Source organism: Arvicola amphibius, chromosome 10 (assembly GCF_903992535.2).
Source record: "Arvicola amphibius chromosome 10, mArvAmp1.2, whole genome shotgun sequence".
Lineage (NCBI taxonomy): Eukaryota > Metazoa > Chordata > Mammalia > Rodentia > Cricetidae > Arvicola > Arvicola amphibius.
Genome location: NC_052056.1, coordinates 73,603,802 through 73,704,842, shown reverse-complemented (window position 1 = coordinate 73,704,842; position 101,041 = coordinate 73,603,802). Strand labels below are relative to the sequence as shown.

At 41.5% G+C, this 101,041-nt stretch overlaps 1 protein-coding gene and 1 long non-coding RNA gene across 4 annotated transcripts; one reads left to right on the top strand and one right to left on the bottom strand.

Annotated features, from left to right (window-relative positions):
* Window positions 1–5,454: 5,454 nt before the first annotated feature.
* LOC119825326 lies at window positions 5,455–61,742 on the bottom strand. The gene is made up of 5 exons (XR_005287205.1): window positions 61,632–61,742; window positions 56,007–56,117; window positions 44,503–44,582; window positions 7,851–7,918; window positions 5,455–5,587 (listed from the first exon to the last, which is right to left on the bottom strand). It is a non-coding gene; the product is annotated as an uncharacterized LOC119825326 (long non-coding RNA).
* A 106-nt stretch (window positions 61,743–61,848) lies between these two features.
* Klhl24 (kelch like family member 24) lies at window positions 61,849–98,835 on the top strand. Of its 3 annotated transcripts, none has more exons than XM_038344961.1 (8): window positions 61,849–61,961; window positions 68,037–68,099; window positions 71,419–72,399; window positions 81,531–81,715; window positions 83,010–83,128; window positions 85,216–85,404; window positions 87,114–87,302; window positions 92,894–98,835. In XM_038344961.1, the coding sequence occupies exons 3-8, from the start codon at window positions 71,480–71,482 to the stop codon at window positions 93,092–93,094; spliced, it is 1,803 nt and encodes a 600-aa protein (XP_038200889.1). In that variant the 5' UTR covers window positions 61,849–61,961; window positions 68,037–68,099; window positions 71,419–71,479; the 3' UTR covers window positions 93,095–98,835. The 3 variants fall into 3 exon arrangements, with proteins under 3 accessions (XP_038200889.1, XP_038200892.1, XP_038200891.1); XM_038344964.1 differs by lacking the exon at window positions 61,849–61,961 and adding an exon at window positions 62,039–62,164; XM_038344963.1 differs by lacking the exon at window positions 61,849–61,961 and adding an exon at window positions 62,644–62,728.
* Window positions 98,836–101,041: the final 2,206 nt, after the last annotated feature.

Below are 101,041 nucleotides of genomic sequence, written 5' to 3'. Positions count from 1 at the left end.
TTGAAGACATCTTGCTATGCTGGTGATTGTTGTGGTGCAGGCTTTATAGCTGGGTCAGACTGGTTAATTTCTCCATTGGCAGGTTACATAGCACCTTTGAGTAGTAGGAAAGTCAGTCTTCAAGAAGGAGGCTTCCAGGTTAATTCTAGCTCTAGTCCTCCAAGCCCTAGGTCTGAAGTCTGTTTTGTCTTTAGTAATACAGTCTTACCTCCAAGTTCTGAGAGGCAACCAAGAGCAATGGCAACAGCCTATATCACGTTGGAAGTAACTTTGACCCTTTATAGTTAATATTTTTTACATTTTTTAAGACGCGTTCATTTTTGTTTTATGTGAATGGTTGTTTTGGCCTGCATATATGTCTCTGTACCACATGTATGCAGTGTCCAGGGAGGCATCATATCCCTGGAACAAGAGTTACAGGCCATTGTAAGCCTCCATGTGGGTACTGGGAAGTGAATCCAGGTCCTCTGCAAGAGCAATAAATGTTCTTTACCACTGAACCATCTCTCCAACATATAGCTTTTTAACATGAGATCTTACTCTGTACCCAAGCTGGCCTAGACTGGCCTTGAATTATTGCTTCTCCTGCCTCTGCCTTCCAAGTGACAAGATTGTAGAAGTGAGCCACCATAAATAAGATGGAATCCACACTTCATGGGGGAGCTCAATGATATCATAAGGATACATTTTTCCCATCTTACATTCAGTAATGTCACAAGTAACTTCCACCATATTAAACATTGTACCTTCTTCACATGTTCCCAGTTCCATAATCAAAGAAAATACTCAGAGAAATGTTTTTTTCTCCATCTCTCTTTTTACGGTAAAGAAAGTTATTTCCTAATATTTTTATTGGAATGCTCCTGGTTATGTTACCATCACAGACCAACAGTAGAAAATATAAATATATGAATGAATTGCCATAACTAGCTTAAACAAACTTTGATTCTTTCTTGCCACTAAGCTGTCTTTCCCAAGATCAAGAAAGATCCATCTGATATCCAAACAAAACCAAAGTCCTAGTAACACATAGGAATTGAGAGAGCTGTTGTTTACTTAACTTTCTGTACTTGCCAAGGGGAGCCCACGATTCTCACGTTCCCCAAAGGAACTGCTAGGAGACTTGGTTTATGTCTACTAGGCTGTATTAATTATTTTTGCATAACTCTGATCATAATACCTGACAGCAACAACTGCTGTAGAATATTTAACTACATAAAGATGTTTTGAATTTGCTTATGCTGCTGGACATTAACTGTGTGAAGATGTGTTACTTTGTTTCTGTACTTTTGTTAATGATATAAAGATGTGTTACATTTGGTTAGGCTGCATTTGTTTAATTATGTAAAGGTGTGTTGCATCTGTCTCACCTTGCCTGCCTAAGACACCTGATTGGTCTAACAAAAATTTGAATGGTCACAGAAAATAAGTAGGAGGAGAAATCTAGGCTAAGTGGAAAAAAAAGGAGGAGAGAAAGAGAGGGACATGTCCAGGGCCAGCCACCTGCCAGACATGGGGGCAGCAAGAAAGTAAGACATACAGAAAGAAAGAAAGTAAAAAAGCCCTGAGGCAAAATGTAGATAAAGAGAAACAGTTTAAACTAAGAACTAAGCTAAGGCCGAGTATTCAAAACTAATAATAAGTCTCTGTGTCATGATTCATGAGCTGGTTGGTGCCCCAAAAGAAAGCCTGGGACAAACAACTTAAGGACAAAAAGATTTAGTTTGAGCTATAGCTTCAAAAGATTTCAGTCTGTCATAGCTGAGATGGCATGGTGGATTCTGTGGTGGTGGAAACACTCGGCAATGGATCAGGAAGCAGTCAATGAGGACAGAACAAGGGGCTGAATTATAATCTTCTAAGGCTTCCCTATGACCTCTTTCTGATAAAGCAAAGGACACTGTCAACAAGACAAAACATCAGCCTACAGAATGAGAAAAGATCTTCACCAACTCCACATCAGACAGAGGATTAATCTCCAAATTATACAAAGAACTCAAGAAATTGGTCATCAAAAGAACAAATAATCCAATAAAAAAAGTGGAGTACAGACCTAAACAGAGAACTATCAACAAAGGAATCTACAATGGCTGAAAGACACTTAAGGAAATGCTCAATATCCTTAGCCCTCAGAGAAATGCAAATCAAAACAACTCTGAGATTCCATCTTATACCTGTAACAATGGCCAATATCAAAAACACTGATGATGACTTATGCTGAAGAGGAGATGGGGTAAAGGGAACACTTCTGCATTGCTGGTGGGAGTGAAAATTGTGCATATCAGTATGATGATTTCTCAGAAAATTAGGAAACAGCCTACCTCAAGACCCAGTAATACCATTTTTGGTACCTCTGACCTTTCTCTTAGGCTACCACAGTTTTTGGCTGCAGGTGTCCCTCACAAATGGCCAATATTGCTGGCTTTGCCAGCATCCTGCCATCTACAGTGCCCCTTTGGCTTGATACTCTCCGTTTCTTTCTTTCTTCTGTTCCCTGCCAGAGTCTAATTCTGCTGCATGGTTCCTGGCTACAGGCTTTCCTTAAGTTTGGGTACAAAGCAAGCTTCTGTGACACCAATTCATGCACTGTACGTAACTGCACAACCAGTACCATAACAAATGAATAGCAGGTTCTGCTGCCAGCTCAAGCAATGCACGAGCCCCGTTGAGCTGTAGCTGCAGCTGCTTCTGAGTCCTTGGGAAGCTGAGCCCAGGAAAGTGCTCTTCCAGGTGGGCCTGCTTCAGCAAGAAATGAGCTCTCTCTTCTGAAAGGCAAGTCTATGGAGTGGTTTTACAGTTTTACACCTCAGAGCCTTGCCAAATCCAAAAATGCCCTCAAGGCATATTTCCTGTTCTCCTAGGGCAAGTAGTTTGGCTTCTGTATTTAGTTTGCTTTTTATAGCTGTGATAAATAGTTTAATGAAAAGCATCTTAGGAAAGGGGTTTATTTGGCTTGCACATCTAGATCACAGTTCATCACTGAGGGAAGTCAGGGCAGGGACTCAAGGCAGGACCCTTGAGGCAAGAACGAAAAGCAGAGGCCATGGAGGAGTGTTGCTTACTCCCTTGCTCCCTATGTCTTGCCCAGCCTGCTTTCTTATATGACCCAGGACCACCTGCTGAAGAGGAATACCACCTACAGTGGTATAAACACTCCTGCATCAATTATTAATCAAGAAAATGCCCCACATACTCACCCATTGGCCCGTCTGAGGGAAAGAATTCTTCAAATGAGAGTCCCTCTTCCCAGACGACCCTTGTGTCAAAGTTGACAAAAATTAAATAGCACAGCTTTGTTTTGATTACACTAACAACTTTTAATGGGTAGGGCTTCTGTGCCCAGTGCTTTAAACACTCTGGTCAAATTGCACATTTTTTGGTGTCTTTCTGCTCTACTTTTTGCTCCCAATTCTCACTATAAAACTTGCTCAAAAGTGCCAGCAGTCATCATACGGCAAGTCAAACTGCTACGCTGTCTTGAAATTTTCTTCATCAAATTAATTGGCTCATGACTTTGGATTTGGAACTTACTCAAGTCTTCAGGACATAGTCCAAACGTAGCAAAGTCTATCTAAGAACGTTATATGAAGATAATCTGGCCCGATTTCCATTCGATTCTTATTTTAACCTGCAGCTTCCCGAGTGTGATTTTCACTATCCGTATGCGTTGGCGTTCTCGTCTCCTACCAAATCACCCTGTAGACATCCTTCCTACATTTCTCGTCTCCAAATCACCCTGTAGACACCCTTCCTACATTTCTCGTCTCCAAATCACCCTGTAGACACCCTTCCTACATTTCAGGGCTTCACCAACACACATCTTCAGACTTTTCCATCTTCCTTCTACAAACCAGTTCCAAGGGCCTAAGAAACACATGCTCAGTTTTAGCCAAAACGATAACGCTACTCCTGGTATCAACTTTCTGTATTAGTTATATCTGCATCATTCTAATCATAATATCTGATAGAAAAATGTTTAAGAAACAAAAGATTTATTTTGCTTCAGGATTTCCAGAACATTATAACAGGAATTGCATGGGATAGTGGGTCACTCTACAATATTAACATCATGTGGCATATGCTGTCCACATGATGGTGGATCAGAAAGCCAAGAGGGCATCGGAAACAAGGTTATAACCTTCAGTGGCCTGCCCTAAATGGCCTACTTATACCAATTAGGCTGTACCTCACAAAGTTCCATAGTCTCCCCAAATAACACCTGGCAGCTGAAAAATAGGCATTCAAAACATAGGATTATGGGGGTGAATTTTCAGATCCAACTATAACAATGATTCTAACTATATCCTCTGGTAAGGTTAAAGAGAATATACAACACGCAACCCAATCCTCTTCATGGCAACTTATATTTCATCATCTCTCTTTGCCCTCCAGAGGCAGACAGATCTCTATGAGTTCAAAACTACCCTGGGCTACAGAAGCTTTGTTTATTAAACACAATAATATACCACTACAATGGGCTGTAGAGGAAGCTACTCAGACTGGTTACCAGAACTACCTCCAAAATATTTATGTTTATACTCACAGATGAGTGGTTCTCTCAACCTTGGTCATAGAAGATTCTTTTTTCAGTGGATAGCAGTTCATGCAGAGACTTATAACCCACGAGAGTGTTAAGAATGACTGTTGTTGTCCCCAGACCTTAGTAGGCCCCAGACCTGAACACAACTAACCCCATTTTCAAAGTACTATTCAGGCCATTAAAACTTGAATGTAGACATCACCAGCAGCCAAAATGAAAACAAAGACCTAATCCATCAAAGCTTGTAATTCTGAAAAAGTCCCTAAATGTACTAACTTTGCTTTTTGATTTCTGTAGTTCAGCTTCTGGCTAATTGTTCTTCTTAACTGAAGTATCTCGACACAGGATATGTTTTCTGTGCTTAAAAGCTCACCCTAAGAAAGTCTCTGGGATATACTTGGATCCTGAACACTCAGTGTAGTCACAGGACAGCTGATAAAGACTTTCTATTGGTTTAAAGCCATGCCTGAGCAATCTTCACTGATGGATACCCCACACAATCTCCTTGAGATCCCCACAGACCAGATCTCAAGACACTGCGGATCTCAGATCAGCTGAAAGAAGGGAAGAGTGTGGTGGTCAAGGAGTTCCTAGGGTTTGTGAAACCTGAGATGTACCAGGTCTCCCAGAACTCTTTTTGATCAATTTGATCAATTTCTGCCTAATGCTTCAGAGGAGTCTGACACCTCCTCCCCAAAATGAAACAAATTAGAAAGTTGCCTGGTCTGTCACCTCTACAGGTAAGTCTGGTTAGTTTGGACACATAAAAGAGGTCAGATGTAGCCACTGGTTCAATGTCTGCTAACAGTGTGAGACATTGCTGGATCCCCCTGTCTGTTCAGCTCTATGATTGTATGGTAGCCACTGCTGCTTATTCTCCCTCTCCCTCTCCCCCTCCCCTCCCCCTCCCCCTCTGTGTTTCCATCAGTTTTGTTTCCCTTTATTGACGGGTGGCTTTCTTTGGAATGAGATCCTTCTGGCTTAAGACTAGTGCCCTCTTGTTTGGGATCTGGATTCTTTTGGCTCTGTCAAGTCATCCAGGGAAACCTAAAAAACAAAACAAAACAACAACAACAACAACAACGAACAACGAACAACTTCCATCTGTTCCACCCTGGAGCGTCACTCCCACTCATCGTCAGAGTCAATCAGGGTCTACCCCCGTCCCAGTCCCTCTGCGGAGTTGGAGAAGGCCAGACCTCTCATCCAGGGCCCTCTATCCTCTATGCAGAATACACACACGGAGGGAGAAGTAGCTCCCAACTCCAAAGAATAAGAGACAGGTTCTGGAGTTCTGAGATGTGGTTGGGTATTGCTGTTTCTGAGTAGGTCTAAATACACTTTTAATTCCAGCACTTGGGAGGCCGAGGCAGGCAGATCTCAGTGAGTTCAAGGCCAGCCTTGTCTACAAGAGCTAGTTCCAGGACAGCCAGAGAAACCCTGTCTCAATAAAACAAAATAATAATATGTTAAACTTAGATTTGAGATAGAAAGTTGATGGAAGTTGAATCTTTGAACTATATATAAAATCACCAACAATGAATCTTATTCATGCAAGTGGTCATAAATGTTTAATTACATTGGTTAACTAGTAAGGACATTTATGAAGAAATAAAGCTTTAATGTGAACTATATTCCATAATATTAATCAGTGTTACATTTCCAACATGTGAGATGATGGCATTACGCTCATGTCCTTCTCCTTGGAAGACATACGTTCTTATAAAGGGGAAGCACTATGACATCTGTCACTTGTTTCCCCGTGGTTCAGCAAATTATTTTATATAGATGTCAAAAGCAAAACATAAATGGAAACTCATTATACTTTTACTTGATATTTCAAACTTAAAATGTTTGGGGGGGGCTGTCTAAGGACCACAGGAAGCTTCTAGCATGGACAGTAACATCATTTGTGTAAAATTTGCCCCCCCAAGGTTGCAAAATGAACGTTGGTCCACAGCACAGTCAGTATTGAGATAGAGAAGGCTTAAGAGAATTCGAAGTGGGTCCTAGTGGTATGGAGATTGCTTTGTGGAAGACTGACATTTTTCTTGCAGGAATGTGGTCTGACTCTCAGAATGCCCCACAAGTTGTCCTGTGTGAGCCTGACACTGCCCTCATCTCTCCCAAATGTACTACTCACCACTCTTGCTTGTACTCCTCCCCTAGAATGATGTCACCTGCCATGTAGTCTTGATGAGAGCCAGGCAGATGCCAACATCATCCTCTTGACCCTCTTGTACTATGAACCAAAGAATTATTGTTTCTTCACAGTTTACCCAAAGTACTTTGGTACTTTGATCAGCAGCATAAAACTGGCCAAAACAGATGAAGGCTCCCAAAACTGCTCATACAGTGTCACTACGTGTATGCCACTGTCACTGCCATCCCCAATAAGTCAATCTTACCAAAAGGTCCAACTGAGTACAAAGTCCCCAGAAATGGTCACCTCTGGGTGCACCATCATCTGAAGGTAAGGAGGGAGTTGGAAGCTAGTGGTTGGGGACTTCCACCCAGTCTCATTGTGAAACAGACAGGTGGCCTTTCACCCTTAAAACATCAGTCAGGGGAAAGAGAGGTGAACAAGTCCATTGAACCTCAAGCTACAGAATGTGAACACAACTATAGATAAGAGATTAAAAAAATGAGGAAAATGTTAGATAAATAAGATCTGCCTTTTTATTTCTCCATGTCATATGCATTTGTGGGGTTATGATATATTTGAGAGACCCCAGAATTTGAATTAACTGAAGTTTTCTTATTACCTTGCTGATATAGTAAATGTGATTCGATCATTCCAATCTTTAAACATATGGAGAAATAGTTAACACATTCCAAATTCAGTTAAGGTCTTTTAGATATCGCCAGTTTGTGCCAACAGCACTGCTCAGCGCTGTGGATGTGCATTAAAGCAAATTAAGAATACTACTAGAACTGTACTCCCTGGTCAGTCTTGTTCATGAGCACAGTGATCTCTCCAGGTTCATAGTCGGCTCAGGGTGGCAAGATTTAACATTAAAACACTCAATGGACATTGTACAAAATTGTTCCTCTCATTGTAAGGAGGTGAAAGTGTATTTGTTATTCTAATTGGGATTAGAAAATTTAGCCATCATCTGTATAGAGGGATAACTGAGATTTTTGAGTGTTTGTATCTGAGGTAAGAATCTTATGTAGCATGGAACAGAGTTTGAAATCCATCTCTTTCTTTAGGGGTCTTCTGTGGAAACAGAAAAGCATGGACTATCAGGAAGGGTTCAAACTCTAGAGTCACATAAACATGAATTTGACTCCTAATGATTGCACGTACCAGCTTGTGGCCTTTGGACGATGTGCTCGAAGATTTTAATGCTTGGTTTTTCTGGTCTGTGTGACTTTCTGTTAAAGTAAATTATTTTAAGAAAGTTAAAAGTGATTTACATGACAATCAGCCAGTACCAAAAATGCTTTTCAGTGTATCTGGAGGGAATTTCTATCTCTGCTTCTCTTTGCATAGGATTTGGAAATTTCTTTATTTAACAGAGGTTGCTGCTCATTGAGTATTACTCTGCCAGGTGCCAAGTACATTCTATAACAACATCTCACTTAATAACCCACAGGGAGTTCACGACAGAAAGTCATTTCTGTGTCTAAATTGGTCAATGCAACCTCTTCATCTCGCTGCCACTTTTTCTTCATCTTTGGGATTTTTTTCCGGGTTAATGCCATGCCCAATGGGACACCAACAAAGGAAATTTTCAAGTTGTTTTTTTTCCGGAATTTAAACTTAATTGATATTTACAAAATGTCAAGGTTGTGCTTTTTGTAGTGCAGACATGAGACACAAGAGTGAGGTCAGTATTTCCCCCCAAAGCCCTCGCACAGTAAAGGAGGCCTCCAACCTCATAAGACCAACTGGAAAGAACCACTGCATGCGGAACGTGCAGACAGCCACAGGGGAACAAAGTTCAAAAAATCTGGGGACCCTTTTAGACCACAATCTTTAATGATTCACTTTTAACACTTCATACTGTTTTTTGATTTGGTTGTTTTCCAGAACAACAGCAACTCAGCCGGTGGGCAGCAGAGTTGCACCACAGTTTTCCCGAGTGCTACTGGCTTGACCTGCGAGGAGACCCTCATTGGAAGATATTCTGGGCGAAGCTGGGTCACAGCAGGAAACAGCGATCTTTGTGAGGGCCATTCTAATCCCGTGCATGTATTCAGAAACTCTCCCATATGTCAGTTGCTATGAGATGTAAAAAAGTATAATGGGTCAGAGAAGCACTTAGAAACAGAATACCTGAGTTTGCAACTCACTTTTATCACTTGTTAGTATACCCTTCAGCAGGAACCTGGAGGCAGGAGCTGATGCAGAAGACCATGGAGGGGGGCTGCTTACTGCTTGCTCCACTGACTTGCTCAGCCTGCTTTCTCATAGAACCCAGGACCACCAGTCTAGGGATGACACCACCACCCACAAACAGCTGGACACCTCTCCCAATCAACAACTAATTAAGAAAATGCTTTATAGGCTTTTTCCTACAGCCCAATTTATGGAGTCATTTCCTAAAGTGAGGTTCTCTCCCCTCAATGACTTTAGCTTGTGAAAGCTGAGGTAAAACTATCCAGTGCACTGCCTTTTACAAGGATGGAAAACAAATGTAGAAACTCACACCTGATAATGTATAGTCCCTGACACTCAGTCCTAACTGGGATGTTTACATCAAACTCCTTCCCTCACAGCGCAGGAAGCTGTGTGGAAGAGGGAGGCAGAAAAAGTGTAAGAGTCAGAAATGATGAACGAGTCTCAGGAAGCAGTGTCTTCCTGATGTGCATATGCACTCACAGAAACTGTGGCAGCATGGACAGGGCCTGCACAGACCTGAGCCTGATGGGTCCCAGCACGGAGAGGGGAAGTGGACACAAGCCCCCATCCCTAACCTAAAGTTATCTCCCAAAGGAAAAGTTAGTTTTCTCTAACGGGAGTCTCACTGGGTATGCAAACCCTATGTAAGCGCAGGCCTCAAGCCCAGCAGAAGATGGCAACGCAAAGTGAACTCAGTGGTAGTTTTGGAGGCTTTTTCTCATGGTTAGTCTGAGCATTTTTCCCTTTACAGGTCTTCTGCTTATATATTATAGTTTCTGGGTTTGTTTTTTATGGGGTTCCTGGGTGTGCAAATGTGTCTTTTCTACATCTGTATGTGTTTCTTGTGATTTTTCTTTGACTCTTTTTGTGTATTTGTTTCCTATTTAGATTGTTTTTACTTTGATTGTATCTAATTTTATTTCTTTTTTAGATACCTGTTTGTTTCTTAATGAGAGAGAGAAGAAGGGACACGGATGTGGGTGGGTGGGAAGGTCAGGAAGACCTGGTAGGAGCTGAGGGGAGAAAAACCACAATCAGAATATATTATATGAAAAAAAATCTATTCTCAATTTTTTTTTTAAAAAAAAAAAAGGGTATTTGTAATGCCAGCAAATGTGGGAAGGAACATGGGAATGCCTGTGGCCTTCCGCAGCTTCTAGAGAAGAGTTAGGGACTGATGTTCTTGTAACCCTAACACATCTTTCTGAAGACAGATATATTTCGTTGCTTTATATAAGCTTGAACGTGCTGCCTGGGTAAGCAGGCTTCCTGGCTGATCTGTAAGCTCATAACTCTTGAGTCGTGATGATAACAATGATCCTTGTCGGTGCAAACTGCTGGTTTTCTGCCTCAGTTTCTTCCAGCATTAATCAGACAAGGCAACTTGGCCAATGTCTCCCAATTACATTACAATTCCAAGTCTTTTAAGTTATTTTCATCTTTGTCTTAAGTTACATCCCAGTCGCACAGAGTCAGGAATTCTTGTTGAACCCAAAGATTAAGAATACCTAATGCATAATTAGCTGTTCCTCCATCCAAATGGCAAGTTCTGTCACCATGTAACTGCACAAATGCAACAAGTTGCTTAAACTCACCCCTCAACTTCCTATCTACAAATCATATGTTGGTAAACATATGACTTAAAAATATATAAGTAGATAAAAGGTGCTTGTTATATTATTGTTCATTGCTTAGAATTATTGCTAGTTGAATGAACTGGATAATATTTTTTTCAGTCAGCATCCAATTAAAAGGTGGAACTCATGTATTTTTACACACAAGAATTTAACATGAGAGAACGGTGAGGTGGCCCAGAACTGCCAGCTTACTAATTGAAAAGAAAAAAAATTTCTAAGCCATCACAAAGACAACAACTTCAGGAAGACAAAAGGGATAAGTGGAAATAATCAGAAGCTTGGAGGAATGGTCCACAGGCCTGGAAGGCAGAATTCTGAGACACAGGTCCCAGCTGATTCTACCGCTGTCTTTTTAGAGATGCAGTAGAGTTGGCTTTAAAACTGGTAAAACTGCAAACAGAACTGAGCTGCTTCTGGGATGAACTTTCTCTGCCAGAGGGAAGTAACGACATCAGTGGATGAAACAAGAAACCAAACAGAAGGAAATGAAAATTCACGGGGACAAGCAAATCATTACTTTCTCAGCGAGCCCTGCAATCTCCCCCACCCAAGCCTTTGAGTAACAGCCTGAACGACTGGGGTGTTTGTCGATGGTAGAATGCTTGCTGAGCATGGGGAGAGCTCTGGAATCTACTGCGAGCATCATAAACAAAGCAGAGGCTGATAGGACGTGGGTGGAGGAAAAATGGTTTTCCACCCCTGCACCACAAAGCTAAGTATAGAGGCGACAGCAATGTGTAGTACTCAGTGATCGTACATCATTCCTATTAATCACCAACATTCAGTGTAGTAAGAAATTTAAACAATTGGGCAGACACACTGCAAACAGCCGTACCGGTGTCTGACGGGCTGGCCCTCCCCAGCCTGCAGGGTGTCTGCTGACTGCACTGTACCCTCAGATGCCATCTAGAAAAGGATAATGTGTATGTGCAGCGTGTGTGCCGCGTGAAAACAAAGCAACTGGTAATTTACTGCCAAGCTTGATGACCGGCATTCATGGGGTCACTTCTGCGAGAAGGGCCCACTGCTGCTGCTTCAGTGGTCCAGGCCGCAGCTACCACACACACCCTGCACATCCCCCTTAAAGGTCTCTGCTAATGAACCGCCTGTGGGAGAGCACTGCAAAGGAACTATTGTCACCGCTCTATGCCGCCCCAGGGGCCACAGCCACACGATGAGTCAAAACTAACTTTTCGGCCAGTGAGCTGCACACAGGAGCCGCACTGGACCAAACATGGAGAGCAGACGAGAGCAGCAAAGCATGAAGGTGTCTAAAGGAGCCCTGGACTGCAAGTCAGACAGAATGACTGCTCTGCCCTGCCATTGCCAAGCTGAACTGTGATGGGGTGCTGGCCTGTGGACCCAGCCCTGTGCTAGCTTATGATACTCAGGTGGGAGGGTCAGACACATCCTTTCAGAATACCGATTACAGAAAGTCATGGAAAGTTCTAATCCTGATTCATTAGGAACAACTGTACCTCACTGGGGTGTGGCAATGGGCCACGGAACTGGCAAAAGCGGCCTATGCTCACAGAAACTCTCATCTTAAAAGGTACTCTGACTTCACTTGTCTGAAATACTGAGACTAGCAGTCCCCAGCCCTCAAGAACCTATAGAGATTGATACAAATGGCAGTCTTAGGGAAGAGGGAAAAATCATTCCAAGGGGGAAAAACACACTAAGAGCATAATACGTGAATTCATATTTCCACCTTTATAAATGTGTCTGACTTTTATTGTTTTTTCTAAATTCGATATTTTATCTGTGCCCCATTTTTTATTGGATTGCTTGGTAGTTTGGTGTCTGGTTTCTTGAGTTATTTATGTATTTTTGGAGCTCATTCCTCTGCCAGTGTAGGGTTAGTGAAAATCTTGTCCTATTCAATAGTCTGTTGTTTCGTCATAATGACTGTGTCCTTTGCCTTATAGAAGCTTCTCAGTTTCCCGGAGGTCCTATTTACTAATTGTTGCTCAATGTCTGTTCTACTGGTGTTATATTACCAAGTGGTCTCCTGTGCCCATGCATTCAAGCTACTTCCCACTTTCTCTTCAATGAGGTTCAGTGTGGCTGGATTTATGTTGAGGTCTTTGATACATTTGGACTTAGAAGTTTTGTACATGGGGATAAAATATGAATCTATGTACATTCTTTTACATGTTGACATCCAGTTATGCCAGCACCATTTGTTGAAGATGCTTTCTTTTTTTCCATTGTATAATTTTAGCTCATAAACCTTCAACCAGCAACTGATGGAACAGATACAGAGATCTAAAGCATGGAGCTGAGCTACCTGAGGCCAGCCCAAGAATGGAGGTGGGGAATAATATGAGCAAAGGGTCAACACCATGATGTGATAGATCAACCAGAAACATCTGACTTGAGCTAGTTAGAGTTCACTGACTCTGGACTGATACCAGGCAAAGCTGCATAGAACCAAATTAGGCCCACAGAATGTGGGGGTCAGTTGTGAGGCTTGGGCAATCTATGGGGCCACTGGCAGTGGGATCAGGATTCATCCTTACTGCTTGAACTGGCATCTAGGAGCACATTCATTTTTGGAGGGATACCTTTCTTAGCCTAGATATAGAGGGGGAGGGCCTTAGTCATACCTCAAAGTGAAGTGTCAGACTTGTGGAATCCTATGGGAAGCTTTACCCTTCTCTGAGGAGTGAATGGGGGAGTGAGGTCTGGGAAGGTAGGGGAAGTGGAATGAGGGAAGGGTGGTTGGAATGGGGGATAATTATGTGTAATGAGAAAAGATTGTATTTAAAAATTCTTAATAAAAAAAGGAATAGAATTACCATGATACCCAGCTAAAGTACTTCTGTGCACATGCCCAGAGGACTCTACATCACACCACAAACATACTTGTACATCCGTACTTAATGTTTCTCTACTGACAATAGCTAAAAACCAGAATCTGCTTCACCTCAATGTTCATCGATAGAGGACAGATTATGAGAATGTTGTAGCACATTGTTGACAGCTGACTGATGGCCAAGACTTTCCCTGGGTCCTGATGATAAAGATAAAGATATACACAGGAATATACTTAGCAGAGTCTGTGATAGCCTTGGGGAAAGGCTGGCCTTAGCGGCAGCTAATAGGTTCAGATCCTGAAACATAACTCTTTTCCTCCCTATGGGGCTGTGGTTATCAGTCCCAAGGCCGTTGAGTGCTTGGTCTGATGCTCTTGAGATACCTGGTGTTCTCCTTGTGTTACATTGTTTGATTGGCTTCTCCCTGACTTAGTCCCATTACATGACGTTTTTGCTGACTTAACCCCTTGTTGCCGTGGAAACAGTATATAAGGTGCTGTGCTTCTCAGTCAGCTTGCTTGGCATAAGATATATACATACTTACTATTTTCTTTATCTGTGATTCCCTGGAACTTCCTCCTCACTAAAGAATTACCTGCTGATTCAGGTCTCATACAAATAACAGAATTTTACTAAGCCATAAAGAAAACTGAAATTATGAAATTTTTAGAAAAAATGAAAGCCTTTTGAAGTTATATTAAATAAGGTAACCCTAACTCAGAAAGACAGCTAGTATCCTACATGTGGATACTAGCTTCTAATGTGTGTGTGCATGCCATATGTACGTATACACATGTGTATGTACGTATGTAGTTTGTAGTGTGTGTGTGTGTGTGTGTGTGTGTGTGTGTGTGTGTGTGTGTGGTACAGGTAGTGAAACAAGAATTGGCAGAGGGATGCTGGGATGGAGAAAGAAGGTGCTGAGGAACGAGAAACAGGAATCAAGCACGTGACTGAAAACAGCAGAAACATTGCTAGAGTGGAGGAGTACAAAGCAGAGCAGGGAAGTTGGGGAGAAAAAGACAGAGCAACAAAGATAAATTGTGTCTAAAAATGGCATGATGAAACCTAGTATTTTGTTCACAATTGTGATATTTAACCTTGTCAGCATGATAGGATTTGGACTCACCAGGGAAACAAATCCCTGGCCATACTTGTAAAGGATTACCTGGGTGAGGTCAATGGATGTGGGGAGATAAATCCTAAATGTGGTAGTACAGTCCATGGCCTGGGTCACAGACAAAATCAGAAGAGAAAGCAAACTGAACACAAACATTGGTCTCACTTAAGACCAGCTACTCAGGCCCTCTGCTACCGTAACTTCCCCACCATGGCAGACTGTAGACCTGTTAACTGTAAGGAAACATAAACCCTTGCTTCTCTAAAATGTTCAGGCCATGTGTTTTATCACAGCTATGAGAAAAGGTAACAAATACTCCAAGTTCTTAAAAGTAAAAGTATTAATTAAAAATACTAAAAAATTAGGAGACAAGGGTTTGCAGGCAACTTCTATTGGATAGCTCAGAAAAAGAAAATCTAAGCCCATCTCACCCAGCTAGAAGTGTCAGAGGCAGAAACTTGAACTGAGGCGCAGATTCCCAATGCCTCAGACTTATTTCCTCACTTATCAAATAAAGGCAATCACACCCAAGCCTTTTCCTGCAGAGCTATTATGAAGACTTAATGAGTTAATGTCTATAAGCTGCTTACAAAGCAACCTGGCACACAGTAATGACTCAGCAAATAGCCATTGTTAAGATGCTAAGGCTGGAACTCGGGTATTATACCAGGTATCCAACCATGTGTACTCAGTATGAAAACGTAACAGCATTTGGCAAGTAAAGGTATAAAAGAAAGGATAAGATTGGGAAACTTCCTCAACTTTTACCACAGATAGTCACCATTAAACCTTTGAGAAGACAGCTACCCACCTTTGGACTCAGTAAGTCTAATACACTGTTGAGCGTCAGCCACAAGGTGGTGGCTGGAGATTGGCACTGACAGCCCCTCATCATGGATACTCCTCTACATGAGGACATAGGAAGGGATGACAGTCCAGGTAAGTACTATGATGGGGACATACCATGTACTTCATGACTTATGAAAGCCAGAGATAGGTCACAATGAAGGAAGCACATGCAGGAGATGATAGGCAAAGATCCTAAACAATGGGCCCACATGAAAACATTATAGAGCTGAGTGGGAACAAGGAATGTTCAAAGAACTGAGGAGAAGCTGACAAAGCCATCACAGTTAGGGTGATCCTACCCAAGTCCATTCCTGAAGAGACAGGTGATCCCTGTACCCTGGATAGTAGTTAGACAAACAGTGGGAGGACCAGGACCAGTGACAGTCAGATATGAACTTAATATCAGCTTAAGATCAGCTCTGGGTGCCACATGGGGAATGTCTCAGAGTATGACAGGGAGGTGAAAATACCAAAGATTCTTCTTGCCACCAGCAAATGAAAGATGGTGGCATTTCAATCAAGGCGGTAGCCAAAGACATTCAGAAATGGACACAAGAAATGTTTAAAATGTAGAAACAATAAGATTTAGCTGTGGGCAGGAATGAACATAGTAGACCTCATATAGAATTAGGGTAAAGTGTCTAAGTGTCTACCTTGGGCACCTGAACAGATGTTGATATCCTTTACTGGGGATGGGGACACAAGAAGCAGAGCATGTTTAAGGAGGGAAATGACAGAGTTAGGGGTTCCATGTAAAGTATACAAGGTCATACTGGAGAATACAACGTTAACTAGAATCTCTTCCAGTCACCTACCATGCTGTGAATTTCTCCAACAAAATGAACACTGAAATAGAATCCCCATAATGAAGATTAAGAAATGAGAGCAGGGGACTGGGGAAACATCCCAGCAGTTATGAGCATTGAGTGCTCTTTTGGAGGACCCAGGTTTCATTTCCACTACCAACATGGCTGTTCACAACTGTCCTGTAACTCCAGTTCTAGCCTCTTCTGGCCCCCCATAGGAACTGCATGCATGTGGTTATGAACAACAGGTGTAACACCTATATATATTTAATCACTCATCAATTAATGGACCAGATAAGTAGGACCTTTGAAAAGTGCCCCTCATGAGTGAATTGCCCCATTCCCAGATGAACTGGCTATGAAGAAACTATCTTTATCATCAATATAAAAATAAACTGTTCAACACAGTTGGTGTGCTGGATAGTTTATGGCAACTTGAAAGAAGCTTAAATTATCAGAGAGGAGGGAAGCTCAGAGATTATGTTGTAGGCAAGTCTGTAAGGCATTTTCCCAATTAGTGATCATGAGGGGAGGGGCGACACCCATTGTGGGGTAAGCCCACCCCTGAGCTGGTGGTCCTGGGTTCCAAAAGAAATCAGGCTAAGCAGGTCACAAGGAGCAAGCCAGTAAGCAGCACCCCTCCATGGCCTCTGCATCAGCTCCTGCCTCCAGGTTCCTGCCTTGCTTGAGCTCCTGTCCTGACTTCCTTCATGATGAACAGTGCTGTGGAAGTGTGAACCTTTTCTCCCTAACTTGCTTTGGTCATGGTGTCCATTACAGCAATAGTGACCCTGACTAAGATACTTGTGTCCTGTTTCAGCATGTGATGTCCTGTATCACCTTATAGAATTCCTGTAAGAAAGGAAGCCCTTACCACATATGACCCCTTATTATTGGACTCTTAAGCCCCAGGAACTATGATACACATTTATTTATTTGCATCGAGGAGTTGGTTTTGTTGTTCGCTTGTTTGGTTGGTTGGTTTAGTTTTGTGTTTTGTTTTGTCTTGTTTTCTTGGGGGGCAGGGACAGGATTTCTTTGTGTGTAGCTCTGGCTGTCCTGGGAACTCACCTCTGCAGATCAGGCTGGCCTTGAACTCAGAGAATCCTCCTGTCTCTGCCTCCCTGAGGTGCTGGGATATTAAAGGCATGTGCCACCATGCCTGGGTACATTTCTTTAAAATGTTCGTACCATAAGATATTCCATTGTAATAATTCAAAAAGCACAGTAAGCCAACATGACATGCATTACTTTCCAACTTCAACCTATGACTTCATCCCTACCTCTCCAAGTTTCTCAGCTATCAACAGTAAATGCTGTTGAATATCACCTTCCGTCTAGGACTATTCTTCAGCCTCATGTTTTATTGACTGATAAATTTAAATTTGCTCTCCTGAAAAAATCTATCCTACGTGAGAACAGGATGTGGATTACCAACATATATGTACTCTCAACTCTATGTAAAACAAGCCATTGGTGCTCAACTGATTAGTATTCAATTCTAACTGAATTTTTGATTTGTTTTTTATTTTTGTTCTGTTTTAGGGTTTTTATTTATTTTTATGTATAACTGCATGTGTATCTGTATACCATGTGTGCGCCTGGTGCCTGTGGAACCAGAGAGGACATTGACTCCCATGGAATACAGTTACAGGTAGTTTGTCAGCTGCCACATGGGAGCTGAGAATTTAACCTGGATCCTCTGAAAGATCAGCCAGTGCTCTTAACCACGGACCCATCCTCCAGCTCCATTTTTGTTCTTTATAAAGCTCCCACTAGCCAATACAGAGGTCCCTAGTTTTTTTTCAATATCCTCTGTCTTTTGCTTCACACAAAATTGAGCAGAACAAACAAAAAAATCATTTGAATTTTTATTCTTTAAAGCAAAATCTCAGTTCTACAAATCAATTTTCTTAATCAGAGTTTGGGGATATAACTCAGTGAAAGGATCCTCGCCTGGATTTCCTAATCTGAGAGTATTAGCTGGGCCATCGTAATATGTGGTTATTTTTAATTTGGACCTCTCCATGCAGAAAGATAAAAGTACACTATATCTACAAGGCACATGATATGCACGGGGCTCTTTGGGATGAAGTAGGCTTGTATGGGGAGGCAGGGATGTCAGTGAGGTACCATTTCCTTCTTCACTGAGTCAAATAGCAGGAGAAAGAAGTGGTAGAGCATTTCAGGTGGATGCTTTCCCTGGGCAAGAACTGCTTTCCATTGTCATGATCCTGGCCAGAAACTAAAGCAGCCCATACTGTGGACAGTGCAGAAGGATCACTATTGAGATCCAAGCACCCACTTCCCCCAGAACCTTGCTTTCTTCACCACTTTCAGGCTGGGTTGAATTTGCCTCCGATTAGCACCCCCTGAAAACTCTGAGCTTCTTCTCTGTCGAACGATTCAACTCTATCGAAAATACCTATTCACAGGTGAGCAAGCCACCTGCTACACGCGATGTGTAATGTGAGAGCAAGAACTGTGTCTTGAGTATCTGGGGGCCCTGGTATGCAGACAGCAGTGGCCTGACGATATATGTTAACATATAAATAGTAGTGTATTAGTACTTAGACCCATGTTTCTGCTCTGGCCAACGCAGATGCTAACAAAGGCAGCGTTGAAACTTATATGCATGGTAAACTATTGCAATTTTAACATAGTCATTGGTTCTTATGGCTCACTCCAACACAATACCAGGCCCTCAAAAAGTCCGTGGTAAAGTATTTTTATTATATGTATCCCAAATAATATGTGAACTTTTATCGCTGCTGGTGCCGATGTTGATTGCTTTTTTTTTTTCTTGTCTAGGCCTATGGGGACCCCATTCATTGTGTAGTTTCACTCTAAAACTACAATTTTGCATGCATACTTCTGGAAAAGTACTGGCTACAGGTGGGGTGACACAGCATTGACTAGAATAGACTCAGGCCTAAGTTCCCTGGGATCTTAAATTCTAAATGTCGACCAATACTTCCTGTCCTTCAAAACCTCAGATACTATACAGCTACCTCATGGACATAGGACATTTTGATAGGATGCATACTGGGGCTGAAGAGATGGCTTCGAGGTTAAGAGCACTGGCTGCTCTTCCAGAGGTCCTGAGTTGAATTCCCGCAGCCACATGGTGGGCTCACAATTAGATCTGGTGCCCTCTTCTGGCATGCAGGCAGCACAACTCTATGCAAGAATAATAAAATCTTTTTAAAAAATTAAAATTGCAATACATTGATAAGCAATCCCATGCACAATTTAGAAACATTAGTAAGGGTCTTTAGAAGTTCAAAATGTAAATAACACCTAGTAAAGGATTTCAGTTTTGCCCAGGGCCACTGAGAATTGTCAGTTCCAAGGGATCTATAACAGACACATCCAACTTTTGCTGGCCTTCTTCTGTTCCCATTCCACATAAAGCAGTGGTTTTCAAACCTGTGGGTTATGATGCCTTCCAGGGTCAAGTGATCTTTTCATTAGGTCACATATCAGATATCCTGCATATCAGATGTTTACATTACAGTTTGTAACAGTACTAAAATCATAGTTATAAAGTAGAAACAAACTGGTTTTATGGTTGAGGGTCACCACAACCTGAGGAACTGTGTTCAAGGGGTCACAGCACTCATTAGGAAGAATGTGAACCAATGCATTAGAGCGTTCTACCCTCACTACCACTCTGTGATAGCCAGTGAGGGACAATATACCCTGCCCTCATGTGGCATCTCTTACTGAGGTCCTGCCAGATTACATGCCACCTTGTGTAAATTTAAATGCAGCAAAGTTGGGCGGTGGTGGTGAGTGCCTTTAATCCCAGCACTTGGGAGGCAGAGGTAGGCAGATCTCTATGAGTTCGAGGCCAGCCTGGTCTACAGAGTGAGCGCTAGGACAGCCAAAGCTGTCCCTATCTTGAAAAAAATCAAAAAACTAAAAATTTTAGGAGCAATGCATCACAAAAAGGCAACTTTCCAGCAGAGAGTCACACTCAGAGGTGCTCACCACAGGCAGATTTCAGTCCTAATAAATTTGTGACCTTTCCAGCATTGTCCCATGCCAGGCCGCAGATACAGTTCCGTAGGTCACATATTAGGTGCACAAACACACTGCCTCATTTACATTACAGCTGTTTTAAATTAACACTTCTGAATAAGCGAAACCGTTTTCCCATGGAAATTACTAACTAAACGGAAAAACCATTTCCCAAAGCACTAATAGCAGCCCCAGGACCATACAGCAATGCCCTAAATTCCTCAGATGTCTTCTGAGACTGCAACTTACTTCCTACGAATTATCTCTGAAGCTTTTCAAAACCTATGACTTTCACCGAACTCTCAGCAAAGTCCCTCCTGCACAGTCCTAAAATGAAGGCCCCACCCTCCCTGGGCCGGTATCAAGAGCAGTGTTCCCACAGTTTGCCAAAGTAAGATCACTAAAGAAATGCAGGGCCAGTGGGCTTACACAGCTCACAGAGCTAAAGTTCCCAGTCAGAGCCATTTTTCTCAAGAATTAGGTTTACAAACCTCAGCCTAGCCTCTCATTGTATTAAGAATAAGCTACTCTCTATACCTTTACACCATCAATTTCTTCTTTTAGAAGTCTTAGCTTTATGTGTTTATGTGTATGAGTGTTTAGCCTGCTTGTATGGATGTCAATCACTAAATGTATCCGGCAGGTGTCTGTGAAGGTCAAAAGAAGGTGCTGGATTCACCTGGAACTGTAGTTACCTATGTGTTAGGAATTTTCCTAAGTTGAGCTCTCTGCTCTGCCGACGCAAAAATCCACAATCAAGCCAGATCACAACAAGCCAAATTAAAAAAAATCCAGGTTAATGGTATTCGCAAGGGGGGGAGAAGCACAAGGGAACTTTCCATGGAAGCAGTTTAAATAGACTAGGGGAGTGGTCAGGATTTTGGCGGGCTGTCTTGACCCTCCTCCAGGGAGGGGTCAAGGCTTTGGCGGGCACAGGGACAGGGCCTCCATCTTTGGAGGCCAGAGACTGGGACTTACACTATGGTTTTTAGCTAATATATGGGTGCTGGGAATTTAAGCCCAGATCCACTAGAAGAGTAGCCAGTGCTCTTAACTGATCCATCTCAACTACTTCTTAATGCCTGTATACTGGTAATAGAAGATAGACATAATATTTACAGATATTTCTCCATTGTATCATTCAATAAGGATAATTGTGTCTCCAAAGCCAACTAGGGTAGCCCTAGTCCTTCAGCAGATTTGACGGGTGCCAATGCCAAGTCTGTGTCCAGCGAAAAGTCCCAGGCTCTCCCTGAGCTTCTGAACATGAGAAAGAGTAGGAAGGACTGGGCTGACATGCCTTCAGGCTCAAAGTAGACCCCTGGGGAAGTTGCTTTTTGTTGATGCTGGTTATGGTGTACATGGCACCGGTGACCCTGCTTCTGTGCAACCGTGCAGTATAGATTCAATGGAGACTATCTGCTCTCCAGGTACCTTTGACACCATCATGGGATGACACCATTCCTAGGGGCGATGAGAACAAACATCTGCTGAGCCAGAAACATAACTGATGACTGACAAGGTAAGGCTCTATCAAAGTCCCTTTGATGAGGTGACTTACAGGAATGTGGGTAAAGGGTCACTTACCGGAGCAGACATGATTCAGCTGTATCACAGAAGCCCCACCCCAGCATGAGTTCACAAAAGCTGAAAACCTGGAGCACACTGCACAGCTTGCAGGCAGCCCAACAGGTTGCCGAGTGTCTCTTCCAGGTATGCCCAGTTGTCCTGAGCCTCTTCTGGATCACTTGACAGGTCCTTAGCTTCTCCCTGGTGGTTCAGTCAATGCCCCTTTAAAATGGCTCAGCTTGTCTGAGAGTGGCCCTCAGCACTCTTTACTGGCTTATACACTCTTGGGGGACAGAAGGACCTAGGGAATCAAGTCAGTTTCGGGAACATCTTGAAGCTATTTTGAGTTGTTTACTTCCTGTCTTAATGAGCTTCCCTGCAGGATGTAATGGTCTCACCTTTACTTAGACAATCTAGTTTTTGACCTCCTGGTAAGCAGCCTGTCCTAGGATAACAATAACATATCTTATTGTTTCACCCCTCTTTTCAACGTCCTATGTCTTAAAAAAAACCTTTCCCTAAAAGAGTAGGGGTTTTAATATCAGAAGAAACTACTACATAACAAGACACCCAGGGAACAGCTGGTCTCACTATCCACACCAAGCACAGCACACCAATCTTGCCGTTGTCCCCTCTCCACCTTCCCAGTCATCACCAACCTCCAGGTCCAAATTTCCCCTCATGATTTTAGATAAAGTCAATTAATTTCTCCTCTCAAGTCACCCAGGTCCAACTTCAGGGCCAAATTTTTTCAGGTTTTTAACTGAACAAATGGGTCTTTTGTTCCTTCAACAAAGGCCTTGACGTCATAGTTGGCTTCCTTTAACAGCACTTACCCTCCTTGCAGATAGACACTTGTTATTCACGGGCCATTTATTCTTTGCTTTTCTGATAAATGTACAGTGGCAATCAGGCACAAGAACCCTTTCCTCCAGCTTCACTAAACAGAAAACACTATCTTCTTATTGCATGTACTGACAATAGAGCACCCAGCTTCTCAAGCTTAGTCCAGTTATCAGCTACCGCTGGTGTGGACTTAATAGTTTATAGTGTTAAGAGCTCAGGCTTAAAAGCAGAAAGATTTCCATTTAAAATACTGATCAGGCTGCAGCTGATGAGTTCTGATGAGACTCCTTTCTGCATTGGACAGCCTGACTCAGGAACATTGCATTGTAGAAGACTGTGCCAACCCCTCTGCTCTCCATACTCCCACCACCCATCACATACATATCAGAAGAAGCCGAAATGGAGGAAACTCTCATTTCAACAATTATTGACCCTTTGTGTATTTATTATTCATACACATGCATGCATGTGCCAATGCAGACATATGCACATGTATATGTGTCCACACCTTTTCATAGACTCCTAGAGCTCTGTACCCGTGACAGTCTATTACGATCATCTAAAGATCATCTTTCTTAATGGAGACGGGTTAAATTAAGATGTAAGAGTTAGCCAATAAGAGCTAGAGCTAATAGGCCAGAGCAGTGAGTTAAATAATATAGCTTCTGTGTAATTATTTTGGGTCTGAGTAGCCGGGAACCAACAAGAAGCTTCTTACTACAGATCTATATCCAGGAAGCCCCCACTTCACAAGTCAGCTGGGCCTCCTCTCCAAGGGAGGGTTTGAGTTCTGTATTTCATAATGAGTACACTATAAGTGCCAATGCTGTCCTGATGTGTGTACATGCTTAAAACTCTTTGGAAATACTCAAAGCCTTTGCCACTCAAATATGAGCAAGAACGATGGCATTATGGAGGAGGAGAATCCCCATACCTTACTGCACCGGAGTCTGCTTCTTACCAAGTTCCCAGGTGAATGAAGTGCATGTACAAGTGGCACCGATGGAGTCCTCTCTGAGTTCACAGATGAGGCCAGGAGAGGCCAAGTAACTTCAAAGGTGAGAACGTCAAATAACAGAGCACAGGTCCCCTTTACTGACAGGCTCTTTATTTCCAATCATTATTTTTATCTAGCAAATGATTAGTTTTCCTAAATATTGCAAAATGTTTGCCACAGTTCTCTATGACTTGCTTCTGTTTGAATATATCAATTTCAAAAACAGGCAGACGTGTGAAGGGCTCATTTCTTCTCATCAAGAACACAATGATCATATATAGTAACAATAACAACAAAAACTGATGTCCTTGTAGAGCAGAGACATGGAGACATGGAGAAAATATGGAAAGCATTCAACAAACAACTGCCATTTCCTTCGTGGCTAACGTTGATAGAGGGGACAGAGGCTGACTCATGGACTAATCTGAATTCAGCATAGATCACACATTTAATCTGCATGGAGGTTGTTCATAGGCTTTATAAGCCCCTTGGTATATTCATATGAGGACAATTTGATCTCATTACTATAGGCAATGGGAATGAAAAATAAATTTCACAGATCCATATAAGCCCCAGGCTCTGTCAGTGTATGAATTATCCAGTGATTCCATAGCTCTAAATCCTTGAGAGAATCTCCACCAGTTTCTAGGTTCAGCCTTCCACACAGTTACCTTAGCCTTACATACACTTTAGATTCACAAGCCCCACAGGGCGGGAAGCTTTCTCAGGAACTGGATGTCCACAGCCTAGTCCTGAGCTAGTTTCTTGGCCAGCTTCCTATACTTTCTTCCATTCTGCTTAACACTTCTGATTTCGGGAGACTGTATTCTTGTCTTGGCCACATTGCTACTTCAAATCAAACATCCTTCTCCAGCTGACCTGACTATGATCCTCCTGCCCTTGCTCCTTCTACTCAGCAGAACTATCTCTGATTCTGAGAATGTCATCTGACCACCAGAAATCTAAATCCTGCTGCTAAGAGCACACACTCTCCCTGGAACTTTTGTTCCACCCCCGTTAAAACTGCAGAGGCACCCTCAGCATTGCTATAGACCCCAGGCTTCTGACAGGGCCCTCAGGAAAAAGGCCTCAGTCTGGATCCCAAGCACAGAGTCCAGAGCTTGTTTACCAGTCCCCTCTGCCTCTCTGCCTTTCTGTGGCACTTCCTGGCAGCAGTTTTAGCCTCCTGATAACGTCACGCCTATGGCTCTCAGGAGAGGCAAATGGATGGTGTTCTCGGTTCCCTGTCTATGAAAATATCTCCATCCAAGCATGTGTTCCTCACGTGAGATGTTCCACTCCTCCAGTCATCTCTAGCCACAGAGAACTCAGTATAGAAGGCAAAAACACATTCTGCTACCAAGCAAGGATTCCAGAGGCTAAGCAGCTGGAGAAAATGCCCCTCCTTAGTGACCTGCATAAACTCTCTTGCAGGCCTTTGACTGCTCCTCCCATGAAGTCAGCTGGAAGCCAGCCCCGGGCTGGGTTTGCACCAATGAAAAGAGGCAGCAGCTGTCACAGGTGTAAAGGTCAGGCAAAGCTAAGAAGGGGCCAACAGACTGCTAGGAGTCAATCTGGGGTCAAAGAGGACATAGATCAGCTCAGGTTTAAAGGGAACTGGTATTAGTCAGGGCTTTCTAAAGGAACATAACTGAGAAGATGTGTGTGTGTGTGTGTGTGTGTGGGTGTGTGTGTGTGTGTACGTGAGTGCGTGTGTGTGGTGTGGTGTGCATGTGTGCATGTGTGTGTGTGTGCATGTGTGCGTGCGTGTTGTGTGATTTATTACAGTGGCTCACTGAATAGTTCAACAATGGCTGTCTCCTGACGAAAAGGCCAAGAATCCCTGAGTTGTTCAGTCCAGGAACTGGATGTCTCAACAGTCCCAGGGTGGTGCAAGAGTCCCAGAAAATTCCTTGAGAGCTGCTGGTCAGCAGTCAACCTTGGAATCCTGAGAAATAGGTTCTGTCACCAATGAAGAATACCTCAGCAACAGGACAGGTGAACTTGCCAGTGAGAGTGGGGGCATGCAAGCAAAACCAAAATGCTGCTTTCTTTGACGTTCTTTTATATAGATTGACACCGGAAGGTGCGGCCCAGATTTAGGATGGGTAGTTCCCCTCTAATGACCAAATCAAGAACGTCCCTCCTAAGTATCCCCAGCCACTTGAGTTTAGTTGACAGTCAAGTTGACAAGACTAGTCATCACAAGTCCACCCTTTGTCAACTTGACATATAACCACAGTCGTTTACATCATGTTTAATTTTCAAATGAATACAATAACCAGGTCATGTGCCTAATATAACTATTAACACATACAACTACAATTGCATCATAAGTAGGTGGCAATGTTCTTTGTGCATAGCCTTTTAGTGTCTCAGCTTAAATACAATAGTAGCCACTAACATTATCTCACTACTTATTACATTACAATGGTAAACAAATAAGGAAAGAGCACACAAATATGCATTTAAGATATGTATAAATGCACAAATACCTTCTTAATAAAAAAAGGACAAGACCACTCATGTCCTTCACAAGTCTTACTTTTGCAGCTGGCCATAAGGCTTTAGCTAGCACTTATAACTAGCTTCCTCTACATCTGTATGTCCTCACACTCTCAACAACACTCCAGTAGCTCTTGGTTCTTTCCTGAAGGAGTGACCCATACCCTCATTCCTAAAGGGTCTGTGCCCTTTGTCATCCTGCCAAGACTGGGTTGCTGCACTTTCCCTCCAATTAACTTTAACCACATGGGCATAATATCAAAGAGGATGCCCTAAAGACATAACACTCCTTACATCCCTCGTAGAGAAGCAATCCAATTTCCCCTTGGTAATCTGGATCAATCACCACTCCAAACACTGTTATTTCTTTCTTAGACTGTTGGTTTAAGGATATCAGAAGCTCAAAGTGGCCAGGGGGAAATCTGAGCTTCCAGTTCAATCAAATGTTGCTGTGTCTCTCAGCAGAAGTACTCCCAGATCTGGACCAAAATTTTTAGAGGCCAACAAAACTTAAAGAGTCACAGGAAGAATGAAGGTGGAAGGAACCTTCCCATTTCTAACCCCTTGATTTCTGGACCCATGAATCCTGGCTATGGAAGAAATCATACCACATATTGGACACTGATTCAAAGCATATACCACCTTTTAGAGAACCCAGTCCTTCAGGGGTGCAACCACCTAATAGGTGCTGTAACGGTGTCTTCAAAAGGGCAATACCCATTGCTCTCTTGGGTCAGCTGCTTCAGGATGTGGAGAACATGGGAAGACCAGGGGATTCCATGAGTGTGGGCCCATCTGCCTCTCTCTTCTCTGGAAACATGAGTTAATCGGCCTGAAGCAATGCTGTGTGTAATATGACAGTGGATACGTCATCCTGTCAGTCCATGGATGGTAGTTTTGGCCAAAGCATTATGTGGAATAAAGGCAAATTCATAATCATAATAAATATCTTCTCTAGTAAGGACAAAGTATCGCCCCTTCTACAAAGAAAATGTCAAATGTAGTCAGCCTGTCACCAAGTCACTGGATGGTTACCCTGGGAAAAGATGCCATCCATATCTGGGGCTCAGAGTTGGTTCTGCTGCTGGCAGATCTGTCACTCCTCAGCAATGGTGGCCAGGTCAGCCTTCATAATTGAAAGTCATGTTGTCAAGCCTCCTCTCTGCCACCATGGCATTCATGGCCCATTGGGCAATGAGAGGGATGGCTGGGAAAGAGGCTGACTGTTCAAATGACAAGTTATCTTACCTACTTGGTTTTTGAACTCCTTCTCCACTAAAGTCACTTTTTGATGAGCATTTACATGGGACACAAGTATCTTCACATGGTTCACCCATTTGGAGAGATCTATCCACATACGTCTTCCCCAGGTGTCTTTCTCACTAGCTTTCCTATTATACTCTTTCTAATACCCTGACCATCCAGACAACTCATTGGCTATAGTCCAGGAATCAGTGAATAATCACACATCTGATCATTTCTCCTTCCAAACAAATGTGTGACCAAGTATACTGCCCAAAGATCTGCCTACAGTGAAGATTTCCCTTCGTCGTGGTCTTTCAGGGTTGTTCCAGAAAGGGGGTCATAGTGTTGCAACTGTCCAATTCTGGGTGGTGCCAGAGCGGAGGTCACGTTTACTTCATTCCAAATAATGGGGGCTCTGTCAATATGAAAGAGCAACTCTCAACTCAAGGGGGATAAGAAATAGTTTATTCTGAAACCAGTTGTTAGTGGTCATGATCTGAGAACACAGGTTATCCCAATTGGAAGCCGTTTCAAGATGTTTTTAATAGAACAAAACAAATAAAGTCATAAATCAAAGCACTTTCAGAAACTCTAGTGGAAACATTAAGCATGTGATTCCAGGAAAGCTGCCAATACTCAGCTATGGGCTTCTATACCCAGGATAGTTGGCTTTCTGGCCAATGACTTTATCTGTTAGTCAGGGAATAATAGATCCTACAACAGAAGTGAGTGTCTTAGTTAAGGATTCTATTGCTGTGAAGAGTCACATGACTACAACAACTCTCATAAAGGAAAAACATTTAATTGGGGCTGACTTACAGTTTCAGAGGTTTAGTCTATTATCATAATGATGAGAAGCATGGCAGCATACAAGCAGACATGGTGCTGGAGAAGTAGTTGAGAGTTGAGGCAACAGGAAGTGAATTCTGTGTCACACTGGGTATAGCATGAGCGCAGGAGACCTTAAAGCCTACCCCCAGCGACACACTTCCTCCAACAAGGCCATACCTATTCCAACACAGCCACACTTCCTAATAATACCACTCCCTATTGGGGCCATTTTCTTTCAAACCACTGCAGTGGACAAGGAATGGCTCTTTAGGAGGTGAAAGATAGCTCAGGATAAATTTTTAAGACTCTGGACTTGCAGCATTCCAAACTGTCCAAAATCATGGGTGTTTTAATCACTCTGCATGTGTGGACACAAATTTCTTCCCAGAAATTCTGCATCAGAACCTTAAGTCACTGTGTGTTCTTAGAGAAAAGAGAAAAATACCTATTTCTCAAATGTTAGACTCCCCTTACACTGGTTCAACCTCTCATGGAAAGGAGCTAACATACATTCAGGAATGGAGGCATCAGAGTTCAGAAGCAAAAACATCAGGGACTAGGTCTGCAGCTTGGGTAAATGTGGCTGATCCCCTGTGACATTCAATCTGGGTTGTGCCAATCGCCTCCTTCCTAAGTCATAGCCACAGCTCTGAACAGAAGACTGAGAAATCACGGCAGGACACATGCCCTCCCTCCCACTGACCTCTCCCGTTTTTGTTTTGCTTTACGGGATGAATTAGAGATATTTGGGGGTATAAGCAAACTATCAGAGACCAGAGCTACAGTCCATGGATAAGCATTGGACTACTCCCTCCACCTAATCCCAAGTCCCAGAGGGTAAGATCACATTGGGTCATGCTGAGGTATCCTTTCTAATAGGCCTGAAATTCTCTTTCAGACACCAGACTAATGAGGAGGGGGGAAGGGGCACTCCTGATTGAATCCTTCCCACTTGCTTTCGACATAGACAGAAAGCATTTCAAATGTCCCTGAATTCCTTGCTAGCCTTCCTTTTTGTAAAAACAGGAAATAAAAAGTTATCTTCAGGGGGCCCTCAAGCGAAGGGCTCTGTTCTTTTTCTTTTCTTTCCTTCTTTCCGTGTCCTTTCTTTCGTTCTTTCTCTTCTTTCTTTCTTTCTTTAGCTTTTTCTTCTTTCTTCTTCTTTTCTTCTTTCTTATCTTCTTCTTCTTCTTTCTTTAGGTCAGTCCCGTCGGTTTCTGTTCTTTCTTTCTTTCTTCTTTCCTTTCTTTCTTCTTTCTTTCTTTTTGGAAAGAAGGTACTTAAAAGTTAATAACAGACTTTGGAAAGAAAGTAACTTAAGTTTTCAAAAGGTTGTCTGCCTCCATTCCGCAAGACACAAAACTGAAACTGCTGTGGGTACAAACCACAAATCTCGTCACCCCCAAGTCTAGCCCAGAAGGATCTCAAGTTAGACAGCTGGTAAAAGCGTATATTTCTGTTGGCTTGATTATATGGGCTGGCCACTCACACATATAATGTTTAGAGATATAAAAGAGTGGCCCTTCAAAATCAAATGTTGTATGTCAGAATGTCAGATGACATTCCTTTTTTAAAAAGCATTTTCTGCCTCTTGTCAACCCCGGTTCCCAGTGTGTGGCTCCAGCAGATAATAAGACTCATTTGGACACAAATACACTAGAGGAAGAAAACTGCCTTTTGTGTATACATTCTATTGGTAAATTTTCCTGCACTGTTTAAGCTCACTGACTAAAAGTCTCTCAGTCAGTAACTTAATATAATAGTTTTCTCAAAGGTTCCTTAGTTTATTTCTGGACCCATGTTGTAAACAAAGATATAAGAAATGTTTTCATGTGTCTCCGATTATATCTACTATTCGCACTCATTCAAAATCACAGTGACGTTAGATCACTCTCCAGACTGTATAATACAAAAAAAAAAATTACTTACTTGTGTTTCCTAGAGGACTTATCTGGAGACTTTATACAACCTCATTGTTTTACAGTATGCACACAGGTAACATTAATTTACTACATTGTGTTATGTATGTGGTTTGGTATAAAGTGATAAAATCTTAAGCCAGATGCACATCTCAACAAAGTTTGGTGGATATCTGTAAGTCTGAGGCCAGCCTAATCTACATACTGTCTACCAACAGACTATCCAAAGAATTCAGTAGTTGTTCAGACCCACAAACTGGATGTTTCAGCTGGCCTTCAGCATACACTAGAATCCCAAAGACATAGGCTGCAATGCCAGTGAAGGAATGGACTTCTCAGAGAGAATGAGAGCAAGCAGGCAAAGAGCCAATGTTCCCTTCTCCGGGTCCGTTAAATAGGCTGCCAGCAGAAGGTGTGCCCCAGATTAAAGGTGGATCTTCCCACCTCAAAAGATGCAGATTAAAGGTGAGTCTTCCCACTTCAAATGATTCAGTTAAGAAAACAGTCCCTCACAGATGTAGCCAGCTGCTTGGGTTTTAGTTCATTCTAGGTGTAGTCAAGTTGACAGCACAACCAAGAATAGTCATCACATCACACCACCCAAGGTCAACTAGAGTCCAGTGAACAGTGAGACATCTTTCAAAATAGCCTGTAGTGAGTCATCCTTCATCTTGTTCAGGGAGCCCTTTGCGACCCCACTGTAAGCTCTAACAGATTCTAACCAGTGTCCATTCTATGAATAGGAGGGTTGACATAGAGGAGAATTTTCCTCGGTATTTCAAAGTGAAGTCACAGTCAAGCAAGGTCTTTGATGTATGTATTTCCTCACATAGATGAAGCAACTGGTAAAAATAAGGCCAGAGAAACCTCTGGCTCCTCTCAATGCCTGACGACCAGATCTTCAAGTGGCCTTAATAATAAAAAAAAAAATCATCAACTATGGCTACCTTAATGTTTTTAAACACCCAATAAAAAAGTATAACCCAGAATTTAAATGATTGGCATGTTTAACAGTGTAAGAGCTCACACTCCCCAGTCATTAGACTTAAATCCATATGAGATGTTATTTACACAGCTTTTTCTTACTAATAATTTTCTTCACGGTAAGGAAATGTTGTCCATGTATAGGATATTATAATGTCTCAGATCAACACTGGAGCACCTACCTGCAGCTGAGGAAAACAGGTACACCTACTTTAATGCTGAGGCCAAATCTAAATGCATTCATCAGTTGTGGAATGCCCTCTCCCTGGAAGATTGATTCTCACAGCTGTATCATGTCCTCCTGCAATCCATGTTCCCTGATTAAATGAGGCTACGAAATACCCCACTGTCAAACTCACAGGACTGGGAGAAATCATTCAAGATATCCAAATGGCGCAGCCCTGGAAAGTCTTACAAAATAAGACCAATGGGATCCTATTTCTCTCCCAGATGCTGATATCTAGCTATGCTTTCAACAAGATCGAAATCTAGATTTCACTCCAGTTTGGCCCGTAGTGTCGACTTGCACCAAGGGTTCCATCTGATACATTTGCTGGGGCACCTACTGCAGGGAGGACACTGCCAATGAAATTTGTTTTATTTTCCTTGTACTTTTCAGGCATTTGCTCTCCCGTGTACGAGTCTGATGTAATGAACGGCTGATTATGTGTAGATTGCACAGTTACACTTTGACCTGTCAAACAAAACTTATGTCAGTCTGGATGTAGAAGAGACCTTGTCCCTAATATTCCACCTCAGGTCAGTCTCTTAATTCAAGCTAAACAGATAAAAAAGAACTCTGGAAACTCCCGAAGCAGACATTACCTTAAAAATACACATCCCTATCTATTTAACTTCGGGTTAGGCCCCCACCCGACCTCCAATTTCCCCTGTACCTTATCCCTCTTCCTGTTTTAGTCTTTCTGCTTCCAGGACTCCACCTTTACACTTTTGTTTTCTCTGTAATGCTAACCCACCATCATAGGCCCCTTTCTTCTTTTCCAGCCTTTTCTGGATTCTACTTGTGTTTAAGTTAAATGCACAAAATAAAATATTTTCAATTAGAACCACATATGAGAGAAAACGTGCACCATTTGTCCTTCTGTACCTGAATTATCTCACTCAGAGTAATTTTTTTCTAATTCCATCCTGTGGATTTCATGACTCTCCAGCCCAGGGGCTGTGCCCCTCCCCCTTCTCTCACCTTCTCTTTCCAATATAAACCATCCACCTTGGCCACACATTTCTTGGTCTCTTGTTTCTCCGTTCTTGGCTTCTTGGTCACTCTTGGCCTCTTGGTCCTCAGTTCATTTCTTGATTCGCTTGCTCTCACTCCTCTTTTCTCTCTCTTTTCTTACTCTCTCGTTCACTCTCACTCTCTCCTCTCATGGCTCGGTTCAGTCTGCTGGTCATGTTTAGTTGGACCCAGTCTTGACCCATCCAGATGGCTCTGGCTGTACTCTCCCTCATATCTACAATAAAACCCTTCACCTCAACCATACCTAGGAGCGGTCATGTCCTCAACTTCATTCAGTGTTGTCAACTTGACATGTGACCACATGTCTTTGTCATTCTGATTTCCCAAATGAAGACAATAACTAGTCATAAGTCTGCCTAATGTAACTATATCATGTATAACTGAAATCAGTTATACATGATATACAAAGTCCCTTGGTGAATTCTAAGTCTTGAAATATCACATAACTTAAAACAGTTTGAAGAACACTTTCTTCTTATATAATCATGTTCAATGCTACATACAAGAAATAAAACACAAATATCTGCTTAATATGTGAACAAAAATATTCTCTTTATAAACGGTTTTTATTTTTTAGTTAACATAATTTATTGATTCTTTGAGAATTTCTCACCATTTACCCAAATTCCACTCATCTCTCAGTCCCTCCACATCCTCCCCTCACCCCTGCAGAAAATTTAAAAAAAATAAAACCAAAAAACAAAACAAACAAAAACAAGAACAAAACAAACCCCAAAAAACCTATTTGCGCCTCCATCTTTCCTGCCTTTCCAGCACCTCTTCATTCCTCCTGGTGGCACTGGGAACAGTAGTGTGTCACATAGTACACCCTTTCATCCAATCAGCTTTACTAGCAAATGTTCATTGCAACAAATCACTGGTCCGGTTCCAGGCCACTGGTTTCTGGTGCACATCAACACTGGATCTTCACTGAAACTCCTCTCAGATATCCCACGGCCACTCCAAGTTTTGGAGATCCTTTGGGTATTTTTCCACTGAACCAGTCCCTTCAGAAGCCCCAACAGGTCCTAGATGGAGGATATTACAGTGGGCCAACCCAAGGCCTAGCTGTGAGCCTGAATGGTAGCTAGTCAGTCTGGGCCACTGGGGCTGGCCCCCTCAGGCAAGGGGTGGAGACAGTTCCCCTATGCCTATACCTTCAGGGTCATTTCTCCCTCATCTGTGGCAAGGGGTTGGACATCTTTTCCTGAGTGAAAGGGTCAGCTTTCCCATGAGGGTCTGGGCCAGCTCTCTTGCTACAGTATCCAGCTTTCTCAGGGCCAGTGAAGGGTGGGATCTCTTAGCATGGCCCTCTGATTTCATTGTGAATGGTGTCTATGACCCTCTGAAATGACACAGGCCACAGACATCAACACAAACCCCAGCTGCAGCTGGACCACAGACCCAGACATGGTCCTTGGCAGCAGCCAGGTCTGGATGTCACCATTGCCCCAGATGGTAGGACAGGTCACTCAGGTTGGTATGGGCTCCAGTCGCAGCGTGGCCCTCAGACACCAACATGACCCCAGACCACAGGCATCTGCATGGCCTTTGATGGTAACAGAAATCTCGGACATCAACAAAGGCCCTGGCTACATTAGGGCCATAGAATCACACATGGCCCTAGGTAGCAACCCAGGCCCAAATGACACCATGGCCCCAGGTGGCATCAGAGGCCACCCAGATCTGTATGGCTGTATCATGGCCTTCAGACTTCAACAAGGCCACAGGTTGTGGTCTAGACCCCAGGCCTCCACATGGACCCTAGAGGCAGCTTGGACCATGGATGTCAACACAGACCCTGGCTACAGTAGGACCACAGAACCACATGATCCACATAGAACCATGAAATGATCCTCAGCAGTAGCTAGGGTCTGGATGTCATCATGACCCCAGGTGGCAGTGAAGGCCACCCAGGTTGGCATGGCCCTAGAGGCAGAGCAGCCCTCAGATACCAACATGGCCCCAAGTGGTGGCCCAGACCCCTGGAATCAGCATGGTCCTCAACGGCAACAGCAGCCATGAACATCAGCACAGACCTTAGCTGCAGTAGGGCCACAACCCAGCTAGAGTCTGTCAATCAAGGTAGCCAAGGCAGCAAGCCAGAAGCCACCACCAGCAGGAAGAGGAGGCAGGCAAACAGCTTTGTTTCTTCCTTCTGTCTCTTCAATCTGGGCTGCCCCTGGAATGTGTCACCCACTCTGGAAAGCCTTTCACCCTCAAGTCAACCCTTCCTGGAGACATGCAGTCACAGACTCTCACAGAGGCGTGCTTTTTAATTGATTCTTATCCACAGTTAGCTATCAGGAGTAAGCATCAAATGTGTCATTTTGTTGTTGACTAAAACAGGATGTGGCAAAGCTCAAGCTGCCCCTAGAATGTCTAAGAATAACAAATAACAAATATGCCACTTCTTTTTTATATTTAACCTGCTATCTGACAAAATTACTTTTCTTGGCATATTTAATTTAAAATGTGTGAGTGGGGCCGGGCGGTGGTGGCGCACGCCTTTAATCCCAGCACTCGGGAGGCAGAGGCAGGCGGATCTCTGTGAGTTCGAGACCAGCCTGGTCTACAAGAGCTAGCTCCAGAACAGGCTCTAAAACTGTAGAGAAACCCTGTCTCAAAAAACCAAATAAATAAATAAATAAATAAATAAATAAATAAATAAATAAATAAAATGTGTGAGTGAATACAAGCATAATTAGGATAAATTTTGAACTTGTAATTATGGCATAACCCTGTAGGAGATATTGGCTTGTCTGCCTGTGTTCTCTCTCCATGTTACTGCTGCTATTGCCTCTATTGAAAAATAGGTTTTTCGGGGTCTTTATCTAGGCCAAACTTAAAAAGATACAGATATTTAAAAGACTTAATAAAACCCTAAAATAAACTAAAAACACCTAGGCAGGCAGGTATCAACCAGCAGCAAGGGAAGACAAGAGCCCAGTGCTGCCTGCTTCTTTGTGATCTGGTAGACTCAAGTCTATGTAAAGGCGCCTCTGGTATTGGAAATAGATCAATTATATTACTTCTTACACTTGGGGGCATACAAGAGGAACCATAAAGTCATAGAGATAGGAGATGAATCTCATTTATTTCTAACATAAGTATAATATATAAGTACAATATAAATTCAACCCCTTTACTTAGGGCAATAACTTACCTAGGTACTTTCAGCCTTGAAGAAGGATAAAATAACTTGAGTAGACATGCACTATAAGAAAAATAAGAGAGGCAGAGGCAGGTGGATCTCTGTGAGTTCGAGGCCAGCCTGGTTTAAAAGAGCTAGTTCCAGGACAGGCTCCAAAGTGCCAGAGAAACCCTGTCTTGAAAAACCAAAATACATACATACATACATACAAAAGAAAAATGAGGTGGAGGAGCAGACAGACTCAATCTCAACAGGCTGAGATTGCTTTATCAGAACATCAAGGCATTCCAATGTTTTTGTAGGTTACAGGTTGAGCACATCTGGAGAGGCTGGAGGCATGCATGTATATGCACAAACACACATATACAGTCAGTTACCAGGAAGTTACAGCTGTTTTTTGTGGTTAGACTGGGAGAAGGGTAGGTTGTTTTCCACAGCTGAGTGTATTGTTTCTGCAGGTGAATGGTCAGGTGGCCTAAGCCATTCTTTATGGCTAGGGGTTATTGCCTGACTCAACTTCTCATGAACCAAGGTTATTTATTACCCGTGACTCACTGAAAGGACTACCATGTCCACTACAAAGGTGAATGAACAGTTAATACAAAAGTAAAGAAGAAAGAGAAAGAGTGGACACAGATATGTCAGACTTTTATCCCACTCCCGGGTGCCTTGTAGGCCCAAATGAGATCCTATGTTGCCTGGGATCCATATACAGCTTTCTTAGTTCTTATTGGAGTATGGGGGAATTTCGTTAAGAAAGAAATGTTTTGGGGTGTGGTAGTACATGCCTTTCATGCCAGCCCTTTGGAGGCAAAGGCAGGCAGATCTCTGTGAATTAGAGACCAACCTGGTCTACATAGAAAGTTCTGGGACAGTTAGGGTTACACAGAGAGACCATGTTTAAAAAGAGAGAGAGAGGAAGGAAAAGGAAAAAAGGAAAGAAATGTTTTCTAAATTTTGTAAGGAAAAATAAAACAAACTATCACAGAAGAAAGTGATGTAAAAATTACAAAATATATTTTTGCTAAGGATTATTTTTAAATATGAAGGAAAAAAAAAGAGACCACCATACCAACTGAAACGTCTGGACAAGGAGAACTTTCCTCTTGATCTAGAGGGTGTACTCAGGAGAGCAAACACATACCAAGACAGGAAGTGCATTTGGTTTTGATTCTAATGCAGGTGGTAACACTGTCTTTTCCCCCTTGGCTGGAGTCCAACCTCACAGTCTTATGCAGCTGGCTAGTCTAAAAAGAACTGGTGCATAGGAAATAAGAGAGGAAGAAGAAAGGAGTCACTGCCCCCCATCAAATTTCTAGACAATGGACCTTTGAGTAAACAAAGGTTTTCCTGGGTGGGGAAGACAAAAATTTTGCAAGTTTTATATGGTGGAGGACACAAAAAGATCTTAATTCCTTATCCTTAAACACAAGTTTTGTAGTATTTGATAGAAAAGACTCATGATTGATAATTCTTATAGATGCCTGAAGGTCTTGCTGCATGTATGTCTTTGCACCATGAATGTACCAGTCACCCACAGAGGCAAAAAATGGTACCAGATCCCATGGAAGTGGAGTTACTGATAGTTGTGAGCCACCATATGGGTGCTGGGTCCTCTGATAGAGCAGTCAGTTCTGAGCCAACTCCCAAACCCCAAGATGTGTTTTAATAGACTCTTGAATAAGAAAGGATTTTAGATTGAAAATTATTTTTTTCTTAAAGTGAAAGATTTTTCCAAAATGGAAAAGGAAAGATTAGGTACAGCTAGAAGTTAAGGTGTTTGGTAAGTAGGTTGTGAAAGCCACAACTTAAAATTTATTTTAGTGGACAAATTTGCAAAATGTGAATACTGCACAAATTTGTAATTGAATCTACGACCTTAAGTTATATAGATTAGTGGTTGAATAAATTTAGATGGTCCTAAGAGATTGCCAGAATTGACTAAAATTTTCTATTTCCTTAGCTAAAGACATCCCTAAGGCCTCCTTCTCCTGGAGACATTAATAGTTTCCTTATACAACTACTACTGGGGATCCTATTTTTAAAATATGGACAAAGCTATTTGTGGTGGCCCTTGCCTTTAATCACAGAACTTGAGCAGCAGAGGCAGGTGGCTCTCTGTGACTTCAAGGGTAGCCTGGTCTGCAGAGTGAGTTCCAGGACAGCCAGAGCTACAAGACAAACCTTCTCTCAAAAGAAAATAGAAAAAGAAAGAAAATGTAAAAATGGGCAAAGAACTATATAGACCATTGTGACTAAAGAGGAACATTTTTTAATTTTAATTTTAAACTTTAAATTTTTTAATTTTAAAAACTGAGAACCTGCTCAGTGAGCTGTCAGGAGTTGCAACACTAGAGCAACAGTTCTCAGTATGTGGGTAGCAAACACTTTGGGGTCAAACGACTCTTTTCAAGGGGTTGCATATCAGATACTTACATTATGAGTCATAACAGTAGTCAAATTACAGTTATGAAGTAGCAACGGAAATAATTTTATGGTTGGGGTCACCACAACACATGAGGAACTGTATTAAAGGGATGCAGCATTAGGAAGGTTGAGAACCACTGTATTAGAGGAATGAAAGCTAAAATTGAGTGATTTTACCAATTAAAATATACACCACATCCAAGAGTCCCTTTATCCTGGAGGGAAGGGATGCTCCTGGGTACTTCCAAAGAACCTTGTGGTGCAAAACTTCAGGAGATGAGCACTTAGATTTATGCTTCCTACCTCAAACTTGAGCCAGCCCCTGAGAATACACCTGTGAGAACACAATGTCAGAATCCTCTCACAGGCATCTTCCTGGGGCATTGTCACTGAGTCCCTAGCTGAAATATGGGATTTCTCACACACCAAACACATCTGCTCCTGCCTCCTGCCCAGCTGCCGGCGTTTGCTGTGAAACTCCTCCATCTTTAGAGGGCCCTAAGACGAGACTTTCGCTTCTGCCAAATGCTGTCTGATTGCCAGCTGTTTGTGGCTGGGGCCTGAGCCTGAACTCTCCTCTGACCCTCTCCACTTCTGCCAACCCTCCCATCTGTCTGTATACGGCACTAGCAAGTCTTAAAATATGCCCCTCTTACCCCAGTGATCCATCCCAGCATCGTCTTAAACCTCCCTGCTCCATCTGAAACCCAATACTCTCAAGGCTGTCAGAAAAGTGAAATGATTCTCAGCTTTAATTACATTAAGAACTGAGCAAAACTCAAAGCTCTTTAGCATTTAGTAGGGAGGATTACATTATGTCCTTTCATTAGTCATGTCTTCTTAAATCAGTTTACTTACCAGGGGTCCTGCCTTATTTGAACAGTGTTCTGATTTTATTTTTTTCTTATTTATTTATTTTTAATTAAAAAATTTCTGCCTCCTACCCGCCTCCCATTTCCCTTCCCCTCTCCCCTCCCCTCCCCCTCCCTCTCCTGTCCGGAAGAGCAGTAAGGGTTCCCTGCCCTGTGGGAAGTCCAAGTTCCTCCCCCCCTCCATCCAGGTGTAGGAAGGTGAGCATCCAAACAGACTAGGCTCCCACAAAGCCAGTACATGCAGTAGAATCAAAACCCAGTGCCATTGTCCTTGGCTTCTCAGCAGCCCTCATTGTCTGCCATGTTCAGGGAGTCAGGTTTTATCCCATGCTTTTTCAGTCCCAGTCCAGCTGGCCTTGGTGAGCTCCCATTAGATCAGCCCCACCGTCTCAGTGGGTGGGCACACCCCTCGTGGTCCTGACTTCCTTGCTTATGTTCTCCCTCCTTCTGCTCCTCATTTGGACCTTGGGAGCTCAGTCCGGTGCTCCAATGTGGGGCTCTGTCTCTATCTCCATCCATCGCCAGATGAATGTTCTATGGTGATATACAAGATATTCATCAGAGTGTTCTGATTTTAAAAGATTCAGTGTTTTTACTAGTTTCATTTTAAAAAAGGCTTTCATTAGTCAGTGTCATTTTGACTGTTTCCAATTCCAGTTTTTAAACTGGCAAAGACTTACTTTAAATCTTCCAAAAAAGAATTGATTTGTGGTTCATCTGTTTTAGACCCAAACTCTAAGAGCTAAAGCCAAACTTCTTACACGTAAGAAAGAGGGGCAACTATCAACTGAGTCCACCCAATTGGGTTACTGTGTTACTGTTGATATTGAAAATGTTGTAGTCACTAGAGAAATGGCTAAATGATTAAGAGAACTTGCTGCTTGTAGCACGATCAATAAAAACCTAGAGACAGATATTGGGGTTCAATCTGAAGGTCAGAAAAGCAAAACAGTCAGCCATTAGCTCTTACCTCTACCTCAGTCTGAAATGGCAATTGGCCTCCAGGAATCTCAGAATAAGAATGTGTCTGAGAGCCATCTCCTCCCATCTTCTATTCCTCTCTAGGGCTGGGATTAAAGACCTGCACCACTATCACTGGTTTTTATGGTAAACTAGTGTGGCTACTGGGATTAAAGGTGTATGTCACCACTGCCTGGTCTGTAAGGCTGACCAGTATGGCTGTTTTACTCTCTGATCTTCATGCAAGCTTTATTTATTAAAATAGAAATGAAATATTACTACAGCTGCTCTTGCAGAGGACATCGGTTCAGTTCTCAGTACCTACATGAAGTCTCACTACTGTGTGTAACTCCAACTCTAAGACACACAACACCTTCTTCTTGCTTACACACTGTTAGGGAGCTCCCACATCATAGACTGCTCCAAAACAGCCCACACCGCACTAACCCCAAGTGGTCCCCCAGAAACCTGGGCAGCAAGCAGATGTTTTCACACACACACATACCATCTCATCTACCCCTCTGCACTTCTCTCTCCCTTCCTGGCTTTGACCTGCATCCCAGCCTTCCTAGGTCTTGACATCAACATTCCAATTTCAACAGGAAGTGGTTACAGCAGAGATTAAGTTGCCCATTATCATCAACAAAAAGGTGGGACTCTCAAAGAAACCTTGGACAAATGGCTGAGGTGCCTATAAATGTATCAAAGTGGACGCTGGCCCACGAGGCTCTCCCAACATCTCTCAGCATCACTAGTACTTATAGAGTCATTCTGGCTGGCATGCCCTATCCCCTATCCTAAATGTCTCTATCCCCTGAGCTTCATTACCCCTTCCCCCAGCTTCTCTTCCCTAGAAAACCAAGCCATTTCAGCTATATGTCCTTTTGGTATCTTCATCTCTTGACCCCTGGCTGGCTCCACTTCTGATTCTCTTTTTGTCCACTTGCCCCTCTTCTCTTGCTCTCTCTTTCTCTCCTTTCATGACTCAGTTTAGTCGCAGGCCATGTTCAGTCTGGATCTTTTCAGATGCCTTGGGCTGTTCTCTCCTATATCTACAACAAACCTTTTCCTTAAAACCATATCTTAGAGCAGTCATGTCTCATTTTTTTTCACTCATACACATGCAGGCAAACACCCATACACATAAAAAACATTTTTCATTCTTTTTATTGATTTTTTGTGGATTTCACATCACTCATTCCTATCCCACTTATTTCCCTGTCCCCTCGCATCTGCCCTCTTCTCTTGCAAACTCCCCCATGAAACAAAACACAATATAAAAGAAAAACCAAAGACCAAATATAATGAGGGTGGGAGGGAGACAGAGAAATCTCACCCTGGAAGCTGCGGTGTGGCGCACTGAATCACACAGTGTACCCTTTAGTCCATTCATCTTTACTTGCAAGTGATCATTACCATGAGTCATTGGAGTCATATAAGAACATTATTTTTTTATTGTCAAGAAACAATAAATCAAAGGCTTTGGTTCTAAGGCCTACTTGACTACCTCTGGGTAACTTTAACTCTATTGATTCTAATAGAGACACCAAAAGAATTGTTCTTAACTCTTTTTTATCTAGATTATTCAAAAGACATCAATCTCTAATGACAATATTCATGGTGTTTTCTACCTTAAGAATCCAAATTCCAGCAGGGCTTGGTGGTACATGCCTTTAATCCTAGCACTTGGGAGACAAAGGCAGATGAATCTCTGTGAGTTCAAATTCAGTCTGGTCTACAAAGCAAGTTCTAGGCAGCCATGGCTGTTACCCAGAGAAATCCGGTCTTGAAAACAAAAAAATAAGAAAATAAAATGCTCCCCTCAAAGAAAAGTCCATATTTCATGATTAAATATTAAGGTTTCTGATAGTATAGTTAGATTGGATTTTTACAAATTAGATATTTTATCAATAAAAGTAGCTGTACAATATTGGACTCTCATTTCCCTTTACGATTATAAAATAAGAGATGATACTTGGCTATAGCTATCAAATCTACAAAACCCTTATATCTCATGACTCTGACTGTTACTGAACTTGGTCATTACAGCGAGTGCCTCAAGCCCTTTGACAATCCCATTCTCAACAAACTAATTAAAATTAAAATAGTCAAATGAATAGTGGAAGTTGAAAAGGGAGATTTATCCAATGTAGTTCATTGGGAAGGGGATCAAAGAGATCCAGGGACCTCCCTACACCTCAGAACTCTAACAACCCGGCCACTTGACTCTGAAAAATATTCTCTGCAGACATTGCTGACTAACCATCTGTGTTGTGGTTCCCATTGTCCCATGATGCCAGGGAAGGATTCATCCTGGTTGGTCTGATTTGACCCACACTTGGGAACAAGTGACAGATGTCAAGGAGTTAGTTAGTGCCAATAAACCCTTTAGGTGCAATTTAAGCAACTGAGATATAGAAATGGCTTTTAAATCAAATGCATATTCTGCTTATTCTATGGGCAGATTCTACATCTCAATGTTGTTCAGGTTCCTTTGTCAGAAGCTTCATGTATGTAGACTGTTTAAAATTCCATATTAAGGCTTTACAGAAACACAACTATCAAGCAATAAACAAGCATTAACTATAATGCTTTACAAAACACAACCAACATGAATAAAACTATTTTGAAAATTAAGAAATTGTGAACAATTTACAAATATCCAGTATCTACTAAATCTTCAGAATAGTGTAAGAGTCATCTATGCATATAGATGGCAAAAGTTGGCATCATGACACAGCATACTGAAACTACATACAAAGCAAAATTTAGAAACTTTGCAAAGCAAATTTAGATAGAATCTTTGTTTTTTGAAGCAATTCTAATTTAAGCCTGTTGCCACAAAAATCAAAATTTTAACTCACAAATTTAGAGAACAGTTCCTGTTATTACAAACAGATTATATATAAGAATTTCTCATATATACAAGAGCTGAAATGTTTGTCAAAATAAGCAGATTCATATTCAGGTTTTAATTAGCAAGATTATCAGACATGATTTTTATGCCTTTAAAAGTCTGTAAGGCACTAAGAGATCAGCATTATAACATATATGTAATAAAATTTTCTTTACAGAGCATCAGAGAATCTCTGAATGTAGCACGAATAATAAAAACCCCGAGAGAGATACTGGGATTCAACCTGAAGATCAGAAAAGCAAAGCAATTAAGCCACTGGGGAGCTCTTACCTCTATGAAATCTTCAGACAGAAAAGAGAGTGAGTTCCTGTCTCATCCTGCCTTATGATTCACGCTAGTGCTGGGATTAAAGGTGTGTGTCACCACTGCCCAAACTCTAGGGATAACTAGTGTGGCTGCTGGGATTAAGGATGAGTGCCACCACTGCCTGGCCCATATGGTCGACTAGTGTGGCTGCTTTGCACTGATCTTCAGGCAAGCTTTATTTATTAAAACGCAAATAATATACCACTGTATTTCCCCATTTTGTCTAAAATTTAAAAAGGCTATAACTAATATAAGAAAAACTATATACAATAAGTATAATAACTATATATAATATATACAGGTAATAAATACATCAACAATGTCTAGTCCATTTGCACTTGACAAATTCAGAGAAAATATTCCCATATCTATCCTATCTTGGTGAGTCCAAAGTCTTGTACCTAATTTACTTTCTATCACAACTTGCTTTCTGCATCTGGTAAACAAGGAAAGCTATAATTATAAATACCCAGTCTTCAACTCCCTCAAAGACCCCAAAGGGAAGAAATATTATCTGAGTAAGCAGGAAGTGCAGTCAAGCGACTTCTGAAAGTTGTGAGAAATGACAGAAACAGCTGGCTACCTGGACAGTCACACAGAGTTCTTCTGCAACTGAGAGGCACCCATCCTCAGCCTACAGACCTAGCATATTCAACATGCATTTCTGTGAAGCAGGATATTCCTACCTTATTGTGACAATGTTTGGCAGTCACTCTCCTTTGTTTCCTGCTTGTCGAATTAGGACAGCATACTGTCAGCAATTGAGGCAAGGGCATTTTCTTGCCCAGTGGCTTACTTTTACACAAGGAAAGTAAACTCCATATGGAGTTTCTTCAATCCCCATTATCGTCTCTGTGGTAGACTCGTCTGCCAGGATCAGAAATGTTTCATTGTCCAAAAAAGCCTATATTATTAAATTATCTTAAATGCCATATTCTGTAGATCTTTGAAGTGTTTGAAGATGACCTGCCTATCTAAAATATATCTTTTCTGACCTTGAAAACATACCTAATATGACTACAAGTTCAATCATAATAAGTGATTAACTACCAACTATCACTAACTATTAACTACTAACCTGCATTTCATTATTATTATAAACAGTTGGTAATAATAATTTTCAAGAACTAGAAATTTGCATTACATTGTTAAATGAGTAGTATAGGTACAATACCTTGAACAGGAGTAGAAATGTATGTACAGTATGCTCTAAAAGTTAATCTCAAATTTGTATCAATATATAAAATTTATATGCAATATACAAAACGTCAATCCAATGTAAAACACTTAAAGCTAGTAGTTACTCTTTAAAAGTAGATTCAATAAAATATACCTTTTATCTTATTATATCTATATCCTCCCTTGTTTTTTTGCCAGAGTAGATTCAATAATCTACTCTTTTATCCTATCATAACTGTATCCCCCTTTTATCTTTTCTAAACAAGAACTCTGAATCTAATCTCCTTTGTTCAACTTTCCTCTTGACCATAACCAATAACAACAGGTAACCATCCCCCCCCCCAAAAAAGACAAATATCCATAACCCACTGAATGACCAAAAATCACCTACCTCCAACGCTTAGGAATGTAGGCATGGTATGCTTAAATTTACATCCTGCTGTCTGGAGACTACAACATCTTTAGGAGATCCTGAAAAGAAAATTTTTGGTTAATTGTCAAGTCCTGAGAAAGGTAACTTTATCAACTGTTGTCCAGGCTCTGTGTAATGGGAAAGTACAGCACATGTTTCAATCTTGACTAGAAGAGTCTGTTAGGCTGGATCATCTCATCTAGCCATCTTAAAATTGTTCTGAGCACTTTGTAGCACCCAAAACAAATATTTTTTTTAAATTTATTTTTACTTAAAAATTTCCACCTCCTCCCCGCCTCACATTTCCCTTCCCCTCCCTCTCCAGTCCAAAGAGCAGTCAGGGTTCCCTGCCCTGTGGCAAGTCCAAGGTCCTCCCCCTCCATCCAGGTCTAGGAAGGTGAGCATCCAAACAGATGGAGAACTCTCAGCTACTTTTCCAACACCATGTCTGCCTTGTGCTGCCATGCTTCCTGCTATGATGGCAATAGACTAAACCTCTGATCCTGTAAGGAAGCCCCATTTAAATGTTTTGCTTTATAAGAGTTGCTCTGATCATGGTATCTCTTCCCATCAACTAAGAAAGTTGATATCAGGAGTGGGGTATTACTATGATAGGCCTCACCACGTTTCTTGGTGGAATATGGACTTTGGGATTTTGGATTAGGAAAGCAGTTAAATGCTTTAACTGAGATTTAATGGGCCATACTAATAGGAGCAGGAAAAAAAGTGCTGCTGAGAGCAATGTAGATTATGATGGCCCTGGTTCAAGAGGTTTCAGAGGAGCAAAATATTATAAGTAGCATAGAAAACATTCTTGAAATATTTTGGTGAAGAATGTGATTGTTTGCTGATCTTGTCCAAAAAAGTCTGCCTGAGGTTAAATCAAAGAGTTTTGGATTAATGGCATTGGCAGAGATTTCAAGATGGCCTAGTAGTGACTGTTTTACGGTTGTTAGTGGTCACTCTCATGCAGATCTATAATGAAAAAGAGTACTCTGAGTGAAGAAAAATACAAAATGTACTGTTTGAGGAGAAAGCAGTGCCAGGAACTGTAATGGAGCTAAGTCCAGTGTTCAAAAGAGATAAAAAGTTTAAAGAAAAGCCTAATGCTAAATGGGATAAAGGAATGGGACCTCATGGCAAGAGTTCACCCAGTTAACCTTCCAACTTGTGAAAATGAATTAAAGAGGAGTTTAGGGCTAAGTGTGGAGGTACAAGACTTTAATCACAGCACTTGGTAGACAGAGGTAGGCAGATCTCTGAGTTCAAGGCCAGCTGGTTTACAGAGCAAGTTCCAGAACAGCCAAGCTAAGGCAGTGAAAGAAATCACTGGAAACAGAAATCTGATAAAAAAAAATATATTTGAATAATGGGGTCATGTTTCAGCCACAGCAAGCAGATAAACTTAGCAGCTTCAGCCACGTGGTTCTGGCTTTAGAGTCAAGGATAGAAGAAATAGGTTATGGAATCTTCCTCCATAACTAAGGAAAGCTGCTAAAGCCCGGGTGGGTGTCAGAGATGTCCCTGCATGGATGCCTACAGAAGTTTTTGCATGAAACTATAAAGATGAATCCTGGATTGCTTTGGAGAACCAAGATGTTGATGTCCGACATGCCAGAGCCATGGGATACCTGATGACAAAAGTGGCTAACAGGGAGTGGAACCAGCCCAAGAGAAAGAAGTGTGTTGCAGTCAACAAAGATGAAAGGAGTTGGAGGAGATCTGCAGAGTGCTTTGACATCAGACAGGGCGATGCACAGTTTGGAATTTACCCTGCTGGTTTGGGGGATTGTTTCAGTCCAGGATTTCCTCACTTTGCTCTCTTTCCTCTCTTTTGGAATGGTAATGTATATTCTGTGCCACGGATTGTTGGAAATCTGTGATCTTATTTTTTTCTTTTGATTTTACAGGGAATTATGGTTAAGAGATTGCCATATGTCTCAAAAGAGACTTTGAACTTTTAAACACTGCTGAGGCTGTTATAGATAACGGGGACTTTTGAAGTACTGGATGCATTTTTGCATTATGATATGGCTATAAGCCTATGGAGACCAGGGAGTAGAATGTGTGACTTGAATAGGAATGGTCCCCATAGGCTCATATCTTTTGAGTGCTTGGTCACTGGGAAGTGGTGCCACTTGACAGGGATTGGAAGGTTTGACCTTGTTGGAGTGGGTGTGGCCTTGTTGGAGGAAGTATGTCACTAAGGGTGGACTTTGGGGTTTCAAATTCTCAAGATAGACCTAGTGTCTTTCTCTCTCCTGCTTCTGCCAATCTGGATATAGAACTCCTGGGTACCTTTGAAGCACCATACCTCCCTGAGTGTTGGAATGCTTCCTGTCATGGCAATGGACTAAATTTCTGAACCTGTAAGCAAGTCCCAATTAAATACTTTCCTTTATATGAATTGTTGTGGTTATGGTTTCTTCACAGCAATAAAACATTGACTAAAACACTCTTAGAATAAGAAAGTATTTAGCATACTTTTTATTTTATAGATACTCATAGTTAAGAGGCTTTGGATCTTTAAAGAGATCTTGGATTTTTAAGTGTCAAAATGTTTAAAGACTATGGAACTTTTAAAGGTTGAGCTGTGTTTTATATTATAATATTAATATTAACATGAGATTTTAGGGACAAACAAAAAAGGAAAAATTATGGTTCAGTTGTGATATATTTGCAATGTCAAGTTGACAAATAGTGTGGGTATTTTTTTGTCAAGGTGGCACTTGCTAGAGTAATCTGGGAAGAAGGAATGTCATTTAAAGAATTGCCTCCATCAGACTGACCTATAGGCATGTCTGTGGGGCATGTTCTTGATTAATGATTGATGTGGGGCAGATCACTGTGTGCAATACCACTACTGAGTGGGTGGTCTTAGAATGTATGATAAAAGCAAAATGGAGGGCAAGTCAGGAGGCAGCATTCCTCCATGCTCTCTGATTCAGAAAATACAACTTGTACTCTTCTTTTTTTCTCTTTTCTCAGTATGTTTTCCTAACACTGAGTTTTCCCAACATTTTGAGCTTCCTTACTGTTGCGGGGAGAGCCTCTTGTTGGTTCCTGGCTGCTTAGGCCCGAAATATTCACACAGAAACTGTATTAATTAAATCACTGCTTGGTCCATTAGCTCTAACTTCTTATCAGCTAAGTCTTACATATTAATTTAAACCATTTTTATTAATCTGTGTATCACTGCATGGCTGTGGCTTACTGGCTAAAGTTCCAGCATCCTCTCTGGCAGGGCTACAATGGCATCTTTTCTGACTCTGCCCTTCTTTCTCCCAGCATCCAGTTTTGTCTTCCCTGCCTACCTAAGTTCTGCCCTATCAACAGGCCAAGGCAGTTTCTTTATTCATTAACCAATAAAAGCAACACATAGACAGAAGGATCTTCCACATCACCTTACTCTTTCTCTAAAGTCTCCTTCCTGGTTTGTGGCTGTTGGTCTGCCATGTCAGTTTAAATAACATGGCTTTTCCCTTCTTCCTTCTATCCTCCTCCACCAGGCATTTGCTGAGATTTACAGCTTTCCTACCCTGGACTTTTTTGTTTTCAAACTATAATAAAAGTGTCTTTCAGTTTCCATTTGAGTTCATTCCTAAATTCCTTTATTAATGAGACTAAGAACCCCAAGAAGGGACCCTCACTTCCCTTGTTCCTACTTCAAAAGAAGACCTCATCATGTCTGTCTGAAACCTCTGACTACAAGAATAGCAGAATAGTGTTTGTTTTCATACCTCCTCAGTCCTGACTTTGAATCTGTCTGGATTCCAGTGCCTTCAAGAACTTTCTCTTTTCTGCCCCACCATTGTCACCAGGTTTGTCTATTTAACAATAAAAGCACACTATTTTTCAAGAGAACCCCAGAAGATAAATCCAGTCATAAAATGGCAGTCATCTCAAATGGTTCAAAAGAATCCCACACTGCTTAAAAGAGTCCACAACAAACAGAAAAGCAAAGCCTGAAGAGTACCTATCAAAGAGAGATTTCCCAAAGGTCAGGTTTTCTGGAGAATCCAAAGTCCAAATTTGGCTTTCTGCTTCACCAAACAGAGGTTAAAAAAAAAGTAGCAGATGCTGAAGTAGAAAGCTAGAAAAATGACCCGGAGCAAATGACTCCAGCAACTGCTGGAAATGCCCATCTTTTCTCTTCATTCCAGGGTCAGCTCACTGAGATTAGCAGACACTCCCAAAATGTGTCTTTGTCCCTTCCTGGTTGCCATCTTGTTCCTGAACTTTAAAATATCTTCATTTCTGCCATGTCTGTTACATGTTTCTGTCTCTCTCCTTAATAAGATTTGTTACATGCAGAATGATTTTGTTTAAAAGGAATTTAAAATAATATTATATTGCTATCTCATTTATTCTATAACATGACTTTCCAACTGGAATCTGGTATAATACCATAAAATAATAATACAAATAAAATTATTAGTCATTGTGACTGCTAATCTTGGTTATCAACTTGAATACATCTAGTATTAACTAAAACCAAAACAGCTGGGTACACCCGTGAGGGATTTTTCTTGACTGAATAATTTGAAGCAAGAAGACCCACCCTAAATCCATATCTTTTGAGGAGGGAAGATCCATCTTAAATCTCTGCCACTCCTCCTGTGGCAGCCTATATAAAGGACTCTGAAGAAGTAAGGGCTTGCTGTCTCTCTGCTTGCCCTCACTCTCACTGACAAGTTAACTCCTTCACTGGTATTAGAGCCTACTTCTTCTGGATTCCAGCATATACTGAAGACCATCCAGCCTCCTGGACCAAACAACTATTTGATTCTTGTACTTTCTCTTGGGAGACAGTCATTGTCGAAATAGTTGGACCATAACCTGTAAGGCACAATAATAAACCCTATTTACTCTCTCTCCCTCCCTCTCTTTCTTTTCCTCCCCCCCCCTCTCTCTCTCTCACACACACACACAACTATTCATTCTATCATTTCCATTTCTCTAGAGAACCCAAACTAATACAAATATGATTAGAGATTAGAGATCAGTGTTTCCTAGAAGCAACTACTCCCTATGAAGTAATAATCACAGAATTGAGCTTACTAGAAGAAAAATTAAAATGAGAAGATAATAAATTTTTTAAATATCCCAAATACCAAAAAAATTCATAAGATACAAATAACTTTGTGCATAGGGAAAGCATATAGTCAGTCTGGTTAAACAATATGGTATGTGGTTTTTTTAAATGCCAGTTTCCTTTATCCACTGCCTTTACCTCTTTAGCTGTACTGTACTCCTGATTATTTTAAGTTCAGATTTAATACTCCCATCACATGTCAATGTTATGTCAGATATAGAAGGTACAAAAAAATAAAACTCATACTCAAATCATGATGGTTGATAAGTTTAATATCATCAAGAAGTTTTTCCTTAATGTTCTCCTTTTCTGTATATTCAGCATCAACTCTACAGATCCTAGGAACCTAATCCTTTCAAGGTTAAACCTTGGAACATAAAGCTTGATCTCCATATGTACAAAAGGTGAAGCTAGAAAAGCAAAGGAATCCTAAACTGAGTTTCCCTCCTCCAAAGTCCATACCTGTTAAAGATCCTACAATCCAATTAACTGATTAGAACTACCTGGATGAGCCTTTAATCTCAGCACTCAGGAGATAGAGGCAGGCAGATCTCTGTAAGTTCAAGACCAGCCTGGTCTAAATTGTGAGCCCCAGGATAACCAGAGCTGCATAACAGAGAAATCTTGTCTCAAAAAGACAAGAAGAAAAAGAAGGGTGAGAGGGAGAATCAGCAACAGCAGCAGCACCACCACCACCACCACGATGGTGAAGAGTGGAATGCTGTATATATGGACCCAAGTTTTTTTAATAATTATTTAATTTTATTTTATGCATATGAGTGCTTTGCTAGAATATATGTATATGTACCCTGTAAGCCCAGTGGAGACCAGAGAAAACTGTGGGTCCCCTGGAACTGGAGCTACATATGACTGTGAACCATCATGTAGGTTTGGGGAACCAAATCTAGGTCCTTTGTACTCTTAACCTCTGAGTCAGTTCTCCAGCTCCTGAACCCAAATTGTCTTACGTTACCATTAGCCCCTTTAATAACCATTCATTTCTGACCTCTGTAGAGGGCATGAAATCCTCTTCACGGATAAGCACTAGGTAAAGTAGTAATGTTGAACACACAGCACATGCTGGGTTATCTCTTCAAAAGAAGAATTGTATAACCTTTTTTTCCACCCAGAAGGCAAGGAGGAGGATGAAGCTAATAATCTGGTGATATCTGTGCTATCAGTATGGCCAGGATACACCTAGCTCTCTCAAACCTTTATGTTTATATCAGTTGTCTTAGTTGGGGTTTTTAGTGTTGTGAACTATGACCATGGCAACTCTTATAACGGAAAATATTTAACTGAGGAGCTGAATTACAGGGGTTTAGTCCATTGTCATCATGACATGCATGCATGCATGGTGGCATGCAGGCAGAAATGGTGCTGGACTTCTACACCTGGATCTGAAAGCCCCAGAAAGAAAGTGTGACATTGGGCCTGGCTTGAGCATCTGAAACCTCAAAGCCTACCCCCAGTGACACACCTACTCCAACAAGGACATACCACTAAATAGTGCCACTTCCTATGAGCCTATGTGATGTAGGTGAGTCTTCTTTCTATGTGTTGCTTTCATTGGTCAATTAATAAAGAAACTGCTTGGCCTGATAGGTCAGAAGATAGGTGGGTGGAGTAGACAGAACAGAATTCTGGGAGGAAGAAAGCTGAGTGAGGCAGATGCCATAGCTCTCCTCTCCGAGATGGATGCAGGTTAAGATCTTTCCCGGTAAGCCACCACCTCGTGGTGCTACACAGATTACTAAATATGGGTTAAAGCAAGATGTGAGAGTTAGCCAATAAGAGGCTGAAGCTAATGGGCCAGGTAGTGTTTAAATGAATACAATTTGTGTATTGTTATTTCGGGTGTAAAGCTAGCCGTGCGGAAGCTGGGTGGGAACGCAGCCCGCTGCTCCTTCTACACCTATGCAGGACATTTTCATTCAAATCACCAGTCATCCTCCCTAGACCCTTATCTCAAGCATTGTTTCTCAGTCAATCTATAGAATTCAGTTTTATAGATGTTACATGTACTTTACAAAGTTTCAACGTAATCATGTCTTAAGATTTGTTATACACACAGGATTTAAGTTAATTATCACCAGGAAAGTTTTTTTTCCAAATTGTGTTGTGCTTACTTTTGCCTAAAATAAATTGCTTAGTGTCAGACTCTTGACGTTTGAACCAACACTGGCTACAACACTCAGTAGTCATGTTGAACCAGACTCCTTTTTTACCGTACATGGATCAACACTTTACTGGCCATGGTGTTTGCAGAGATCTCCACAGACAGACCTCTGTGTCTCACCTTATATCTATATCACAATCAATATTTAGCAATATTAAGACAATCAAAATATGCTGGGCCATATTAACTTAACAGGCCGCTATCTCCCATCAGTCCCCAATTAAAAATACCACCAGATAAGAGACTTACCCACTTTGCTGCAACTCACTGTCTTAGCCTGTGTTCTATTGCTGTCAAGAGACACCATAACCCAGGCAACTCTTAGAAAAGACAGCATTTAATTGGGCGCTTGCTTACAGTTTAAGAGTGTTAGTTATCCCCATGGTGAGAAGCAGACAAACACAGCCCTGGTGCAGTAGCTGAGAGCTTTACATTTTGATCCACAGGCAGCCAGAGAGAATGTGTGGGCCTAGTGTGGACGTTTGAAACCTCAAAGCCCACCCCTAGTGACACACTTCCTCCAACAAGGCCACACTTTCCAACAAGGCCATACCTCTTATTCTTTCTAATCCTTCTCAGGCAGTTCACAAAGCAGGGACTAAGCATTCAAATACATGAGTCCATGGAGGACATTCTCTTGTCAAACCACCACATCCATTTACACACTTGCTTTTCTTACTTACATATTTGAAAAGTGCCTTGATTTATTACTTTCTTTTCTGCTGCAATTGTAAACACTTCATGAACTGGTTACCATGTTAGAGCGTGGTGTTTGGTGTAACCTAATCCATGTCCCAGACCAGCTCCAGAATAAACTGTTTCTTACTCCTCTGAGGTGAGAGCTCTGTTTTTGCATTGACATAATACGCCTATGTGACATGTGTTTCTAATTTCCTTAATTTTATAGTTGGGACACTGGTAGGAAAAATTATTGAGCCAACTGCTGCTTTGGTAGAACCCAGGACAAGGCACAGCCTTAAAGCCACTGTCCCACACAAGTCAGAGCTGAGCAGCAGCTTAGCCCAGAGTACAGCCTCATCCCCACATTACCCAGGAACCCATTTTTGCAATCAATTACTGGCTTATCCTCCAAGTTGTGTCTATATCTACACACCACTTCACCCAGAGCTACATGGTTGCTAAAACTCAGGAAGTTTGCTGTTACTTAAGCCTCCTTCAACATTCTACCTCACAATTACACAATGACAGTCGCAAAACAGCCACTCTCAGGAGAGAAGCCTGGCCCCAGAGCAATAGCCCTCTCACTTTCTCATTTGCAAACTCACTTAGACTGCAGGATCTTTCCACACTGGGGCAGAAATACATGGTCCTCCCTGGGACTCAAGATGTATCAGCAATGATTCGCTGAATAACTAAGTGGTGGTTCAAAGGGCATTGCCCTAAAGCATATATAGTTTGTATTATAAAAAAATATAATAATAATGCAAAGGACCAAGTCGAGAACAATGTTGATTTGCCTTTCTATTGCTTCCTGCCCATGGTAATCATCTGTTCCGCATTTTACTTCCCCATTCATTTACCAGTAACACAAGAATACATTTAACTAAAATGTTGACCAGCCTTGCCAGACAGTATAATCATACATGGTCACATATAAACACCTGGTAAAAGCCAGACTACCAAGTTTCATTTCCTTATGAAATTTCAACAACTCATTAATCAAAACGTTATGTGACCCAAAACAACCTTAATGCCTCAAAGCAGCTCTCTCTGTTGTTAAAATTCAAACTGATGTACTATTTTTACCTTACAACATGTTCTTACTAATATAGATTTGGCTGAAATAGAGACTGTAAATGAAGAAACAAGCCAAACTGTCACTTTTTAAAAGATAAGAAGACGGGAGTGGTGATAGATGCCATTAATCCCAGCACTTGGGACACAAAGGAACTCTTTGAGCTCCTGGCCAGCCAAGGATACATAGTAAGGCCCTGTCTCAAAAAATAAATATTCCATATTTTACACAATGGAATCTTGTTCAGTGCTATAGAAAACGAAATTCTGAAATTAATAGAACTGAAAAATTTTACACTGAGAGAGGTAACCCAGGCCCAGAAAGACAAACACTGTGTTTTCTCTCATTTGGGCATCTTAGCTTCAAATCACTTTGTGTATTTAAATGAGAACACTTGTAAAAAACCAGGAAACTAAAAAGAGGCTTAAGGAGGGAGTCAGATGCCCTAAGGGAGGACAGACAGTTGAACATGGTGATATAAGAGGGTACCTAGCATGAAAAAGTTTACCAGGGATGGGTGGATGAGGTAAGAAGAGGAGCTAAATTAGCCAAAACAAAAGGTATATGAAAAAGCACCATAGAAACCTATGACTTTGTAAGCCAAGCCCTTCCAGGGGACCCCAGCTCCATTCCCAACATGCATGTCAAGTAGCTCACAACTTCCTGTAACTCCAACTCCAAGGGATTCAATAACCTCTTCTGGTCTCTGTGGGTCCAAGAACATATATGACATACATTCACACAAACATGCACACATATACATAAGTAAAAAGAATATAATATATCTAACCGTTTAAGATGGGAGAGAGATAGCCTGCATGGGCTTAGAAGTCATGGGCTAATGAACAAAAAACCCCGTGCCAGGTGTGAAATACCTCCTTTTGAGTTGTTGGCCATGGAAGCTCAGAAGCCACCAAGCAATATATGCACTTGCCATTCCTCTTGGTTACCCATCAGAATTTGATGTTAAAATGATATTGTTGAAGACACCACACGACTTGGATGTAAAATGTGGAGAAGTCAAGATGGAAGTGAACTAGCAGCCTCCTCCCTGCTGGCTAGATCATAAGGCTGGAATGTGCTGTATAGGCTGCTGGATAAATGACAACAGTCTCCCCAGCTGTGAACCCTCGGAGTATAGTACCAACCCACTTGGCAAGATATGCTCAATGTTGTGGTAGTAGCATGACTATTATAGGAATAAGAATCCATCCTCTGCTTGCATTTGTGGCCTGCTCCACAGAAGGGAATACAGGCTGGGTACTGTAAACCCACTCAAAAACTCAATGCTGGGAATGTTATAAGAGGGGTAACTTACTACTTGTTGTTTAGCTAATCTCACATGGCACCAAACTGTCTTCTAAATGTTGATATATGTAGACAAATGCCACTCTGAGCCTTAGAGAAGCTGCTCTGCAGTAAACAATGCATTTAGTGAAGGCAGACTCACCACTGATCAAGGACTGAAAATAAGTGATGGTTGAGTGATGTGGGATGTCCTTCTGTAGATGTGTTGCTTTTATTGGTTAATGAATAAAGCTGCTTTCGGTCAATGGTTTAACAGAGTAAAGCCAGGCAGGATCTCCAAACAGAGATGTAGGGAGACAGTAGACGGGAGTCAGGAGACACTATGTAGCTGCTGGAGGAGAAAGACACGAGCAGCCAGCCGGAACCTTGCCGGTAAACCATGAGCCTTGTGGTAAAATATAAAATAGTAGAAATGGGTTAATTTAAGATATAAGCTAGCTAAGAATATGCTGGAGTCATTGGCCAAGCAGTTTTGCAATTAATATAGTTTCAGTGTGATTATTTCAGGTCTGGGCAGGTGGGAAACAAATGAGCAGGCTCCACCAATAGTTGAGTACTCAGTCCTAAGCAGGACATTTAGGTTCCCTCTCTAAGGCTCAGGCAGCATCACAGAAGAATATGAGAGCCAATAGATGGGGAAGGGCTGTGCAATGCTGTCATCTAGGAATGACATAAATGCTGCAGTCATGACCCCACTGCAGTTGTGGCAACCTGCACTGGGCCCGCACAAGAGGGTGTGCCAACAGTCAAACACGAATTGGGAAATAGTACATCAGGCCTTGCCCCGCCCTGATGAACCACTGACTACTAATACATTACAAGGGATGGGGTAGTCACTGTATTCAGTTATGCAACCTTTGGTGAGCTCACTTGGCTCCAGTGGATTGTTAGAAACCTGGGGTCATACAGCTGACCCTGGTTGAATACAGTGGGTCACAATACAAACATAGAGAGAAAGGGATGCTGCCGGAACTGGAAAGGGTGAGTGGTGACAATAATCAGAATGTGTGCTATACATGGATGAAACTATTGAAGAACAGAGTTAATTAACAATAAAAGAATTGGGAAGAGAAGATTGGAACATGTGACTGAGTTCCTACAGTGTAGAAAAGTCTGAGGGTGATATTAGTACCAACATGACATACCCCCACCATACTGACTGCAAGTGCACAACCATTGCCAGGCTCCTCCGTAGAATCCAGGTGCTTCAGTAGGTTCCATGCATGTCCCAACCTTTGCTCCAGATTACTGTGGACCTGCAAGGCACAGAGGGGCCTCTCAGGTTTCACCATCACCATAAATTTAGCTAATGCCCATACAGCGGGGACCCTTTGGGGGCACCGGATATGGGACACCATACGCTGAGAAAAGGGAAAGAAACATCGAATATTGTTTGCCCCGATCTAGAATGAAACCTCTCATGGAAACCAGTCATTTCCAACTGATACAGAAAGGAAGACTACATGAGTGCTAGCAAGAGGCAAGATAGTCTACATAAGCATATAGCTCTGGCAGCTGGCAGTCAATACACGCACTGTATTCTGCACCTAAGCTCAATGAACTGCCAGAAAAGAGGAGAAAAAGTTCAGGCATACAGTGGGTCCCCAGTTTGAGACACTGTAAGCCAGAACAATAAGGAAATATGAAAGGGAGAGAAAGGGAGAAGTGTACTCTACACTAATATAAAGTTCCTATGGGCTCTGAGAAAAAAAAAGGAAACACAAATTAGGAAGAGAGGGATAATAAATCACCTCCCATTGGACTGTCCGGGTGTTCCAGGTGGGATCTGAACTGGGAGAGAACCTGTGGGAGTGTCCCAAGGACATCTGCTGAAGCATCCTGATACTTATATCTGGGTGCAGTGAAATGGACCAGGGAATGATGGTTCAAAATAGAAAGAGATGGATGCAGAGATGGCTCCATGGTTAGAGTTGCTGCTTGTTGACAGCACCTGCATCAGGTAGCCCACAACCACTTGGAACTCCAGCTCCAGATGATCCAACACCTCTCTGGCTGCTGTGGGCATATACACTCACATGCACATACCCACACAAAACCACAGACACATATGTATAATTAAAAACTAAAACAGACCTTAAAAAGGAAAATAAAGTAGAGGGATGGGAAGATTTAAATAGAATTAGGGATGAGAGAGGAAAGAGGTTGGAAGGATAATCAATCAAAACAAGAATGTATGGATAAAAGCCATATGAAAGTCTAGTACTTGATAATCTAACTAAAATATATAATTTTCTTTAAAGAGTTTGAACAAGGGGCTAGAAAGATGTCTCGGCAGTTAAAAGCACTTACTGCTCTTTTAGAGGACCCCAGGTCAGTTCCCAGCACCCACATGGCAGCTTACAACCATCTATAAGTATATTTCCAAGGGATCCAATGCCCTCTTTTAGTCTCTTTTGAGGCATTGCATGCACGTAGTATACAGACATACATGCAGGCAAAACATCCATACACATAAAATAAAAATAAATCTTTGAAGAGAGACAGAAAAGCAGAGTGGCACCCATGTTTAATCCCACCACTCAAGAGGCAGAGGCAGGCAAATCCCTGTGACTCTGAAATCAGTCTGGTCTAGATAGAGCATTCCACAACAGCCAGGCTACATAAAGAGACCTATGACAGACAGACAGACAGATTAAAGACAGACAGACAGACAGACACACACACACACACACACACACGAGAGAGAGAGAGAGAGAGAGAGAGAGAGAGAGAGAGAGAGAGAGAGAGAGAGAGAGAGAGAGAGAAGGCTGAGAAATTTTGAACAGAGGTTGCCTGTATGGGCAGATAATTCTGCTTTCAGAAGCCACAGGGTCACGTTCTATAACAAAGGTTGACCTTGAATTTGAGGTCATCTTGCCTCTTTTCCCCAGCTTTACAGGTGCTGGCCATTTTTAGCTGCGAAGTTGTCTTTTCTCTAATTAAAATGGAAAAAACATTATATTAGAACTATATTATGTTAATTTCACACAGCTCCATAACATTACTGGAAAAAACAGGAAAGTTTACCCTGGGGTTTTATTTTATGAGTTAGATTCCAGGGCTGGAGAGCTGGCTTCATAGGTAAAGTCTTAAGAACACAAGTGTAGGCAGACTTTTCTGTCCCACCAGCCAGTTCCCAAATAACCACAGAGACTTAATGTTAAATATAAATGCTCGGCCTATATCTTAGGCTTGTCTTTTTCTAGCTCTTTAAATAACTAAACCAAATTTTATTAATCTATGTGCCACCCCAAGGCTCATTTACATCATCCTGATGGCGCTGCATTTCACGGCATCTCCTCGAGACTCCTCAGCCCTTTTTCTCCCCAGCATTCTCTCTGTCTAGAAAATCCTGTCTAGCCACTGGCCAATCGACTTTTTATTAACAATGAGAGCAACATGTCTTCACAATGTACAGAAGGATTATTCCACAGTATACAAGCTTAATGGCTCACACTTACACTTTCAAATGCATGTCAGAAGGCAAATGCAGAGGCAAGAATCCATGTTTCCAGTCCTTCCAAAGCAAGATGGGAGACAGAACTAGGAGCCATTCAGAAGTTCAATGGGCCAGTTGGCAGAGCAGCAGGAAAAGAGGCCCTTCCTGACCAAAAAGAAGGTGAGAACTATCTCCACAAACAAAAAGTGCAAAGTAAACTTCTATGGAGAAATATGAGGCAAAACTCTTAGATATTCATTTCCCATTAATATAGTAATCTTCAAGCCCTGTTTTATAAATACCAACTTTTCCTTCCAAATCCATGAATAAAAAGCAAGGTGCCTTCTGGTGTAAACTGATCTTTGTGACAAAGGTCACACACAGTTCACCCTAAAAAGCATCTAAATTTAGAGATTTGCCACTGGGGCAAAACTTGCATGCACTAGTAATAGAACAAGACAGGCTTTCCAAAATATGCCAGGCATGTGCCTGTAACGCTGTCACAGCAGGGCCAGGCTCTGTGCCTGTGTGCTGGTGACCTGGGAGGGCTCAGCCTTTTCTAGGCCAGTTACAGAGTCATCTAGAACTGGAAGCAAATAGGCACAGCTTTTAAAATACTTTTAAAAGGAACATTCAGGGGCTTGAGGTGAGAGCCCAGGGGCAGAAGACCGTCTAGCATGCGTGATGCCCTAAATTCCATTGCCCAGCACTCAGCACTACTGATGACTAAATAAAATTATTATTTTAGAACTTCACACATGTACATAATAGATCTTTTAAGGTCGAATGATTACTAGAAGAAACGTAAGTCTCTTTGATCATTGACTCTTGAACTTGTGTTCTACAGCTCAGAGTCAATCAGGGCTTAAGTTGTGCTGTCATCTTTGTGTGAGGATATTCTAGGAGCAGAGACACACTTCCACACACCTTCAGAGGACAGGACTCGGGGTGGGTGGTCAGTGGGCTAGTTTTGTTTTCGTTTTTAAAATTACAGTGGCTTTAGTAAACCGATGCTTATAGATCAACCATTTGTTGTTTCATTGTAGTTTCCCGAAAACATTGTAAACTGCAGTTGTCAGAAGGGTTATTAAGGTCTGTGAAGCATATTTCCATGATGCTAGCCTATCAAATTACTTTTCCTCTAGCTATTTTGGGTCTGTCTCAACATTATTAAATGCAGTATAGTTTACAACAGATTATAGTTCCCCATCACAAAGAGTAAACCCTCTTCTCTGGTAATGTCCTTTGTGCAAAAATGTAGAATATAGATTAACAAGTCCAAAGAGCATCTTCAGAAGCCTGGGGGGGCAGTACATGTCTATAAATTTAGCACCTGGGAAACTGAGGCAGGAGGATTGTCATGAATTTTAAGGTCAGCTTGAGTTACATAACAAGAAACAATAAAATAAATGAAGAACATTTTTTAAAGCCAAGCAAGGTGGCTCTTATCTTGTAACCCCAGCACTTGAGGCAGGAGAACTGCCACAAGTTCAGTGCCAGCCTGGGCTTCATCGTGAGTTCAAGGTCAGCCTGGGCTATAGAGGAAGACCCTGTGTCAAAGCAAAAAACAAACAAAATAGGATACAGGGAGGCAAGCTTCAGAAAATCTTTTTCTGTAGCCATGTGAAGCTTACATTTACCTTCAGCTAATGCCTGTAGTTAACATATTCTTATTTCTGTGACTTCTTTTAGCTCTGATTTCTGAGTTTCTTTGTTAAAAACTGTTTTTTCCAAGTCAACGTAAGGGGTGGTATATATCTTTCTACTCTTCATTTATTTCCTTCTTAAGGACAAAGCATAAAAGGAAGGAAGAGCGCAGGAGGGGTTGGAAAGATGGATTAGTGCTTAAGATTGTGTAGTGCCCTTTCAGAGAACCAGAGTCGGCTCCAGCACTCGCATTTCCAGTTCCAGGGCACCCAAGACCTTCTTCCTGCACTCATGTGGTACACATGCATGTACTCAGGTGCATAAACATACACATATCTGGCTGCTTTTCCAGAGGTTAGAGCCCCAGCACCCACACATGGTGGCTCACAACCCTCATTAACTCCAGTTCTAGGTAATCTGATGCCCTCTTCTGGCCTCCATGGGCAATGCATGCATGCACAGATACAGGTAAAACACTAGAACACAGAAAGTAAAACTTTTAAAAGCTGGTGGTGGCACATGACTTTAATCCTAGCTCTAGGGCAGAAACAGATGGATCTCTGGGAGTTTGAGGCCAGCCTGGTCTTCAGAGTGAGTTCCAGGACAGTTAGAGCTGTTATACAGAGAAGCCCTGTCCTGAAAACAAACAAACAACAACAACAAAAATCCTTAAAAAGCAAATTTAAATAGAGCTAGAGATATGACTTAGTGGCCAAGAGCACTTACTACTCTGTCTGGAGTTCGGTTCCCAGCACCCACATCAGGCAGCCAGCTCACAACTGCAGCTCCACGAGGATCCGATGCCCCGATCGCTACCAGCAACGGCACGCAGATGCATATACCCAGTACAGACACGCACATACAAAGAATAAAAAAATAAAAATAATTTTCAAAAATGAATCCTAGATAGTTTTCCTTCAAGTTAAGTGTATTGTTTAAGTAAACTTGAAGGGGAGAGGGGAGAAAAGGAAAGGAGGAAAAGGTGGGAGAAAAGGAGAGAAGAGGAGAGAGGGGAAAGAATATGAAAATGAATCCCCTGACAAGAGCCAACCAAAGGATTCTCAAAGCTGATAGTGACAACGGTTCAAGTCAGAGTGACAAACAGTTTTATTGCAGACCTGGCCATAAGCCCTGGCGGAAGTCAGAGATGTTTCCCCTCTCACAGGAAGTACTCAATACATACATATTTCTTTTCTTTTCTTTCTTTTTTTTTTAAAGGTTAATAGATGAAAAGACCTAAAAGCATATTAAACGCACTGGACGTCCACTCTCCTCATTATCTCCACCCTGTAGCAACACATCTTCTTCCCGTAGTCATGGCCGTATTAATGAAGTGCAGAAAGAAAGAAGTACATAACAACTTTGATATCAGAAACCAGAACTAACCAAAAGGTTTCAAGATAGAAACAAAACAATGTCTTGAAAGAAGTTCTATGTACCTTGGAAAATCAAGTTTTGTTACAACTTTTGTTTGACTCATGCGTCTGATTAAAACAAAAAGGCAACGAAAGGTCTGATACAAGCGACTTTAACAGATTTACAAAGAAAGACAGCTTCCTCTGCGCTGATGGCAGTACATTCCTCCTCTCAGGCCCTCAGATTTCCTTAAGTGTGTTAGAAAGAATTAAAACAAACAAGCCTTAGGCCAAGGACGTAGAGGGCTCTTTGAAGACAATCAACATACCATTCGGTCCTTGCTCAAGATGCATTCCTTTAACCTGATTCTACCTTAAATAAATGTTTAGAATTAGCAGCCGGGGATAGATTTCGCCCTCTAGCGGAACCCAAGTGGCCGGGGAACCCACCATGAATAAGAACTACAACGCCCAGTGTGCTCCGGGAAGGGGCTGCCTCTTCCCCATTGGCCAAGGGTGGGTGACGCTAAGTGTTTTGGCCCAACGGTCACATGTTTCCTTTGTTGTGAGCAGTGGCAAAGACTGGTGGCTCCGGGAGACGCCGGCGCAGCAGAGACCGCGGGGTCGCCGCTCGTGCAGCTTCCAACCTGAGCCGAGAGGTACCGGGGTGACCGCTCCAGGCAGCCCGCGGCCGCGGTGCTGACCACCGGCACCTACGGGAGGGAGACAAGGCCCCCGGCAGCCAGAAGCCCGGCACGGCCTCGGGCGTGGGGACCGGGCGGGCAACGAGCCCCGCGGCGGCGATGCACTTTGGACGGAAACGTCCGGAGTGCTGCGGCCTCGGATCTGGAGTTTCCGTGGGGTGAGGGCGACCGTGGGTGCTGTCGCCGAGCACGGATAGGATCGGGGTGCTGGGGCCACAGCCGCTCGCTGCGCTGTTGCGAAACCTGCTAGGCGTGGTCACCTGACCGTTACCCGCCCCCGCTGAGCCTTTGTTTACCCGGAGCGCGGCCGCGGGCCGTCCCGGGGGAGCCCCCGCCCGCTCGCCGGCTTCCTTCTGCGCCGGGCTCTGCTTCTTAATTTAGTTCTCAATGTTCCCGCCCCCAAGTCCCGGACACCCGAGGCGAAGACCGTTCGGGCGGCCCGGATTGGGCGCTGCAGGCGGGACCCGGGCGGCGAGTGCCGAGTTTTTATTGGCGGGGGCTGGTGGCTGGGTGGCCCGAGCCGCCCAGTCCCGCCCTCGCTTGAAGGTGACCTGGAGGACGCGGGCGCCGCGGGAGGGGGGGGGGGGGGACAGCAGTGGGGGGCGTGCCTCGGGGGAGGCCAGGGCGAACCCAGAGCGGTTGGGCTTCGGACACTAAGTGACCGGACAGCGCGGAGACGTGCCTGCTGCCAACTTGCTCTTGCCTGATCTGCGCAGACTTAGGTAGTAAAGGAGGAACCACAAGGCCACATTTGGGGAAGCCTCCTTGTCAACTCCAGCGGATTTTATTGATTACTTTTGTTCTAAAGGGCGTGCTAGTGTTGTTGCCGACTCCCGGCAAGTCCACCAGCTGGTTGATTGATGAGGGGTTTTTTTTTTTCTTCGTATTTTTCTTTATTAGGATTTAAAGTCTACCCCTTGCCGCTTATGATTAAAAAGATGGCTTTTACCTTAAATATATATCGTGAAGTTATTCGCCTACAAGTTAAAGATTGGTTTTTTGGTTTTTTGTTTGTATTTTTAGTGCGCTTTCTTAGTTTTTTCCCTGTTTGGGGCTTTTTTGTTTGTTTGTTTGTTTGCCAGCTCATATACTTTTGTGTATTAATCTTCCTGGTAGTTCAGAAGTTTCTGAGAAGTGAGTTGAAGGCGTATATTGAAAAACTAAATTAAGATCACTGAAAGGCCAGTCATTTTCAGCCAGAAGATATTAAAGCTGGTTTTCCCAAGCCTTTAAGCTTATGGGGCTCTTAGGTTTTGCCATTTTTATAGCTGAAAGGAAAGGCGCTTCATTGAAGCAGGTCTTTCTGGTTATACATACTCTTTTTTTTCTCACTAAAAAAAACTTACTTTTCATTTTACATACCAGCCCCAGTTCCCCCTCCTTCCCCTTCTCCCTCCCCTTTTCCCACCCCGCTCTCACCTCCCCTTTTCTCATATTCCATCCATTCCTCAGAGCAGGTAAGGCTTTCCTTGGGGAGTCAACAAGATCTGGCATACTAACTTGAGGCTGGACCAAGCAAGCACCTCCCCCATATCAAGGCTGAGCAAGGTAGCTCACCATAGGGAATGGGCTCCAAAAAGCCAGTTCATGCACCTGAGATAGGTCCTGGTGCCACTACCAGTCTCCCCTCCCCACCCCCCAAACAGATCAAGCCACATAACTGTCACCCACATTCAGAGGGTCTAATTCAGTCAGGTACATTTCTCTCTCTCTCTCTCTCTCTCTCTCTCTCTCTCTCTCTCTCTCTCTCTCTCCCTCTCTCTCCCTCTCCCTCCTTCCCCCCCCCTCTCTCTCTCGTAATTTTTTTTTAAATATTATGTATACAATGTTCTGCCTGCATGTGTGCCTGCAGGCCAAAAGAGACCACCAGAACTCATTATAGATGGTTGTGAGCCACTATGTGGGAATTGAACTCAGGACCTCTGGAAGAGCTGCCAGTGCTCTTAACCTCTGAACCATCTTGATAGTCCCAAACTTTACAATTTCTTCATATTTTTTTTTATTTTATTTTGTCTGTTTTTCGAGATAGGATTTCTCTCTAGCTTTGGAGCCTGCTCTAGAACTCACTCTGCAGACCAGGCTGACCTTGAACTCACAGAGATCCACCTGTCTCTGCCTCCGAGTGCTGGGATTAAAGGCATGCACCACCACCACTGGGCTGGTTGGTTATACATTAGTAGATTTTTTAAAAAATGTATTTAGTTTCGTATGGGTATTTTAATTTACCTTCTTTTTTCACCACCTGCATTCAGTGCCAAAGAAGGCCAGAAGAGGGTGTCAGATCTAGCAGTGGAGTTACAGAGATGGCTCAGACTTGTCATCTACTTTGTGGGTGCAGAAAACCAAGAACCAAACCTGGGTTATCTGCAAGAACAGCAAGTGCTCTTAACTGCTGAACCTTAGCCCAAGCCCCTCTTAATATTAAAAGCTCAAGTAGTGGTGACTATATCAGAATAAGCTGCTGTCTGGCCAGAGCACATAATCACTAGTGTACTAAGGATATTTAATAGACCTTAATACAATGCTATCCACTATACCCTAATAAAAACTACCATTTGGTAAGTTATGTTTCTTCAAACAAAGCCTGTGACTTAGTCTCTAAACAGGAAGCAGAAAATAATATTCTAAGAGTTATCAGTTCTGTCTTACTGGCTTTGGTCCAAGTTACTAAAACCTTAATGCTTCTCAGTGTGCTTTTTAACTTCCTTGTTTTCCTGCCATTTCATTAAGATTCAAAGGTCAACCCTTTCAAAAATAAATACTTAGCAAATATATTGCAGCATTTATTCTCGTATGTACCTTTACTCTTGAAATTTTAAGACAACTCTTTCATCAAATACATCGGTATGGACTCTAATGAAAAATGTCAATAAAAGGTCCTCACAAGCATTCATACAGAAAACATGATTTCATTTCTGTTGTGGCTGCAGCAATGACACTAGACAGTTGGATGTTTTGATATCTCTCTGTTCTTCGTGCTGTAAAACCCTGAAGACTCAACAAAGTGAGTCCCCTATGGGTAGTTCGAGTTATTTGGGAGGCTGAGGCAAGAAGATTGCTCAGTAGATCTATGAGTTCAAGACCAGCTTGGACAACAGATGTTGGGGAGGTCTCAAGGTAATAACAGAATAGCTTATTAACGTCAGAAGTTGTAATTTCTCCAGCACACCCTCCCCACTTCCCTCTGAGACTGAGGATTAAACTCAGGACCTTCTAACATGCTAGCCTCTAAGTCCTTGCTGGTTGACTGATCATCTTAGATGATCTAAAACGTTCTAAGAGTTACATGCCTGTAACCTCTGCAGGAGAGTCTAGAGTTTGTGGCAAACCTGGAATACACAAGGAGACCCTGTCTCAAAACAAAGTGATTAGATTTTGTTGGAGTTCCTAAAATTATTTCTGAATAATTTTTACTTTACTAAGTTAAATAAAAGCCATTGACTTCTGAGTGTTCTTGTATATTAAAAGGTCATTTAAGATCCTAGGTAATACCGTAATTGGTTTAGTTGTAATATGCCAAAACTGATTTTGGTAGTAAGAAAAATAACTGTCAAAATTCTGTTTCTCACTCGCAACAGGATCTTGTTTTGTACTGTAATTCATAATAGCCTCTGATTCTCAGTGGTCCCCCTACCTCAGCTTCAAGAATGCTGGGATTACAAATCTTAACTCTCTGGCTTTGCGAGGCCTTTGATTTTTAAATACAAATGCAGTAAGTACTGGAGACATGATTGACAGAATGGCATTGTTTCTTTGTCAGGCCTCCTGAGGAGCACAAGTTAGGCAAAGCTTTTTAGACAATGACTACACCTGAAATTTATAGATATTTGTAAAATTTGTATTTTTACATAAGGTTTATACGCGCTGGTGAAATTGATATAGATACGTAAAAGCATGCTTGGTTTAGCATAGTATTTTCTTTGTAAAGGATTTGGTCTGTTGGAAGCATTTGCTAACATCCTTTTGCATTACCACTAGATCTTTAAAGATAACTCTCTTCCCTTTCTTGTTTCTGTTTAGTTTGAGAAAATGTAATGTGGAACTTGATGGCATGGGTGGTTGACAAATTGTAGGGACTGTTCTATAGAATACCATAGGTTTCTTGTTCTCTGGTCTTTGGAAGGCCTTAGTTGGACCATACTGTCTGTCTGTAACCTCTTTGTAGAGGATTCTTTTAAGGGAACCAAGCTGGTTGTGTTGCCGCCCTGTAAATCACACCTTGTACAGCTCCTCCAGACTCCGTACCTTGCCCTTCACCAGTTAGGATTGCCAAACTGGGCACTGTGGCACCTTTAATCCCAAAGAGGTAGGCAGATATTTGTAAATTTTAGGTCAGCCTGGTCTACATAGTGAGTTCCAGGCCAGCCAGGGCTACATACATACCCTGTCTCACACAACAACAAAAATACCAATTAAAAAAAAAAAAGCTTAAGTAGTACCTAAAAGTCCTGCAGAAAATGCTGGAATGGGTTGTTTCCTACTTCACATGGTATAATTCTGCACCAGATGAATCATGAGAAGCTCTGTTCCAACTTGTGCTTGAGTTCTAGAGAAATGCTGAGAATGTGGATCCGATTAGTGTTGGAGTCCTTGTTTGATTCTGGTGTTAGCCAAGTTGAATTTGAATCTAGGATTCACTGCCCTGGGGGTAGACACAAATAGGCCTCTTTCATTGACTTTGGGCCTTACTAACTTCTGGAAAAGAATACTTACTTAGCTAGTAACCTTCCGCTAGCTTGGCCAAGATGCAGTGTTCTTTTATCAAGTGTACATACATGAAAGTATGTACATAACGAAAGTAGGTGAACACACAAGGTAGTATTCTTGTCCTAATCATAGGTTATTCTGGGTATAAAGATGTGATTGCTTGTTTCTTTATTTAATATTTATTTCGGTTTTTCGAGACAAGGTTTCTCTGTAACAGTCCTAGCTGTCTTGGAACTAGCTCTTGTAGACCAGGCTGATCTCGAACTCACAGAGATCCACCTGCCTCTGCTTCCCAAGTGCTGGGATTAAAGGCGTGTGCCACCGCCACCAGCTGGTTGTATTTTTAAGTTGGTTATTTATATTTGGTTTTGATATCAAATCTGCCTAAACTTAATAATGTACAAGTTCTTGTTATGAATGACTGGATCAGAAACCAAAATCAACCACTAGTATTTAAATACACAGTTGCTATTCTGTGCACAGCTCTAAATCCTAGTCGTTTCTCTTAAGCATTCTTCTCCGTCTCCTATACACACAAACACACAAGGGGTGGGGGGGGGGTTAGAGTGTGTTGAATTAGTTGTTGAATAGACATTAACTCTGTAAGGTTCAATAAAACAGAACAAATAGAAATATATTAAATTATTTGATAAGCTTAGAGATAAGCTATATAAAAATAAATATAAACCGAATGGTGGCTCACACCTTTAATCACAGCACTTGGGAGGCAAAAGCAGGCAGATCTCTCAGAGTTCGAAGCCAACCTGGTCTACAAGAGCTAGTTCCAGAGCAGCTAAAGCTGTTAACATAGAGAAACCCTATCTCGAAAAACCAATGTGTGTGTGTGTGTGTGTGTGTGTGTGTGTGTGTGTGTGTATAAAGCAAGAGTTTAAAAGTGGGTGGGTTTTCTTTTTCTTTGATACACTCTTGAGATTTCTCTAAAATTGATTCCATAGTTCTATGTACTACATAGTGAAGAAACTATTTTGATCAAGTTGATACTTCAACTCTCAGAGTAACTTAATTCTATCAAATCTGAATGAAATGTAAGGTTTTCTCAGCTTCTTCAAATATTCAAAATGAAATTATCATGGGTTATACACTTCATCTCACTGTCAAATTTAGCTTACTGTTACAAAGAATAGTAAAATTTGAATATTACTGGATATAAAGTTATTAATTTGCTTTAAAGTTACTACTAATGATCTATATAAAAAGAACTTCCAGTTAGAAACTGCAACTTACCAGGAACTGTTTTCAGCACATTACTAATGTTCTTGAACTGATAGTATCTGATTGACATGTCACTTTTATCTATTTTAGGTGTGGAAATTTAAACAACACAAGTATTTTGCCTGGAGCTTTGGTCAAACAAATGCTAAGAAGGTATATTTATGTTTATTAGCTATTTACTATTCATTGTTATTAGAGAGTTTAAACCATTTCACTTCTTTAACCTAAATCATTCGGTGCCAGTCAGTGTAATAGTGACTAAAAATGACAAGTTTTTTAATGGGCAGGTTTTTTGTTTTGTTTTTTTTTTCTCTGAGACAGGGTTTCTCTTTCTGTCCCTTGCTGTCCTGGAATTTACTTTGTAGACCAGACTGGCCTAATAATCACAGAGAACTCACAGCAGTCAGCCTGCCTCTGCCCCCTGAGTGCTGGGATTAAAGGTGTGCACCACCACTACCAGGCCAGACCAGTTCTGTTTTAAGAGAGAATTGGGCTGAGTGTAGTGAGGCACACTTGTAATCTTAACACTCAGGAACTGCTGCTACGTTCTTAACTATTGCTGATTTCTTTGTAAAAAACAAATAAGTTAACCAGTGGTGGTGGCACACCGCTTTAATCTCAGCACTCAGAAGGCAGAGGTAGGCCTGGTCTACAAAGCAAGTTCCAGGACAGCTAGGGCTGTGCACAGAGAAACCCTGTCTTGGAAAACAAGCAATGAGTAAGTAAATACTTTATTTGTAGTAATTGGGAAAGCATAAGGCTGGTTAATTATATATGGAAGACCCAAAGTTAAACCTTGAAAGCATATCAGTTTTCAGATGACTGTGCAAATCACTTACCTGTGATAACTAGTAAGAGTTTGTATTTGGTTCTGTTGTTGAAGGCTGGTTAATAAGAGTTTTCTTAAAAGGTCCAGGAATAGCAAGTTTTAATCAACCTCTGTGCCCCTGATTTTACCTAATATTTGATAGATTGCACTAGCTACCGAAAGCTGTTTGCTGTTTTCCTATAGGTATCAGGGAAATGAAAATGTGTGTGGAGCCAGCGGGCTCAGGTAGATGAGGGGCTGTTTTTATTTAGAGCAGTGGCTCTCAACCTTCCCAGTGCTGCGACCCTTTAATACCAGTCTTCATGTTGTGGTAATGCAACCATAAAATTATTTCATTGCTACTTCATAACTGTAATTTTATACCTGTTATGAATCTTAATATAAATATCTGATAGGAGTCTCAACCCACGGGTTGAAAACTGCTGGCTTGGGGCTGGAGAGATGGCTCAGCGGTTAAGGACACTGGCTACTGTTCTGAAGGACCCAGGTTCAATTCCCAGCACCCACATGGCAGCTCACACCTGTCTGTAATCTCCAGTTCCAGGGGATTTGGCATCTTCCCATAGACATACATGCAGGCAAAACACCAATGAATATAAAATAAAATAAACTACATAAAAAAAAAAGAAAACTGCTGGCTTTTAAGAGAGAGGGCAATTTTGTTCTTGTGGCTTAGAAAGCTGGTAATTTTGTTCTTGTTGGCTGGCTGGTTGGTTTGGTTGATTCATTTTGAGTTTTTAGACAATATATCTTTGTGTAAGTCAGGCTGACCTCAGACCTGCAGCCATCTTCCTACCTCTGCCTCATGAGTACTGAGATTATAGGCATACATTACCGTGCCCAGCTTAAAAGGGTTTTTATTGTCAGCAGAGCCAGTAATTATATTTCTGATCAGAGTACCAGTGGTTTATGTGAATTTTTTTGAGCCTGAAATACAGTAGTGGTGGTGGTGGTGGTGATGGTGATGATGGTGATGAAGAAGAAGAAGAACTGGGTGAGTTTTTACAAAGAATAAATTCTTGATTGGGGAAATTGGCTTTTAGCTAATTCAATTATTTGACTCCAGAATAGTAACGATTCAAATATGAATTCTTTTCCATGTCATACCTCTTTCTGTCTGTCTGTGTGCCGGTTCTGAGACAGGGTCTCATGTTTCCCAGGCTGGCCTAGAGTGCTCTCTAGCTGAGGATGACTTTGAACTTGTGATCCTTCTGCCTCTACCACACAAGTACTGTTTACAGGCATACACCATCATGCATGGCTATTCCTGATCCCTCCTCACCCTCTGCATTCTTAGAAGAAATCAAAGAATATTATGTTCTTTTATTATTTTGCAATCTTAAGTGCTAAAAATTTAATATAAATTAGAGGAGAACTATAATTTAGCATCTTGTCTATGCTGCCATATATTCTCATGCATCAGCATTGTGCTTCTAAAGACTGGATGTATTAACCAGGTAGTCTGTAAAAGAGGCAGATTACATTATAAGTGTGCCTAATGTTAGAAAATAGGAGGTGTTTGTTGATTGCTTCTGTTTTTGTGCCACTTAGTTTGGTTTTTTTCTTTGTCAGCTTGACACAGCTAGAGTTATTTGGGAAGAGGAACCTCTTGAGACAATGCTTCCATAGGATTGCTTGTAGGCAAGTCTGTAGGACAATTTTTTTCTATAGGATAATTTTTGATGGTTGATATGGGTGAGCCCAGGCCATATGGTGGCATAGCACCTCTGGACAGGTGGTCCTGAGTACTGTGAGAGAGCAGCTGAGCAAGACATAGGACACAGTCCATAAGCAGCACTTTGTCCTCTGCTTCAGTTCCTGCTTCAAGATGAAATGAACCCTTTCCTCCTCAGTTTGCTTTTGGTTGTGGTGTTTGTCAGAGCAGTAGCAAACCTAACTAATACGCTTTCTTCCAAATTTCTATTATTAGTAGGTGGTGCTGTTTTAAAATGTTAAATGTGCCGGTTACTTAGGTGCTGCTCTTTATTTTCACATTCGTTCATTCGTTAAGCTGGAGGGCACAAGTGTGCCACAGAATCTATATAGATGTCAGAAAATGACTTGTGCCTCCTGAGTGCTGGGATTAAAGGTATTCTCCACCACCACCAAGCTATACAATTTATATATATATTTAAAGTAGATAAGTATTAGCACTGCTATATTAAGATAATAACTGTTCAAACAAAAAAAGGTAATAACTTTATATTAAGGTTCTGGCTGTAAGCCATGCCTTGTGGTGTGAGCCTATAATCACAGCTTGCAGGAGGCCGAGGCAGGAGGAGTTCTAGACCAGGTTAGACTACATCGGGGAGACTCTGTTTCAGAGAAACAAAATGACAGCTAAAAGATGGGAGACTCTGTTTCAGAGAAACAAAATGACAGCTAAAAGATGATTAGTCCAGTTCTGCATGCTTTCTTGCTCTGCCATGCGGGAGACGGTGGAAACATCGCCTGGAGGATACATAGAACCCTTTGAGCTGAGGACTCTAGGATACTGCCGATAACACTCAGGTTCTAATCTTGCAAGTGCAAATTTCTTATCAGTGTTTAGTAAAATAAACTGGTATATGTTGTAGAACATATTAATCATGTGATTGTTATATTTACATAAAAATGAAATTGCCTATTTTTATTTTTTTTTAGCCACATAAAGAAGATCCCTAGCAGCCATTTCTCAACCGTAATATAGTCACCTGATGTAACAATGGTACTAATATTGGGACGCAGACTAAACAGAGAGGATCTTGGGGTGCGTGATTCCCCAGCAACTAAGCGTAAAGTTTTTGAAATGGACCCCAAATCTCTGACAGGTCACGAGTATTTTGACTTCTCCTCAGGATCATCCCACGCTGAGAACATACTCCAGATATTTAATGAGTTTCGAGACAGCCGCTTGTTCACAGATGTTATCATCTGTGTGGAAGGAAAGGAATTTCCTTGCCATCGAGCTGTCCTCTCGGCCTGTAGCAGCTACTTTAGAGCCATGTTCTGTAACGACCACAGGGAGAGCCGAGAAATGCTGGTGGAGATCAACGGCATCTTAGCTGAAGCTATGGAATGTTTTTTGCAGTATGTGTATACTGGAAAGGTGAAGATCACAACGGAGAATGTTCAGTACCTCTTCGAGACCTCCAGCCTCTTTCAGATTAGTGTTCTCCGTGATGCGTGTGCTAAGTTCTTAGAGGAGCAGCTTGATCCTTGCAATTGCCTAGGAATCCAGCGCTTCGCCGACACCCACTCACTCAAAACACTCTTCACAAAATGCAAGACCTTTGCGTTACAGACTTTTGAGGATGTGTCCCAGCATGAAGAATTTCTTGAGCTTGATAAAGATGAACTTATTGATTATATTTGTAGCGATGAACTTGTTATTGGGAAAGAGGAGATGGTATTTGAGGCTGTCATGCGCTGGGTCTACCGAGCTGTTGATCTGCGAAGGCCACTATTGCATGAGCTCCTGACTCACGTAAGACTCCCTCTCTTGCATCCCAACTACTTTGTTCAGACAGTTGAGGTGGACCAGTTGATCCAGAATTCCCCTGAGTGTTACCAGTTGCTGCATGAAGCAAGACGGTACCACATTCTTGGCAATGAAATGATGTCCCCGAGGACTAGGCCACGCAGGTGAGAAGATGCACCACGGATAAGAGCTAACAAAAGTTTTGGTCTTAAATATCTGTTTTAAACTCCTGAACTCAATCTCAGTGTACTCTTGTAAAAGCATAATTTATATGAGTCCTAGCGGTTGAAGGTCTGTTTGGATTCTTGAAGATGTAGCTTAGTTTGTAGGGTACTTACCTACATAAACTGGGTGTGGTAGCACCTACCTCTCTAATCAGCATACAGAGACAAGTGGATCAAGAGTTAAGGTTATCTTCAAATATGTGCGTAAAGCCTATGTTTCAGATCTATATTTAATGTCAGTCTCAATTTTGGATGATTTTTTTTCTGGCGTTTTTGAGAGCATACATTATGGACCCCAGGCTGGACTTAAACTCTATGTAGACTGACATGGAACTCCTGATCCTCCTGCTTTCACCTCCAAGTGCTAGGATTACTGGCATATACCCCATATGCTTTGTCTAAATTTGAAAATTACTTTCACATTAAAGAATATTTAGTAAGCTTTGTTTGGAGTGAAACATGACTATTAATATTATATATGTTATTCTTATAGATAACTATAGACTTCTAAGTCCTCCTGCCCTCAGAACAAGTGCTTTTATCTGCTGAGCCGTCTCCCTGACCCTGTTCTTCCGTATGACTTCTAAGGGAATGGGCCCATTTCTTACAGTGAAAAGTGTGTGTCAGGTTGCATTATCAACCCATTTGAAAACCAGCATGTAGAGCTAAAGTAGAATTTTGTTACATTTGAGGCTGTTTTGATGCAGTAGCAGGTGCTTTTCTTGCATAAGCATTCCCTGAAATTAAAGATGATCCCTTGTTTACCAGTCTGCTGCCAACCCCTGGACCTTCCATCCTGTTGTGCCTGTTCTGTATTGTTTCATTAGTTACTAGAAACTGTCTGAACATTCCATATTCTTTTGTATGGATTTTGATCTTTCTGGGGAACTCTAGACTTCTCCATTCTTTACTGCTTAACTCCAGTCCCCTCCTCCGACCTTAGCTTCTGAATACAGTCACGACCTAAACTCCTCTGATCAAGTCAGCGGTGACTTTGTTTTGTTTGTTAGTGTCCTTTCAGTCTTTAGGATGTTGTGCTGATTTCTGGTGCTAGGGACAGAGTTCATGGCCTTGTAGTACGTGTTGGTGAGTGCTCTCCCACTGAGCCACACCCTCAGACCTAAGGTCTAACATTAACTGCCATATCTACCTTGAAACTTGATTGGCTTCTGGAATATCGTTGACCCCCTGAGCTTCCTATTCGGCAGTGTTCTGTTCCAGGGTTGACAGTGTCTGCTTCTGTGTCTGATCTGTAGCGTTGCCTGTTTGGTGTGCGTTGTTGTGTCTGTCTCCTCCCACGTAATTTCCTGGGTGACTTGATCTCATCCAGGCCAGATTTTCATTACCCTGAACTGCATACTGTCAGCTCTAACCCTGAATCTTTAGCACATATTTTCTCACTTACTCATTCATACTTCTTTTAAATTGTTGAATAATTTTTACCCTATTCCTTAGTGTCTTACATAATTTATATAATTAATTATATACACACTTATTACTTGATTTGTGTGACTTTTAGTACAGCATAAGCAAAATAACTTACAATTAAAGGTTCATATTAGCTAAAACCCAGTCCATATTTAAATTGTCTTTTAATATATCTGGATACAGAATTTCCCATTATATCTGGATATTTCTAAGATATATTATAGCAGTCTTTTGGAATAAAAGCAGTCTTTTATTCCAAAATTGCTTTTTCATGTTTCTGACTTGATAGAAACCTAAATTCGTCAGGCTACTTCCTTATGACCTCCTTTAGATATATTTAGCTACGTATATTTCTTAGAAAGTACTAGCTAGTGCTACAGACATTTCAGTATTTGGAACTGGAATTCATCCTATGTGATGTGTCCATTACATTGCTATTAAAAGGAACTCATGCATATTATCATCTCATTTTCCCAGCTGTCCTCTAACAGGTCTGAGGATGGCCTTGAACTTCTGACCCTGCTTTTACTTCCTCAATTACTAAGAGGGATTTAGACTGGGCCACCACAACAACTGTTTCAGTTGCTTTTATTCAGTGCCCATAGCATTCCTAGTTTCCTTTCTTCCCTGAGTAGTCAATGCAGATACGAAACTTGTTTCCAAGGTAAAAGGTTTTTGTTTTTTTTTTTTTTTTTTTTTTTTGCATTGCTGCATTATGGGGGTTGGACCCAGGCCTGTGACTGCTAGGCAAGTGTTCTATCTCTGAGCCACTTCTCCAGCCCCTCCAGGAGGCAAATTTAATATTAGTATGGAAAACATATTAACACCTGCATAAGGATATGTATGTGTAATCCTGTTCTCAGGTGGTTGAGACAGGAGGGTTGCTATGAGTTTGAGACTTAAATGAGTACCAGGCCAGCTAGGCGCACATAGCAAGACCTGTGTGAGACAAAAAGGGAAAAGAAGCGGGGGGAGGGGGGGAGAACTACACAAGTTTGGGCTTAAAATTCTTGAATTTTTCTTTGCTACTGAATTTTTGTGTGTATGTGTGTGTGCATATGCCATGCAAGCCATGGCATGTGTGTGGAGGTCAGAAAACAACCTGTGGAATAACTTCTCTCCTTCTGCCATGCAGGTCCCAGGGGTCAGACTCGGGTCATCAAGCTCTGTGGCAGGCACCCTTACTCTCTGAGCCTTGTTGACAGCCTTGAAATGTTTTTTTTTCTTGTTTTTGTTTCCTGAGACATAGTCTCATGTAGCCTCTATGGCTTTGAACTTGCTATAAAGGTAGAGCTGGCCTTGAACTCTTGCTTCTCCAGTTTCTGCTGTCTCTGCACCAGGATTGTGGTATGCACTACTATACCCTGCATGGGGAAACCCTTAGAACTCTGTGAAGAATCATCTAGTCATCACTTGAACAATCCAGGCTTCATCTAGTAAATTTGTGCCATCCTTGTATGCTAAGTGCAGCTTCAAAGCCTTTCACCTGGACTGTGGCGGGCCTCTGCCACACCTTTGTCTCGGTCTGTAAATCTGGTTGGTGGTCCTGGAGAAAAGTGACTTCACTCTGGTGGTCCTGGCATATCATGTACCTGGCCTCTTTTTTTTCTTTTTTGCAAGCTAATTGGGACCTCCATTGCACTTCATTTTGATTTCTTTTTAAAGTGTGTATGTGTGTGTGTTTGTGTGTGTGTGTGTGTGTTTTCTATGGGAGAACATTGAAACACTAGTGGAGATCAGAGAACAGTTGCATGAGTTAATTCTTTCCCTCCACATTTATGGGAGTTCCAAGGTGCACACTGAGGTTGTCAGTCTGTATATGGCAAGTACTTTACCCACTGACCCATCTCACCAGCCTCCTAGCCCAGTTCCTGATTTCAGTATTTTTTTTCTTTCTGCCTTTTTTTTTTTTTTTTTTTTTTTGAGATTGTTTCTGTCTGTGACCTTGGTTGTCCTAGAACTCACTCTGTAGACCAAGGTAGCCTTGAACTCACAGGGATCTTCCTTTGTCTCCTGAGTGTCAGGACTAAAGGGGTGCACCTTCACACCCAGCCCTGTGAATACCAGACTCTTAAACTACTAACTGTTTGGGAGTTTGGGTCTGAGGTTTGCATGGACCTCCCATTCAGATTGTCCCTATTATAGTGATTACCTGGAATTTCCTCTGGCAGATGGCCAGATCTTTGTTTTGGTAGTTCTAAGCTGCTACAAAATGAGGTTCCCAAGTAGCAGCATGGATAACAGTGAACTGGACTGTTTGCTAATGTGATGGCCATATGTGGCAGATTGCTTACATTGTGGGGCAGGGGTGAGCAGTAGGCATAGAATTTGCAAGTTCATTATTTTGAGGTTAGGCTCAGGAGTTAATTATATACTTGAATCCTGACTCTAATATTTGTGTGTGTTCATTTTTGTGAAAGTAAGTACAGGTATATGGGTCATGAAACTAAAAAGGGAACTGTGGGAGGAGAACAGGAGGTTTTAAGTAAGGGGGTTGGGAAGAGTAGTAGAGGACCTGAGAGTGAAGGGGATGCTGGGGGAGGAGAGGTGGGAGGACCAAATAAAACAAACCGGCTACTTTGTGTGCTGATTTATTTTTAGTTTTTGTACATGGGTGGTTTGCCTGCATGTGTGTCTGGATACAGGGCCCTCAGAGGACAAATGAAGGCATCAGACCCCCTTGGGACTAGAGCAAGCTCCATGTGGGTACTGGGAATCGAACCCAGGTCATCTCAACAAGCAGCTAGTGCTCTTAGCTGCTGAGCCAGCTTTCTTTCTAGCTCCTAATTTTTAATTATTTTTATTATGTATATGAATGTTTTGCCTGCATGCATGTAAGTGCACATGTGTATGCCTGGTGCCTGAAGAGATAGAAGACAGCATTGAATCCCCTAGAACCAGATAGTTGTGAGCTGACGTATGGGTGCTGGAACCAAACTCAGATCCCCTGGAAGAACAGCCAGTGATCTTAACCACTGGGACCTCTCTCCAGCTCGTGTATTTTGTAAAGAAAATACTGATTTTTGTAGAGAAAAACCACAATATTTCTCCTAATATTCTCTACTCCCCCTTTGTTAATGAGACATGGTCTCATTATGTAGCAGAGGTTATTCTTGAACTCTCAAAGATCCACCCACCTCTGCCTCGGTTCATAATTACTGGGATTAAAGATGTGTGCCACCATACCCAACCTCTGACCCCTCTTACCTGATGATGCAGTTAATTTATGATGAGTATGTGAACCTAATTATTATAATGAGGACAAGGCTTAAGTTCCCAAGAACAAGGAAGTCGTGAATATATTTTTTTCTTAAGAAATATGATTTTATTGTTGGGCAGTCTATGGTCTCCTCTTCTTCCTGCCTGCTCTTTCCTCTGTGCCTGTGTGTGTGTTGGGGGGGGGGATTTATTTGCTGGAGCTGGGGCAGCCTAACAGTACACACCTGTTTTCTCAGTACTTGAGAAGTGGAGGCAGGAAGATGAAGAGTTCAAGGTTGTCTTCAGCTACATAGCAAGTACAAGGCTAAACTGGGCTATATGAGAACCTACCAAAAAAGTTTTGTGTGTGTGTGTGTGTGAGAGGGGGGGGGGAGATTTAATGATTATTTAATAAGTCTGTTCATTTTAGAGGCAGTACAGCTGTGGCACCAGCTTGCCGTGACCACAGAAGTAGGCAGCAGAACCACCTCTTGACCTTGGTGCTCTGCATGCCTGTTTCAGTGCATCTTACTCTCCCTTGTGGCTGGACACATGGTTCACCATTATGACATGTTTCGCTCCTTTGAAATTAGGCTCTTTACATAAAATACTCATTGTGAGCTTTCGTCTACCTGACCTTCATCCTACTGTGAACCCTGAGATTTCATTGTTTACTGGAGGAACCTGCTTCTAGCTGTGGTGTGGCTCAGCCCTAGCACTCGCCTTTAATCCAAGAACTTTTTGCTTGAATATTGTAAACAGGATTAAATAAATTATCGATAAGTAAAGAGGCAGAGCAAGCAGCCGGTTGACAGGAAAATAAATGCCATAGAGAGTGGAAGTCAGGATAATGGATAGAGGGATGCACAGGAAGGAGAAGGGAAGGACGTGGTTGGAGGAGGCTTTGTTTGAGGTGGCATAGGAGAAAGCTCTTTCTGAGCTGGTGAAGGAGGAAGCAGCTGGGTGCTTTCTCTGCCTCTCTGAGCTAGCAGGTTTTCACCTCAGCATCTGGCTCCCGAGTCTTTATTGATAAAATAGAACAATAGATACTTAGATTAAAAACAATTCAAGGATTTGCATTTATATATCACTGGCCCAGTCACTCAGTCAGAATAAACCTCTACGTCAGCCAGACAACTCTAGGACATGGGTCAACGTTACAGTGTCACATGGGAGTAGAGTCTCCAAGCAGAAAGGTATTAACTGAAAACCTCACCCCATGTTAGGCTGATCAAACAAGTAGTGGTGGCCATTAATAGCAAAATATTGTGTGTGACCCTTCGAGCGCTACTGCCAGCAGAGAAACAAGTGGACGAGACAAGAAGGGTTTAGTTAGCCAAGTAGTTCTGACCCTAAGCAGTTTATTCCAAAGTGCAACTTTGGAAAAAAAGTTAACCATGTGACAGTTATCACAACAAAGATTAAGGCATGACTACATCCTTTGCAAAGTACCTGTGAATACTTTCACAAGAATGGGTTCTGGTGACTCAAAATGCTCAGGATAAGGGTCTAGGGAGGAAGGGTTTGTAATAAGCATAATAGTAAACTCCTTTGCAAAACACATGGCACCTCTTTCATAAGACTGAGTTATATTAGCCCAATGGTGGTGATGCACGCCTTTAATCTTAGCACTTGAGAGGCAGAGGCAGATAGACCTCTGTGAGTCTGAGGCCAGCCTGGTCTACAGAGCAAGTTCCAGGACAGCCAGGGCTACACAAAGAAACCATGTCTTGAACACCACCACCACCCATCACCCCTAAAAGAACAATGTCTTCTATTGACAGAGAAACCTGGCTCTACAGAATAGTAAAAGACACCATGTTATAAACAACATTCACTCCAACCTTCTAGGTAGAAAACAGGCACGCACATCGCTTTCATTGAAGAGAACAGTCTGTGTATAACAGCTCTGGTTTCTCTGATGGTTATCTGTGAGCAAATGTGCCCCCTATGAGATGTGATACTTTCCTTTTGTTTTTCTTAAACTGGGCTGTGATAGGAAGTGAATATAGTACTTTATACCAGTTGGAGAAAACTTAGAAAAAGAAAAAAAAATCTGGTATATTCTTATGTCCCAGGGATAATATACACTATTGGATAAAGCATTTTGCTTTTTTTTTTTTTTTTGTAATTTATCTGCCTGCCTCTGCTTCCTGAATGCTGGGAATAAAGGTGTGTGCTGCCATGGTCTGCCTCAACTTTTTAACTTTTAAGTAATAAGAACATCATTGTGGCTCAGTATTTAAGCATATCTCCTGTTAGTTCCTGATGATAAATTTTTAAATAATTGCTGCTTTTAAAAAAGTAAACATTTTGAGTCTCAGTTACTGCATCTGTTTCCTTATAAAAGCCACCTGCCTGGTCTGGTGCAGTTCCCAGCAGAAGGCCCTGGCATGCAGACTCAGAACTGTGTCCTCGCCAAATTTAGAAAACAAGTAGGTCAGATTGTCTTTAGGGGCAGACCTAATGTTAGCTGTGAGAAACTGATTAACTCGCTCGTCTTCTAGTCTGTGGCTGAGACCAGAGAGTCACAAACCATGGCCTCAAGGCTAGCCTAAGCAATAATAATGAGACCCTGTGTCAAAAACACTAATAAAGGATAAGGGTGAGTGGCCAAATGCTTTTCCAGCATGCACAGGGGCCTGGGTTCAAAACCAGTACCATACAAAAAGAGAAGAGAAAAGAGAAGAGCCAGCAAGCAAGTTAGTGTGGTTTTTTGTTTTTGTTTTTTGGGGGTTTTTTTGTTTTGTTTTGTTTTGTTGTTGTTGTTTGGTTTTTTTGTTTTTTTGTTTTTTTTTGAGACAGGGTTTCTCTGTAACTTTGGAGCTTGTCCTGGAACTAGCTCTTGTAGACCAGGCTGGCTCACAAGAGATCTGCCTGCCTCTTCCTCACAAGTGCTGGAATTAAAGGCATGTGCTACCACCACCTGGCTACAGGTTGGTGTGTTAAGGCCACCTGCTCAGTGTGTTGCTAGGTCACTACAGGAAGTTGGTAGAGCTAGTAGCTTGAGAAACTCACTCAACATAATTTCTTGCCAAAGAACTAGCACTGTTCAAGTCAGTATTGCTAAGACAATAATTTGAATGGGTGCAGCAAGTATTTTCACTCCTGTGATTATTATGTTTTTCTTTTACTCGCTTCTTCATGTAATTACTCTATGGCTGGCCAATTCTGTCTTTCTTTAACTAACACAGTGAATTGATGTCATATCTTACAAACCTGAGAACTGTTTTGTCTCTAAGGTTAAAGTCACATACCTCCATTTTTAACAAGTACATGTGTGCCAGGGTGTTTCAATGGTTTAACTTGCAGATTTTTTTTTTTAAAAAAAATACTTAATGTATGTAAGTGACCCATCTTCATGCACACCAGAAGAGGGAATCAGATCCCGTTGCAGATGGTTGTAAGTCACCGTGTAGTTGCTGGGAATTGAACTCAGAACCTCTGGAAGAGCAGCCAGTGCTCTCAACTGTTGAGCCATCCCTCCAGCTCCCCAACTTGCAGATATTTTTTAATTTTGTTTTATCTCATATATCCCTAGCTGGATGCATTTGAGGACCTTGCACATAAAATAACATATTTCTAAAGAAATGCTCTTTAGATACATACACTATGGATTTATTTTAGAGTTAGCAACAATTAAAAGTGGTAGAGTTCTTGCCTTAGAATCCCAATGACCTGGTTTCAGACTCTAGTACTGTAACAAAACAAAAGGTTTCAGAAGTCAAAACCCATAAAGTCAGTGTGGTGGCTCTTGCCTTAAATCTCGGCACCCAGGAAGGAGAGGCTGGCAGATCTGTCCCAGGCCAGCCTGGCCTACATAGTAAGTTCCCACCCAGACAACCAGAGCTACATAGTGAGAACCTGTCTCCAAAGCAACAAAACAAACCAGGCTTGTTGTGAGGTTTGGTGACTGTAATCACTTACATTACTCACTTGTACTGTCAGGAGCTGAGACAGGAGGATTGTGTCCTTTAAGCTAGCCTGGGCAATATATTGAGACTGTTTTAAAAAATAAATAGTTTAATGGCAGAGACCGGCTGGAGAGATGGCTCATTGCCTGAGAGCGCACGATGTTCTCTCAGAGGACCGGGGTTTGGTTCCTGCACCCACATGGTAGTTCACAGCCATCCCTAACTCTAGTTCCAGGGTATCCAATACCAACACTGTCTTTTGACCTCTGTATGTATCACATATGGTGCACACACATACATGCAGGAAAACATATCTTAACCAAAATAATGTTTTTTGAAAAAATCCCTTGTAGAGATTTTCTGTGCAGTAATGATGTCACTGATAAATGTCCTCACAGTAAATAATTCAGCCTGTGCTGTTTGTAAGAATAAACATAGCTGCCTGTCATGGCGTTCTGTTTGTTGTTAGGTCCTTGAATGTATTTTAATGTATTACAATTATTTTTGCATTCTTAACAATAATTATTTTAGGTCTACTGGCTATTCAGAGGTGATAGTTGTGGTCGGAGGCTGTGAACGAGTTGGAGGATTTAATCTTCCATACACTGAGTGCTATGATCCAGTAACAGGAGAATGGAAGTCCTTGGCCAAGCTTCCAGAATTTACCAAATCAGAGTATGCCGTCTGCGCACTAAGGAATGATATTCTTGTTTCAGGTAAATAAGTAATTACTGCAATAGCTATTATGTTTGATTTGGATATAGGTTGGCTGGGTTTTTTTAATCAAATTATTTTATGTTTGAGTGCACCATCTGCATGTATGCTTTTATGCTTCTGTCTTTTATGCCAGAAGAGAGCACCAGATCTTACTATAGATGGTTGTGAGCCACCATGTGGTTGCTGAGAATTGAACTCAGCACCTGTGAAAGAGCAGCCAGTGTTCTTAACCACTGAGCCATCTCTCCAGCCCCCAGATTGACTGTTTTTTAAAAGTAATAATACCTTTTTGAGTGTGAAATGGATGTTTCAGGCAAATTAGTTTATACAAAAATGAAAAGACCTTTTGTAAAACTAGAATGATTTACAAAAGTCTACCAGAAAATGCTTTTGGTCATGATATTTTAATGCTTTTGCATATGCTTAGAGTATATGTGTTTTAACTCTGTGTGTGTGTGTGTGTGTGTGTGTGTGTGTGTGTGTGTGTGTGTGTATGTGTACACAAGTGAATGTGTGTGCACGTGCATGCATGTGGGAGAGACATAGAAGTGCCTGCAGAGGCCAGAAGAGGTCATCAGGTCTGGAGCTGAAGTTACAGGCAGTTGTAAGCTCCATGGGGCTCTGACCATGGAGCCACCTCTCCAGCCTTGTTATGGCTTAACTTTACCTCCTTGTGTTTTTTTTTAAAAAGATCATTATAAACTATAAAGTCTGAAGTCTTTATACAATTAATCATGTTTAATTTGCCTGTTTTCTGAAATTCTTTCCCTAAGTTTTATTAATTGGAATTTTTCTGTAAAATTATTAGGTTGAACATATTTACTATACATGATATAGTCCTAAAAGTCACGCAAAATGACAGATTTTCAAAAAGTATATCTAGTATCTATCTATTCTTTGAAATCTGTTGATTGACAAATAACTTAATTAGCCTTGCAGATTATTTTACTACCTAGTGTATGACACTCCAACATACACCTGATTTTTTTGTATGGTTTTTGAAAAGTCTTTAGAATAATCCTGCTATTTGTAATTATCTGACCTGATTTGTAAAACTCACCATCTGTATTTTATTCTTGTGGAGCTTGTGGTCGTTGTTTCTCATGAAAACAGCTGGTGGAGTTTAAACTCTTTCCATTAAGCTATAGAGGTTCCTCCTTTATTTGTTGAGCTAGTTCTGAACTTCTCAGATTGAATGAGGAAGTTCTGCTTTGTTTACCTATGTGCTAGTGACATAGATCTCTTGGTCGTATTGAGTGACGTTGCCGAATGTGCATTGTTTTATATTTGAAGGTGGAAGAATCAACAGCCGTGATGTCTGGATTTATAACTCACAGCTAAATATCTGGATCAGAGTTGCTTCTCTAAATAAAGGCAGATGGCGCCACAAAATGGCTGTCCTTCTTGGTAAAGTAAGAGAAACGACTTTTTCATACTACTGTTGGTATATGTCCAGAAGAAATGCCACAGCTGCATCTTGCTTTTCCCTCTGGGTATTCTGGCTTCAAATGGTATTTCCTTCCATTCCTAACCAAGATAAACTAAACACATAAACAATATGACACTGTACTTTTTGAATAGATATTTTGTTCCTCCAATTTGAAATTTGTGGCAGTACAGCACATTTCTCACACATTGGAATCCAAGTGCTTAAGAAGAACTAGAAAGACATTATATCAGATACAAAACCAGGCAGTGTCTAGTCCACTTTTCCCTTTTACTGACTTTGGCAATCAAGCAGAAAAATGTTTATCTTAAGTGGTATTATTTAGCCTTCTTTGTTTGTGCAAGAGGGAATAAAACTAAGATAAACTCTCAACGTGTGTGTGTGTGCGTGTGTGTGTGTGTGTTATGCATGCTTTAATTTTCAATTGGACACATATATGACACACAAAGGCCAGGGGAAGATGTCAGATGTCTTGTTCTATAACTTTACCTTATTCCTTTGAGGCAGGGTACTAGCCAGCAAGCCCTATCCCCACAGCACTGCAGTTACAGGGCATTGCTTTGTTTTTTATGTGGGTATTGGGGATTTGAACTCAGATCCTTATGCTTACACAGCAAGCCCTGTGACTTGCTGAGCCATTTCCTCAGTCCCCTCACCAGCATGTTTTATAGGAAATCTTTTATAGACTATAGCTAACAAATGTATTAAAATAGATACAACTGAATGCCAAGCAAGATGCTCCACCTGTGATCCTAGCTTTGGGGGCAAAGGCAGGAATATCACAAGTGCAAGGCCACCCTGGGCTACACAGTAACACTGTGTCAAAAAATATTACATTTTGGGTTCTGAACATCAACTACCATTATTTAATCTGATCTGTGAAGTAGTGGTTTGGGACTCTTTTGTTTTTTGTTGTTTTTCAACACAGAGTCTCATTGTGTAGCCCTGACAGGCCTGGAACTCACAGAAATTCACCTGCCTCTGCCCACTGAGTGCTAGGATTAAAGGAAGAGCAGTCATGAGAGGTTCTATGGAAGACTCAGTTGAACTTCACAGTTAGTTAGAAGTGGCCTAAAGAGTTGATAATTATCTACTAAAAGAAATGTGGGGGGGGGGGGGGGCTGGAGAGATGGCTCAGAGGTTAAGAGCATTGCCTGCTCTTCCAAAGGTCCTGAGTTCAATTCCCAGCAACCACATGATGGCTCACAACTATCTGTAATGGGGTCTGGTGCCCTCTTCTGGCCTGCAGACATACACACAGAATATTGTATACATAATGAATAAATAAATATTTTTTAAAAAAAGAAATGTGGGTATGAAACTGGAATGCTTGATTAAAAGTTTCTAATATACCCCATGATGCACAAGGAATTCTCTGCTTGTAAGCTATTCACTAAACGTGCTTGATTAAAAGTTTCTAATATACCCCATGATGCACAAGGAATTCTCTGCTTGTAAGCTATTCACTAAACGTCTTGTTTATGCCGTCGGCTCCCATGGAAAGGTATTGACCCACCACTATTCATGAAAAATGTTGAGAGCTTTGAGCTCACTGAGTCTTGGGTGTTTTTCTAGCTGCTATAGCTGCTAAAGATAGGCCTTGCTTTCAGAGAGCTCACACTAATGACTCTTAACTGGTGTTAGAGTTGCGTAGCTTTATTACTTTATAGTCAAATATCTCATTGTTGAGTGAAGAAAACTTGAGAAACCTTATTCCCTGCGGTATGGTAAAGATTTGTTCTTCAAAGGGGATAAAACAGAACAAACATGATCATTCATAGGCAAAGCACAGGTATACAGTAAGGTAAACAAATACTCAGCATGCCTGTGTGATGAAAATGTCGCCAAAGGGAACGTGCCAGAAAAGGCTCTGTAATGGTGGGGGAGTCAGTCGGGATTGCTAAGAAATGACAGAGTCTCAGAAAACTGAGCTAATACACTGTAGTTGCAGCTGTAGAGGCCTTGAATGAGAGGGATCCTCTATTTTTAACTGAGCAGATAAACAGTTTTAGACTTGCTAATAAGATTCTTTTTCCTGCATTTTACATACAGGTGTATGTTGTCGGAGGCTATGATGGGCAAAACAGACTTAGCAGTGTAGAGTGTTACGATTCCTTTTCAAATCGTTGGACAGAAGTTGCGCCGCTTAAAGAAGCAGTGAGCTCTCCAGCAGTGACAAGCTGTATAGGAAAATTGTTTGTGATTGGTGGAGGACCTGATGATAATACTTGTTCTGATAAGGTAAGCTGTGTGCTTAGAAAGCTCCCGTACTGTATACAAAAGGGAGACAGATGGCCTGTTGAGGAGATAATAGATGGCTAGGTAGCAAAGTGTGAGGAGTCTTTTTAAAAATGGTCTGGTGTCCTGTTCTGAAGGAAAAGCCCTGGATTTTAAGTTGCCACAGTGACACCATAATATATAGCCAGTAATTTGTTATGTGTAACAAATGTGATTAAACCTTTTTGAAATGAGGCCATCTCAGAGTGAAAAACTTTCCTATCATCTACAGGATTTAAAACTTACATGCAACACAGAAAATGAAGAGCAAAGGTCAAGGCACTAATGGTGCTGCTTCCCAGCTAGGTAGTGTCTTTAGACCTTTGGAGGGTATATTTGGTTTGGCTTTTAGAACACAGGAAGAGGAGAGATTGCCACTATAGTGTAAGTAGGGGATGGTCCAAAGTAGCTGCAGTTCATCTGACTCAGGGACAGAGGAGCATGTGCCCTCCTGGCGTTTCAGGAAACGCCGTGTTTATTCTGAGGAAGGATACCCAATGGCTAATTGGTGTAGTGGTGATAATGAAATTTCAGTGTTAATATATCATCAGGTGATAAAGATGTTAACCACTAAACTTGCTGATCTGTGTTCGATCCCCAGATCCTACAGCTGAACAAGAGCACCTGCTCTGTGGGCTGTCCTCTGACCGCCACCTGGGCACTGTGGCAATAAATAGATAAAGTTACCTATCCGGGCAATGGTGGCGCATGCCTTTAATCCCAGCACTCAGGAGGCAGAGGCAGGTGGATTTTTGTGAGTTTGAGGTCAGCCTGGTCTATACAGTGAGTTCTAGGACAGCCAGGATTGTTTCACAGGGAAACCTTGTCTCAAAAAACCAAAACAAACAAACAAAAAAAGCAAAAACTAATTAAATTGAGGTTCTTTTGAAGTAAGGACTCCCTAAAAGCATAAGGAAATTCTATTCAGATTGAAACATGATACATAAAGTAATTTCAGAAAAACTTAGATTTACTTTTAGTATACATTAGTAAACATGGAGACCATTCTTCTTGGAAATAATCTGTGTGTATTTTGTTACTGTCTTCTTCTTGATGGTAATAACTTAGGCTTTTTTGGTCGTTTGTTTGTTTTTGTTTTTAAACAAAGGAGTTTTATCTTTCACCAAGAAGCAAGAATTGCCCTAATTTAATTTTTTTTATTTTTTATTTTCAAGACAGGGTTTACTAATAGTTATGGGTCCAATTCTGAAACTAACTCTGTAGACCAGGCTGGCCTCGAACTCACAGAGATCTGCCTGATCTGCCTCCCGAGTGCTGGGATTAAAGGCATGTGCCAAGCCGGGCGGTGGTGGCGCACGCCTTTAATCCCAGCACTCGGGAGGCAGAGGCAGGCGGATCTCTGTGAGTTCGAGGCCAGCCTGGTCTACAAGAGCTAGTTCCAGGCCAGGCTCTAAAAAAGTTGCAGAGAAACCCTGTCTCAAAAAACCAAAAAAATAAATAAATAAATAAATAAATAAATAAATAAATAAATAAATAAAGGCATGTGCCACCACTGGCTGGTAATTCATAAATTTTATAAATCAGACTAACTTCATTTAATTCTTTGAATTAATGGCATTTGATTTTTAACCATGTTAATATATATTAACATTTTTAAAGCAAATTTACATATTTGTTTAGACATCTTACTTTATATTTTTCTGTATTATTAGGTTCAGTCTTATGATCCAGAAACCAATTCTTGGCTACTTCGTGCAGCTATCCCAATTGCTAAGAGGTGCATAACAGCTGTCTCTCTGAACAACCTGATCTACGTTGCTGGTGGACTGACCAAGGCAGTGTATTGTTACGACCCAGTTGAAGACTACTGGATGCATGTACAGAACACATTCAGTCGACAGGTAATAGCACAGAGTCCAAACAGAAATGAAGAGGAAATAAGCGACATGATTATTTACTTGAATTTCACTTTTCAAATATTTTATAATTTTTAAACTCCCTTCTAAGGAGTTGTTTTTTTAACTTTTTTTAATGGTTTATTTTTTGTGGTGCTGGGGATTTGGGTCCAGGGCCTCGTGAGCACTAGGTAAACATGTAAACACTACACTGAAGTGCGTGCTCTGCCCCAAGGATTAACTTTAGCAGGTTAACTTCTTTTTATCAACCCAACATGAAGTAACTTTTTTTTTTGACAAAAAAAACCCTCAGCCTTCATTTTTCAAAATCTTGTCCCATTCTGCCATTTCTCTTCCATGTTTCAGAAGAGGAGAGATCAGACTAGGGCCCTTTATTTAGAGGCTTATAGTTTTGTTGTAAAGGAGATGATAGTGCTCAGGCCTCATTCGTTCGACCTGAGACTGCAGCTCCCTTTATCTGTGTTCCCAGAAAGGCTCCCAGCTTCTGGGTTCTTGGCTCTGCTCACTTTCCTTTTACTACCAAAATGCTGCTTCTGATACTGGAAATCTGTCTCTTCTCACATGTTAGTGTGTGCATAGGGATGTGGGTGCCCAGAGAGACCAGAGTGGGGAGCACTCCTGTAGTTTCAATTACAGATGGTAGTGAGCCCCCTGATGTGTGGGTGCTGGGAACCAAACTCCAGCCCTCTGCAAATGACGCAAGTGCTCTTAACCCCTGAACCAGTCTGCTCTCCCAAATGTATTCTTTGTTTCCTTCCATCTATCTTTCTTTCTTCTTCCTTTCTTTTTTTGATTAGTTGGCAGGATTTTGTCTTTCTATTTTTCTTTCTTCCTTTTTTTGAGAAAGTATCTCACTATGTAGTCCTTGCTGGCTTGAAACTCACAGATCTGCTTTCCTTTCCCTCCTGAATGCTGAGATTAAAGGTGCACCCCATACCCATCCTCCAAAGACACATTCTTTTTGGTTTTTCAAGACAGGATTTCCTCTTTGTAGCTTTGGAGCCTGTCCTGGGACTTGCTCTGTAGGCCAGGCTGTCCTCAAACTCAGAGGGATCCCCTGCCTCTGTTTCCTAAGTGCTGCGATTAAAAGGCATGCACTGGGTAGTGTCACCACCGCCCAGCCAAGGACACATTCTTAAAAGTCACCAGCCAGTATTAATGTTGCTTAGCCTCTTTCCCCTGACTTAACTCTAGTTTACTCCTGAATTACTTCATTTGCTGCTCGGGACTCACCTTGTTCCAGCTCCTGTTCCCACCAGTTGTGTGGCATTGTCCATGTTGCAGGTGTACAATGGAATCTGCTATTCTTCTGCTGTCTCTGTCCAGACATTTCAGATACTGCCCTAGGTTTTTCCCTGTCTCCAAAAGAGTGAGGCTCACACACTGGAGCTGTCCTGAGTCCTGTCTTGTCTAGTAGCTTCTCAAACCCTGTTTGCTGCCAGTTATCCTCCAGCAAGTCTCATGGCCCTTGATTGGAAATCTGCTGAACTAACTCCAAAACTCACCTCCTCATTCTAGACCTCTGTTGTCTCATCTTTGTTTTCTTCACTTGCTCTTAGCCAAAAGGCCAATAAGTAGTGTAGTGAGGGGCTGCGGGCCGGCTTCCTGCCGCCCTGCTCCCGGCCACCGGCTAGCTTTTGCCCCAAAATAACAACACACAAATTGTATTCTTTTAAACACTGCCTGGCCCATTAATTCCAGCCTCTTTCTCACATCTTGCTTTAACCCATTTCTAATAATCTGTGTAGCACCATGAAGTGGTGTCTTACCGGAAAGATTCTAGCGTATGTCCATCTTGGGCTGGAGCTTCATCGCGTCTGGTTGTAGAGGCAGGGCAATTGTCTGAGCCATCTACCTCACTTCCTTCTTCCTGTTCTGTCTACTCCACCCACCTATGTTCTAACCTATTAGGCCAAGCAGTTTTCTTTATTAATTAACCAATGCAATCAACAGATTGATAGAAGACCCGCCTCCATCAAAGTAGTTGCTTTTTTTTCTTTTCTTTTCTTTATGGTTTTTTGTTTGTTTGTTTGAGACAGGGTTTCTTTGTGTAGCCCTGGCTGCCCTCAAACTCAGAGATGCACCCACCTCTGCCACCCTAGTGCTAGGACTAAAGGTGTGCACCACCATGCCCAGCTCATTGCTTTTGTTTTTTGTTTTAATTTAATTTTCTGTAACTTTATTCCAATTGCATTGTTATTTTCAGTACAAATCAATGTTATTTTGTATTGGCTTGTGTTGATCCCTCAACCTATGATGCTTTGTTTACCTTCTGTACTTGTAATTTTATTCATCTTTCAACAACAAACGCAGGTTACCTTGGTCAGAACTGACCTTTTCCCCACTCCTTTTGTAGTATTCAAACTGAGTCGTAACATGACGGGGCCAGGCCTGCTTGTTTGGGTTTCTGTCCCACCCGGTACCCCCCAGCCGGCAAGCCCCTAAGAAATAACACAGAGATCTCTATAAGTTATAAAGCTGATTGGCCCATTAGCTCTAGCCTCTCACTGGCTAACTCTTACATCTTGATTAACACATTTTTCTGATCTGTGTTAGCCATGTGGCTCAGTACCTTTTTTAGTGGTGCAGATCACATCCTGCTGCTTCAGTGGTCTGGGCAGGAGTGGGAGGAATCAATTTCCTCCTTTCCAGAGTTCTCCTGTTCTCATTACATCATTTCTCCTTCCTGTCTGGTTTTCCCACCTATACTTTCTGCTTGGCCAATCAGCGTTTTATTTAAAACATGATTGACAGATTACAGACAATTCTCCCACACCATTCCCCCTCTTTTAAAAAAAAAAAAAAAAAAAAGGAAAAGGAAAATATCCAGTCCATTTTTTGGGAATGTGGGCGTAGTATTCCAGGCTACTTCCAGCTGGTTGGGGGCATTGATAATCTTATGGGGAAAATTTAGAGTTATGATTAAGTCCTGACTGAAGTATCCTGTGAGTCTTGGTCATCTCAGGCAGCAGTCTTGAACTTGTTCTGGATAAAGAACTCAGACATCTGGGCCATCTATTCCTGCCAGAGATTTCTCAGGTGGTCGTTCTTGATCAAATTGGATTGATCAAATTGGATTTTTCGTAACTCTGAATAAATCCACAGCCTCTCATTTTCTGTGGAAACAAAAGCAAAATCTCTTCTCCAAAGTAACATACCTTTTGACTTCAACTGTGAAGTCAAAGTATTTTCAAAATACCTACCTTGGATTAATTCTGTAGCATTTATAAGCAAGTATCTTTTAGCAGCTCTTGCTCCCTCCTCAGCATTCAAACAATTCAAAGAGAACATAATAACATACAGTATCAAGATTCTCTGTGTATTTTTCATCTTTACGTGACTTTATTTTAACCTCTGTTTCTTTTATTTTCACTTTTAACTTTTGGCTTTTTTGAGACAGGTTCTCTGTATATCTTTGTCCTGGAATTCCCTTTGTAAACCAGGCTGTCTTTTAACTCACAGAGATCCGTAGCAGTTGCATACTCCTAAAGTCTTTATTTTATTTTGTTGCTTGGTTGGTTTTGGTTTTTTTTGACTGGTTCTCAGGCAGTTGGAACTAGCCTTGAACTTTGCTTGATCTGCCTTTTCCTCCAAAAAGCTGGGATTACAGATGTGTACTACAGTGCCAGAATCCCTTATGAGTTTAGGTTTTGAGGGCTTTTTTTTTTTAACATTTATTTATTTGTTTGGGTGTTTGTATGTGTGTCAGCACATGTAGAGGTCAGAAGGCAACATGTAGGATCCCGCTGTGTATTCTGAAATGGAACACAAGTTGCTGGGATTGGCAGGAAACACCTTTTAATTAGCGAGCCGTCTACCAAATCCTTGTTATAATTTGGCATGAGAGTGTGTGTGTGCGTGCACGCATGCGTACACATGCATGTGTATATTATTTGTGCATGCCATGTGTATGAGTGTTCCCAGATAAAAGAATGTTGTGTCCCCTGGAGTGACTGTTGGGAACTGAACTTGGGTCCTCTAGAACAGCAGCAAGTACTCTTAACCACTAAGCCATTTCTTTATACTTCCCTGGATTAGTTTTTATATGTTTCTTTTTAGATTTTATTTTTATTTATGGGTCTGTGTGAATGTATGCTATATGTATGCAGGTGCCGTTGGTAACCAGAGAAGGTTATCAGATCTCCTGGAACCAGACTTAGGAACAGGCAGTTGAACTGCCCAGTGTGGGTGCTGAGACCTGAATGTGGGTCCTCTGGAAGAACAGCGAATACTCTTTAAGCCCTGAACCATCTCTAGCCCTTGCCCTGGTTTTTTAAATGTTTATTTCTTTTTTGGATTTTTGAGATAGGGTTTCTCTGTGTAACAGCCCTAACTGTTCTGAAACTCTCTTCATAGACCAGACTGACCCCAAACTCATAGAGATCCTCCTGCCTCTGCCTCCTGAGAGCTGGGATTACAAACGTGCACAACCACCACTTTCCTATGTTGGAATTCAGCCTTCTTTAGGATACTGTTGAATTAGCAATTAATTTCCTGTATATCTTGCATATGTTCATGTTGATAATATATTTTTCTGAATTAGTGAACAGGTGAAGTAAATGGTCTGACCAACAGACCCCCCGCATGGTAGGAGATAAGAGCACCCTTGGGCTCCTCCACATCCCATGTGTGCTCATACACTGCTGCACACAAAATGTAGTATTTGTTTTAAGTAAAGGAGGAATACTTTAAGTCAGTGATGAATATTTTTTTCCTTCTTCAGTATATCAAATATTTAAAATGTTGTTAAAGTTTAGAATTGTTATATAAGGGAAAATCCGAAAGCAGGTTTGTAATCTCAGAACTCATTGCGGGTACTGAGACAGGAGGATTGTTATGAATTCAAGGTCAGCCTGGGCTACAGACTAGTAAGATTCTTTATTTTTGTTTTTAAAGACGTGCCTTTGTAAGAATAGCTCTTTTTGCCTAGTAATTATTTACTCACAAATACAATTTGGCTAAGGATCTCTTTATGAAGAATAAACTATTGGTGGCATTTGTGTCCCCCACCAAGACCTCTGATAACAGGGTTTTGTTTTGTTTTGTTTTGTTTACTTTGATTAAAACCTTTTTTTCTCTGGGTGGTGGTGGTGTGTGCCTTTTAGTCCCAGCACTTAGGAGGCAGAGACAGGTGGATTTCTAAGAGTTTGAGGCCAGCCTGGTCTACAGAATGAGTTCCAGGACAGCCAGGACTACACAGAGAAACCCTGTCTCAAAAATCCAACCAAAGAAACACACAAACTGGTTTTCATTTTTTTCAGCTTAAGTCCGTCTCAAGGGACTTAGTGTCCTGTTCATTGATCATGTGATAATTACAATAGCTGCCCTGCACTGTAGTGAGCTAGTCAAAGCCTTTTTAGTCTACCATGCCCTCCATGTCTTGGCCTTTGTTACTCACAGTGCACTCACTTCATGCAAATACCCAGCATAACAGGCGTTGGGCCAAAGGTAGATGAGATGATATTATATTTCCTTTTTTTGTATTGTTAAAACGTATTGTTGTTTTTCTGTTTATTGTCAAATCCATTATCTCCAGTAGTTAATTGTTTGTTTTGTTTTGTTACTTGGTTAAACAGGAAAACTGTGGTATGTCTGTGTGCAATGGTAAGATCTACATCCTGGGTGGAAGACGAGAAAACGGAGAAGCCACAGACACTATTCTCTGTTACGATCCTGCAACAAGTATCATCACAGGGGTCGCTGCGATGCCCAGACCAGTGTCCTATCATGGCTGTGTGACTATTCATAGATACAATGAGAAATGCTTTAAGCTCTAAACCTGGGGTACCTCACACAAGAAACCACACAGTCCAAGAGGAAACTTTTAAAGTAAGAACACATCGCCTTTGTGCTGTGTGGAAAAAGAAAGAAAGAAATAGCCCTGATGCCGTTTTCCAAAAATAACGGTATTTCAAGCTGTAATAAGTTCTTTCCTGTAACTGGGGGTGAGGGCTGTTAAAATCATGGCGGTTAAAGCCAGGCATAGTAGTGCACACCTTTAATTCCAGCACCCAGAAGGCAAAGGCAAGTGGATTTCTCCGAGTTTGAGTCCAGCCTGATCTACATAACAAGTTCTAGGTCACCAAGGGCTACACAATAAGACCTTCTCTTCAAAAAAAATAATAATAATTGGCCTATGGATATATTTTTGCATCTGTGAGAAACTGTGTGGGGTAGGAAATGACATCCAGCTGTAAACTTCTTAGGGATTTGTGAACCATCTTTTAGGAATGTTTCTTTTTTTTTTCTGTTATGTAGAGAAAAATTGTATGACTGAAGCTTTATTTACATTGAATTGCCTGATGTTAAGAATGTTTAGCATTCGTTGTAAGGGGAAGAAACGAGTTTTAAATACATCTGTCACTGACTTACCCATACTGGTTAATTTCATTGAAGGTGGTTTTTTTTTTTTAGCTGTAAAAATGTAGTGACAATTCAGCTACCATAAAACATCAAATCTAATGACTTCATAGTCTATTTTCTGTTACTAAATACTTTTTTGTGAGCTTATGTAGGAAATATAAAAGGAGATTTAAATCATACATTAGTCTCTAAGGAAAAAATTTAACTATCAGAGAAAAAAAATGTGATCCAGTTTGGTTCTCAGGGTATTTAATGAATCATCTGTGAGTTCTTCACTGAAGTCCTCCCTTAAAAGCTAGCAGAGGAGTTGAATTCCTTTTCCAGAGCCAGGATGTGGGCACACCTGTCTCCAGGATCTGGACAGTGCATCAAAAGAAACCAAATTGGGACTGAAGCGATGGCTCGGTGTTTAAGAACACATACTGCTTTTGCAGAGAACCCTGGTTTGGTTCCTAGTATCAGTATCAGATGGTTCACAAAGACCTGTAATTCTAGTTCCAGGGAACCCAACACTCTCTGGCCTCCCTGGGCACCTACAGGCATGTGGTGCACATAAATTCACACAGACACACATATGTACATTAAAGAAATGAATCTTTAAAAAAGATAGGTTTGCTCCCTACGAGCCCAGCAGAGTTGACCTTCCTAGTTTGATGCTTTATCGAGTATCTCTTCCCTGACTTCTGAGCATCTACCAGTCCTAGGAATCTCTACACCAATTCCTTAATAGCCTAGAGCAGAGGCCACTCTTTCCAGTGAGGCCACTTGTTTGTAAGTTAGCGCCCAGCCACGCTGGCCAGCAGCAGTTCCGGTCTTCTGAGCAAGAGCTCTTATTGAGAACCATTGTATAAAATATTGATCAGCATTTTAAAATTTCTATTAAAAGTTTTTTTCCTCTAGGTTTTTCACCACTGTTTTATAAAGCTTACCTGTTTTCAAAGGGAAATTCAAAAGTTTTTTTCTTAAAAATGTAAGTGGGTACAACAGGAACTGTCATAACTAATTACTGCAACTTCATAACTAATTACTGTAACTTCTGTGTGGACAGATAACTATTTACAGTGCTGTGGCTCTCTCAGGTGGCTTGCTATGTTTAATGTCCCAGTCACCATTGTCTCTCACACCACAATATACTCCCTGTCAGAGACTATAATAGTGTCATTAGAGCTCTTTTAAAATTAAGTTAATCATCAAACGCCTACCATTGACAAACTTTATTCCTCATCTTAGCATAATACAGACATTTCTTAAGAGTCAGTGCTTAATTGGAATATAAATTCTGAGAAAAATACTAGAAAGTACACTTATCCAAGTCATAAATTTTAAATGATTTAACTGATAACTATATACGCAATTCTGAAAACAATTATCTGTCAGTTGAGAGACAGCTGATGTACAATTGAGATATTTGTACTGTAATTTTATAGTAAATACCTGCATTATACTTTTGTTAGATGATGGAAACTGTTTAATTCAGAAATTCTTAACAGTAAAGTGTGTGAACAACAGTGTTTTGTAAATGCTTAGGATTCTACAAATGATAATTGTTATTCTCATGTATATTTGTAAGATTGTGTCCATTCATAAATACACCATATAAAAAAACTTTCTCAGAGTAAGTTTGTATTTTAGTATTTTTGTCTATTGTAAAAGTATTATCTACTTGTAATTTGTAATGTTTATCTTTCATAATCCTTGTGTTTATTGTAGTAAATTGGAAAAAAACCCTGAAAAATCAGAATTTGTTTAAACAAATGAATTTTTCTTTATGTAATTTAAAAACCATGTAAATTGAGTAGTTGCAATTTATGTTAAAAGTCACCCAAAAGTACCTCGAATCCTAGAAAATTAAATTTTTAAAGCTGCCCAATTGATATTTTAACTTCTTTTAATTATCTTTCTTATATTTTAATTTCCTTTAATTATCTTTCTTTGCTAATTCTTGATAAAAGCAGTAGTGGTAAGTCCTGGTTTAAGAAACATAATTTTAGGGTATAATTAGTATATTAAAAGGGACATATCAACCATCTTGGTGTCCTCCCATAACTGTCAGGTTTTCTTTTGGTAGGTGATGGTTATGTGCACCTCTAAGTTACATGTATGTGTTTATAGGTAGACAGTATGGTTATGTGCATACATCACAAACACCAAATGACTTTTTTGAAGTTTCATTATCAGAAATAGATAATAAGATTAAAAAATTAGTTGATCATGTTCTATTCAAGTGCAGAAGACCAAATTTAAACACTTCTGGAGGACTCTGTATTTGAGACAGGATCTCTGTTGTCTGTGCTAGCCTCAAGCTTTTGGCGGTGATTCTTTGCTTTTTGGGGTGCTATAGGCACAAATGGAAGCCAGTACCTGTTTTCTAGAATAATCATTTCATCTGAAAGTCCAGATCTGGTAACAGCAGGGTTACAGTCAGAGAGCAGACTGCTCAGATCACAAGAGCCCATTGTGATCATCTCAGCTGGAGAGAACTTGAAGGTATGTTTTGTGAATCAACAGAAAATTACAGTTTCTTGTTCTTCTTGTTGTTGTTGCTTCTTTAAGACAAGGTTTCTCTGTCTAGCTGTCCTGACTATCCTGGAACTCCTCTGTAGACTAGGCTGGCCGCGAACCTCTTTCTCCCACGTGCTGGGGTTAAAGGCATGCACCACCACCACTGAACTACACTTGTTTTTTGTATGCATGTTTTCATGAACTTGAATCCTTTTCTAACTCTTCTCCTTGTGTGTGACGAGGGGGCCTGAGTTCCGCCTCTTCCACTATGCTATCCCCACTGACTTTACTAACAGATGAATTGGGTTCCATAGTTGTTTTCATGGATGATTGGGACCCAGGTGTTTACTCCATTTGAATCAGGTTTAAAAATATGTAAATGCTCAGGGAGGACATGAGCTTGTCACTGCTGCCTGTTTGGGGTGCTGTCTCTTAAATAGAGTTGATGACTCTAGACTAAAGTTCTTTGAGAAGCTTCACACATGGCCATGGTTGAACATTCATTCATTCTACTTAGGATGACAATGCTTTGTGAATTGATAGATTCTCCTGGTTAGTATGAATTGTTTATGTATCTCCAGTCATACTCCCATTTTCAGAAACTCAGGAAAGACAAAGGTTGTTTTCTGCTTTTGTCCATGTCCAAACCAGGTGTGTGCTGCTTTTTCCTGATCTGACAATAGATTTTAACAATCACTTTGAGAGCCCATCCATGAAGAGAGGGAGTTATCTTCTGTGTTCCTTTAACATCTTGGGATAAATATGTGAAAAGGCTACATACTCCAGACTTTATGTGGTACCAAGTGATAAGATGATGTCTAGAGGTTTCCTGTGGACCGCTTTGTTTCATAGTCAGTCCAAGACACTACTAGTTAACATGACTTGACCTTGCTAGACTTAGTTTTGCGAAGCTGAGTACGGTGGCAGTGCCTGTAATTCCAGCCCTAAGGAGGTGGGGCTTGAAGATCAGGAGAGTTCAAGGACAGCCATGGCTACTAGTCAGTTTGAGACCAGACTTAGCCATGTAAAATCTCATGTCAAAATAATAATGGAATTGTTCAACATTCTGTAGAAAGCTAGAATTATATCACTTCACCCATTATTGTGTTAGGTAAGTAAGCAACTCAACGATACTACATAACCGAATGAAGCTATCTGGCTGACCTGTAGGGCAGTAGATTTGAGTCACTAAATATAGCCACACCTAATGCACATCAGACACCACTCCCAAGAGTGTAAACTTAAACTAATGATACCAGAGTTGTTTTCAAAACGTTGTAGACATTTTAAAGTGTTTATTTGTGACTAGGTTGGAGAGATGGTTCAGCAGTTAGGAGCACTGGTACTTCTCTTGGAAACAATCTGGGTTAGGTGTCCAAGTACTTTTCATGGTGGTTCACATGTGTCTGTAACTCAGTTCCTAGCATAGCAATACCCTCTGGCCTCCATAGGCACCAGGCACACATATGGTGCACATACATGTGCAGACACTCAATAGTACAGGCAAAACATATACATCAAAATAAATGAAAATATTAAGATATTGTATATGAAACTTTTTACGTGTGTAATTAATAATATTAAGATATTAAGCTTACGTAGGGCTAAAGGTGATCCTAAGTTTTTAAATAGTGAAGTCATAACTTTATATATCGTTCCAAAGAAGTTTTGTTTTAATTTTTGTGCCTTAAACCTCAGTGCCATTTCAGTCAGATAAAACTCAGCATACATAAACAGCAGGGCTGCCTCCTGTGCGGTATATACACTTTTTTTGGGAGGGGGGGGGGCTTTTATTTTTCATTTTTGTTTTGGAAACTGGGTTGGTTTTATCTTTGAGTCAGAGTCATATGTAGCTCAGACTGGCCTAGAACTCTTGCTGAAGATGATCTTGAACTCCACTTGTTCTTTCTGTATCTCCTAAGTGCTTGGATGATAGCATGTGCCACCATACCAGGCTGTTCTTGTGTGTGGGTTGGTTGATTTAATGTCGCCCTGGCTAACCTGGAACTCAGGATGTGGCCAGGCTGGCCTTGAGCAATGGCAGTCCTGCCTCTGTTCATATGTGCTAGGATTATAGGCTTGGGCCATCATACCCAGCTGACCGGAAATTCTTTGTGAGTTTCAACTCTATAGTTGCTTGGCAGAAAGAGAACGTTAACTAAGGTTGCTGCTTGGTTTACATTAACTCGGTACCTAGGTGCTTTTAAAATTCTCAGATAAACCCTCATTAGGCTCTCATAAAGGTTGGTTGAAATATCTAATAGTGAAAAAAGCTAGGTATTTATATCTGTTATATCCTTACATTAGTAATTAGTTCTGCTCTAGGCTTTTTCTTTTGACTTTCTTGAGAAAGCACTTCTTCCTTATCACCCCTCCTGAAGTGTGTGTTTCTAGAGCTAGCTAAGGTAAGGCTCAGAACTGAGCAACTGTAATGTGCCTTACTGTAACTGCTACACACCCATTGCTTTCACTTTGAATCTTCACAATGAAAAAGAATGTTTTCTTTGTTCTCAGTTCAGTCGTAGTACAGTAATGCTTATGTGTTTGTTTAATGGCACTTCTTCCATAGTTGAAAGTTTTAAAAAGTTGTATCTAATGTCTTTTAAATATTACTTGACTATATGGTTGCATTAAATTTTGTTTACCAAAAATATGATGAGTTTTAGTTTTGTTTTAATATACCCAAGTGATTGTGTAAAAAAGGACAAGGGTAAAATCAGATTTTTATATGTACCAGAATCACCATAAAATAACTCATGACATAAACAAGAAACTAAAATAGTGATTTGAGGAAAGGAAATGGTGGCCAACAATACTAAAGTTGATGTGTGTTGAGTACGGTGTCCAGTGTAGCGGTGTTGAGGAGGAACTGTTCATAAGAAACAGCTCAGGTTTAATAAAGATGTTAATACAGCTTACCTATGAATGTGTGTAATATAAATGTTAGTGAGTTTTGAATATCAGCGGTTGTCCCAAAATCATGTTGTTTGAAAGTTTAGATTCACCTTTTATAGGGGAAAAAAGGAGAAAATGGTAGTTCATGTGGGGAAACCGAGGACCACTGACAATAAAACATCTCGTGCAGAACTGGGAGTCCAGCCAGAGAGTGAGTCTATAACACTTGCTCCTCCTAAGTGAAGGACAACTTCAGAAATCTGGGTTAAAGCAGCCTTAATAACTTGATACCGGGTGTCTCAGGACAGCACTGTGTCTTAGAAGTTGGATAAATGGGAAAGATAGCCTCTGCGCTCTTCTGTACATGTTTGTTAACTGTTCGGATATGGTGAAAGAAGTTTTCCCAGATTCTTTTTAAGTTGTAACAAAGGCAGCTGTTAAAAATAAAGTTTTGAATCTTTTTTTTTAATGAAGCCAGATAATATTACTGCCCTTGTAAGGGATTGAGTAGGTAACAGGTTGATGTTTAACTCTCTCAGCTCCATCTCTGACTTTCTGTGACCCTCAGCTCTCATGCATTCCCCACCATGATGCCGTCTGTGCTGTAATCAAGACAGAGACTCCCCACCCCCACCCCCACCCCACACAAGGGCTAATTGGTTGTCTTCAACCTTTATTAAAGCTGGGAGTAGAATAAGACTAACTCTGTATAAGCTACCCAGCCAATTAATAAATTACCTATCCAGTATCCGACAGGAGCTGAGTGTGGAGGTGCAGCTTTAATCCCACCACCCAGAGGCAGAGGTAGGCAGATTTCTATGTGTTCCAGGCAGAAAAATAAAACTAGACCTATGGCATGGCCCAGCTATACCACTCCTAAACATATAGCCAAAAGACTCTCCCCTGCCACAAATACACATCCATGCTCATTGCAGCTCTACTACAAAAATCAGGGTTGAAAGGGGACATCAGAAATTGAATACTGGGGCTGGAGAGATGGCTCAGTGGTTAAGAGCATTGCCTGCCCTTCCAAAGGTCCTGAGTTCAATTCCCAGCAACCACAGGTGGTTCACAACCATCTGTAATGGAGGCTGGGTGCCCTCTTCTGGTGTGCAAGCACACGCATAGACAGAATATTGTATACATGATAAATATTTTTTTAAAATGGAACACAGCAGTGAACCCCAAATACTGTGAAACTGACCTGCCGAGCGAGCTGCGCCTGATGTGATAGTAGCATGACTATTCCAGGAGTAATGGCTGCAACCTGGTTAGGTCCACCTTGATGGAGGGAATACACACATGGTGCTTTAACTCTGGTCAAAAGCTGGTGGTGCCAGGCATGGTAGTCCTAGCACTTGGGAGGCAGAGCCAGGCAGATCTCTGTGACTTCAAGGCCAGGCTGGTCTACATAGCTGTTTCTAAACCAGCCAGAGCTATGTGATGAGACCCTATCTTTAAAATAAAGTCTGCAGGTCTGCAGTGTTTGGGTAGAATGTTGTCTAGCTAGTCAAGCCTGGTAGATCTGTGCTTTCAATTAGTTTACTTCTGGATTTTGTTGGGAAGGCATATTAATTGGTGAGTATAGTATTGAAGTCACCCCCTGCTGTTGTACTAGGGTTACTATGTGACTTTACATTAAAAATACTTGGCTGAACACCATGGCACATACCTTTCATCTCAGCACTTGGTAGGCATGGAGACCTCTGAGTTTCAGGCCAGCCTTATTTACATACTGAGTTCCAGGTCAGGGCTACTTACTGAGGCTCTTTCTCAAAAAAAAACAAAACAAAACAAAAAAAAAAAACGGGTTGTGGTGGGGAGGAGATAAGGATGAGAACAGAAAAGTAGGAAGAAGTAAATGAGATCCAGGTTAGCAGTATAATAAAGAATGACTTTAGATCAAAAGACACATAACTGGGCAATGATGAAAAGCAGACTCTTGTGAGATAATGGCACAGGGT

Coding starts and splice junctions, on each gene's coding strand:
- Klhl24 (XM_038344961.1), top strand. CDS start 71,480: ATGGTACTAATATTGGGACGCAGACTAAACAGAGAGGATCTTGGGGTG. Junction 81,716..83,009: donor GAATGATATTCTTGTTTCAG/GTAAATAAGTAA, acceptor TTATATTTGAAG/GTGGAAGAATCAACAGCCGT. Junction 85,405..87,113: donor ATAATACTTGTTCTGATAAG/GTAAGCTGTGTG, acceptor CTGTATTATTAG/GTTCAGTCTTATGATCCAGA.